This window comes from Pelophylax lessonae (assembly GCF_965119305.1).
Source record: "Pelophylax lessonae genome assembly, chromosome: 3".
NCBI classification, from domain to species: Eukaryota; Metazoa; Chordata; class Amphibia; order Anura; family Ranidae; genus Pelophylax; species Pelophylax lessonae.
In genome coordinates, this window is record NC_138770.1 from 316,188,281 (window position 1) to 316,317,949 (window position 129,669).

Below are 129,669 nucleotides of genomic sequence, written 5' to 3' on the forward strand. Positions count from 1 at the left end.
AACAACCACTGACTGCTCCCTGGACTCAATATACGTGTTCTGTCTACCCAGATGTTTAAGTAGTTACCCTTTTACTTTGTTATACGGATCAGTGGTTTTATATTGGATCCAGCTTGCCCACATTTTTGTAAATGAAGACATTCTGTCCTGTGCAGTGTGAATCAGTTCTTCCATTTTCTCCATCTTGTTCAGTCTAAGGAACTATTGTCTCAGACTCGAAGGGTGAACGTCTAACCCAGGGGTAGGGAACCTATGGCTCGCGAGCCAGACATGGCTCTTTTGATGGCTGCATCTGCCTCGCAGACAAATCTTTAATAAAGGGGGGCGTGTTCAGACGTGAGCCACGCTGGACATGTAGTCCCAGAGCTCTGCCACGTCTGCCACTCAATCCAGTGCCATCCGTGTACCTGTGCCTGGTGCCAAGGAGATTTCTGCACCCATCCATGGTACACTTTGTGGGCTACCCACCGCTACCCTCAGTTCGTCTCTGGGTGACCGGATTGCCGCACTACGGACCTCGCGGCCTACTCGCAGTATCGCCGCCGGCTCATGTGCTGTGCATCTGAGGGCCTTGGCAATCACCGCCCGGTAAGGAGACCTGCCATCCGTTCCCTGTGCCCCGATATATATATATATTGTAATGTTTGGGGGGATTGTGGCTCCACAGGACCGAGTGCAAAACCGTTAAACTTTAAACAAAAAGGCTTTTATTCAGCAGGTAACACAAAGCTCAGGCTTCCAGCAGCACACAAGCACAAAATACAAAATAAAGTCTGCTTATCTTCAGCACAAAGTAAAAAGAAAACACATACAGTTCGTAGTTGGGTCTTCGCCCCAGGTTTACCAGTCCTTGTTAAGTCCTGTTTCTTGCAGCCTCCAGCCAAACTCACAGCTCTCCAAACACAGGTGTATTCACCAACTCCTCCTCTCAACACACCTATCACTACTTCCTGTCCTCTTTTAAGAGCTGCTTCCTGGAGGTTCTTAACCCTGTGTGTGCTGGAATCCTCAGTCAGAGGTGGAGACATCTTCCCACCCTAATATCGCTTCAGGGTCTCCGAAATCCCGGGTCCCAAATACTTCTCTATTAAACCAGAGAGAACTGTGAGTCAGTCCCCTTCTGTTTCAGGCTATTCCCGGGAATTCCTCACCCGTCCTGGGTGACCCTCTGAGTACTTCCACACTTCCCTTAAAGGGACCATAACCCGAAAATTGTTGCTATATAGCACCCGTCCAGGACCCAACCTTGGCGTCCTGTACACACCCCCCCCCTCTGCCTCAACACGGAGGTGTTGGAGGCACCATTTGAGACCATGCAATGGACACGGGAGAGGGCATCAGCATTTTGATGTTGTCTCCCGGGTTTGTGCTCTACTACAAAATTGAACTCCTGGAGAGAAAGAAACCATCTTGTCACCCTGGCATTGGTGTGTTTGTTCTGCCTCATCCAGGTTAGCGGAGCATGGTCTGACACCAAGCGTAACTTTCTGCCCAGGAGAAAATACCTTAGAGAATCCAAGGCCCACTTAATGGCCAGACACTCCCGCTCCACCACAGCGTAGTTTTTCTCCGCTGACGTCAGCTTCCTACTCAGGAAAACTACGGGGTGCTCTTCCCCATTGATCACTTGAGACAGGACTGCCCCCAACCCTTCACTTGAAGCATCTGTCTGCACTATGAAATCCCTAGCAAAGTCCGGAGCTACGAGTACCGGATGTTGGCACAACGTCTTAAGCTTCCGAAAGGCTTCTTCGGCCTCGGAGTTCCATTTTATCATGACTGACTTTTTGCCTTTGGTCAAGTCAGTCAACGGTGCAGCCACGGTGGCAAAGTTGGGCACAAACCTCCGGTAGTAGCCAACTATGCCCAAAAATGCTCTGACTTGTTTTTTGGTTAAGGGACGGGGCCAGTCCTGTATGGCTTCTACCTTGCTCCTTTGAGGCTTCACCAGCCCTCTACCCACAATGTACCCTAGGTACTTGGCTTCCTCCATCCCGATTGCACACTTCTCTGGGTTGATGGTGAACCCTGCTCTTCTCAAGGAGTCTACCACTGCCTGAACCTGGGGAAGATGAGACTCCCAATCCGTACTGAAGATGACTATGTCATCTAGATAGACGGAAGCATATCGTAGATGTGGGCGCAAAGTTTTATCCATGGCCCGTTGGAATGTGGCGGGGGCTGAATGAAGACCAAATGGCATCCTCTTGTACTGGAAGTGGCCTTCTGGGGTAGAAAAGGCTGTTTTCTCCCTGGCCTCCTTGGTTAGGGGAATCTGCCAGTACCCTTTTGTAAGGTCCAGCGTGGTGATATACCTGGCTGGGCCCAATCGCTCAATTAGCTCGTCCACCCGGGGCATGGGATAAGCATCAAACTTGGAGACTTCATTAAGTTTCCTAAAGTCATTACAGAAGCGAAGTGTGCCGTTGGGTTTAGGTACCAACACGATTGGACTTGACCACTCGCTCTGCGACTCTTCAATGACCCCAAGTTCAAGCATCCTTTTCACCTCCTCTGATACTGCCACTCTGTGAGCTTCTGGAATACGATAGGGCTTTAACCGGATTTTTACCTTGGGCTCGGTTACAATGTCATGCTCAATGACGTTGGTGAGACCAGGCAACCCTGAAAACATGTTCCTATTTCTTTGCAGAAACTCTTTTGCTTGTTGGGATTGGGACCTCGACAAGGTAGCAGCAACCTGCACAAGGTCAATCCCTGCAGGGTCCCCTGACTGGACACCTACCATGGCAGATACCTGTTCTCTGTCTCTCCACGGTTTTAACAAGTTTATGTGGTAGATCTGGTATGGTTTTCTTTTCCCGGGCTGGTGTACCTTGTAGTTCACCTCCCCCACTTTTTCTACTACCTCATACGAACCCTGCCATTTGGCCAAGAACTTTTTCTCCACCGTGGGTATGAGAACTGCCACCCGGTCCCCTATTTGAAACTGTCTGACTTTCGCCAACCAGTTGTATACCCTTTTTTGGGCATCCTGAGCCTTCTGCAGGTGCTCCCTTACTAGTGGCATTACCTTAGCCACCCTCTCCCGCATTTGGGAGATATGTTCTACCACAGTTTTGTGTGGTGAGGACTCACTTTCCCAGGTTTCCTTTACCAGATCGAGCAACCCCCGGGGGCCTTCGCCCATACACTAGCTCAAATGGCGAGAAGCCAGTGGATGCTTGTGGAACCTCCCGGATGGCAAATAACAGGGCCGGGAGTAACATATGGACTTTAGAGTTTTATTAAAACTTTCCACTAAGCCATCAGTCTGTGGGTGATAGACGGACGTCCGCAACTGCTTAATTTGAAATAGCTTGCACAAGTCCGCCATCACCCTTGACATGAAAGGGGTGCCCTGGTCCGTCAATATCTCTTTCGGAAACCCTGTTCGAGAAAACATTTGAAGTAATTCTCGAGCAATGGCCTTGGAGGAAGTTTTCCTTAAAGGGACTGCTTCTGGATACCTAGTTGCGTAATCTAGGATGACCAATATATATTGGTGCCCCCTTGCTGACTTCACCAGGAGACCTACGGGATCCATGGCAATCCGCTCAAATGGCACCTCAATGATTGGTAAGGGTACCAGGGGATTTCTGTAGTGGGATAATGGGGCAGTTAACTGGCAAGTGGGACAAGATGCACAATATCTTTTAACCTCGGCCTTCACCCCTGGCCAGAAGAACATGTTGGTTACCCTGGCTTCTGTTTTTTTCCGCCCCCAGGTGTCCTCCCAGTGCGTCGTTGTGGGCTAGGTTGAGGAGCATCCGCCTATATGGCTGGGGAACCAGCAACTGCTCTACAGTTTCCCCTCGGCTTTCGGCCACTCGATAAACCAAGTCCCCCTTCAACGCAAAATGAGGAAACCTTTGGTCTGCACCTGGCAGTTGTGGCACCCCATCAATAACGGAAACCTGCTCTCGAGCATTGACCAAAGTAGGGTCCCGTAATTGGGCGGTGCCAAACACACCCCTGGATACATCCAGGGCTGGGTGCACCGGCCTTGAGGATGTTTCCCCTTCAACCTCCTCAACTGGGAACTGCAACGGGGAGAGTTCCTCGTCATCCTCCCCCAACATAACCTGTAATGGGGAGACTTCCTCCTCCTCAGAGGCCAGCTCGGTGTTGCCCCCCGAAGCATTATCACCAGTCTCTATAAAGTCCCGATCAGGGATAGGCATTTCCACATTAGAGAGGTGTATTGAGGGGATTTCAGGCCCAGATCCCTCAGACTCTGTCCTTTCGAGGCCCCCCAGTCCCCTTGGCTGTCCAGGCAGTTCACACTGTACCCGGTTCCAGAGTTCAAAAAACAGTGGACAGTCACGCCCCACTATGATGTCATGGATCAGGCTTCTTACCACCCCAACTTCTTGTGTCACTGAGGTATGGCCATAGGCAACAGTCACCGGCACCAGGGGGTACTCCCTTGTGTCCCCATGGATACACACTACCCGTAGAGTTTTACTTACTGGGCCGAGTCTCCCAATCACCCTGGCATGTACCAGTGTCACCATGCTACCGGAATCCAGTAGCGCCTTGGCCGGAAGGTGGTTCACCCACACTTCACACTCAAACTGTCCTGCAGCCAGATCCAGATGAGTGGCACATGCCCTTTGCACATAGAAGGAGCTTCTCCGACCAGTCCCGCAATCCATTAACTCCTCCTAAAGTGGGCAGTGGGCCCGGGTAGGCCCCCAGGACCGACATCGCCAACACTGTATGTTCCCATCCTTGGGACAGGAACCAACTTTCGTGGTTCTGTGGAAGGTGATGCAGGTTTGTAGGTTCCACCATCTGGCAGGGCTTCTCTCCTAGGTGCTGTGGCTGGCCTGGTTGCCCTTGATGTGGGTCCCGACGCTTGGCAGGTCCGAGCAGGTCCTCCACCACAGTGTACCTTTCGACCAACTCTACCAGCTGGTCAGCGCTTGCAGGGTCTCCATGACTTACCCAGCTCTGTAGGTCCTCTGCCAGGGACCGCAGATACCAGTCCATCACCACCCGTTCTACCATTTGTGGGCCTGTTAACTTTTCTGGTTGCAACCATTTATTGACCAGCTGTACCAGTTCGTGCATTTGGGAACGGGGTGGTTGGCTGGGTTTGTACCTCCAGCGGTGCACCCGCTGAGCCCGGACAGCCGTGGTCACTCCCATATGGGCCAGGATCTCTGCCTTTTGCCGCTCATAGTCTCTGATGTGCTCTGATGGTAGGTCAAAGTAGGCCTTTTGCGGGTCACCAGTGAGGAAAGGGGAGATAATGCCAGCCCATTGGTCACGGGGCCACCCTTCTCTCTCTGCTATCTTCTCAAAGGTGGTGAGAAAAGCCTCCACATCATCGCTGGGTGTCAGTTTTTGCAAAAAATGTCTGGCTCTCACGGATACCGGGTTGATAGCGGCGATGACCGCTTGCTCTCGTCCTCCTGCAAGGCAGCCACCTGTGCTTGAGTGGACTCCTGCTGGGCAGTAAACTGAGCAGCTAGCAACCGTGTGCTTTCCTGTTGTGCAGCTATAGCCTGTGCCAGGGCTTGCTGCTGCTGGGCCATCGCTTCCTCATGGCGACGGTTTGCCTCTGCTGAGGCTTGCTGCTGGGTGACGGTGGCTTGCTGCTGGGTGACGGTGGCTTGCGCCAAAGCTTTGATGACCTCCTCCATGCTTTTTCCTGCTGTTTGCAGTTTCTGAGCTGATTTCACCCAAGACATGCCATAAGTACACTGTCTCTTTAAATGTCAGTTTTAAGTTTTAAATGGCTTTTGCGGTTGCAAATGCACTCTGCCCGCATCCGAAACACCAGTTGTAATGTTTGGGGGGATTGTGGCTCCACAGGACCGAGTGCAAAACCGTTAAACTTTAAACAAAAAGGCTTTTATTCAGCAGCTAACACAAAGCTCAGGCTTCCAGCAGCACACAAGCACAAAATACAAAATAAAGTCTGCTTATCTTCAGCACAAAGTAAAAAGAAAACACATACAGTTCGTAGTTGGGTCTTCGCCCCAGGTTTACCAGTCCTTGTTAAGTCCTGTTTCTTGCAGCCTCCAGCCAAACTCACAGCTTTCCAAACACAGGTGTATTCACCAACTCCTCCTCTCAATACACCTATCACTACTTCCTGTCCTCTTTTAAGAGCTGCTTCCTGGAGGTTCTTAACCCTGTGTGTGCTGGAATCCTCAGTCAGAGGTGGAGACCCCTTCCCACCCGAATATCGCTTCAGGGTCTCCGAAATCCCGGGTCCCAAATACTTCTCTATTAAACCAGAGAGAACTGCGAGTCAGTCCCCTCCAGGTTCCAGGCTATTCCGGGGAATTCCTCACCCGTCCTGGGTGACCCTCTGAGTACTTCCACACTTCCCTTAAAGGGACCATAACCCGAAAATTGGTGCTATATAGCACCCGTCCAGGACCCAACCTTGGCGTCCTGTACAATATATATATATATATATATATATATATATATATATATATATATTGTGACAGGAAGTCAGGTAAATCTGTGGATGTAGTCACAGACAGGAGATACATTTCCGCCTGGTTTAGAAAATTCACCAATTACTATAGGGTGTCGGCTGCAGAGATAGCCAGCAGGAAGTTGAAAACCATTCAGCTGTTCGGAATGAAGAAATTAAGGCCTCTATAATTTGTCCAAAGGAAGTCTATTGATTGCGGCCTCCTGACGCTGTGTGGGCATGGGGAGAGGAGGACAGTCAGATGTGTGCCCCCTGAAAGCTGTGTGAGCATGGGGAAGACCTCCTGAAGCGATGTGAAGCTGAGGAGGGTAACAAGTGTGAAGACCACTCAAGGTGAGGTCTTGGATCGTTTCTATGTGAAATGAAACCAATGGACATTTCCTGTGTGAAGGGGAAATTAATTAAGACTGAAGACTACTCAAGGTGAGGTCTTGGACTATTTCTATGTGGAAAGAAATAAATGCACTGTTTGCTATGTGAAGAGACAAGCAAAGGGACATGTTCAATGTGAAGAGGAAAAGGGACATGTTCAATGTGAAGAGGAAAAGGGGCACGTTCAATGGACATTGTGCTGTGTGAAGAGATTATAAATGGACTATTGAGTGTCTGCTGTAGGATCAGCAAAGTTTGCCCAACAGTAGGTTGGAGACAGACTTCATTAGATAGGTTCCTGTGTGTGAGAAGGTAGCCGCTCACAGTGGCAAGGATTTATTTTGTGTTTTATTTTTATTTTGGATGTTTTTGCTGCATGCACTTGTTTGAAGAAAATTGCATGAATAAACCAAACTGTTGTTTGCAACCACTTTTCGGCTATCTCCCTGTGTAACGAATCCCCCCAAGGGGTCATCCACGCCCGCCACCGAGCTAATCCCTCACAATATATATATATATATATATATATATATATATATATATATATATATATATATATAAATATATATATATATATATATATAAAGAGAGGGTCACTAACAAACCTTGTAGGTAGAACATGCAACATGTTCTTGAAAGTGAACTTATACTTTAACCCTTTCACAGCCAGAGCCATTTTTGCATTTTTTGCACCTTTAAAAAATCAATTTAGGACTGAAGATTACATAAAACCCCAAAACATTGTATATTTTCTGAAAGCAGACACTCTAGAGAATAAAATAATGGTAATGATACACCCCCAACTTAGGACTGGTTTAAAAACTTTGTGTGAACAAAAACAACTTGTGATCCGCCCTGCTGACAAGGGGGGCGGGCTTGTCATTTTAGATAAAAGCATACACCCCCAACTTAGGACTGATTTAAAAAAATTGTGTGAACAAAAACAACTTGTGATCCGCCCTGCTGACAAGGGGGGCGGGATTGTCGTTTTAGATAAAAGTATACACCCCCAACTTAGGACTGGTTTAAAAACTTTGTGTGAACAAAAACAACTTAAGATCCGCCCTGCTGACAAGGGGGATGGGATTGTTGTTTTATATAAAAGTGACTACTACCGTGAAATGGATAGAATCCTGAGTGATCAGGACACTTACATTCAACTCCCCAACAACCCTACTTCCCAGTATAAAAGGGAATTAGCTAGATTGATAGATAAGGGTATTAAGGACTCTATTCTAGACAAAAAAGAAAAGGTGTTTTTAATACCAACGACACCAAGAATACCGGTGCTATATTATTTACCAAAGGTACACAAGGACTCCGTACATCCACCAGGCCGCCCAATCGTCAGCGGGATTGATTCTAATACTTCCCGTATTGGGAAGTACATAGACCATTATCTTAAACCCCTCGTATGTAGGATGCCTTCCTACATTAAAGACACTAACATCCTTGAATCAATATAGAGGGAGAACATCTTCTAGTGACAGCAGATGTCACCTCTTTATATACATGCATTCCCCATAATTTAGGTTTTGATGCAGTGGAACATTACTTACTAACAGAGATTTCAATGTCTACACCCCATCGGGAGTTTATATTGGAGCTTCTGTTGTTTGCAACTGGATGGAACTATTTTTGGTTTAATGGCCTGTTCTACTTACAACAAAAAGGTGTAGCCATGGGGGGCTAAATTTGCCCCCAGTCTGGCAAACCTTTTTATGGCTAAATGGGAGGAGGATGTCGTCTATTCCTCACAGCAGTCAGAATGTGGGTTCGTTATATAGATGACATCCTCCTCCTATGGAAGGGCGACCCTTCATCCCTTGATACCTTTATGACATTTTTGAATTCTAATGACAGAGGTATACATCTATCTTATGAACACAATGTTAACAGTGTCCATTTTTTAGACCTGGAGATCACTCGAGTCGATAATCGGCTTATAACTAACACCTTTTTCAAAACAACTGATCGCAACTCATATCTACCTATTGACAGTTGTCATCATAAACCGTGGCTCAGTGGAGTGCCTAAAAGTCAATTCCTCTGACTCAGGAGGAATTGCACCCTTGATAGTGATTTTTTTCAAACAATCACAAGTCCTTAAGGATAGATTCATTGTTAAGGGTTATGAGTCGGAGGCCTTAGAAAATGTCAATATGGATATCGCTATCAGAGATAGAGCCCAATTACTGAAAGACTCCACTTTATAAAGATAATTCCAATTTCAAGAATTGGTCACTATTTACTGAATATTCCATTCAACACAAACAAATTAAACAAATTTTCTCCAGGCATTGGGACGTTTTGAAAAATGCAAGAAAGGAGAGAGCGGCGCCAGCTTAGTATAGTACAAGTTTATTTAACACTGTTAAAATTGGTGACTCACTGTCCGAGGTTGGGTGAGACCGGTACACAAAGACTGTTAGGGTCATCCATCTTCCTCTTCCAGGATAGTGGTCATAGGAGAAGGTGGTGAGGTTCCAGAGGTATAGCCGAGCCGCTGTGGGGCTGCTAGTTGTCACTGGCCGCGGCGGAGCATGCACAACAGGGCTCCGGCTGCCAACTTCTGATCCCTGATGACATCACTTCCTGGCAGGAGAAAAATAGGGGTTGCACGCGTTCGGAGCATCCGTGCTCCTTCGTCAGGCGATCTTCGCCTGACGAAGGAGCACGGATGCTCCGAACGCGTGCAACCCCTATTTTTCTCCGCTCCGCCGTGGCCAGTGACAACTAGCAGCCCCACAGCGGCTCGGCTATACCTCTGGAACCTCACCACCTTCTCCTATGACCACTATCCTGGAAGAGGAAGATGGATGACCCTAACAGTCTTTGTGTACCGGTCTCACCCAACCTCGGACAGTGAGTCACCAATTTTAACAGTGTTAAATAAACTTGTACTATACTAAGCTGGCGCCGCTCTCTCCTTTCTTGCATCTCTCAGGGCTTCTCCACGCTTCAGCCGGCTGCCGCAGACTATAGCTTCCCTACAGTACCAAACTTTGTTCCCCCCCCCCACGCAGCCCCATAACCCCCCCCTCCCATCCACCCACATTCCTTGTACCATCTTGGGATATTAGAAGAGCGCCATGACACCCCCCACTTTCACGTTTTGAAAAATGACCATGTCATAGATCTGGTCCTTCCAGATAGACCTTTAGTTATCTTTAGGGGCGCTCCCTCTCTTAAAGGAAAGTTGGCCCCTAATGTATTAGATCCACCCCCCAAACCCCAATTTTTTACCGACATGGTTGGTTTTTTTTCCATGTCGCAAGTGTAGGGTGTGCAAATTGAATTGTGACAGTAGAAGAAAATTCACATCTTTTCAATCTACTGTCACTCATTCCATTTATCACATTACTTTTTTCTCCATGTGTGCTACCACTCATATTGCCTATCTACTGACTTGTCCATGCCAGAAACTATATGTTGGTCGCACCACTAGACCTTTCTATGTAAGGGTAAATGAGCACATTACTAATATCATCACTGGTAAAATTAACCACAGTGTGCCTAAACACTACCTATGGTACCACCACAAGGATCTTAAAGGGACCTTATTCCAAATCATCGATCATTTCACGGCCCCCTGGAGGGGTGGATCCAATAAACGGGGAGTTTTGCTTCGTGAAACTTATTGGATCTACACCCACCAATCTTATTCACCCTTTGGCTTGAATATCGAATGGGATATCAACGCGTTCATTAATACATCCTGAACCATTGATAATCCCATTTGTAGAGGTACCACTCTTGATGGTGTAAATTTACACCCTCAGGGGGTGTGCCATATGTCTATACCCTATTATATTTATTTGTTATATATACAGCCTGATATTACATTTTTGCTCCAATCCTCTTTATATATAGAGTTATGCTATTTTGTGCATTTAAAAAAATATTTAATGTCTTTTTGGTTTTATATGTTTACTTAATTGTGAATATTTTAGCCATTTTATTTGCTTATTGCCGTATGATTCACGGTCATTCCCCTTATTTTATGTTAATATTTAATATTTTTATGTCATCCTGAGTAAGATTACAATGTCCGTATATCGTTGTTTTCTTTTGGCTTTTTGAAGGTCCGCTTGTGTAGGTTCTTGTCCTTCAGGTGGGCGGAGCTGCGGCATTTCAGACCTCCACTTGGCGCTGGTTAGATAGCTGTGCGCCTTACTGATGTCACTGGGTTTTCCTGGTATGACGCGGGCTTACCTCACTTCCGGAGTAGACCGGAAGTAACATCGTAATGTCTAGCTCCATGCCAGAGAGAGGCTTGACACGCAGGCCGCCGCCATCTTGATAGTTATGGCGGTGTCTGGCAGCATACACAGGTGGGATCCGATTTATCAATTATTGGTCTACTACTAAGCTTATATTTTGGTCTTGATTCCTCATTATTATGCTGATCAAATCCTTTGAGAATGTTCTATGGGACGAAATGCATCAGGATCGTGCCTCTGTAGCCTGATTTGCCTGCTTACTTTTGCCTGTACCACTGGACTGCTTGTGAGTGCATTTCCCTTATGTAAATACATTTATTTTTGGAGTTTTACACTATGTTTGTTTCCTTTGGTCTGTTTTCCTTTGGTCCTGGTTGTCTGTGAGCCTCATCCTCCATATCTACTTGAGGAACATCCGTGGTTACAGTCTCCCTAAAGGAATCGCAGTACCATCTTATGAGCCTTATTTGACCCTCATGCTGTATAGTAGTTTGGGTCAACATCATCTGGTGAGCGCAGTATTTATTTTGGTGTTGGTAACAGGATTCATTCAATATTACAATCCACCTCATCACTTTGGATGTCTTCACCCTGCACTTACTTATTGGGACTTTTTTGAATGTTTATAATAATCATTGATTTGGTTTTTTTTACATGCACTTTATTATTTGTATTTATATTGAGAGCTGTCACAGTTCTTTTTTATTTAGCGCTGCACGTTTTCTATTCATCTGTTTATAACAACCTTATTGTCAGTTGTCTGTGCTAGCAGCTTTTATATTATTTTTAATTGGTTAGCGCAGTATATATATTTATTTTTATAATAAAATAATGGTAGTTCCAATTTTTTATGTCACATGATATTATCACAAAAAAACACATTAAAAGTTAATTTTAGGGGGCACAAAAATGCAATAAATTACCCAAATTTTTGGTAAAATATAAAAGCTGAGGATGGACCGAGTAAATAGATATCCAACATGTCAAACTTTAAAATTGTCAGTACCCTATATTTTCTATAGGCGACGCGTTAAAGGCCCCCTATAAATCATCAGATTAGTGTTACGAAGGGATTCTGGTGCTAGGATTACTGCTTTCATTGCGGCGTACACAGTGGCGTAGCGTGGGGGGTGCAGGGGGGGCCACTGGCACCGGGCGCAACATTTAGGGGGGCGCATCCCACGCCCGCAATTGGCGGGATCAAAGTGTCCCTTTATTCTGAAGTTGCCCGCCCGGCGCCCGCCCGCACTCCACCTCTTGGCTCAGTGGCCGCCGCTTTGTGCAAGACGAGCAGCGGACCGCTGAAGGTGTCATGCGGCCAGGGGGCGGGGCTGGTCATGGATGAAGATGCCAGTCTGTGGCTCGGTGCATGTGCAGCACCGCTTCTGGAGTCTCCCCCTGCTGTCTGGTCGGCCACAAACATGCTGTCTCTCCCCTCCTCGAGTCACCAGTGTATTGGCACAGTACAAGGTAAGTGATGTCTTGCCAGCCCCCAGGGCCCAGGGAAGTGGGGGGGGGGGGTGTCAGTGTAGTAGGGGGGTCAGCATAGGTGTCAGTGCAGGGGAAATGGACATGGGAGGGAGGGAGGGAGGGAGGGAGTGAGGGAGGGGGTCAGTGTAGGTGTCAGTGTATGGGGGGGTCAGAGTATGTGGGAATGTAAGGGGGTCAGTATAGGTGTCAGTGTAGCTGTCAGTGTACGGGGGGGGGTCAGTGTAGGTGTCAATGTATGGGGGGGGGTCAGTGTAGAGGAGGGTGTGTCAGTGTAGGGGGGTCAGCATAGGTGTCAGTGTAGGTGTCAGTGTATGGGGGGGGGGATCAGTGTAGGGGGGGTCAGTGTATGTGGAAATGTAGGGGTGTCAGTGTATGTGGCGGTCAGTGTAGGTGGGTCAGTATAGGTGTCAGTGTATGGGGGGGTCAGTATAGCTATTAGTGTAGGGGTCAGTGTAGTGGGGGGTCAGTGTATGTGGAAATGTAGGGGGGAGTCAGTGTAGGGGTCAGTGTATGTGGGAATGTAAGGGGGTCAGTATAGGTGTCAGTGTAGCTGTCAGTGTACGGGGGGGTCAGTGTAGATGTCAATGTATTGGGGCGGGGGGGCCAGTGTAGAGGAGGGTGTGTCAGTGTAGGGGGGTCAGCATAGGTGTCCGTGTATGGGGGGGGGGGATCAGTGTAGGGGGGGTCAGTGTATGTGGAAATTTAGGGGTGTCAGTGTATGTGGCGGTCAGTGTAGGGGGGTCAGTATAGGTGTCAGTGTATGGGGGGGTCAGTATAGCTATTAGTGTAGGGGTCATTGTAGTGGGGGTCAGTGTAGGGGTCAGTGTATGTGGGAATGTAAGGGGTCAGTATAGGTGTCAGTGTAGCTGTCAGTGTATGGGGGGGTCAGTGTAGGTGTCAGTGTATGGGGGGGGTCAGTGTAGAGGTGGGTGTGTCAGTGTAGGGGGGTCAGCATAGGTGTCAGTGTATGGGGGGGGATCAGTGTAGGGGGGTCAGTGTATGTGGAAATGTAGGGGTGTCAGTGTATGTGGCGGTCAGTGTAGGGGGGTCAGTATAGGTGTCAGTGTATGGGGGAGGTCAGTGTAGGGGGGTCAGTATAGCTATTAGTGTAGGGGTCAGTGTAGGGGGTCAGTGTATGTGAAAATGTAGGGGGAGTCAGTGTAGGGGTCAGTGTATTGGGGGTCAGTGTATGTGGGAATGTAAGGGGGGTCAGTATAGGTGTCAGTGTAGCTGTCAGTGTAGGGGGTGTCAGTATAGGTGTTAGTGTAGGGGTCAGTGTGTAGGGGGGTCTGTATAGGTGTCAGTGTGGGGGGTGTTAGTGTATGGGGGGTCAGTGTATAGAAATGTAAGGGGGAGTCAGTGTAGGGGTCAGTGTATGGGGGGTCAGCGTATGCGTCAGTGTAGTGGGGGTAAGTGAAGGGGGGTCAGTGTAGGTGTCAGTGTATGGGGGGGTAGGTCTGTGTAGTGGTCTAGTAGGTTTGTGTAGGGGGCGCAAATTACTTGCCTTGCCCCGGGTGCTGACAACCCACGCTACGCCACTGGGCGTACACAGCAATATGTAACACGTACAGTATATCGTAATCAATGTTTTTAGGCATAGATGCCCTGCCGCATACGTTAACGTTTGTACGGGCATAAATGTGGGGGCGGGGAGCCTCCATTTTTTTTAGGGGGGGTGAATTTAAGTGCTTGGATGTAACTTACGGTACATTTTCTACAAATAATAAAAAAATTTGATTTTTACTTAACTTTTTTTTTTCCATCACATAGGGCAGTGGTTCTCAATTCCGGTCCTCGGGACCCACTAACAGGCCAGATTTTAAGTATTACCTTGGGGGATGCAGACTAGAATACTGCAATCACTGAGCAGCAAATTAGATCACCTGTGATGTAATTTAGTTATCTTGCAAACCTGGCTTGTTGGTGGGTCCCGAGGACCGGAGTTGGGAACCACTGACATAGGGGACCAAAATTCACCTATGTGATATTTTTTTGCTGATTTTTAGGTTCTCTTTAATGAAACATCCAGGGTCTAAAAGACCCTGCATGTCCCCCCTGTGCTTCACTGAATGGAATGCAGTACAGATCGCACTGCATTACATTCTTTCCCGGCCTTGATGGCCAAGGAAACTGTCAACGGGGACCTAGAAATTAAGTCACACGTCACTTCTGGGTCAGCAACTAGAAGGGGAGGAGAGTGTACGTGTGACTTAGTTCCCCATCAGGCTCCGCCATTTGTAGTGAAAAAGTCCTCAACAGGGTTCCCAATTGTAAATCCAAGGAGAGTTTGTAAAATCCATGATATTAACATCCGTCCATGAATGTCCGTTACAGACATATACTTTGCATCTTCATAATGGAAATTCACAGACAGAAGTAAAAATCACGGATTTTACAAACTATCTCTGAATTTACTGATAGCTGGCAACCCTGGTCCTTGGACATGTGCCTGTCAGTTTGATGGACGTAGTGGCAGGTGGGCACTGAAGATTTTGTTTGCTTTTAAAGTGGTAGTGATTTTTCCCTACAGGTAAGCCTATAAGGTAAAATTAGATATTCACATTAGATGCAGCCAGTGACGTCAACATCATATTGTGCCGGACCTTCAGTTCACTGTGTTGGACCCGTGCGCATGCGTGGTGGTGACGTCATCGTGGCTCCGGCCACTTACACAGCCCGGAAGGAAGACTGGGGGAAGATGGAAGCCTTGTCAGCAGTGACAGCACGGCGCTGGAGGGCTTCATTCTAAGGTAAGTCTTTCATAATGTGCTAGTATGTGCTGCATACTAGCACATTCTGCAGTTATCTTACAGGGGATTTTTTTTTTTTTATTGCAGTGGTTTACAACTGCTTTAATATTTGATTTTGGAATGAATTGACTTTACCAAATAAAAATCACACACTCATTAAAATGAAAAATTAATGAACATTTTTTGCAATGAAAAATTTCAAACTGAATTCTAGAATACCAGCTTGGAGAAAATGGGATTTTTGACTTACCATAAAATCCATTTCTCTGATGTTCATTGACGGACACAGCTCCTGATCTTCTTAACCATTAAGTTAAACTGCCCCTTATAAGAGTAGGACAGTGGACACTAGGCCGAAAAAAAGTCTGGCTACGCCTATGCGAAGTCCCAGGGGGTATACAGAGGGGTGGGTGCTGTGTCCATCAATGAACATCAGAGAAATGGATTTTACAAACCTGCACTACTAATGCCTGATGACAGAAGGCCCAGGAGGCACTGAGCACCCGAGTAGAGTGTGCCTTGAAAAGGAAAGGAAGAACCTGACCCTTGATGGAGAAGGCCTGTATCACCTTCTGTCTGATCCATCTGTAAATGGTCGCAGAGGAAGTGGACAATCCTTTCCGAGGCCCATCCATAAGCACAAATAGTAAGTCTGATTTCCTAAAAGACTCCGTAGCTACCAGGTACACCCTAAATGCCCAGGCCAAATCCAAGGCATATAAAGCAATTCCCTTGGGATGCCACACAATGTCTTCATTCAAATGAAAATTAGAGACAACCTGAGGAAGGAATGACAGACAGAGCAAAGAACCACCTCATCACTGTGAACCACCAGGTAAGGTGAACAACAAGGTAACGTCGCCAATTCTGACACTGCGCTCAGAGGGCCGTTGAAAGAAGCCCGCTAAGGCTGACACCTGACCCTTGACAGACTTCAAGGCCAGTTTCTGCTCAACCCCCCCCCCCCCGTTGAAGGAAGGTCAAGATCCGAGCCACCGAAAAAAGAGCGAGGATGAACCCCATTAGACTCATACCACAAAATGTACGTCTTCCACGTATGATGGTAGATCTTTCTAGAAGTAGATTTCCTAGCTTTTAATAGCGTTGGAATCATCAACATTCAACAGCCAAGCCGTCAAAGCAAGAGACTGTAAAGCAGGATGGAAGATTGGTATTTGGGACAGCAGATCCTCCCTGAGAGGAAGCTTCCAAGGAACATCGGTGACCAACCACACCAGACTGGCGTACCAAGCCCAGCGAGGCCAGTCCGAGGCCACTAAGATTACCGGAATCCCTTCTGCCTCGATCCTGCATAGAAGTCTTGGCAGAAGCTTGAGAAGATGGAAGACGTAAATCAGACAATACTGACCCCACGGGGCCACCAGCGCATCTGTGGCAGTCGCCAGAGGATCCCATGACCGAGCCACACTCCTCTGCACCTTTCTTTTGAGCCAGGACACCAACAGATCCACCTCGGGGATGCCCTACCGAAGACACAACTGATGAAACACCTCCGGATGAAGGGACCACTCCCTTTGATCAAACGCCTGCCGACTGAGGTAATCTGCTTGCCAGTTTTCTACCCCGGGAATGTGTACGGTGGAGAGGGCTCGAATGAACCGTTCTGCCCACCTTAGAATGCCGGCTACCTCCAGAGCCACCAGAACACTTCTTGTGCCCCCCTGGTGATTGACATAAGCCACGGCCATGGCATTGTCTGATTGAATGTGAACTAGACATCCTTGAAGACGATCCATCCAATGTTGCAGGCACAGTCCGATCGTTTTGAGTTCCAAGACATTGATCGGTAGTCAGAACTCTTCCAGTGTCCAGACCCCCTGAGCAGTCATTTTGCCAAGGATGCCTCCCCGTCTGGACAGGCTGGCATCTATGGTAAACAATACAAGGGGAGGAAGGATTTGCCCAGCCGAAGCGCCAGAGAACAAAGCCACCATATCAGGGACTCCTTCGTTCCCCTGTCGGATCTGATTGTCCAGAGACTGCGGATTCTTGTCCCATTTGGCCAGAATCTCCCTTGCAGGGACCTCGTATGGAATTGGGCAAACAGAACCACCTCGAAGGTAGACACCATCAGGCCCAGTACCCGCGTACAAGCCTGGAGAGATTACCATCTGCTGGACAGCAGGAGACGAATTACAGCTTGCAGATTTTGGCATTTGTCCAGAGGAATGAGCACTCTGGCTAAGGCCAAGTCCAGAGTCAGACCCAGATAGTCCAGCTTTGTGGACGGAAACAGAGTAGACTTCTGAAAATTTAGAATCCAGCCAAACACCCTCAAGCTCGTATGGTGATTTCCAGGTTTTCCACCAGAGCAGTTGGAGACTCTGCTCGCAGAAGGAGGTCATCCAAGTAGTCCACTACCACGATCCCCCATTGGCGTAACAATGCTAGCATAGGGGCCCAACCTTTTTGTGAAGACCCGAGGCGCAGAAGCAAGACCAAAGGGTAACGTCACAAACTGATAATGCTCTTCTCCCACGGCAAAGCAGAGGAAGTGCTGGAGACCGACACATATTGGAATGTGAAGGTAAGCACCCTTGATGTCGATGGAGGCAAGAAAAATCCCCCTGATGAAGGGAAGCCACTACCGTGTGAATAGACTCCATTCTGAACTTCTGTACCCGCACAAAGCAGTTCAGCGCCTTGAGGTCCAGAATTGGACGCACCTTGTCTTCCTTCCTGGGGACTGTAAGCAGGTTTGAGTAAAACCCCTGAAAACATTCCGAAGTCGGAACCGGGACCATCACCCTTTAAAGTAAAAGGTCTTGCACCGCCCCAAAAAGAGCCTGTAAGCGGACCGGGGACAGTCGCACAGTGGAAGGAAGAACCTTACCAGAGGGTAAGAACGAAACTCGATCTTGTAACCTGACTGAAAGACCTTGTGGACCCACTTAACTTATACCAGGGGAGTCCACGAGTCCGGGAACCATCAAAGATGTCCCCCACCCCAGATATGGTTGAGGGCGCACCTTCATGCTGAATTGGCCTTGTCCACGGGTCTGGAGAAGCCCGCTCTTGACTTGCCAGACCAAGTTCGCTTGGATCCTCCAGATGAGGCCCCGAAGGGCTCCGATCCCTTGTCAGTCGACCCTGAGGGACGAAAAAACTTCTTATGAGCCAAGGAGGGCCAACATCTATGACAAGGGTCCTTGCCCTTAGTAGCCTCCAGAAGAAAGGTACTCTTCCCCCCTGTGAGAACTTTAATGATGTCATTCAGGGTAGCACCAAACAGGCAATCTTCTTGGAAGGGTAGATCAGTTAAGGCCTTTTTAGAAGTTTGGTCCACAGACCAGCATTTGAGCCAAAAGACACACCAAAGGACCACTGCCAAATCAGAGAGCCAAGCCACTAGGGGAGCCGCATCCAAAGAGACATCACATATAAACTGTAGCCCCTGGACCAGCTGGTCTGCCACCTCAGCAAAGGCAGGGGGGAGCTACTCCCCCTCCAGGTCACGGCGCAAAAGCCTAGACCATTCGGTCAGAGTCTGCGACACCAGGGCAATCGTGAATATCGGCCTCAGTGCCGAACCAACCAGGGTGTACATATTGCGGGCCACAGCCTTTGCCTTCCTGTCAGCCGGGTCCTTAAAGATCGGGGACTCTTCAACCGGAATCATGGTTGCCTTGTTTAATCTGGAAACCGGAGGGTCCACCACCAGTGGAACAGTCCACTTCTTAAGAAGGGACTCCTCATAGTGGTATCGCCTAGCTAAATCGCTTAGGGACCCCAAGGGGACACTTTTGTTGTCCCCACTATTTAGTGACAATTCTGTGAAAATAGGAGGGGAAAGGGAACACTTTTTCCGCTCTGGATGGATTGCGAATGCCAAAGGGAACCTGTGCCTCCTCCGCAGCTTCAGCTGCGTCCTCCATCTTTAAGGTCTCACACACAGCTACAATCAGTGTCTACCAGCGCCTTTTAATATGCGGTTGCAGAAGTGGAGGAATCTTCCTCACTATATGAGGATTCAGGGCACGTGGTTGCAGACCCAGCAGGGTGACCCACGTCCCCGGGGCTGAATCAGATTCAGGATCTGATGAGAAAGATGAGGCAGTGGAAGGCAGGGGGTGCTTTTTGCCAGCCCGTTGCACAAAAGCCACAAGAGGGACTCCACAAAAAAGTGTAAAACAGTGCTACGGGACAACCCCAAACAAAATTGCCCCTGCCCCCACCTATAACTGGCCTTCATAGCAAAGGGCACATGGAAGGGCAATGCATGTGAGACAAAAACAGAAAGAATTCCCAGCTCAATTCACCAACCAGTTTGCTGACCAACTGAATTAACCTGTCTAACAGTATGCGTTAGAAACATGGGTTGGGCTACCTCCAGGCTCACCTGCCCCCTATCTATCCATTAGAGTGCATGTGATTCCACTGAGGAGACTCTGATAAATTTACAGTTAGGACTAGTAATACAAGGTGCAGTGAAGTGGCCATGCAGCTAACTAAACCGCTGTTTTTAACACATACAGTTAATTCGGTTGGACAGCAAACTGGTTTGTGAATTGAGCTGGGAATTCTTCCTGTTCTTGTCTCACATGCGTTGCCCTTCCAAAAGAAAAGCATTTCAGGACCAGAGATCCCAGCAAGGAACTAGGTCCTTACTCCTAACTAGGCAGAAAACACTGAGTACCTATAGGTGAGTGTGGGTGTATGGTGTATACCTCATTGGAATGCCCACAGGCGTAGCCAGATTATTTTTCAGCCTAGTGTCCTACTCCTGTAGGGGGCAGTATAACACAATGGTTAAGAAGATCAGGAGTGGTGTCCCTCAATGAATGAAAGCGAAAAGGGGTGTTTAGTATCACTCTCAGCTCAGTGCAGGCATTCACATCTTCGCTACCTGTCCCTGACTGGTACATCAGTTGGGCACAAGCACCCACACTTTATAAAGCGATTCTATAGGGTGTCTACAAGCCTCTAATCTTCCCCAGATTGTGTGCTTTCCTGGATTGCCAGGCCTTCACCAGCCTCCTCTGTCTCTAACGTCCCTTCATCCCAGTGCCCCCTGGTGGCCTCGCGTTTGCATTGCATCGTGTGTAGGTCTTATATGTCCGCTCACTCCACACGTTCCATGGAAGTCACGTGATCTGTGGCAGGCAGTACCTCCTCTCGCTGTGCCCAGTATTGTGTTGGAGCATGCGGACTACAAAGAGTGAGCAGCGGGCGGTTTGAAGGGAGAAGCTGGAGCCTATCTCCATGGTAACAGCGCAGTGTATCGTGAGGGAGAATGGTGGAGAGGAGCTGAGGAAGAACAGTGCAGTGACCGGCGTTCACACGTGTGGTAGGTTAAGGTATGACCTGTACATGACAACATGGCTCCTGATTGTAGCTGGTATACACCCCAGGGTGATATTTATGTACCTTCATTATATGGTGACTAGAGCTCACTTATTAGAAAGTTAAAAAGGAACTCTCTCATCTTTCCGATGGCTCGTTCTTGCCCCCCCCCCCCAAAAAAGTGCTTCTTACAGGGTGTTTGACAGGCGGTGAGGAGACAACCCCTGGAATTTATAAGGACTGATGCCGACAGATTTCCCAAAATGTCCCAAATGTCCCGCGTGCGTTCTAAGAGTGGTGCAGCATGTGCCAAATTCATTGTCTAGAACTTGTATTTGAATCTGGCACATGCTGCACCACTCTTAGAACGCACTTTTAGAACGCGTGCAAGACCCTTTTAGAACGCATGCTGGGCTATTGTTAGAACCTATGCTGCGCCATATTTAGTACGCATGCTGCGCCATTGTTAGAACACATGCTGCACCACTCTTAGAACGCGTGCAAGACCCTTTTAGAACGCATGCTGCGCCATTGTTAGAATACATGCAGCGCCACATTTAGAACGCATGCTGTGCCATTGTTAGAATACATGCAGCGCCACATTTAGAACGCATGCTTTGCCATTGCTAGAATACATGCAGCGCCACATTTAGAACGCATGCTGTGCCATTGTTAGAATACATGCAGCGCCACATTTAGAACGCATGCTGCGCCATTGTTAGAACACATGCTGCATCACTCTTAGAACGCACTTTTAGAATGCGTGCAAGACCCTTTTAGAACGCATGCTGTGCCATTGTTAGAACACATGCTGCACCACTCTTAGAACGCACTTTTAGAACGTGTGCAAGACCCTTTTAGAACGCATGCTGCGCCATTGTTAGAACCCATGCTGCGCCACATTTAGAACACATGCTGCGCCATTGTTAGAATACATTCTGCACCACGCTTAGAACGCATGCAAGACCCATTTAGAACGCATGCTGCGCCACATTTAGAACGCATGCTGCACCATTGTTAGAATCTATGCTGCTCCACATTTAGAACGCATGCTGCGCCATTGTTAGAATACAATCTGCGCCATATTTAGAACGCATGCTGCGCCATTGTTAGAACCTATGAGGCACCACATTTAGAATGCATGCTGTGCCATTGTTAGAACCTATGCTGCACCACATTTAGAACGCATGCTGTGCCATCGCTAGAACCTGTGCTGCACCACATTTAGAACGCATGCTGTGCCATTGTTAGAACCTATGCTGCACCACATTTAGAACGCATGCTGTGCCATTGTTAGGACCTATGCTGCACCACATTTAGAACGCATGCTGTGCCATCGTTAGAACCTATGCTGCACCACATTTAGAACGCATGCTGTGCCATTGCTAGAACCTATGCTGCACCACATTTAGAACGCATGCTGTGCCATCGTTAGAACCTATGCTGCACCACATTTAGAACGCATGCTGTGCCATTGTTAGAACCTATGCTGCACCACATTTAGAACGCATGCTGTGCCATTGTTAGGACCTATGCTGCACCACATTTAGAACGCATGCTGTGCCATCGTTAGAACCTATGCTGCACCACATTTAGAACGCATGCTGCACCATTATTAGAACCTATGCTGCACCCCTGTTAGAACCTATGCTGCGCCACATTTAGAACGCATGCTGCGCCACATTTAGAAAGCATGCTGCGCCATTGTTAGAACACATGCTGCACCACTCTTAGAACGCACTTTTAGAAGGCGTGCAAGACCCTTTTAGAACGCATGCTGCGCCATTGTTAGAACCCATGCTGCGCCACTTTTAGAATGCATGCTGCACCATTTTCAGAACCCATGCTGCGGCTCTTTTAGAATGCATGTTTCGCCATTGTTAAAATGCATGCTGCACCTCTTTTACAACTCATGGTGCACCACTTTTAGAACGCATGCTGCACCATTGTTGGAACCCATGCTGCGCCATTGTTAGAACGCATGCTGCACCATTTTTACAACTCATGCTGCGCCACTTTTAGAACTCACAGCTCCCCATTGAAACGAAAAGAAAATTCATCAAAAATGTACTGCAGTTGTGTTTTTGGTGCATTTTTCGAGTCACATGTCCATGTTTCACAGGTGCATGCTGGTAGTCAGCAGCCAGAAAATACATTGTTAGCATTTTTTTTCAACAGAGCAGCGTGAAAGCAGTCTAACAAGAACAATTAAAGAGATTGTAAAGTCTCAGACTGGGTTCACAAATTTTTGCAAATTGAATGCAGGTTTTCCTGCATCCAATTCGCATGCCAGGAGATTGTAACCATCTCTCTATGGAGCCGGTTCACATATCAACGGAGTGGCTCCGGTCGGTGTGTCTTCTGGTCTGTTTCAGGTCCAAATTCAGCCAAAAATTCGGACTGAAATTGGACCTGAAATGGTGAACAGGGACGCACGGGACCCCAGCTGTGAGCCGCTCCCTGCGGCAGTGTGACACCAGCCTCACGTTTTTCACCTTAACCACTTTACGTCTGCTCACAGTAATACTACTGCGGCAGAGTGGCTCGTTATCGTCTGACGACGTAGTATTAACGTCGTCAGACACTCCCCCTTCTGGGCGGCGCTTGCGCGCCGCCGGGGGCTCGCTCCCGCTGTTTTCATTCACAGCGGGAGTCGGGCCAGGGGAGAAGCAGCGCCGATCGCCGCTGCTCTGCCCCGATCGCCGGGGATCTAGTGTGGAGATCCGCCCGCCTGTGTAAACACAAGCGGACGGATCTCCATAGTGACAGGGAGTGACAGATCGGACTGTTCAGCATAGCTGGACATCCGATCTGTCCATGACTCACTCAGTCACCTCCCCCCCTACACGTCAGTAAGCACCAGGCATACATTAACCCCTCCCTCTCCAATAAAATTAACCCCTTCCCTGCCAGTGTCATTTTTACAGTAACAGTGCATATATATAGCACTGATTACTGCAGTAATGTCACTGGTACCCCCAAAAGTGTCAAAAATGTCAGTCAAGGGTCCGATCTGTCCGCCGCAATGTCGCAGTCCCACAAAAAAAATCGCAGATCGCCGCCATTACGCGTTAAAAAAAAAAACACCAAAAATGACAGAAATCTTTCCCTTTGTTAGTAAACTCAATAACTTTTGCGCAAACCAATCAAAATACGCTTATTGCGATTTTTTTTTACCAAACATAGGTAGCAGAAAACAAATTGGCCAAAAATTTTTTAAAAAATTGGTTTTTACATCTTTTTTGGGGGGAATTTCATATAAAAAAATGTTAAAAATATTGTTATTTTTTTCAAAATAAACGCTCTTTTTTTGTTTATAGCGCAAAAAGTAAAAATCGCATAGGTGATCAAATACCACCAAAAAAAGCTCTGTTTGTGGGGAAAAATTTCGTTTGGGTACGGCGTCGCACGACCGCGCAATTGTCAGTTGAAGTCGCACAGCGCCGAATCGCAAAAAGTGGCCTGGACGGAAGACAGCAAAATCCTCCGTTGGTAAAGTGGTTAATCTATTCTTTGCATTAAGGTGAAAAACCTTCTGTGCTGCAGCTGCCCACAGAGCCCCCCCTTTTACTTACCTGAGCCCATCCATTCCAGCGATGTTCACAAGCCCAGTGGCTCCAGCCGCTGTCTCTGTCCTCATTGGATAGATTGATGGCAGCAGGAGCCATTGGCTCCCGCTACTTTCAATCAAATCCAGTGACACATCAGCGGGGGGGGGGGGCCGAGTTCCGCTCTCTGTGTCAATGGACGCAGCAGTGGGACTTGGAAGCGTGCCTGCATGGGTGACCCCTTTGAAAGTGGCTCTCCGTGAAGGCACCCGATGAGTGGGAGGAGCGCTGGCAGGCGTCCCAGAAGGAGGTTCGGGGCTGCTCTGTGCAAAATCCTTGCATAGAGCAGGTAAGACCCCGTTCACACTGGGGCGACCTGTCAGGCGACCTGGTCGCCTGACAGGTCGCAGTAGGTCGCCTGCCATAGAGAAGCTGTGGACCCGTTCTAATAGGAGTGACACAAGTCGCTCCGACTTAGAAAAAGGGTCCGGAGCTTCTTTGGGGCGACCTGGAGCGAACTGCATTGACTTCAATGTTATGAAGTCCATGCCGGCCTCTCCGAGGTCGCGGTGCGAGCTGCGCGCCGCGACCTGAGAGGTTGCCCCAGCAAGTCGGATCGCCCCAGTGTGAACGGGGTCTCAGTATAACATGTTTGTTATTTTTATTAAAAAAATAAGAATCTTTACAATCAGAAAAGTGGCGCAGCAGCTTTTTCGAATTTCTCCCAATACGTTGCCTCCTCACCACCTTTTTTATGCCTGCGATCCTGAATCCCGGGCATGCTTGAGATTCCTGTCACTTTCAATGGCACTTTCAAAGGCACCCCAATTTTCTCCTGAGAAATCGCAGTAAAATCGTGTAAACAGAATTGCAGGACGCCTCTCGCTCAAATGAAGTTCACCATTGAAAACAGGGATCGTAAGTGCGTCCCGCGTTTTGCGGCGATTCAGGATCGCTGACAAAATCACGGCAGTTACCCCCGAGATCATGAACGCCATGGTGTGAACAGAGCCTCATGGTTCAATGAAACAGCAACGGGTGGCTGACATTAAACTGCAATGGGTTAGTGTGCTGCTGCAGTAAGCAAGCAGTTAGGGCTGTTTTTGTACCAACTTTATTGAAGTGCACAAAATTGACACTTCATTCATATATTTGTATAGCAGCGAGGTATGCTGCACTGTTGTATGATGATTTGCAATTCTGTCTTTGGCGCTGCGATAAAATGCAGCATGTCTGTATTTTGTCCCAGCTCACTGCAGCACACCTCCTGGCACTTGTTTTCTGAGTGTCCTAGCAGTGACTGGTGTTCTTCTAGTGCAGAAAACACCGGTCACTGCACTTTATGTAAATGACGTCTAAAAAAGCTAAACCACTGTAGTCGCATGAAGGGTGGTTGAGTGTAGCCCTATACACTTTCATGGGTCATATATGGTGGCAAAATGGGCCATACTGTTTATTTTTTGCTGCTGCATGTGTACAGCCCTGAGTGGCGGTGTGCCGTTTTTATGTGGGTGGTCAGGGGTGGTAAAGCCACATCTCAACCACCTGATTTTACTGCCTCCTTGCTTCTCGAATGGCCTGTGTCAAGGGGTGGCTGTTTGCTCCAAGCTGCTTTCTTTTCACACAAGTATATGGGAATGCAAAACGTGCTTGAAGCAGATCAGAAGGTCAACTGCAGGTCAAATCTACCTATCATAGTTCAGTCACACCAGCCTGCATGAAAAGGCCTCATCCATCGGGTGTACATAGGCATTAAAAATTCTGTGTTTTCCTGTGGCTGGGGAGGCACTTCTTTGTTAAGGGAAAATATGCCTTTAAGCCAAGGGTGGGCAATTAATTTTCCCAAGGGGCCACATAAGAAACTGGGACTGTTGTGGAGGGCCGAACTTGCTCTAAGCAGTTCCCACCCAGGCCAGTTCTGACATTTCCCTCCTACATCTAAAAATCTGTATTTTTTTTTGCTAGAAAACTACTTCGTACCCCCAAACATTATATATATATATATTTTTAGCAGTCATCCGTTGCAGATTTTTATGTCACATGATATTTGGGCAGCAATTTTTCAATTACTATTTATTTGGGAAAAAATACACTTTCATGAATTTTAATGCAAAAAAAAATATATATAACCATTTTTTCGTAAAATGTAAAATATGATGTTACTCTGAGTAAATAGATACCTAACATGTCACGCTTTAAAATTGCGCACGCTCGTGGAATGGCGCCAAATTATGGTATTTAAAAATCTCCATGGGTGACGCTTTGAAAATTTTTACAGGTTACAAAGGAGGTCTAGAGCTAGAATTATTGCTCTATAATGGTTATGGCGAAACCTGTGTGGTGCGAATACCATTTACGTATGCGGTTGCGACCTACGTATGCTTTTGCTTCTAGGTGCGAGCACAAGGGGACAAGGGTGCTTCAATAAAAAAAAAATTTTCTCATAATTTATTTTTATTGTAAAAATCCCTTTAATTTTGTCCCTTTCATTTTTGTTTTTTGATCACCCTTATTCCTATCACAAGAGATGTAAACATCCCTTGTAGACCCCAGATAACTCTTCTACCCTGGAAAGCATGAGATACAAAAAAAAAAACTATCGATCTCTGCTTTCCAGGGGTAAAAATTGGCAGTGTTTACATCTGCCATAGCCGAAAGTTACATCATGACATCGCTTTCGGCCTCCCAGGATGATAGAGCTGGCTGAGGACCATCTGGTCCCCGGCTAGCTCCGTGGTGACCCGGCGCCGCTGGCAGATCGGATCCTGGACTCTCTGACCACACAAGAGCCCAAGGAGGCGCCGGTGGGCAGCAGGAGGATGGCACTAGGATGGCTTTCAGGGAATCGCTGGCTGAAAAGAAGGATATTTGGATGATGCCTGTAGCTGCGGGAATCATCCAGATATCTCCACATCAATTCCAGGGTGACATATGTAGTCATGTGGCAGGAAGTGATTAATTTTGGACCTGGGACCAAAGTACATATAGTACATATGTGGGACATATGTGGGACCAAAAGTACATATAGACAAGAAAAACATATAGAAAACAAACACCTGGTACTTGGAATTTTATAGGTACAACTGCTCATTAAATAGGTTTCTTTCAGATGGGTCGTCGAGACATAGTAAAAATGGGCGGCTGGCCTGGATGGGGCTGTTTACATGCCATGGCATTTTTAACTTGGGCTGCAGAGTGCAACTAGTGACACCACCTGCCAAACTCACCCATTGAGTTCAATTGGGCCACGGTTGCAATGCACGCAATTGCAGCGTGGTAGTTCAGAGTGTTAGGGGTTTGTTTAGGCAGTGAGGTGGCGATATAACACTGCCTGTCCAATGCCCTCTGAAAAGCACTGTGGCTGGAAGGAAAGAACCTGAGATTGGTACCATGTGGAATCCTGCAGATCCTGACCTGGAGTGAAGAAGAGGTGCATGGCTCCTGAGGTTCGCAGTGTGAAAGTGCTGCCTCAGGAAGAACTTGGCCAGGTAGCAGAATAACGGGAGATTGTCTGGACATTGATCTAGGCAATGTTTTCTTGCCAGAACTGAACCGCCCCACTGTACCGATCACCTCCTCAGGCTCTCTCCTCCAGTTCCAGCTCTCCACATGGACATCTGTCAGTGTGCCTCCCTGAGCCTCAGTGAGGAAACTGACAGTCTCAGAGGCATACTGACAGTGGAGCCATCGAGGGCTGGAGATATGGCTCTGGTGCTGCAATTTTCCCAGGTCTGCTGTAAGCTAGTGATCGACTGATATCGGTTTTTCGTTGCCGATACCGATAATTTGGTCAATGCATATTTACTTTACAGGTACTCTTGTGGGGGGAATCTGGGGGTCTAAAAGACCCCAAACCCCTCCTCTGCACTTAAAAGCATTCAAAACGCCAACTTTGTTGGTTTTGAATGTTGTCATTTTTTTAAATCTGGCACCAGACAGTACCCGGAAGTGATGTCACTTCCGGGTTTTTGCATGGAGACCCAAACAGAGCCGAATGCAGCTTTAATCGGGTCTTCAGTGGCCGTGCTGGCTGGTTGACCGGGTCTTCCGGTGGGAGACTCGGGTGAGCCGCGGGAGGGGGGGGGAACTTCCCCTCCCACTCCTTGTAATGACAGCCGAGCGGCTTAACAGCCGCATCTGTTGTCATTACAAGACAGCCGACCCACGGCTATGGACGCCGGTACCGGGGTGATGCCTCTAGCTGTAGTACATGCACTTTCCCGAAATATCGGCAATATTGGTCACCTTGGTGGCCGATTCAGAGATATCGGGGAAAGTGCATATTGGCCCTCGATATATCGACTTTGCCGATAATCGGTCAATGTCTACTGTAAGCGCGTGCTCGGATAAACACCCACAGGGAAGTACATTCATTCCCTTCTATAATGAAGCTGTACGTCCCAGCTGCTGAATTTTTTTTTATTTTATTTTTTTACAAAAGAATATTTAATGCCTGTATACATCTGTGACCATGAACCCTAAGGCCTAGTGCATACTATCGTCAATACCAGACCATTTCTTGCTGCAGACATGTCTGCATTGGAAAAAATAGCTCAACAAAATTACAAAGAGTTATTACTTGCATACGGCAGCTGCAAATTCAGTTGTTTGCTTTACATACAGACTGTATATCTGCTAGGTTAAATCACCCACCTAGCATTTAAGATATATCAGACACTCCAGTGATGAGATTCTCCCACTTACACAAATCGGTCATAACCATTCTGAGGGGGTCTCACTACTATTAGTTTGATTTTTTTTTTTTTTATTGATCTATGAACAGGGAGAAATAAGCAAGGTAAGTGAGATTTAATGACAGGGGAATAAAGCCAACAACTTCAGTGGCAAGATCGGCTTTCTGAAAAATCTAAAAGATCTAAGAAGCCATTGGTAGGTTCAGCCTGTTATATTTTATCCAGTGCACCTTTATTAAGCATCAAAGCATGCCAATGCCAGTACATATGATCTCTTTTTTTTTGTTAGTACCTTAAATACTTTTTTTTATTTTAATTACTGTAAATATAAGAAACATTATATAAATGAAACAAACATGTGACAACCTAAAAAAGAGCTACTGTAATTTGAGAATAATTGTATAATTTATTTATTTTATGTTTTTGGCAGGAGATGGCACGTCCAGTTATTGCACCTTTTAGTATTCGCCCTACAGCTCCTGAGACCTTCTCTGTTCTTGAGCAGAGGATGCGTATGGCTGAAGAACAAACAGAGACTTTGATCTCTGATTTGCGAGCACTGGGTGTAAACAGCCAGAGGTAAGAGCAGTCAATTCTTAGAAAATGTATATCATGATTAAAACCACAATTTGTTATTTAATATCTAGAACCATATGGTACCACTCTCTTCTTTATAGCAGTAGAACCAATATGAATGTCTATAAGCCATTAATACCATCCAGTTATCAAAAACACAAAATTGTAACCAAAAAATGACAAAGCGAGAAAAAATAAAATACAGTGTAAAAGTAAGAAAACAGTTCATCCAAGTCCTTTGTTGTACTGTGAAAAACATGAACTCCGCCAAAAATGTGAGTCTGCTATGAAGTTTCCTCTGTTCCCATGAGCAAGAAAACTTTCCACACTCTGTGCAGCAAATAGCGTCATGCAATAGTGACTGTCCTTCACCAGATGTGCCCTAACCTGGGGGATATGACCAGTTGATGGTCAGTATGTGCTGTTTTCCCACCACTGTAGATCCTTAATAGCATTCCATTTTTATGGACCCCTAGGCTCTTTTCTCCTTTCCTTAGTTTCACCTCCTCTCAGTCAAGCTACCAAAAAAGAATTGTACATAGTGCTTAACCTTTTTTTTCTGAAGATGTCCCTGCTTATTTCAACATGTCTTTTTTCAATCGAATTCCTGTTTTTCCAGCCTCTCACCCCTGCAACTGTTGCCCCCTCCCCTGCACCAATCTGACCACAATCCTGATCCCCTGTGGCTACCCTGCAGCTGCCAGCTTCCCTCCTCTCCCACCGGCTTCAGAGGCTGCAGGGCACTCACAGGGGCTTAAAAAATATTTGCATACCCCCCTGTCACTCTGACCCCCGCAATGCCCCCTTCCTCTTTCACCGATTCACTGACATCTGCCCCACTGTGCTGCTGGCTAGCATTCCCTCCTCCCACTGCAGCTGCTGCTTGGGGACACAGATAAGCTGTCAGAATGGAGTCCATTCATATTTTGTGCATAGTAGACAGTGTTGTGTGAATGAACAGGAGACTCTATATAGACTCCTATTTATCCATGTACAGTGCAACTCAGGCTGCAGAGAAAGGGACTGTCTTTAGTTACTTTCTCTGTTTTAAAAAAGAGACATCAGGGGTATGGTTAGACCTCTGATATCTTACCAAAGCCCCACCCCCCACAAAAAAGTTTAAAATATTTAAAAATAAAATTAAAATAAAAATGAAAAAAAATGTAAATACCATATTTATTGGCGTATAACACGCACTTTTTTCCCCTGAAAATATAGTGCAAACAATGGGTGTGTGTTATACGCCGATATTGTTTTTTTTTTTTTACCAACGTGAAAGGGGGGGGCAGATTTGTGCAGGGACAGTCTGGAGGAGGGGTGTCAGGCTGGCCGCCCCGCCTCTCCTGGTCCTGGGGCAACCCTACGGGCATACACTCCAGTTAAGAAAAATCCACGGCCAGCCCCTTTTTATAGATCTTTCCTACATTATATCACATCACTGTCATTTAAAAGCGGTGCCTCTAAATACCTTCTATCTGTCCGCTCTCCTCCTCCTGCTCCTCCTCTGAGTGTAGCTTCGGATTGGAGGAGGAGAGCAATCACATGACCGGCCATTAAACATCACAGGAGAGCGGTAACATGATCGGATATGATAGAATGGTGCTAACAAGGTATTTAGAGGCATATATTTACAATGACACTGACACTGAATATAGGAAGCATCTATGGAAAAGGGCTGTCAGTGATTTTTTATTTTTTATTTTAGAGTATGCTGGCAGGGCTGTCCCAGGAGACTGGGGGTCTCCTGGGAGTGCAGGGGGGCTGTGCAGTGTAAAGGAGGGTTATAATAAAAGGGGGTATGTACTTTGCATTGGGGGGGGGAACTATGTAATGTAAAGGGGGCCAAATATAATAAAAGGGGCTATGTACTATTATTTTTAATTGTTTAAAATCTTTCTTTCCTGAAACTTCCTTCCTAAAATGAAGGTGCGTGTTATACACCGGTGTGTGTTATATGCCGATAAATACAGTAAATAAAAAAAAATTGTATGGCCTTGTTCATGCAGGGCATACTATAGCATACACCCTTGCAAGGCCGTGTTTACTTGCACAGGGATACACAGGTGTCCAATGCATCCCCATGCAGGCAGTCCCATTGATGTAATTTGGTAAATTGACATCCCTTTGGGACCAGGGTGCATGTCCCTGAGCTTGCACTGTCTACGTTTGAGATCATGCACCCACACCTACACAGATGTCAGGTTGGGAGAAGCAGCTCTGCCCGTGCAGCTGCTGCATTCCAATTGATACTAATGGGACTGCCTGCATGGGAATGCACGGAACACACACTTTAGTACTCCCCATGTGAACGAGTTTAGTGTTTAGTGTATTTTTTGGGAAAATAGCAATTAGCACTTTTTTTTTATTTTTTTTATTCTACAGGTCCTTTTGCTTTCAGAAAATGTATGGTTTGGAGGGTCTTTTACAAACACTGAAAGCTGTAAGGGAAAAATGATAACCTCAGATTTTTAGAGTAAATTGTTTTTATTTACAGTTTTGTTATGTGCTAACTAAGGAATTTTGTAAATTTTGCCATGTATGGGTCTACTAATAATGATTTTAGTGTATTTTTAGTGAAAATAGTGATTTGATGAACATTTGTGCAACTATTGCGGGGCCTAAAAAAAATCAGTAGCACATTTTTATTCTATAGGTCATGTGTTTTCAGAAAATATATGGTTGGGGGGGGGGTCTTTTACAAACTCTGAAAGCTGTAAGTGAAAAATAATAACCTTAGATTTCTAGAGTAAAATGCTTTTATTTACAGTTTTGCGCACCTTCACTTTTGACTATTTCACAAAATGGCGCGATTCAAAATGGGCAAACACAACATGGACCCCTCAAGCACAAAACCCTTAGTATAGACTCCACTCCCAGCACAGACTGACTATCCAACACCGACCCCTCAGTACAAAAGCATCCCCCCAGCACAGACCCCCCCCCCCCCAGTACAGACTGACTCCCTTCAGCAATAATGGACCCCCCATTAAAACCCCCTCAGTACAAGAACAATCATTACCCACCTGGACCCCCCCTCCCATTACAAACCCCTCAATAATACAAATAGTTCCCTCAGTACAGACACCTTTTACTCCTAGTATAGACACCCCTCAGTACACAAGCTTTCCCCCCTAGTACAGACACCTCCCTCACAAGTCCCGGGACAAGGCCAACCAATACCCAGGGCGAATATGCCAAACTATGCCCCCCCCCATTCAATTTCACTGCAACTGCCTTTTTAAAAAAGGCGCAGAGACCTTTTTTTTGTATTTCCTGTAAGCCGCAGCAAACGTATAGGTGTGAATCTAGCATTATTGGCCAGTGCAGAGTTCCCCTTGTTTTTTACACCTAAATGTATAAATCTAACCTGAAATATTGACTGCCTATGTTTTTTGGGTGAATTGACCTTAACTCGATAATAAACCTAAAATCAAACATTTCTTTTATATCAGTTTACCAATTCCTAGATGTGATGGCTGTATTCCTTTTCTTTTTAGGATTTCTATCTTTTTTTTTTTTACCTGTTGATCCTGCCAGTAAGTCTGTTTTTCAACAGATCAAGCTGTCCTGCAGATGTAGCAGTTATAGAGTTGTAGCAGTTATAGACCGGGGTGGGGTTGCAATACCTAACCCATGGTTATATTACTTGGCATCGCAATTGCAACATCCTATTGGGGCCTGTATGAGTAGACCAAATGCTACTGACTTCATATCCCTCTCTGCACGTTCCATTATGAGACACCAAATGAAGACTTAGGACATACCCAGGGGATTCGAATCCTCCTGTTTTACCTCCTCAAATAGGCCCTATCCTACGTACTCTTTGATCCAAAAAGTCTGGCTAAAGGAGCGTTTACTGCAGGGCTTTAGAGGTTTTACTAAATATAGTCCACTCTGGTCTAACTGTATGAATAGAGATGGGCTCGGGCGTGTTCGGGTTCTCACCTGCCCGATCCCGCCAGGAAGCCGACACTGCACACGGCTAATCACAGGCAGTAAAACATTTGCCGATCTGTGCAGCTGCGGACCGGGAAATGTCTAATTGCCTGTGATTAGCTGTGTGCAGTGTCGGCTTTCTGGTGGGATAGGGCAGGTGGGATCCTGAACACACCCGAGCCCATTCCAATGTATAAAAAACAGATGAAGCTACCATGCACAGTGTTGTAGAAGCGATGTGGTATTACACACTTACTTTCCATTTAGAAGGCTACCCATGCACTGCCAAGGATAAATGGGAGCAGGATGTGGGCCCGTTCGAGGATGAGCTCTGGGATAATGCTCTTGACTGTGTCCTATATAGCTCCCTCAACGCAGCCCAGAAGCTCTCACAACTCTATATTGTACTTTGAGTTCACTACACTCTTCTAAAATTGCACCGCATAGGTATCCTACAAACCCATCTCTGTGCCAGGTGTACTACTGTGGCTGGGGACCTTATACACCTACTATGGAGATGCCCCAAGTTACACCGTTGCTGGGCGGCAGTGATTAATACCATAAATTCAGTATTTTAAGTTACAGTTCCTTTTGAACCCAACGGATGTGTTTTGGGTATCCTGGATGACCTTCACCTGACAAAATTCCAGACAGCAGCAGTCAATAGAGCCCTATTCCAGGCTTGTAGATTAATTCTGCAGCTGTGGAAATTTGAAAGTGCCCCCCAACCACAAAGAGTGTGTACTTAACCGGTTTCCGGACTGCCCACCGCATATTTACTGCAGCAGACTGGCCCTCCTGCGCGAAGCGACGTAGGGCTACGTCGGTCGCACGTCTGCAGCTAGAGGGCGAGCGCCCCCACTCAGCAGCGGGACTCCGATGCATGGGGAAGGCGGCTCTGATTGCCGCCTGCCACCCGCGATCGCTGCCCGCTGAGAGAAGAGAACGGCCAGCTGTTGTAAACACAGCCGATTGTTCTTCTCTCTGGAATGATCACAGAGCTCCTGTGATCCTTCTATATAGGATCACAGGTCTCTGTGATCATTTCACAAGCCCAACCCCCATACAGTTAGAAACACTCCCCTAGGCTTACATTTAACCCCTTGATCACCCACAGTGTTAACCCCTTCCCTGCCAGTGTCATTATTACAGTAACAGTGCATATTTTTAGCACTGATTACTGTAGTAATGTCACTGGTCCCCCCAAAAGTGTCAAAAATGTCAGTTAGGGGTCAGATTTTTTATCAATGCACATTCAACAAGAGCCTTGTCTGCGTCCTGGGCCGAAAGGGCTGGTGCCCCACCGGAAAAAATATGTAAGGCAGCTACCTGGTCTAATTTTTCGACCTTTGTTAGACATTATCACCTGGACCTCCTCTCCTCTCAGGAGCAGGCGTTTGGTCGAAAGGTGCTCCAGGCAATAGTCCCTTCCTAACCCAGTAAGTTCTGGCTCATCGTCTCATGGGCTGTCCTGGAAGACGACTTGAGAAAAGCTGAGTTAGACTTACCGGTAACTCCTTTTCTGAGAGTCTTCCAGGACAGCCGGATTCCCACCTGGTAATGTCTTGTGTTATGTATTATGTATTATGCATATGGTTTACAGGATGTCCTACGGTTCTTGAGAATACTGAAGGGTGAGGACTGGAGGACCGCCTTTTATCTGGTGGGGTTAATGTGTTCCCTGTCCTGGTAGGAGGAGCCCTAGGTCTCATGGGCTGTCCTGGAAGACTGTCAGAAAAGGAGTTACCGGTAAAGCCCCGTACACACGTACCGATCGTCGGCGAACGATCGGCCGTCTTTTGTCCCCGGGCTGTCGGTGTCTGTTGAAAAGTGCAAAGACAGCACAAGAATTTTGTCCACCGACTACAGCCGACTGCAGAAGTGATGTCATGTAATGGTTAACTTTCCCTGTGTTTTTTCTTTTCTGAGCATGCCCAGTCTTGCAAATCTGCGGTCTGTCGGCCGAATTCTGTACTGACTGGCGAACAATCGGCCGTTCTGGTGTCGGCATACAAAAATTTTAATGCTTGCATGACAGATTCTTGTCGGCAGAATGTGCGCTGACGGCTGTCGGAGGCATCATACTAACAAGCGTACAATCGGCAGATCGTTCGTCGGCCGACGCTTGTCTGCCGACGATCGGTACGTGTGTACGGGCCTTAAGTCTAACTCAGCTTTTTTTTTTAAGCCCGCAAGCTTTACTTGCTGATAACTGAATATTTGTGGTATGTAGGAGATGTGGGTGAGAATGTGTTTTTTCTTTTCCTTTTTTTTTTTTTTTTAGATTTTAGGAGGGATAGTAATTCTGTAATGGCATGCAGAAGGAAGTTCCATGTAAGGTCAGACCTTGAAAGAAATCTTAGAGGATGCACTGAAAAGAAAGTTTATGAACAGAAGGAAAGATTCCTTATCTGTATACCTGAATTGCAAAAAAAAGATATGAATAGTTGGATTACGTCAATGCAAGAATTTTGATTTGTGTCCTCTAATGGCATTTTCTTACTTTTTTAAGGGTTGACACCAAGGAATTTGAGTATGAAAAGAATTCTGAGTTTCTTCGCCCAATCAGCCCTGTAAGAGCAAGGCCGGCATTTACTGGAGATCGTGATACACTGTGGAGAAATTGTGAGAATCTTGTCAACCGTATGTGTCACATGGAAAGCATGTTGCAGACACTCCGACTGAATTTATTCCGACTACACACAGATCGGGAGTTGCATACAAAACACACTGGTATGAAAAAAAAACCCAAATGTTTAACTACTTAAGGACTGTTGTAGAATTTCATATTAACCCATGTATTTAATTCTATTCATATTCATTTGCATATGTTATTAATATAATAATTAATATTATCTTCATTAATTACTAAGATATTATCATAGTAGTAGTAGAATTAGCATCAATGTTATTATTATTATTCAATAGTAAAGCAATAGTTATTAGTCTTTAATAATGTTTACTATATTATTTCATAATTTAGAAAGCTATATCTAAATGTTGAACTCTAGATGACCTCTCTGCTTCATACTGGTATTTTTTAGAAGACAGTTACAAGTTTACTGGGTGAAAGTTTACTAGTATAAAGGTCAGACAGTTTCAGACATCTGTGTCTGAACTACAGATATACATAATTTTTTTTATTTATGGTAAGTACATTGACGTGAGTAAACCGGGAGTGACGAATCTGGCTTTATTCTGGACTCCAACCATCCGACGGACGTGTCAGTTGCTCGGGACTCCCAGTGGGACGTCCCCTCCCGCTTGCTGGGGCAACGGCCGAGCGGCTGCTGAGCCACATCGGCTGTTATCTTCTGAAAGCCGACCGCCGGCTCTAAAAAACAGTACAGGGTTAATGCCTGCAGCTGCAGGCACCATCCCGGTACAACCACTTCTGCAAGCCAACGTACAGGTACGTCGGTTTGCAGGAAGTGGTTAAAGATTACCTAAGAAGAAAGCCTCAAACAATTTAGATTGACCATATTGTATCTCTAAAATAAATAGTAGAAGCTAAAGTGTATCTATACCCATAACCTTTTTTTTAAACCATCTCCATTCAAAAGATTTCCCCTTACTCACTGAGCCAGGGATAATCTTTTCCTAGGACATTAAAGTGGTAGTAAAGTCAGGGTTGTGAAAAATTGCTGACAGGCAGGGTATGTATGACAGAAGAGACCCTATCAGTCTCTTCTGTCATAAATACTTCCTCCTGCCTGTCAGCCGTGATGTACACTGAGCCGCGCAACTCAGCAAACATTTACGGCCCCGATCTGTGCCACTGCGATGTGACTCCCATGCGCATGCGCAGGAGAGACCTTATCATGTCCTGGCAATTAAAGCGGCCGAAGGCACAGAACCTGTAAGGAAGACTGGGTGAAGATGGAAGCGCCCAGGACCCGCCGGATCCATTACAGCGCTGGGTAAGTGTGCCATAATATGCTGTGCATACTAGTACATTATGGCATAACCCACCTGGGGGACCCAAAAAAGAAGAAACTACAGCAGACTTTAATAGCACTTCAAAAGGAGAAGTTTGGGGTATACAAAAAAAAAACCAAACATACATACTCACCTCCATGCTGCAGCATTAGTGTGACATTGCAGCTTTCCCACGCTGGCTTTAAGACCAAGAACTGAACGATCATGTGACTTATGATTACTAATTTCCCGTTCTGATTAGGCTGTCAGCCATCTCAGTCTCTGCTCTGCTCCTCCAGCACTCACTGGAGTGCCAGGGGTAGGCACAGCTGGCTCTGGCTTTCAGCCACACGCTGACAGGTGGAGCCAGCTGTCATTCAGGCAACTGGGTGAATCCTGACAATATACCGTAATTTGTATCATTGTCGAGCCTGGCGCAGCTCTGCTCGTCAGTGAATAGCGGCAATAGCCTTCTATCAGCTAATGCGGGATGTTGACAAGAGAACAAAAGTAAATGTACTCCTGCAACCCTGAAGAAAAATATTTTAAGTGAAGGAAGCTCTTTAACAGCAACACACAGAAATAAAAAATATATATATTTTGAAGTTAAGTAGGGAAATGCTTCACTTCCTGTCCGGTAAAAGATTGTTTCCAGTACAGAAAGTAAGGGTAAAAAAGCAATGGGATAGTAAATAGTAAAAAAAATACCTGATGGGTTCTAATCTTTCCCACTCTACAACTAAAAATGTTTTGGCTATAATTACACTTTAATAAAGATAATGAAGTAAACGCTGAACAAAGAATTAGTGTTTACCATAGGGAGGATTTACAAAGCCTAATTACTGTACATGCCATCTTCAGCATTCTCTTGTGTCTGGTCCACCTGTTCATTTTTCAGACGGACCCGATCGGGCCACACATTGTCCTCTATTGGGAGGCAGATGTCAGCGGCCATGTGTCTGCTGACATCAGATCTGGCAAAATCTGCTGAAAACAGACGTATAGCAATACGTTCCCCATCCGTCCAGCGGGTCGGATCGGATGAAAACGGACAGGCTGTCTGTTTTTAATCTGATCTTCCCATAGAGGAGAGTGCGACTCTGACAGGTCTATCTCTGCACAGTGAGCGGAGACGGACCTGTCATCCGCCTGCTCAATGGAGCTGAGCCAGCGGAGTCCATCAAAAAGGATCGCCCCGTGTAAAATGTGCCTTAGAAACAACTAGCTTTGCAAAACTGTTTGAAATACTCACTATTTCACATAGACATTTCCTGACTTGTTAGAATCTCTGTAAGGGGCGCTGATTTATTTATTTTTTTTGTGTAGAGAAGGTAAGAAAGGTGTTAAAGTGTACCTAAACTCAATAACAGAAATGTAATGTATTGCAGATTATTGCATACTCAGATGGGGTGACTGCATTCGTTTAAAAATGTCAGACCTGTTAAGTGTTCTTGCATGGCAAGACCCCTTACTGTTATCTTGCATATATATTATTATTATAGCCAAAGTTACCACCCTAACTCCTCCCACAGTTTTTACACTACATAGAGAGTAATATACCAAAACGTGCGGATTGTTCCAGATTGGTGTGCTATTACTTTGTGGATAGTTTCGCCGAATGGTTCACGAAATTTCGGCGTTTTTGTAACGAAATTGGTCCCATAGGAATTAATGGCGGAATGTTCAAAACTAGAGTGGGGGCTGACAAAAGCTAGAGTGGGAGCTGAATAATCAGGACATGATTTCTAAACTGCCACCACTCCCTCATTTTCAAGCCCACCTACACAAATCTTATATCAAAACGTTCAGCTATCCCTGCTGCCACTAAAAATGTCCATGGCTAAGACATACAGTCAGGTCCATAAATATTGGGACATCGACACAATTCTAATCTTATTGGCTCTATACACCACCACAATGGATTTGAAATGAAACAAACAAGATGTGCTTTAACTGCAGACTTTCAGCTTTAATTTGAGGGTATTTACATCCACATCAGGTTTTCACAATTTTTTACACACACCACACACTGTACACACCCCCCCCCCCCCACACACACACGGCAAGAACACTTCACACAATTTCCCTGGAAATTGTACGTTTTCTAGTTTTAATTTATTTTCTCTCAGTGATCACACCAGTAACACGCTTGCTATATCTACGGAGGAGTACAGTTGTCATCTTTGGGATGCTCTCTTGATTTGGGTTACAGAGCACCTCCTCCTCACCTCTCTATAATATGGGAAGGGGGGTTGTGTATTTCATGCAAGATAGCTGGGAAAGCTGAAAACATTGTTTGTTTGAGATTTCAGTTCAGTGCACAAGAAGTAACAAGGACACACGATTTCTCTCAGGATCAACACATTTTTTTTTTCTCTACTTGCAGAAAATATACTTAGCCTGAAAAAAAATGCAGCCCCCACATCTAAGGACTGGGAAGCTGCATCATATTATATTTTTGTACTTGTGTTTAGATATCCTTTAAAGCAGCTGGAGACCAGTTTAGTGGAAGAAAATTTTGCCATGAACTGGGGGGTGTGGCGGGGTCGGCAGCGGCCACAGGTGATTTGATGGGGAAGTGGCTGGTATTAGCATCTCAATCATCACGAAAACCATGGTTGATATGGTGTCAGATGATTGAAGCGCATTATTTCTGGTATTACACTGTAAAAGACAATGAAATAGTTTAACTTAACCTAATGCAGAATTAGTGGGAGCCCTGAGTGTGTCCCTTGGCATAGTCGCCTGCCACCAGAGGCAGCTTGTCACTTGCCACTGTTGCCTGCCACCAGATGCAGCCTGTCCCTTGCCACTGTCACCTGCCACCGGATGCAGCTTGCCACTTGCCACTGTTGCCTGCCACCAGATACAGCTTGCCACTGTTGCCTTTGCCACCACTGCCTGCCACCAGATGCATCGCTTCACTTCGCATTATCGCTTGCCACCAGATGCAGCGTGTCACTTGGCAGCGTTGCCTGCCACCAGATACAGCGTGATACTTGTCAGCTTTGTCTACCACCAGATGCAGCGTTTCACTTGGCAGTGATGCCTGCCACTGGATGCAGCGTGTCACTTGGTAGTGTCGCCTGCCACCAGATGCAGCTTGTCCTTTGCCACCGTTGCCTGCCACCAGATGCAGCGCATCACTTGGCATTATCGCCTGCCACCAGATGCAGCGTGTAACTTGGCATCGATACCTGCCACCAGATGCAGCGCCGCCTGCCACCAGATGCAGCTTGTCTTTTGCCACCATTGCCTGCCACCAGATGCAGTGCATCATTTGGCATTATCGCGTGCCACCAGATGCAGCGCGTCACTTGGCAGCGTCGCCTGCCACCAGATACATTGTGCCACTTGGCATTATCACCTGCCACCAGATGCAGCGTGTCACTTGGCAGCGTCACCTGCCTCCAGGTGCAGCGTGTCACTTGGCAGCGTCGCCTGCCACCGGATGCAGCTTGTCCTTTGCCACCTTCGTCTGCCACCAGATGCAGCGGGTCACTTGGCATCGTCGCCTGCCACCAGATGCAGCGCGTCTCTCTGCGTCTTCGCCTACCACCAGATGCAGCTTGTCACTTGGTGTCGTCGCCTACCACCAGATGCAGCACGTCACTTGGCGTTGTCGCCTACCAGCAGATGCAGCGCGTCTCTTGGCGTTGCCGCCTACCACCAGATGCAGTGCGCCACTTGGCGTTGTCGCCTACCACCAGATGCAGCGCGTCGCCTGGCGTCGTCGCCTACCACCAGATGCAGTGCGTCACTTTGCATCGTCACCTGCCACCAGATGCAGCACGTTACTTGGCAGCATTGTCGGCCACCAGATGTAGCATGTCACTTGCCATCGCCGCTGCTCGTCACTATCCTGCCACTAGATGCAGCTTGCCACTGTAGCCTGCCAGCACAAACACCAGATGCAGCTTGTCACTTTAAGAATTTTTAAGGACACACTTACATATATCCCTCTTCTTGCAGCCTCTCCCCAGTGGTACGGCATCTGGAGGAGCATCCAGCATTCAAGAGTGGGGAAACCAGTACATGTGCAGTTGCTATACTGCATTCCATCCTATGACCGTGAGAAGGCGGAACAGCAGTGATGCGAGGCGGGCAGTAAGAGACGATGATGTCATCTCTCAGCTCGCCCGCCGCACCTCTTTCAGTGCAGCCTTCACGGCCTGACTGCAAACAGGGCACAGGCAGGTATTGGTCCACAGGCCTGGGATTTGGGGACCCCTGCTTTAAAGTGATTGTAAAGCCTTTTTTTTTTCTTTTTCTTTTTCTGCACACTTGCAGATGCGCTCCTGAGCTGGACTGTGTGAGCTCAGCCCTGCCCACTACTCCCTATTTACATGATTTGACTGACAGCAGCAGGAGCAAATGGCTTCCACTGCTACCTGAGTCTGCTGTGAGACTAGGAAGAGGGGAGAGGCTAATCAGCGGGGCATAGTGTTGGAGAGGACTTAAATAAGTGTTAGAGGGGTGGCGCAATGGGCAGTAAAGGTTTTTTTTACCTTAATGCAGGGACTTTAGAACCAATTTAAAGTTAGTTTTCATGGTCTGCATTTAGGTGAGTTACAAAGGAAACAGCAGCTGGCTCTGGTTCCACCTATCCCTCCATGGACTTGTGTTTATCCATCAAATGTTTGTTTTTTTCTTAGTCAAGGAAAGTATTTATTGGGCACAACAGTGGAATGAGTTGGTACCACTAGTGGCAGTCATGCCGTTATTGCTGATCTAATTGAACAAAGACTGACTTCCCATACTTTTTAATTCAGAAAGTTTATCAATTGAAGTTTACACTGGCATCTGATGCAATGACCTGTTTTGCTTGAATATTTTTTGTGTTTCTAGGAGACTTAGAACAGCGTCTGCATGAAATGCAAGATGAACATGCTTCAGAAATTAAAGATAATCAGCTAGAAATAATGAGACTGCGCCAAAGATTGAATAATGCAATTGAGAGCATGGAAAGAGAAGCTGAAGCTAAAGAGAGATTAAGTGCTGCCTTAGAGATCGCAACAACCACAAAGGTGTATATTCTTTTTAATCATTTGTAAGAATATTTTTAAAATATTTATAATATATGATATTTTACTAAACTTTGGTACATTGATTAGCAGCTTTATGGTAGCTTAAACATGGGCTTGCCAAAATGAGGTACTGTGTTTATATGATAACTTCTCCGAGAATGCTCCAGGATGGTTTACTAGAGAGATGGCCCACCTGCAGAAAACGCAAGAGAAAGAGTTTAAAGGGCTCCGAAGAGCCAGTGACCTTGGGTATTATCAGATGGCTACAAAAACTAAGGAACCATAAAAAGCATACAACCTGGTGTGGGTACTAGCCATACTGGAGGATTCTAGGAAAGAGAGTTATTAGGTAATAACTCTAGATTTCCTTTATCATTCTGCAGGATGGCAGACTAGCAAGATGTTACTTAGGGAGGTGGGACTACTGCTTAAAGGAGAAGTGTGGGAAATAAAAACACCAACAAACATACATACTTCCCTATATGGCTGCAGCATCGATTTATTGCTGAAGCTGTCCCTTGCCAGCTCAAAGACTGAGAACTGAGAATGACTGATCAGATCTGTGCTCAGCTCTCCAGTTTCACTGCACCTACAGTGTTCACTGGAGCACTAAGCTTTGCGGGTAATGGGGGGGGGGGGGTGCGAGAAGCTGCCTTAGGCTCTCAGTGACACGCTGGGAGGCTGAGCCAGCTGCTGGTCAGGAATCTGGGTGCACTCCTGTGACCCAGAAGAGAAGTATGGCCAAAAAACTTTGGACTTTAAAAGCACCTTTCTCTCCAAAGCCTTGTCTTAACTGATAAGGTGATCTATCTGGTAGTGCTTTCCAAAAGTATTGAAGTTAGCCCATGTGGCCATTTTGCATATCTCCTCTGATTAGGCACTGGGTTTCTCAACCCAGGATTTTTAAATCACTCTCAGGAAGTGAGCAATGACCTGAAGGGGCAAAGTTTCTCTGCTGTTCCGTAGGTTATGTCAATGGCTGTATGTATCATGTGAGCTATATATATTTGTTAAGGAACACTAAAAAGTATAAATATATAAATCCCCAACTCTGTGTTTATCCCAGCAATGTATATGTGAACAAAATATATGTATATATCAAGGCTCAAAATTTCAAGTTCTGAGCTACTAGCCAGGCCTTAAGAGTTACTCGCCACCAGTTGCCCCACCCAACCCCTACCCTGCCTGCCCCTTGTTCCACCCCTAAACATGCCCACGTAAATTATCTCATGAAATTACTTTGTTAAATGTTCAATGCAGAATTAAGTTACAAAAATAAATATTGACAACAACTTTAACAATATTAACATAAAGCATATCGGTGTTCATCAGTGCAGCATATCAGTTTTGCCTTATTAGTGCAGCCTCATCTGTGCAGCTTATCAGTGGCCATCGGTGCTGCCTCATCAGTGGCATTAATGCAGCCTCATCAGTGCTTATCAGTGCCCATAAGTGCAGCCTCATCAGTACCCATCAATGTGGCAGGTATCATGGGGAGGATTGCCGGCAGGCTCACACAGAGCAGGGATCTCCTGCTGTGACACATCTTTTATATGAGAGGCCAGTCTCTGTCAAACAAAGTCCCGCCTCCTGGGACCGGTATTGGACCAGTGTGCTGTTTATCATAGGAGCCAGTCCAGGAGGCAGGACTTTGTTTGACAGCTGCCGGCGTTTCATAAACAAGCTGTATTCTGCCAGAAGCGATCAGCCAGGAAACTCTTGGCCCAATCTGCCCCTGCTCCACAATCTCCCTCAACTAATTTCCACTCGCCTAATGGGAGCAGGCTTGGGTGGGGCTAAGCCGTGGCTCTGTGTGTTTTAAATGGACATGCAGAGCAGTGGCTCAGGAGCAAGCCTTCTTGGGTGCCCCATTGGAAGCTGCTTGCTCTGGGGGCACTTGGCAGGAGGGAGGGGCCAGGAGTGCTGGCAAGGGACTTGAGAAGAGGAGGATCGGGGTTGCTCTATGCAAAACCATTAGGCAGAGCAGTTAAGTATGGAATGGTTGTTATTTTTTTTTTAACTGGTGGGGAAGTATCTTCTGGGGGTATGGTTATAAAACTAGAGCTTATATACCTCCCTGAATATTCTTAGGGCAAACATAATGGGGCACCACGTTACCCATTGGAGGAAGAAGGCCCTTAATCTTCACCAGCTCCCAGGTGGGTGTCATTGAGCTTTAGGAATTGTATCAAGAGAGTTAAAAAGAAACCCCGCTTTTTACTTTGCAATTGCTAAAGGCTCACCTTTTCCTTGTTCCACCTTTCTCTGAATTTGGTTACATTTCTGAAAGGACCTTTTATTTACCAATGAATCAGAGGCTTTGCAACCTGAATGCATTACTGCAAAAAAGTTTTAGGGTTTGGTATTACTTTTATTGTTACAGGTATAAGCATCCTTTCAGTATAATTAAAATTCTTAAAACAATTACTTTGTCAACTGTATATTCTGACTGTATCATGTTGAGTAAGATTCCTATTGCTATTTTATATTTCCTCATTGTGCCTATCAGTAGTTGCAAAAATGTACATTAACTTTAAGGCTACATTCACACCTGAGCGTAGCGTTTTTCGCGCGTTTTTTTACCGCGATTTTACCGCGATTTTTGCGGCGTTTTTTACCGCGATTTTACCGCGATTTTTACCGCGATTTTTGTGCAGGCGTTTTTAGATTGAATAGAGATCAATGGAAAACGCCTGTAATCTGCCCAAAAAGAAGCTCATGTACTTTTTTGAGCGTTGGGCGTTTTGTATACAGTGTCAAAACGCTCAGATGTGAACAGGGGCCATTGAAATGAATAGGATTTGTCTTGTTGGGCGTTTTGAGAGCTGATCCTAGAGCAGAAAAACGCCCCAAAAACGCCCCAAAACGCCTAGATGTGAACGGAGCCTTAATGTTTGTTTCTGCCAAGTGGTTACATATTAAACCAGACACAAAGGACAAATATGATAGAAATGTATCTAGCTAACACAATATTAAAGCAGTATTAAACCCAAAACCATAAATGTAATATATAGCAGCTTTACCAATCATTAGTTGTGGTGGTTGCATTTGTTTTCCTTTATGAAGGGTTTTTCCCCCTCTGCTTTCACCTGGCGATCATGCTAGTAACACACCTGTAATATACAGACACCACTCTGGATAAATGAGTACACGAGCACCTTTGGACAGCAGCATTGTCAGTCTGGGGGAGGGGGGAGTTAGATGTACTAGCAGATTTAGATACTCTAACAAATTGAAGCAGTTACAGCAACTGTATTTTTTTTTCCTTTTGAAATTAGTTTTAAATAAATAAATGTTGATCATTGTATGCACTGTGCATTATATGCACAGTGGTAAATGGTTTGCCTCTTCCCTGTAACTGCTATATTTGCAAGCGAGCTTGTTCTTTTGAAAAAGAGACTTAGGTCCATTTCACATGGTTGTTTCACTGTCAGGCAACAGGGATGTGTCATTGGTTGGTAAGGACCTGGCAAGCTGTCAACATTGTATAATATCTATTGTAAGTTCTCATCAACTAAGGATTTGAAATATGGGTTTGCTGGGGAAAAAAGCATTTTTACAATCTACAATATAGTCTCACAGCATCCTTTACTTTTAGAAAGATGTGGCAATGGCAGCTGAGGAGATGAAAGCTACAAAATTCCGAATGAGCCAGAGACTGGCTGAGGTATGGGTTGTTAACTTTTTAATATTGCATTTTTTAAACTATTTTATTAATGGGATGGAACACATTTAATTGCATTTACTACATCAAATTTGACTATATGAAAGCAGAAATACCAGAGATCATATACACTCACCGGACACTTTATTAGGTCCACCCGTTTTATTGTTTGGTAACACAAATTGCTAATCAGCTAATCACATGGCAGCAACTCAATGCATTTTGGCATCTAGACATGGTGAAGACAATTTGCAGAAGTTCAAACTGAGCATCAGAATGGGGAAGAAAGGGGATTTTAAGTGACTTTGAACGTGGCATGGTTGTTGGTGCCAGACGGGCTGGTCTGAGTATTTCGAGAACTATGGATCTGCTGGGATTTTCACGCACAACCATCTCTAGGGTTTACAGAGAATGGTCCAAAAAAGAGAAAATATTCAGTGAGCGGCAGTTGTGGGTAAATGGGTAAATCGCCTCCTTGGACTCTTTTTTACCAGTTCACCCACAGTGCAAGAAGTGTTGTAATAGAGCTGCACACAATGTTCACTCCTAGTAACCGTTGTCACTAAAAAAGTAGCTTCCTGTTACTGGGTGAAAATATTTAAAGTAGAACTATAGGCAAAACTTTCCTTTTTCTATTTTGGATAGAGTAAGAGAGGTTTATAATCCCTCTAAGGTTTATTTTTGCCATCTTTGTCCCATTGGACATTGGTGTCCCAAGGAATTAAGGGAATTAACGTGATATTGAGGTGATGTATTCATTATCCATACTGAACGCTTTCTCTTTTATTCTACTTTTGTGTGTGTGTATATTCTTTATTAAAATTCAAGAATTCTTTTAGTTAAATTTGTGGTGTAATCAGGAGTTTGTTAGTACATTTTGTTAACTATACTATAGCAAATTAGTGAAACTTTCTTGCATTCTTACTGAGATATAGATTATTCATTACCTTTTAGCTGCAAGAAAAACTGTCAGAAGAAGCTGCTCTGCGAGAATTGCTTGAAGAGGAACAGGCAAACCTATTTCTTACAGTGGAAGGTTTAAAAAACATTGTTGAAGAGGAGCAGGCACAGGTGGGTAATATATTTTTGGTGTAGCTTTGTAAAGCTGTCACTTATATTTACTAATATGCATACTGATCTATGAAATGTAGGTTCAGAAGCTACAGCAATACTGCAACACTGTAGAAAGAGGAGAACAGGAAATGAAGAACAGATTAACGAAAGAAAAGTCAAGATGTGAAGAACTGGAAAAGGAGAACAAAAAGTTTCAAACTGAACTGGGTATGAGAATGTGAAAAAAAAACACAGTAAATATTTAACCCCTTCATGAAGGAGGATAAAACAAATCTTATTGCCTGAACCCAGCTTTGAAAGTTTGGCATGTGTTAGTAAACACTGTAGATATCATCATAACTACTTAGTGTATCCAGGTGAGTTAAACCTGGATACAATTTGAGCTTTCATTTGGTGGTAAACGGGAATGGATATCCCTCCAGGTTTGTTATGTTCTGAAAGGAAAACTGCCCCAAAATAGTAACAATAGTTAATTGCGGAGATACCACATATATGTACGTTATGTGTTGTTTGTATCTATAATAGAGGTCTAGAAACTATAGTTTGCTTTTTTAACCTAAGACACACTGATACTAAATTAAACATTTTTTTATCCTACCTAAAACACACTGACCCTGACCTTTGGCCCAACCTTTGATTCTGGCCACGACCTTTGACCCCAACCCTGAAATTAAGCTAGATTAAACCCTAAAACCCTGGTTTACAATCTTCTCTAGAAAGGAGAAAAAGATATGCCCTTCAAGAGGAGAAGCAACACAAGGGTGGGCTCTACAGTGACTAATCACTGTGTTATCAAAATGATAAGGTGATCAGGAACAGGTCCTCTCAGTTCCCCATCGTTAGTATGAGAGCTGGAGCTGTTGGAGACACAGTAGCACATATATGTGACTCCCACAGGCCATTAGACTGCATGTGTGTGTACACTCATTGGGAAGGGATTAGGATACCAATACCTTATTCTTATTGTCACTTCCTTGAATGCTTTTTAAAGGCAATCTAGGGTTACAGAATACTCCTTCATTTTGTAACATCACCATTGTTATAGCAATGCAAAACTATCGTTTTTTTTGACAAGCCAATATAAGCTTACTCGAAAAAAGTTCTTTCTCTTTCGTTCATTGAGGGATACAGCTCCTGATCTTCATAACCATTAGGTTATAATGCCCCCTACAGGAGTAGGACACTAGGCAGAAAAAAAGTCTGGCTACGCCTATGGGCAGTCCCAGGGGGTATACTCCCTCTCCCTGCTATAGGTACCCAGTTTTTTTTCTGCCTAGTCAGGAGTAAGGACCTAGTTCCTTGCTGGGATCTCTGGTCCTGGAAAATCTTTTTAGATAGACATTTTTTCTCCTGTTTTTTTTTCCTGTGAGATCTACAGTCGACTGGGCGACAGGCTGGATAATCACGATCCAGTGGTCACCCCAGTCTGGCCAGCGAGCACTCCCAGACCTTAGCTCCATGCTAGGTGTGCCGCGACATAGCCCCACTAAACGGGGGCTGGCCTGCGAGTTAAATGCCACAAGAGGTCCCATACGACCGGGTCTCGGCCTGAGTCGCAGTGTTTCTCCTGGACGGCAGCCCCCATTTCGATGGCGAGAGGTTCTGTCTGTAGCAGTGCCCATCTGGTTCCTGGAATTGTGCGTAGCTGCCCCCCCTCCTCCCCCTCTCCCCCTGGAGGGTTTTGGGGTGGACGTGGGCCCCTCCTGGGGTGGACGTGGGCCCCTCCTTGGGACGGTCAGACCCCCGGGTTCCCCTCCTTCCCGTCAGGCACCCCCTTTAATCTGTCCCCCTACCCCCTCCACTTATGCTGGGGCTGTGTGGGTGGTCCGTTCCACCTCCTGGGGTGGAGGCAGGGCACTGTGCTTGCGATGGGGGCCGGGGGGGAAGGGGGGTGTGCCGCCGGCGACCAGACGAACGTCTGTGCAGGGGGGGGTTGTACCTGGTGGGGGGGACTCCTGCCTAATTCTGTCCTTGAGGCCTAGGGATCCCTCCTGGGTCCCTGGGAGTCTTGTGGTGCTGCGCAGGCCGCCATTTTGCTGTAGCCTGTGTGTTTCTATGCACGGCAGCCATGTTTGTGTAGTCCAGTGATTTATTTTGTGGTTATTTGCCATTGAAAATAGTGGCGGCCATGACAGTGGAGCCCTGTGGGGGGCGATTTCTGCAGTGGGAGCCCCTCCCCATTCCCTGGTGCTGACTCCTGGATCTTTTCACTTCCTGATTGCCGCATGTGGAGTGCAGACTATCCTGGTGGCTGCAGGTGCCTGTTTCTGCTGGGTGGTGAGTCTTGTGGGGTTCTCTCTTGTGGGTCTCTCTTTGCTGAGGATCGCTTAGTGCTTGTGCCTGGCGACTGGGTGATGCTGCCAGTGCGGTGGGGGTTGTCCCTTAGCAGTGTAGCAGTGTTTTACACTTTTTGTGGGATCCCCCTGGTGACTCATGGAGTCTTTGGAACACATCTCCTTACCTGACTCCCCCTCTCTAAGGGTGCGGGACCCTCCGGGTCCCAACCATCCATCGATGCACTGATGGCAGTTCTGGAGTCCTCTGTGTCCTGGGTGGAGGTGGTTTTTGGGTGATGGGTTAGCAAAAAGTGCCTTCCCTTGTCTCATCTGTCTCATCGGATCCTGAATAGGATTCAGCCGCCGCGGACATGGGTCACCCTGCTGGGTCTGCGACCACGCGCCTGGAATCCTCAGGGGAGTGGTCCCTTCATCCGAAGGTGTTTCATCAGTTGTGTCTCCGGTGGGGCATCCCAGAGGTGGATCTTGTTGTTGTCTCAGCTAAACAAAAAGGTGCACAGGTTTGTGGCTTAGTTACGGGATCCTCTGGCAGATGCCACAGACGCGCTGGTGGGGTCAGTATCATCTGATTTACGCCTTCCCTCCGTTCAAGCTTTTGCCCAGACTTCTACGCAGGATGGAGGCAGAAGGGAATATGGTCATCTTAGTGGCTCCGGACTGGCCTCGTTGGACTTGGTACGCTGGTCACCTACGTTCCTTGGAAGCTTCCTCTCAGGGAGGATCTGCTGTCCCAAGGACCAATCTCCCATCCTGCTTTACAGTCGCTGGCTTTGATGGCTTGGCTGTTCAATGCCAGATGCTGAAGGATAGCGGTGATTCGAGCGCTGTTAAAAGCTAGGAAATCTACTTCTAGGAAGATCTACCATCGTGGAAGAAGTACATTGCGTGGTGTGAGTCTCTTGAGATTCATCCTCGCTCCTTTTTGGCGGCTCAGATTTTGACAACCTCGATTTGATGCTTTCTGTCCTCCAGAAGCCTCCTTTTGAGAATCTTTGGGAGATTCCCTTGCTTACGCTCTCAGAAGGTGGCATTTTTCAGTGTTGGGACCCTTACTTTTTATTATCTTTATAAATGATATAGGGTCTGGGAATAAAAGTACCATTTCAGTCTTTGCAGATGACACCAGTCTTTGTAGTGGTGTAACTTTCTTACAGGATGTCTCCAACTTACAAGCCGACCTCAATGTTTCATTGGGCAATTATGTGGCAAATGAGAACAAAAACATTTTTACCAACCTAGATCGATGAGTCAGCGCTATTGCCTGACGAAGGAGGTGGACCTCCGAAACGACGTTGCGGCTCGCCCTCCACTATCTGCTCCACCGCATGATCCCTGCCGGACTCCTTGGAGGAACCGGCAGTGTGTTATTGCGTCACTTCCGGTCTTGGGCATCTGCGACGCTGCTCACCACAGGAGCTTTCGCACCGCTCAGTGACAGCCCAGTGTTTTGGACAGTTTCCATAAACATCACAAGATCACCGCGGGGGTTCCAGCTGACTGTATACCACCTGTCATCATTCTGGGAATCTCTCCTTGTTACTGCGCAGGCAGATGCTGGATTTTCTACATGTAAGTTGCTATTAATAAAGACATTGCTTTTAAATTTCCTTGTGACCTGGCGCCCTTGCTTTCTTTTATCTATATGTGGCAAATGAGGTTTAATGTTGATGAATGTAAAGTTATGCTCTTGGGGACTAAGAATATGCATGCATCATACATACTAGGGTGAGTAGAACTGGGGGAATCCATAGCGGAGAAGGATCTGGGTGTTCTGGTAGATCCTAAGCTTAAAAATAGCATTCAGGGCCAAGCTGCGATTTCCAAAGCAAGCAAAGTCCTTTCTTGTATTAACAGAGGCATGGACTCCAGAGAGAGATATCATTTTGCCCTGCACAAATCATTAGTAAGACCTCACCTGGAATATGCAGTTCAGTTTTGGACACCAGTTCTTAAAAAGGATATCGGGAAACAGGAGAAAGTGCTGAGAAGGGCAACTAAACTGATAAGAGGCATGAAGGAGCTCAGCTACTGTATGAGGAACTGAATTTATTCTCTTTTGAGAAGAGGAGATTAAGGGGGGATATGATCAACATGTATAAATACATAAGGGGTCCATATGGTGAACTTGGAGTTATTAAATTTAAGGTCAAAACAGAGGACAAGGGATCACTCTTTACGTCTAGAGGAAAACAGATTTTGTCTCCAAATATGGAAAGGTTTCTTCACCTTAAAACCTGTGAAAATGTGGACTCGGTCCAGAGGTGGTTCTGGCTAGCTAACTAGATTGCTTTAAAAAAAGGCCTGGATTCTTTCCTAGGTGTACATAATATAAATGGGTACTAATATTTATAGGTAAAATTAATCCAGGGAATAGCCGATGCCTCTCGGGATCAGGAAAGGATTTTTTTCCCCTGCTGTAGCGAATTGGATCATGCTTTGCTGGGGGGTTTTCGCCTTCCTCTGGATCAACTCTTGAGTATAGGATTGTGTATATGGGATTGTATGGTTGGGTTTTCTTTACTGTTTTTTGTTTTTTATTGGTTGAGCCAGATGGACTTGTGTCTTCTTTTCAACATGACTAACTATGTAACTATTTTTGGTGGCTATCACTTCTGCGAGCAGGGTGTCGGAATTTGCGGCGTTATCCTGTCGTTCACTTGGTGATTCCCATAGATAAGGTGGTTTTTCTCCCCTGTCCGTCGTTCCTCCCAAAGGTTGTCTCTGATTTTCATTTGAATGAAGACATTGTGTTGCCTTCCCTGTGTCCCAGGCCAACATATCCAAAGGAGATTGCATGGCATGCGTTGGATGTGGTCTGGGCAATTAGGGTGTACCTGGCAGCTACGGAGTATTTTAGGAAGTCCGACTCACTGTGCTCACGGATGGGCCTCGGAAAGGGTTTTCCGCTTCCTCTGCGACCATTTCCAGATGGATCAGACAGATGGTGGTTTAGGCCTATTCCATCTAGGAGCAGGTTCCTCCTTCCCTTGTTCCCGCGCTCTACTCGGGCGCTCAGTGCCTCTTGGGCCTTCTGTCATCAGGCGTCAGTGACGCAGGTTTGCAAGGCGGCCACCTTGTCGTCGGTGCACACTTTCAAAAAAGTTCTAGAAAGTGGATGTGTTGGCATCTGCAGATGCTTCTTTTGGCAGCAAGGTTTTGCAGGCTGCTGTTTAGAGGACTTGATCCTCCCTGAAGGTGTATTTTTTTTATTTTCTGATGGGCTCCAGTTGTTTTTGGTTGAGCTCCTGTTGCCTGGTTGGCTACTGTTTAGCCTTGGGAATTTTTTTTGCTGTTCCCATCCCTCATGTTTAACACTGCTTTGGGACGTCCCAATGGTTATGAAGCTCAGGAGCTGTGTGCATCAATGAACGAAAGAGAAAATGGGATTTTTTTGTAATTCTAAGGGACTGAGCACTAAAGTCCACTGGGTGGAGTGTTGCACATGCGTGCTCTCTTACCTGCCATTCAACAGAAGGAAGCTTCTTCCAGTTGCTGCTCCAGGATAACATAGAGCTAAATGAAACTATGATCTCCAGTCTGTTCCCACTGCTCACATATAAGGAATGTGGTCACCTCTGGTCAACCGACCCTCACCCACTGCAAGCTGTCTGGATTTTTTGAGTACCTGAGGCTTTGTCTCATACCCCAAGCTTTATTTGTTCTACAGCTACACAGTACAACATGTTTGCTTTTAGATACAGAGGAGAAATACCCTCTGGAATGGGTGGAACCCAGCTTACACTCCCCTAATGGTTCTGTGGATGTTTTTTTCCGTGCCTTGTTAAGGTACTGACATCTGCACCTGTTTTTTTGGACACGGTCTCTACTACAGCAGTGCAAAACTCTGTAACCCGGTTCACCTAGTTTCTGGCTGGCACTGTCCACAGTGGCTTTCAGGCACTCCTGCACCTTTCCCTGTAGATTCTATAGCGGAACTGCATGTCACCCTAGTCCTTCTAAATAATTGGTCGAAGTGACTGTTTCTGATTCTTAATCCCCCCCAATCTCTTCCTGATTTGGTTAGCCTTGAGGAGTTGCAATCTTCTGCACTTATTCCAAAATTAAGAGACTGTTTCAGGCTGTTATTGATGGGGTGTAGACTGCTCTGAAATTGTAGGATCAGGCTGCTATCTCCAGTCTTGGGTCTTCCACAGTATCAGCAAATGCAAAGACATTCCTGTTGAATGTTGCATTTCCTTTTCCTGTACTGGGACTGGAAACACCCTAATGTGCCTTTGACACCTCAATTGCTTAATGGACCTGTTTCTATTTGAAAAGGATTTTGTCAAACAGTGGTCTTCAACGACTGTGGATCCACCATAGGCCCACCTAAATAAGAAAACCACTAGGGCAGTAAAGAGCATTCCTATATTTAAAGATCATATCAATCAGCAGTTGGAATCCCTCGTTAAAACCCAGTTCTCACTGGTGCCCTATTTTAGCTGTCACTTTTATTTGGTAAGGTTTGCAGAATGGTCAAAATCCCCTAGGCCTGGTTCACACTAGTGCGATTTTCAGATGTGACTTGGTTTGCACAGAATCGCATGACAATGGAAATCAGTTGTACCCACTCACATCAATGCAATGCAACTGGGATGTGACTTTGGGAAAGGTACAGGTGCTATTTTGGTGCAATGCAGCACAATTTTGTGCCTCATATACTTCAGGGGAAATGCACAAAAAATGCATGTACATGCTTTTTTTAGTACATTTTTGGCAGTTATGTAGTCTTCTCTGTAAAAAAAAAAAAAATGCATCTGCATGAAAAAGACACAAAAAAACACACTACAAAATCATACTGAAAATCCGATCAAGTTGCAGCTGCATTAGTGTGAACCTAGCCCTAAAGGAATTGTAAAGATAAAAAGCCTTCTGTGTGTAGCAGCCGCCCCAACACCCCCTAATACTTACCTGAGCCCCATCTCTATTCAGCGATGTCCACGAGTCCCTCTACACACAGCAGCAGCACCATTGGCTTCCACTGCTGTCAATCTAAGTTAGTTGGCTAATCAGGAGATAGAGGGGTGGGGCTGAATGGCAGCTCCGCATCTAAATGGACACACAGAGCTTCAGCTCGGCACGGGTGCCCCCATAGCAAGCTGCTTGCTGTGGGAGTACTCGACAGGAGGGAGGGATCCAAGAAGAGGAGGTTTCGGGCCACTCTGTGCAAAACCTACTGCACAGAGCAGGTAAGTATAACATGTTTGGTATTTAAAAAAAATAAAAACACAAGACTTTACAATCACCTCTACACAGTGGCAGTGGATCCTTCACTGATGACATGTATGGAGCAGAAGGCTGGAGCAGAAGGCTTGCCATGCAAAAATTGAAAAAAAGAGATGTGGGTATCGGAATCCTTCCTGCTGTGCTATTGTATTTTCACAGTGGGGACTCCAATTGGCTGCATCGCTGATTAAAGGAAAATTTCAACGAGAGAAGTTGATCATTATATCAGCTTCTTAGGAAAAGGGAATGGCCATAGATGGATCGAAATTCAGCCAGTCCCTGCTGAACCATTTAGATGAATCTATGGCCAATCATTAAGCTACAGCTGTGAAGATTTCAAGTTCTGGTCTGCGGACTCTGTATCCAAGGAGCACATGAGCTGCATAGTTTTTAAGGGACAAACTCCCAAACTTGGTTCTCTAGCCAACTGCAAAGTCTGGGTAAGAAGCTTACTATACCCTCAGGGAAGCTTTCATCAGCATGAAGTTAGGCCCTGAATTTCCAAACTTCACATTCTAGTCCGTTTTAGCTGTGCTCATATCAATGTTTGTCCATTGGAGGTCAGACATCACCAGCTGGTTACCTCTGGACATAGAGGAATGGTCCACAAACCTGATTACATTCCAGGAAATCCATTGCAGGTGGAGGACACTGGGTCCCTTGATATCCTGGTTAAACTTCATGCTGAACAGGTTTGTCTCTAGGTATGGAAATACTTTAGTGATAGCAGGAAATGCTTTTTTGACTTTGTGGGTTAGCTGTTTGCTGCATTGCCCATTCTTCAGTTTTGCAGCTTCTTGATGGACGAATTAAAAAAAAAATAGGATGTTTGTACTCACGAAAAATCCTTTTCTTGGAGTCCACTGAGATTTATGTTTATGATTGTGCTTTCAGTACTGCTGCTGCAAAACTGTGCCATTGTAGTAGCAGGGGTTATCCTGAGCTGGCTTACAGTTTTTGTTGCAACTGTCTAATCTTCATGTGGTCAACAGTATAATCCAAAAGTGAAAGACTTCTTGTATCCCTCAAAATAAATTTACAGGGAGTACAAAAATGTTTAAATAAAATAGTTTTCATTCAAGAATGGTGTTTAAAATCAGGTACTGAACATCTGGATGTTACAGCTTTGGCTACATTCATATTAAAAATCTGACCACCCAACATTTTGATTGAAGAATAAGTCCAGTCAAAAACTAACGCTAAACCTGCTCATTGCACATTCTAAGACTATTCTATTTAACCCTGTAAAGTAAAAATCACTGTTAAGCAAAAAATAACTGTCCTATCTCCAGTAACGGAAGCTCTGTGCAGGAGAGGACCGACAACGGCTGTGAAATGAATGTGAAGTGATGTCTCCCATAGACTTATTATGGGGCTTCCATTGTCCAGTGCCTCTCCTGCACCTGCCTCCATGCTGAAGTCGCCACTGACAGCTCAGCGTGGGACCAGACCGGATCGGGTGTAGAAAAGGTAAGTACAGTGATTTTTGCTTTACAGGGTGAGATAGAATAGTTTTGATGTGGCAAAGAGCAGGTTTAGCTGTAGTTAGTTTTTGACTGGACTTATCCTTTAAACATTCACCCCTTGAGGTGCAAGGACAGTTTTGCAATTATAACTTCGGCTCCTTGCAGTGTGTCCCTCCTGATGCTTTTGTGTGCCCAGGAGGGAGAAGTGCAGCGTTCTGCCCCACTACTTGCAGTATCAAAGTCTGTGGGAGGCTGTGGCTGGACAGGGCTGAGTGCTGTGCTAAGTAGTGTTCACATTTAGGGCCCCTGTGCATCTAGATACGACATCCTTCATCCTTAGTCCCTGAACACATATGGCCCTAAGTGCTAATGCCACTATTAGTGTTTCAGTTGGTATTATTACTGACTTAATATAGTTTGTCATTTCAGAAGCCAAAGATTCCCTTCTAAGCCAGTTGCAGGAAGATGTCAAAGTAAGTAAAAGAAGCCATTAAACTACTGAAACATGAACAAACTATGATAATTTGCCAATGATTTTGCTAACTCTTTCCATGTTGATATAACACATCTTTAACAGTGTGATTGGTGTGCATTTCAAAATGTAGTAGATGGCAACGATGCTGTGTCTGTTCTAGTGTTTGCTTGTCCTTGTGCACATAAATTAAATGTCCTACTGGATCACAGAGGAGAGACAGGGTACTGGACTGAAAGATCATCCTCCTGTAGGTTAGGGGATACATCTACCCATGTGTACCCATGCAATATCAAGGTTCCTTCTCTGATTTGTTTACCAGCTTACGCTGGTACATTTATGCCTCCTATTTCTACACTTTCTATGCCACTCATTTCTACATTGACAGATGCCCTTGTGGCCCGTACGTGGACATGATTTTTGTGACATTACAAAACAACCAGCCATTGCAAAACAAACAGTTATCTTAGGCAAGTAAGCTTCCTATGCAATTTGTGTTCAAACCAGGCCTATTTTGACTGGTCTGTGACTTGACCACTTTAGCTTTCACATTAGTATTACTTTCTTTTTGGCATCTCACTTTCAAAGATGCACAGATAAGACCGTATTTCTTTAGAACACCTGACATTTGCACCCATGAATGGAAAAAGAGTAGCGCACGAGATCACTATTATATGACTCAAGATGTTGTAAGCAAACTGTCAAAGATACTGCTAGACAAACATTTACAAAAAGGAAAAATGGTATTCAGGAAAGAAATAATGTCCCTTCAGTCCATGAAATCCAGGGGTCAGTGAGATGAGTTACTAGATCACCATCCGCCACCAGGTGTCACACCAAGGAATAGTAAGATAGGCAACTCACCAGAAATCAATGCTCAGGTGTTCTCACACAAGAGCAAACTGTGCAGAAGTGTTAGATGGATATAGAGCCAGAGCCTGCTCACCACTGCTTCATAACAAATCCTTGCACACACTCCCTCGGTATACCGGTATCATGGAGAGAAAGAATGGCCCCACATAGTGAAGTAACGTAACCACAATTGCTTTATTAAAAGTAAAAATGTTGCACTCACATGTAAAAGCTCATCAATAGGCATATAGTCTCATACTGTATGGCAGAAGGAAGCCTAACTCGTCCAGTCCCCGGGCTAACTCCACGCCAGCCCTGTACCTTCCGGGTAGGTCCCCCACCGTCACGTGATGTCGGATGTGTTGTCTGGTCACGCCCCGACCGGTTTCGTCATGTCCGACTTCAACTGGAGGCGTGACCAGAACAACAACATCCGGCATCTAAGTAGTCCTGCTGGAGCGCTCTACGTCCAATCGGCAACGAGATGAAAAACCGGAAGTTGCCCAGCTCACCACGCCGCGGAACTTCCGACATCAGCATAAACAAATAAATGAATAAAGAGTCGTCCCTTGCAGGATTCCAATTTAGTTTGGCACTATGAATACTACAAAGAATAAAAGTGATCTTAACACTATACTTTGAGAAATGAAATAAAAAGAAATAAAAAGGAATAAAAAGGAATGGCTAAAGTGCATCACCACTCCTTGCCGATATGGATATGTAGCGTATTGCCAGTGACAATCTACACATACACTGGGTAATCTACACATATCATAACTAAAAATGTAATACATTATTATATTGCAATACATAATAAGATACATATAACCAGGATAAAATGTCATAAAACAATGCTTGTTGAAAAAAATTGCAGTAAGTAAAAATGCAACAATTTATAAAACCTCATAGCAGAAAACAGATAATCAAGCCTCACTAAACAGACTACAATATCACTATGAGAAATAACTAAAAAGGGGAAGTTAAGAATCGCTAATATAGCAATTCAAGTCCAGTTCAATGTTTAACCCCGTCGGTGCGAGGGCCTGGGTGAGGAAAATCCATTTGGTCTCACATTTGGATAATTCCCTCACCCAATTAGACCCCCGCCACGACGGGGTAACACGCTCGATCCCCCAGAAGTGAAGACTCCTAGGGTCCTTCTGGTGGAACTGGCGAAAATGTGTGGACACGTTGTGTTCGCGCTTTCCCTTTAAGATGTTAGTGATATGCTCACCCACTCTTACTTTTAAGGCCCGTTTGGTGCGGCCAATGTAAACTAAATTACAAGGACACATTAGTCCATAGACCACATGTGTGGTGTCACACGTAATTAAGTTTTTGATTTTGAAAGTTTTATTAATAGCCCGAACTGTGAAAGAGTCCCTTCTCCTGAAATTGGTAGGTGTAAATGAACAGGCTCTACACCTACCACAGGCGAAGAACCCCTTCATGTCCGGGAAGAAGGAGACATTAGGGGGGTCAAGTACTTTTTTAACGATTTGGTCCCCAAAGTTAGGAGCTCGTCTATAGATAAATGATGGCTTAGCAGGTAGAGCTGAGCCTAACGTTTTGTCCATTTGTAATATAGACCAATGTTGTCTAAAAATTTCCTCAACCTTCTTGTAATCGTTGGAAAAATCTGACAAGAAACTCCATTGTTTGGGGTCGTCATCAATCCTAACCGGTTTAGCTGCAGGTCTCAGTGGTCTAGGAGCGTTTCTAATCTTGGTAATTTCTCTATTCAGATCACTCTCATCATACCCTTTGGCGACAAACCTATCCCTCAAAACTGTTGCTTGCTCCATGTAATCATCTTCAGAGGTGCAGTTCCGTCTCACGCGGATAAACTGGCCTCTGGGAATGTTCCTGAGCCAGTTAGGGTGGTGCCCACTTTGTATCGCCAAATAACTATTCCTGTCTGTTATTTTGAAGAATACTTTCGTAGTCAATCTATTATTTTCTTTCTTAATATTGACATCTAGGAAGTTGATTTCGTCAGGGCTATGATGGAACTCCAACTTTATATTATTGTTATTGGTATTCAGGTGTTCCATTAGTATTACTTTCTTTTTGGCATCTCACTTTCAAAGATGCACAGATAAGACCGTATTTCTTTAGAACACCTGACATTTGCACCCATTTGAAGGCAAAGGTATGACAACTCAGGTCTGCTTTAAGGGAAGTACTCATTTTCTTCAGCCTGTAATTTTACAGACATTAGCGTTTTATGCCTTCAGGACAATTGTTCCTGCTGTCTGTATTGCACTAAACATTTGCTCAAACCAGAACACATATTTGCCCTTTTTGCATTTTTAAGATCCATAATACATGTATCTATGACCCTTACCAATAAACCTAGACACCAAATGACAATTGTTATGTCTTTGCCAGATGTCATGCAAACTCCCAGTTGGAAAGCACAGTCCTCTTTACTAGACTGTCTCAGTCACAGTGTAGATAATCCCCCCTGTTTTTATGGCAATAATTAGGTTATCAGTCTACTACTACCTAATTTGGTGCTTTTCTGGGGTTTTGCAGTACCAGCTGCCAAGAAGCCATGTTACTCTTGTATTCTCTTCTTACCAGGCTCTTGCATGAGAAACCCCAATTTATTTTCGTACATCAGGGGACACAGAGCCATAAATCATAATATGAGTTATATAGCCACCTACAGGTGAAGGACACTGGAAACCAATCAGAAAGGGTGTCCTCCTATATAACCCCTCCCACACAGGAAGTACCTCCATTTTTTCGCCAGTGTCTAAAGGTGATGGTCACGGTGGAGAGTCTCTCCACATTTTCTTCAAGGAAGAAGGAAGATTATGCTTTATATCCCAATCAAAGGTCACTGAATCTAAGGGGTTAGCTATTAGATCCATCTAAAAAAGTCAGTGGACTAAAATGATGGTACCTGAGCCTCAGGAAGCAGATACAAGGTTTTGCCTGAAATGCTGTCCTTTTTAGGCGCTGGACCCTGGGATCCAGACCCTTGGAATACCAAACTCCAAAGACGCTCCGTGCAGGGTGCTCTATCGGTCCAAGGCTGTGACCCCTCTAAAACAAGGGGACCCAGTCCTTGAAGGTCATCAAGACAAAGCTCGCCCGTGATGGGTGAAGATTGGATTCTTGTTTCAAACAGAATCCCGTGGCAGGAATGGTAAGTCCAATTTATATTATTTGCACATACAAAGGGCAGGGTCAAAAAAGCCATGGGCTCAGAGATCAGCCAAGTCTTCCTCTAAGCCTACTCTGTGAAGGGGCGCCCCCACTCCCATGGGTGGGGGGAAGACTGCTTCAGTTCTCGCAGGTTTGGGTGGAAGTGATCTAAGACAACTGGGTTATCTCCACCATCTCGCAGGGGTACAAACTGGAATTTCGGTTGTTCCTGCATCCTCGGTTTGTAAAGTCAAGTATACCGACAGATCACCTAAAAAGAAGGTCTCTCTCTCTCTGGCGTTGGACCAGCTGAGGGCCCAAAGGGTGATAACAGAGGTTCCAGAGAACGAAAGGTTCAGGGGTTTTCACTCAAACCTGTTCATAACCCCAAACCAAGCGGGGATGTGAGACCTATTCTGGATCTCAAAGCTCTAAACCAGTTTGTGAACAATCGTACTTTCCATATGGATTCAATTTGTTCAGTCATAGCCTCACAGGAATTTCTAGCATCCATGGACATCAAGGATGTATATCTTCGCCATCATTTTCAGTTTGTGGCCCTGCCCTTCAGGTTAGCCACAGCTCCAAAAGTGTTCACAAAGATCCTAGCTCCAGTATTGGCTGTTCTAAGGTCCCGAGGGATATCTTTAATAGGATATCTGGATGATCTATTACTTATAGATCGATCGGCTTCGGCTCTAAGCCGAAATGTCCTCCAGACAGTACAGTTCCTAGAAAATCTGGGTTGGATACTGAACTTGACAGTCTGCATTACAGCTGGTCCAGCATCTGGAATATCTGGGTCTTCTTGTGGACACAGTACTGGCAAAGATATTCTTGCCAACAAGAAAGGTCACAGACCTGAAGGATCTGGTTCGGTCCGTAGTAAGGCTGAGCTATCCTTCTGTACGTCTTTGCATGAAGTTATTGGGGAAGATGGTGTCTGCATTCAAGGCTATTATCTATGCTCAATTCCATGCCAGACCCTTACAGATAAACATTCTGTCTACATGGACGGGAAGGGTTCAGTCTCTGGATTGGTCCATGTCTCTGGTACCAAGAATACGTCAGAGTCTGAATTGGTGGTTGATGACCAGAAATCTGGAGAAGGGGAAATCCTTTCTTCCAGTAACCTGGAGAGTGGTGACTACAGATGCCAGTCTCTCTGGGTGGGGAGTGGTTCTGGAGGAAGCCACTCTCCAGGGAAAATGGTTTTGGGTAGAGAGAGGTCTCCCCATCAACATTCTGGAAAGCCGAACAGTCAGTAGGGTTTTGAAATACTGGACGCCCAGACTTCGGGGTCAACCTGTCAGGGTGCAATTCGACAATGCCACGGTCGTGGCTTAAATCAACCATCAAGGAGGCACAAAGAGTTAGCCCAGAAAGAGGTAGATATCATCCTGTCCTGGGCAGAGAAGTTTGTGCCATGCCTGACAGCAGTTTTTATTCCAGGAATAGAGAACTGGCAGGCAGATTTTTTGAGCCATCAACAGATGTTTCCGGGGGAATGGTCCTTACATCCTGAGATTTTTCAATTGATCTGCCTACGCTGGGGGGGGGGGGGGGGGGGTCCCAGATGTAGATCTGTTGACATCCAGGTTCAACAACAAGTTGAAGAGATTTGTGTCCAGGACCAGGGATCCACTCACAGTCGGAGTGAATGCTTTGGTGACTCCTTGGAAGGAGCATTCCCTGATTTATGCCTTTCCTCTGGTACAGCTGTTACCACGTCTGTTGTGCAGAATCCAGCTAAAGGCAAAACCAGTAATCCTGGTAGCTTCGGCATGGCCGACGAGGGTTTGGTATGCACATGGTAGGTATGGACCTACTTTGTACAGTCTCTATATTTGACGGCTTGGCAATTGAAGCCTTAATCTTGAAGGAGCGAGGTGTATCTGGCCCTGCAGTTTATACCCTGATAAATGCTACGAAACCAGTCTCTAGAAACATTTATTACAGGGTCTGGAAATCCTACATTATCTGGTGTGAAGCCAGGAAATGGCATCCCCGAAAATATGTCATCTGGAGAATTCTAGCTTTCCTTCAAGCAGGGGCAGAAATTAAATTAGCCTTGAGGACTAATAGGGGCAAATTTTAGCCTTATCGGTTTTCTTCCAAGAACCGATCGCTTCCCATTCATTGGTTTAGACCTTCGTCTGGGGAATGTTACATTTGCTTCCACCTGTGAAGCCACCATTATGTCCTTGGGATTTAGATTTGGTGCTGCCAGTTTTACAAAAACAGCATTTTGAGCCCATGAGGCAAGTTCCCCTGGTTCTTCTGACCAGGAAACTGGTCTTTTTGATTGCGATAACTTTGACTAGAATGGTATCGGAACTAGCAGCTCTTTCTTGTAAAGAGCCATTCTTGATTTTTCATCAAGATAGGGTGATTCTACGTCCACACCCAGGTTTTTTGCCCAAGGTGGTGTCCACCTTTCATTTGAATCAAGACATTATACTACCTTCTTTTTTTCCAGATCCTCACTCAGAGGAGGAGGGGGTATTGCATGCTCTTGATGTAATGCGTGCACTTAAGTTTTACTTGGAGAGATCAGCTTGGATTCGTAAGATCAAGAGCTTGTTGGTGCTGCCAGAAGGGAAGGGGTTGGCAGCATCTAAGTCTACGATTTCTCTTTGGATTTGCCAGGTTATTACCCAGGCATACGTTTTGGAAGGTAAGTTTCCACCTTTTCCTGTAAAGGCTCATTCTACCAGAGTAGTAGGTGCCTCTTGGGCACTTCGCCATCAAGCCTCTATGGCTCCGATTTGCAAGGCCGCAACCTGGTCATCGGTGCATACATTCACTTGTTTCTATCGAGTGGATTTTTGGACCCTGGCAGAGGCGTACCTAGGATCTCCAGCACCCTTGGCGAGGAGTTGTATCGGACACCCCCCCCCCCGAGTGAGAGGGGTGACAAAGAGAGAGAGGGGGGTGACAGTGAGAGATGCAGAGAGGGAGGGGGTGACAGAGAGAGAGATGGAGAGGGTGACAGAGAGAAGGGGGGAGGGGGTGACAGAGAGAGAGGGGTGACAGAGAGAGAGGGGGTGAGAGAGAGGGGGGAGGGGTGAAAGAGAGAGGAGGGAGGGAGGGCTTGACAGAGAGAGGGGGGGTGACAGAGAGAGAGGGAGGGGGTGACAGAGAGAGGGAGGGGGGAGGGAGGGGGTGACAGAGAGAGAAAGAGAGAGGGGGGGTGGCAGAGAGAGAGGGGGGAGGGGTGACAGAGAGAGAGGGGGTGACAGAGAGAGAGGGGGTGACAGAGAGAGGGAGGGGTGACAGAGTGAGCGAGGGAGGGGGTGACAGAGAGAGAGGGAGGAGGTGACAGAGAGAGAGGGAGGAGATGACAGAGAGAGAGAGAGGGAGGAGGTGACAGAGAGAGAGAGAGGGAGGAGGTGACAGAGAGAGAGAGAGGGAGGGGTGACAGAGAGGGAGGGGTGACAGAGAGAGAGGGAGGGGTGACAGAGAGGGGGAGGGGGTGACAGAGAGAGAGAGGGAGGGGGTGACAGAGATGGAGGGGGAGACAGAGAGAGAGGGAGGGGGTGACAGAGAGAGAGGGAGGGTGGTTGACAGAGAGAGGGAGGGGGGTGACAGAGAGAGGGGGGGGTGAAATATAAAGGGGGGGTGACAAAGAGGGGGAGGGGGCGACAGAGAGAGAGAGGGGGGGCTGACAGAGAGAGAGGGAGGGGGTGACAGGGAGGGGGGTGACAGAGAGGAAGGGGGGTGACAGAGAGGGGGGGTGACAGAGAGGGATGGGGTGGGGGAGAGGGTGACAGAAAAGGGGAGGGGGTGATGGAAAGGGGGAGGGGTGGGTGACAGAGAGGGGGAGGGGGTGACTGAGATTGAGAGGGGGGGTGACAGAGAGAGGGTGATGGAGAGTGGGAGGGGGGTGACAGAGAAGGGGAGGGGGGGTGACAGAGAGGGGGAGGGGGGTGACAGAGAGAGGGCGTGACAGAGAGAGAGGGAGGGGGTGGCCGAGGGGGAGAGGGGTGATAGAGAGGGGGGTGACAGAGAGGGGGAGGGGGGTAACAGAGAGGGAGGGGAGGGTGACAGAGAGAGGGAGGAGGGTGACAGAGAGGGGGAGGGGGTGATAGAAAGGGGGGAGACAGAGAGGGAGGGGGGTGATGGAGAGGGTGAGGGGGGTGACAGAGAGGGGGAGGGGGTAACAGAGAGGAAGGGGAGGGTGACAGAGAGGGAGGGGGTGACAGAGGGAGGGGGTGACAGAGAGAGGGGGGTGACAGAGAGGGAGGGAGGGTGTGACAGAGAGAGAGGGGGTGACAGAGAGGGGTGATAGAGAGGGGGTGACAGAGAGGGGGAGGGGGGTAACAGAGAGGGAGGGGAGGGTGACAGAGAGAGAGAGGGGGTGACAGAGAGGGGGTGACAGAGAGGGGGAGAGGGGTGATAGAGAGGGGGTGACAGAGAGGGGGAGGGGGGGTAACAGAGAGGGAGGGGAGGGTGACAGAGAGAGGGAGGAGGGTGACAGAGAGAGGGGGAGTGATAGAGAGGGGGGAGACAGAGAGGGTGAGGGGGGTGACAGAGAGGGGGAGGGGATAACAGAGGTAGGGGAGGGTGACAGAGAGGGGGAGGGGGTGGCAGAGAGAGAGAGAGGGGGTGACAGAGGGGGAGGGGGGTGACAGAGAGAGAGGGGGGTGACAGAGAGGGAGGGGTGACAGGGAGGGGGGTTCCGGGGGGGGGTGACAGAGAGGAAGGGGGGAGTGACAGAAAGGGGGAGGGAGGTGACAGAGAGGAAGGGGGGGGTGACAGAGGGAGGGGGGTGACAGAGAGGGGGAGGGAGGTGACAGAGAGGGAGGGGGGTGACAGAGAGGGGGAGGGGGGTGACAAAGAGGGAGGGGGTGACAGAGAGTGGGAAGGGGGACCAAAAGGGAGGGGGTGACAGAGAGGGGGAGTGGTTTCCTGGGGGGGGGCAGAGGTGAAAGAGAGGGAGGGGGGATACAGAGGGGGAGGGGCGGTGACAGGGAGGGGGGTGATAGAGAGGAGGAGTGACAGAGGGGGAGGGGGGGTTGACAGATAGGGAGGGGGGTGACAGAGGTGGATGGGGGATGACAGAGAGGGAGGGGGGGTGACAGAGGGGAGAGGGAGATTTCTTCTAGTTCTTCTGATACCTGAGATGCCAGCCAGGCCTTCCATCGACCGTCGCTGCAGTACATCCATCCACCACTGAACGTTGCCTGGAGCTGGAGGAGCCGACTGATGATGATGTCATGACTCATGTGAGCGGGGGCAGAGGTGGAGCCCTGTGACGAGGGGAGCCGCCTATATTGCACGGAGCTTCGGACTCCGAACTCCAGAGGCACTATCGGCCGCCTGGGCTAGAGAAGAGAGGTGGACACACACAGAGCTCCGGGATTGGAGATGGGGGCGCCAGGGGCGCAGGCTGAACGGAGGAGCAGAAAGACATTGCTACACTGCCAATGTTTTTGCACCCCTCCTCGGTACGCCCCTGGACCCAGGAGAAATCTGCATTTGGCCGCAGTGTTCTGCAGGCAGCGGTGTAATCCTTTTTGTTTTCTGATGGCGGTATTTTTTGGTGTTCCCCTCCGATGCATTGCTTTGGGACATACCATATGTTATGACTTATGGCTCTGTGTCCCGTGATGTACAAAAAGAAAAATGGATTTTTAATACATACTTACATGTAAGATCCATTTCTTGAAGTACATCACGGGACACAGAGGTTCCTCCCCTCTTCTATGGGGCCTTTATTGCTTGCTACAAAAGTGTGGAAGGGGTTATATAGGTGGACATCCTTTCTGATTGGTTGCCAGTGTCCTTCACTTGTAGGTGTAACGCTCCTGCGTTTCTTATATGGTGTGGATTTTCAGCTGCAGAAATAGTTCCACGTCAGTAGTCATGTAAGAGATATGCTGAGATACCATTCCCAACCTCAATGACTCATCATGTGTGGAAGGTCTTATTTCAGCCAGTAAATACACACAATTAGCAAGCTGGTTCCTAGAATGACTTTATGTATGTGGTAACACAATGATGAAGGTTGAGGGATAGGTTGAGTGGAGGTGGTAGGTGATAGACACTTGAAGGTGAGACGATGGATGCAGGAAGGGTTAGCAATGTTGTATGATAGCAGATGATAGAATAGCAGGTGGACATACAAAAGAGATCAACCCAGTGCAGAAAAGTAGCAGTAGTCTCAAGAGCTAGCAATCTAGTTATGCAGATGTGATAAACAGTCTTTACTATGCAGAGCTAGATAGTGTAAGCTTAGTATAAGTTTTATAGAGAATTCCCCTGCGGGGTACTTAGCACTATTAGCGATACAGCCGAAGGGTGGTTCAGGAGAGGCGGATGATCCAGTAGCGGGATACAGGGATCAGCGCGGCGAGGTTCCGTCAGCGAGGTAAGCTTGCAAGCATGGAAGCTTCAAGCAAGGTTAGCATCCAGGTAAGGGTGTTTGAACGAACACATGTGAGTGAGAACCGGCGCTTTAAATAGCCATCTAGTCCGGCGCTGGGTGATGACAGCTCCAGTCTTAAAGGTGTATGCGCACCTTTCCAAAAGTAAATGGTGGGGCGCATACACTTGTGGAAAGTGTAATTTAGGGTACCAAAGGTACCGGAACATTACAGTAGGTGGCTATATAACCAATATGTTATGATTTATGGCTCTGTGTCCTGTGATGTACTTCAAGAAATGAATTTTACAGGTAAGTATGTATTAAAAATCCATTTATTCCAGTGGTAGTAGATCTCACTCAAGTCATCGAGTTGATTCATGTTTTATCACATCAATGTTTCAGCCCCATTTGATGCAGCTAAGGCTTTGTGTTGCGGGCCATGATTTCTCACTTATGTTGTCCCCATTAATTTCTTGTTATGGCAACAATCCCAGCATCTCCTATTTCCTTGTGTGTGCAATCAGGACTTTGTACTTAAGCCGGCCATACATAGATCAACATTCCTTGCTAAACTGGACAAATTTTGATCCAAGTATGGGCAAGGATGTTGTACAGACGTCAAACTACCAATAGACTTCTGTAAAACCACCCTGTCAGATTTTTCAGCTCTGCAGGCTATAGACTGCATCATTGATTGGTATTCTGACATTGGGGAAATCTCCTCTCTGTCAGAATGCAAAAACTCAGCAGGGAGGCTTCCCCGCACCCACATTGAGTGTGTTGATGAGGGAACTAAGGTAATTTTTATTCAAACCGCTGGTTGATTGAAAAAATACTGACTCATCTATGGGCTGCCTTATTATAAAATTATTTTGTAGAGCTAGAGCACATAGAGGCACTGCCTCCTGGGTGGGAACTTCCATTCAGAATCCCCTGTGCTCCAATGTTTTACTAAAAGGAGTTTATGATGAGTACAAAACCACTTATAAGTAATCTGGTCGTTGAATGTCCTTGAATTTACATTAGTGGCAGTAATCATCTACTATATGTTTTGTTAAATTTCGATTGGTTTATAACTTCTGACATGGTACAAATAAGTGTTTTTTGCTTGAGATGCCTAATTTTAGGTTATTTGTGACAGTATTGTAACATTTAGGCCTCATTTACACTAACTCTACCTCCACCTTGTTCTGCCAAGGCAGCGGCTGTGGGTGTACACATAACGTGTCGCATTGGGGAGCGGCAAAACTGATTCCTGCCATCATGTTCAGTGGGCTTATCTGTCTGCAATCCATTCTACTGAATGCACTCTGCAGTTCCAGCATTTGTACAGGGTTTAAGGGGTTAAAGTAGGCAGTGAAAAGGCAATGCAGTGCCTCTCCGCTGCCTGGTAAATGCTCTTTCTCTTTCGTTCATTGACAGACACAGCTCCTGATCTTTTTAACTGTTGGGTTATACTTCCTCTTACGGGAGTAGGACACTAGGCAGAAAAAAAGGTATACTCCCTCTCTCTGCTATAGGTACTCTGTTTTTTCTGTCTAATCAGGAGTAAGGACCTAGTTCCTTGCTGGGATCTCTGGTCCTGGTAATTTTTTTCTTTTTAGTCAGAATTTTCCTGGATTTTTTCCTGTGAGATCTACAATCAACTGCCGGACTAGGCGATGGGCTGGATAATCTAGATCTAGTGGTCACCCCAATCTGGCCAGCAAGCGCGCACAGACCTCAGCTCTGCCCTAGGTGGGCTGCAACATAGCCCCACTGGACAGGGGCTGGCCTGAGAGTTAAACACCTCGCGAGGTCACATATGACTGTGTCTCGGCCCGGGTCGCAGCATTTCTTATGGCCGACAGCCCCCCATTTCCATGGAGAGGAGGTTCTGTCTGGAGCAGTGCCCGTCTGGTTCCTGGTATGGTAAGTAACTGTCCCCCTTACTGTTTGGGGTCGACATGGGCCCCTCCATGGGACAGTCGGACCCCTGGGTTCCCCTCCTTCCCATTAGGCACCCATCTCATCGGTCTGGCGGTCCCTGTGGGCCATCTCGCCCCCCCATCTGCCTCCCCCTTTACTGACTCTGGGGCTATAGGGTGGCCTGGTCCACCGCCCAGGGTGGGGGCAGGGTGCTGTGTTGGCGATTGGGGTGGGGTGTTCGCTGCCGGCGATCGGCTGTAGGGGGAGGATCTGTACCTGGTGGGGGCTCCTGCAAGGGCCCCCCTTCCTGCCTGTGCCGTTCTCTGATCCTCCCTGGATCCCTGTAAGCCTTGTGGTTTTCCATTGAAAATAGCGTCAGCCATGACAGTGGAGCCGTCTGGGCAGCGATTTTGGCGTTGGGAGCCACTCCTTATCTCCTGGTGCTGACTCCTGGATCTTTTCATTTCCTGATCGCTCTTCGTGGAGTGCAGATTCTGGTAGCTGCGGTGTCTGGTTTCTGTGGGGTGGTGAGTCTGGTGGGGTCCCCTCCCTCTATACTGAGGATTGATTGGTGCTCTGTGGCTGGCAACGGGATAGACTGCCAGAGAGTTGGGGGTATCTAGTGACTCTTGGAGTCTTCGGAGCACATCTCCCCACCTGATCCCCTCTCTGAGGCTACGGGCCCTCCGGGTCCCATCCATCCTTCCATCCATCCATCGATGCACTGATGGCGGTCCTTGAGTCTATGGTGTCCCAGGTGGAGGTGGCTTTTGGGTGACAGGCTGGAAGAAAGTGCCCCCGCCTTCCCCTGCCTCATCTGTCTCATCAGATCCTGAATCTGATTCGGCGGACGTGGGTCACCCAGCTGGGTCTGTGACCACGCGCCCTGAATCCTCAGATAGTGAGGCAGGTTCCTCCACTTCTGCAACTGCGTACGAAAAGGCTCTGGTGGATGGACGGATTGTAGCTGTGCGTGAAACCTTAAAGATGGAGGACGCAGCTGAAGCTGCGGCAGAGGCGCAGGTTCCCTTTGGCATTCACAAGCCATCCAGAGCGGAAAAGATTTTCCCTTTCCCCTCCTATTTTGACAGAATTTTCTCTAAATAGTGGGGACAACCAAAGCGTCCCCTTGGGGTACCTAAGCGATTTTGCTAGGCGATACCCTTCTTAAAGAGGAAGTAAACCCTCCTCAGGAAGTTGTACCTATAGGTAAGCCTATGATAAGGCTTACCTATAGGTACTGTAAATATCTCCTAAACATGTACCGTTTAGGAGATATTTACCTTTAATGCAGCCAGTGACGTCACTGGCGCATGCGCTCTGAAGGAACGGCTGATCGTGCCGTTCCTTCAGAGCCCCGTGCCGTGACCGTCGGCTCCCGCGCGCGTGCGCGGGAGTGACGTCACCGCGGCTCCGGCCAATCAGATGACCGGATGCCGCGATCCCGGAAGACGAGCGACATGTCATGTCGCCCGTCATACAGGTAAGAGAGCGGCACGGCGGGGGCTCGTTCTAAGGTAAGTATTTCATAATGAGCTAGTATGCGATGCATACTAGCTCATTATGTCTTTCTCTTGCAGGTTGTAAAAAAAAAAAAAAATTTTTAAACAAGTTTACAACCTCTTTAAGAAGTGGACTCTTCCACCAGTGGTAGACCCTCCGGTTTCCAGATTAAACAAGGCAACCATGATTCCGGTTGAAGAGTCCACGGCCTTTAAGGACCCGGCTGACAGGAAGGCGGAGGCTGTGGCCTGCAATATGTACACCCTGGCTGGTTCGGCACTGAGGCTGTTATTCACCATTGCATCAGGCGATTGAGGGTGAATACAGATGCACAAAATGTAAGCACCCTGGAAGCTCAGGTCCTAAATCTAGGGAAGCAACTGGCAACACTGAGAAGAATCTCCATACTGAAGGAGAGCTGGGAACATACCCCCCAGGTGCAGGCAAGGGCCATCACAGAGGAGGGCGGAGATACAAGGGTGCAGACATCAGAGCAGAGTAATTGGGTGACAGTTAGGAAGGGAACAAGGCAAGGAGGCCGGTCCTGGGCTGGATCATCCCAATAAATACGCCCTATTGCATGATGTTGGGGAAATCAGTCAGGGACCAGCATTGCTGGAGCAGAGCGACGCCCCTAGCTGCCAGGGGAACAACTCCTCCAGTGAAGGTGGAAGCAAGAGAAAGGAAAGACAGGTTCTGGTGGTAGGGGACTCAATTATTAGGACAGAGAGGGCAATCTGTCAAAAAGACCATAAGTGCCGAACTGTCTGTTGTTTACCAGGCGCTCTGGTTTGGCACATCATGGATCTGGTGGACAGATTATTGGGTGGGGCTGGGGATGGTACATGTGGGTACATGTGTCATGGTACATGTGGGTAATGACAAAGTCAGAGGGAGATGGAGAGTCCTATAAAACGATTTCATGAACTTAGGAGCTAAATTGAGGAGTAGCACCTCCAAGTTCGTATTTTCAGAAATCCTACCTGTACCTCGAGCCATGCCAGAGAGGCAGCGGGAGATTAGGGAAGTAAACAAGTGGCTGAGGAGCTGGTGTAGTAAGGAGGGTTTTGGGTTCCTGGAGAACTGGGCTGACTTCTCAGTCGGCTACTGGCTCCTTAGTAGGGACGAATTGCACCTAAATGGGGAGGGTGCAGCCGTACTGGGAGAGAAGATAGCCAACAAGTTAGAGAGGCTTTTAAACTAGGTGATGGGGAGAAGGGTACAGATGTAGAATTAGCTAGCGGGGAGCAAGGTTCAGCGAGCACAAATGGGGACATTAGCGCTAGGGTGTTCAGAGTTCCTAAACCCAAGGTGGGTATAGGGACAAATCACAAGAGCAGCCTAAAAACATCAAACGAGGATATAGTATGCAACCGGACAAAATTATGAGGTTTGTATACACCAATGCTAGAAGCCTGGCCAACAAGATGGGAGAGCTGGAGCTGCTAATGTATAGGGAGGACTTAGATTTTGGGGTGGATTTCAGAGACTTGGTTTGACAGCTCTCATTATTGGCTGGCGACCATTCAGGGGTATTCCATATATCGCAGAGATAGAGAAGGTAGAAAAGGGGGAGGGGTATGTATGTATATTAAGAACAGTGCACAGGTAAATATGAGGGACGACATTGCAAACGGAGCTAAGGAGGAGGTAGAATCCCTATAGGTGGAACTTCAAAGGGAAGGCACTATGGGGAAAGTAATATTGGACTTATGCTATAGGCCCGCAAAACCAGAAGAAGGAGTGGGAGGAGGACCTTCTATCACAGCTTGGAATGGCAGCAAGGATAGGAAATGTAATTATAATGGGGGACTTTAATTATCTAGATATAGACCGCGCATTCATCCAAGGCTTGGCAGTTCCTAAATGTTTTGCAGGACAATTTCATAGGTCAGAGGGTAAACGCACCAACAAGAAACAATGCGGTACTAGACCTACTGATTATCAAAAATACGGACCTGATCACGGATATAGAAATAGGGTGCAAATCCAGGAAATAGTGACCATAGGCCAATTAGTTTCAGTATAAATCATAGAAATAGGAAACAAGGTTAATATAAGGACACTGAATTTCAAAAGAGCCAACTTCCCTAAACTGCGCTCTTTGCTGGACAATATCTAATGGGATAGAACCCTGGGAACAAAGAACATGGAGGAAAAATGTGAGTGCTTCAAGAACATACTAAACAAAGAGATTGGCCAGTGCATTCCAAAGGGGAATACATTTAAAAGAGCAAAAATAAACCCAGGGTGGCTAAACTCCAACATAAATATGCAGATTAAGCACTTGCCGACCGGTCACGTTGACCGTACTGCGGCAAAGTGGCTCGATATCGTCCAGACGTAGACCTGGACTCCTCCCCTTGTGGGCAGCGACCCTGGCCCGACTCCCGCAGTGTTTTCAGTCACCGCGGGAGTCAGGCCAGGGGAAGAGAGGCAGTGATCACTGCTGCTCTTCCCCGATCGTCGGGGATTGAGTGTGGAAATCCGCCCGCTTGTGTAAACAAAGCGGGCGGATCTCCTAAGTGACAGGCAGGGTCAGATTGCAGGATTCAGCATAGCTGAACCTGCGATCTGTGCCTGTGTCACTCAGTCCCCTCCCCCCACACACGTTAGTAAGCACCAGGCATACATTAACCCCTTGATCACCAATAAAAGTTAACCCCTTCCCTGCCAGTGTCATTTTTACATTAACAGTGCATATTTATAGCACTGATTACTGTAGTAATGTCACTGGTACCCCCAAAAGTGTCAAAAATGTCAGTCAAGGGTCCGATCTGTCCGCCGCAATGTCGCAGTCCCGCAAAAAAAATCGCAGATCGCCGCCATTACTAGTTAAAAAAAAAAACAATAAAAATGACATAAATTTCCCGTAGTTAGTAGCTGTGATAATTTTTGCGCAAACCAATCAAAATACGCTTAGTGCGATTTTTTTTTTTACCAAAAATATGTAGCAGAAAACAAATTGGCCTAAAATGTTAAAAAATGTTGATTTTTACATTGTTTTTTGGGGAATTTCATATAAAAAAATGTGAAAAATATTGTTATTTTTTCAAATTGTCGCTCTCTGTTTATAGCACAAAAAGTAAAAATCGCACAGGTGATCAAATACCACCAAAAGAAAGCTCTATTTGTGGGGAAAGAAGGACATAAATTTAATTTGGGTACAGCATCGCACGACCGCGCAACTGTCCGTTAAAGTAACACAGTGCCGAATCGCAAAATATAGCCTAGTCAGGAATGGGGTAAAATCTTCCGGTCTTAAAGCGGTTAAAAATATGCTCATTGAGAATTTTTTTGTCAAAGACATGTAGCTAAATACATTTTGGCCTAAATATATGACAAAAATTGAATATATTGGATATTTTTTAACTGTCGAAGTAGAAAAATATTGTTATTTTTTCAAAATTTTCACATTTTTTTATTAATATTGCAAAAAATGAAAAGCACAGAGGTGATCAAATACCGCCAAAAGAAAGCTCTTTTTGTGGGAAAAAAAGGACATAAATTTCGTTTGGGTACGACGTTGCATGACCGTGCAATTGTCAGTTAAAGTCGCACAGTGCCGAATCGCAAAAAGTGGCCTGGACGTAAGACAGCAAAATCCTCCGGTGGTAAAGTGGCTAATACTAAAGAAAAGGCCTTGAAAAAATACAAGGCTGAGGGGTCATTGGCAGCATTCCAACATTACAAAGAGTGCAATAAGAAATATAAAGGCAAAATCAATGCGGCTAAAATAGAACACAAAAGACATATAGTGGAAGAGAGTAAAAAAAACCCCAAGAAATTCTTTAAGTATATAAATAGTAAGAAAGCGAGACCAGAACACATTGGCCCCATAAAAGACGATGAAGGGAATCTGGCCACAGAGGACAGAGAGAAAGCGAAAGTGCTAAATAATTTCTTATCTTCAGTCTTCACAAAGGAATTGGGAGGCTACACTAACCCAGCTTGTAATGTTAAATTAAATAATACACCTCAGGAAGTACCCCCATGTTTAACAGAAGATAGACTTCCGGGTATGGTGCCAGCTGATTGGAAAAAAGCCAACGTGGTACCAATATTTAAAAAAGGGGTGAGATATATCCTGGGTAACTATAGGCCGGTCAGCCTAACATCAGTAGGCTGCAAGATTTTGGAGGGGATGTTAAGGGACTATATACAAGACTTTAGTAATGAAAACGGTATTATTAGTAGTAATCATCATGGAATCATGAAAAATCGATCTTGCCAGACCAATCTATTAACCTTCTATGATGAAGTGAGTTGCCATCTAGATAAAGGAAGGCCTGTGGAAGTGGTGTATCTGGACTTTGCAAAGGCATTTGAAACCATTCCCCACAAATGCTTACTGTACAAACTAAGGTACATAGGTATGGACCAAAGGGTGAGTACCTGGATAGAGAACTGGCTCCAGGGGCGAGTCCAGAGGGTGGTGATAAATGGGGAGTACTCAGATTGGTTAAGCATGGAAAGTGGGGTCCCCCAAGGATCTGTCCTGGGACCAATCCTGTTTAATTTATTCATAAACGACCTAGAGGATGGGATAAACAGCACAATCTCGGTATTTGAAGCAGGGCAATAACTTCTATGCAGGACGTGGTAACCTTACCAGCAGACCTGAACAAAATAATGGGGTGGGCAACTACATGGCAGATGAGGTTTAATGTGGAAAAATATCAGGTAATGCACTTGGGCATCAGAAACACAAACGCAAGTTACTAGCTGGGGGGGGGGGGGAACCTCTGTGTGAATCTAAGATGGAAAAGGACCTGGGGGTCCTAGTCGACAACAGGATTGGCAGTGGCATGCAATGCCAAGCCGCTGCAAGCAAAGCCAACTGAATACTGGCATGTATAAAAAAGGGGATTCACTCTAGAAATAAAGAGATTATTCTCCGGCCACATCTGGAGTATGCTGTCCAGTTCTGGTCACCGGTCCTCAGAAAGGATGTGCTGGAACTGGAGAGAATCCAGAGAAGGGCAACAAAAATAATTAGGGGAATGGAGGACATAAGCTATGAGGAAAGACTACAAGCATTGAACTTATTCTCTCTGGATAAGAGACGCGTGAGAGGGGATATATCAATGTAAAAATACTGTACTGGTGACCCTAGCATGAGGAACAAACTTTTAAGAGAAATGGAATACAATAAGATATATGGCCACTCACTAAAACTAGAAGAAAAATGGTTTAACCTTAAACTACCTAAGGGGTTCTTTACTGTCAGAGCAGTAAGGATGTGGAATTCTCTTCCACAAGCAGTGGTATCAGCAGGGAGCATCGATAGTTTCAAAAAACTACTAGATGGGCACCTTAAAGACCACAACATAAAGGGGTATACGATGTATGGTTAACAGCAAACACACATTATGGGTTGAACTGGATGGACTGATGTCTTTTTTCAACCTCACTATCTATGTAACTATGTAACCATACGAGCTTGAGGGTGTTTGGCTGGATTCGGAATTTTCAGAAGTCCGCTCTGATTCTGTCCACAAAGGTGTACTATCTGGGTCTGACTCTAGACTCTGCCTTAGCCAGAGTGCTTCTTCCTCTGGACAAACTCCAGAAACTGCAGGTTGTGAAATGTCTCCTGCTGTCCAGCAGATGGTAATCCCTCTAGACTTGCATGCAGGTGCTGGGCCTGATGGTGTCTACCTTTTGAGGGGGTTCAGTTTGCACTGTTCCATACAAGGGTCCCTACAAGGAAGATTCTGGCCAAATGGGACAGGAATCCACAGTCTCTGGACAATCAGATACTGTCCTCAGCAAAATTTCTGCTCAGGGGGTCTGGACACTGGAAGAGTCCAGATTACCCGTCATGGTACTCTGAGCGATCAGACTGTGCCTGGAACATTGGACAGGTTGTCTTCAGGGATGTCCGACGCCTTCGCTCCTCTCAAGCTTCTGCCAAGACTTCTACGCAGTACTAAGGCAGAAGGGATTCCAGTCATCTTAGTGGCCCCGGAATGGCCTCGCCAGGCTTGGTACGCCGATTTGGTGCGGCTGGTCGCCAACGCTCCTTGGAAGCTTCCTCTCAGGGAGGATCTGCTGTCCCAAGGACCAATCTTGCATCCTGCTTTACAGTCGCTGGCTGTGATGGCTTGGCTGTTGAGCCAGGTGCTGATGGATAGAGGTTCGTCTGAGTCAGGGATTCCAACACTTAAAAGTTAGGAGATCTATTTTTAGGAAGATCTACCATCGTACGTGGAAGACGTACATTGCCTGGTGTGAGTCTCTTGGGGTTCATCCTCGCTCTTTTTTCGATGGCTCGGATCTTGACCTTCCTTCAACGGGGGGTTGACCAGAAACTGGCCTTGAGTACTATCAAGGGTCAGGTGTTGGCCTTAGCGGTCTTCGTTCAACGGCCCTTGGCCACATACTCCCTGGTACGTACTTTACTTCAGGGAGTTTGACAATTGACCCCTCCAGTGCGGTCTTTGTTGCAGCCTTGGGGCCTCACTTTGGTGCTCTGTCTTCTAGAAGCCTCCTTTTGAGAATCTTTGGGAGATTTCCCTGCTTACACTGTCCCAGAAGGTGGCCTTTTTGGGGACTTTCACCTTTGTGCGCATTGTGTCGGAATTGGCGGCATTACTTTGTCGTTCACCTTACTTGGTGTTTAACAGTGATGAGGTGGTTTTTCACCCCTGTCCGTCGTTCCTTCCTCAGGTTGTCTCTGATTTTCATTTGAATGAAGACATTGTGTTGCCTTCCCTGTGTCCTAGGCCAAAACATCTGAAGGAAATTGCTTTGCATGCCTTGGATGTGGTCCAGGTGATTAGGGTGTACCTGGCAGCTTTTAGGAAATCAGGGTCAGGTTCCTCCTTTCCCTGTCAAGACGCACTCTACTCGGGCGCTCAGTGATTCCTGGGCCTTCTGTCATCAGGCGTTAGTGACGCAGGTTTGCAAGGTGGATATGTTGGCATCTGCGGATCCTTCTTTTGGCTGCAAGTTTTTGCAGGCTTCTGTTTAAAGTACCTGGTCCTCTTTGAGGGTGTGTTGTTTTTTTCAGTTGAGCTCCATTTGTTTTGGGTGAGCTCCTGTTTACATTGTTGGCTATAGTTAGTCTTGGGAATTTCTTTTTTGCTGTTTCCAGCCCTCATGTTTAACACTGCTTTGGGATGTCCCAGTGGTTAAGAAGATCAGGAGCTGTGTCCCTCAATGAACGAAAGAGAAAATGGGATTTTTGACTTACTGTAAAATCTATTTCTCTGATGTTCATTGATGGACACATCACCCACCCCTCCGTGGAGTTGTAATCAGGGCTGTGGAGTCGGAGTTGGAGGAAATTTTGGGTACCTGGAGTCGGAGTCGGCAAACAATGCACCGACTCCTACTAAATTTAGATTGGAATTAAAAAAAAAAGACAGTTTAAATGTCCCAATTCACAAAAAGTTATAATTAATGACTTAGTAAAAGGAAACTTATAATTGAGGAGGCCAAATGTAAAAAGGAAGAACTACAGAAAGTTCTGAAAGGACGTTTTGTCTTCCTTAAAATGGATGCATGCACACGTCACAGAGTCAATTATTTTGCTATTAATGTTAGATTTGTGGATGAAAATAACAAAACAATAACACGGACCCTCGGATTAAAGGACACTCAGGCACATCACACCAGTGATTACCTTCAGAAGTTAGTGGAGGGTGTTCTAGAACATTTTGAAATTACAAAGGAACAGATTTTATGTGTTGTGACAGATAAGGCTTCTAACATGTTGAGCACAATTGAGAAGATGAACGCAGATGAAGAAGGTAACAAACAGATATTAGAGTTAGCGGAAGACAACTCTGCAAGTATTGGAGAAAGTTTAGAAACTGAAGAGAATGCTGACATTTTTTTAGACAACTTTGTTGAAGAAGCATTGAAGCTTGCATTCATCATATGTGATGTGCTGTTCATACACTGCAACTTGCCATAAGAGATGGATTAAAAGATCGCCATGCAGCTACACTAATTGGCAAATTACAGCAAGTAACTGTTGCAGCCAGGGCCCCCGAAAACAGATGCAATTTTAAAAAGATGTGCAGGAAAAGGAGCCATTTTGGCTCCTTTCTTACCTTCAAGGAATGTATAAAATACATTCGCATATTAATACAGAGGAGTCGGAAGTACAAAAAACTGAGGAGTCGAAGTCGGAACATTTATCTGCTGACTCCACAGCCCTGGTTGTAATTCTTCTGACACTGCTTGTAAATAAAAGTGAGTACCTATAGCAGAGAGAGGGAGTATACCCCCCTGGAACTGCCCATAGGCATAGCCAGACTTTTTTTCTGTCTAGTGTCCTACTCCTGTAGGGGGCAGTATAACACAATGGTTAAGAAGATCTGGAGCTGTGTCCGTCAATGAACATCAGAGAAAGGAATTTTACGGTACGTCAAAAATCCCATTTTTCAGTGACCAATGCTTTTGTAAACTACCTGTAAATGTGCTATATTTTCATTTCCGTTATTTTTAAAATGAACAAAAGTACAACTAGGACTTTAGAATTGCTGGAACCTTTGTCTGGAACTGGCATGTGGAGAAGCAAAAAGCATTAACCTGGTAAAACTTAAAAAACGTGAACTGAGAAAACTTAAAAAAGACCAGGTAGTAGCCTTACAAATTTGAAATTAAGTTTGATGCAGAATGACCCAGGAAGCACTGACGCTCCTAGTAGAATACACCCTAACCAAGAAGGGAGAAACCTCACCCTTGGTCCCATAGGTCATCACCTTTAGACACTAGCACAAAATTGAGTTTGGGTTGAGCTGGGAAGAGTTCTGCCTGGGCAGGGATTCATGCCTTTTCTTCTTGCCACTTTCCCAGTCACCTGAAGGTGGCAGCATACCCATGTAGTAATGACTGTTAACTCCTCTGTGTCCTGTGGTGTACGCATAAGAAATTGTAGCACAAGAGGATTGAGAGAAAAAACTGTTGTCACATTCCATAACAGTTTAGCAGATGACAATATACACTGCTCCAAAAAATTTAAAGGAACTCTTTTTTTAACCACTTGCCGACCAGCCGCCGTACTTATACTGTGGCAGGTCTGCCCTGTCCCACAAAACGATGTACCTTTACGTCGCTTCGTGGGACTGCTAGTGGGGACGAGGAACCAATCAGTGGGTCCGGCGGCCACGATGTCCGCCAGGTACCCGTGAACGCTCCCTGTGGACTAAAGACGGCAGACCACTGTTCTGTTAGTAATGAACACAGGGATCCGATGTGTTCCTCTTATTTAGGAACACAGGTCTCTGTGTTCATTCAGCAAGCCCATCCCCCACACAGTTAGAAAGCACCCCCTAGGGACACATTTAACTCTTTAATCGCCCCTGGTGTTAACCCCTTCCCTGCCAGTGTCATTAGAACAATACCAGTGTATATTTTTAGCACTGATTACTGTAGTAATGTCACTGGTCCCCTCAAAAGTGTTAAAAACATCTGGTGTCCGATCTGTCCGCCGCAATGTCTCAGTCCCGCTAGAAATCGCTGATCGCCGCTCTTACTAGTAAAAGTTTGTAGACGCAATAACTTCTGTGCTAACCAATCAATATACACTTATTGAGATTTTTTTTACCAAAAATATGTAGCTGAATACATATTTTCTGTTTATAGCGCAAAAAATCAAAAAAATTGCAGTGGTATACAATATTTTTCACATTCTGCTATATAACATTCTAAAAAAAAAAAAATTTAAAAATCACAATTTTTTAACACTTTAGGTCAATTTGTTTTCTGCTACATATTTTTGGTTAAAAAAAAGTCACAGTAAGCTTATTTTGATTGGTTTGAGAAAAAGTTATCATGTCTACTAACTACGGGAAAGATTTATGTCATTTTTATTGTTTTTTTTTTTGTTTACTAGTAATGGTGGCGATCTGCAATTTTTTGCGGAACTGCGACATTGCAGCGGACAGATTTTTGACACCTTTGGGGGTACCAGTGACATTACTACAGTAATCAGTGCTAAAAATATGCACTGGTACTGTAATAATGACACTGGCAGGGAAGGGGTTAACCCTATGGGTGATCAATGGGTTAAATGTGAGCCTAGGGGAGTGATTCTAACTGTGGGGGGGGCGTGGCTTGTGAAATGACCATAGAGACATGTGATCCTATACAGAAGGATCACATGAGCTCTGTGATAATTTCAGGGAGAAGTACAGTCGGCTGTGTTTACAACAGCCAATCGTCCTTCTTTCTCAGCGGGGAGCGATCGCGGGTGTCAGGCGGCAATCGGAGCCGCCTGACCCATGCATCGGCTTCCTTGCTGCCGAGTGGGGACGGGAGCGCGCCGCCGGCAGCGTATGCCCCCCCAGCTTCCAACGCGTGACCGACCTAGGTCTACGTCGGTTTGCTCAGGAGATCCACCCTGTCGCAGTAAAAAGGCGGTGGTTGGTCGGTAAGTGGTTAAGGGGGTAAAACCTTCCGGTTCAGAAGTGGCTAATCAGAGTATAGCATCAAGTCAATTAAATTCCTGGGATATTGATCTGGTCAGTTAACTAGCAGAGGGGTTTGTTAATCAGTTTCAGCTGCTTTGGTGTTAATTAAATTAACAGGTGCACTAGATGGGCAACAATGAGAACCTCAAAAACAGGAATGGTTTTACAGGTGGAGGCCATTTAAATTTTTTTCCTTACTCATCTTTTCTGACTGTTTTTTATTTTGCATTTGGCCAGGGTCAGTGTCACTACTGGTAGCATGAGGCGATACCTTGACCCTATGGAGCAGTGATGGCGAACCTTGGCACCCCAGTTGTTTTGGAATTACATTTCCCATGATACTCAACTATACTGCAGAGTGCATGATCATCCTGGGAAATGTAGTTCCAAAACATCTGGGGTGCCAAGTTTCGCCATCACTGCTATAGAGTTTGCACAGGCAGTCTGACTCCTCCAGGATGGCACATCAATACGTGCCATTGCCAGTAGGGTTTGCTGTGTCTCCCAGCACAGTCTCAGGAGCATGGAAGAGATTCTACGAGAGCTGGACAGGGCCGTAGAAGGTCCTTAACCCATCAGCAGGACCGGTATCTTCTCCTTTGTGCAAGGAGGAACAGGATGAGCACTGCCAGAGCCCTACAAAATTACCTCCAGCAGGCCACTGGTGTGAATTTCTCTGACAAAACCATCAGAAACAGACTTTATAAGGATGGCCTGAGTGCCCGACGTCCCCTGTGCTCACTTCCCGTCATCATTGAGCTTGATTAGCATTTGCCAGTGAAAACTAGGATTGGCAGGTCCACCACTGGCACCCTGTGCTTTTCACAGATAAGAGCAGGTTAACCCAGAGCACATGTGACAGAGGTGAAAGGGTCTGGAGAAGCCATGGAGAACATTATGCTGCCTGTAACATCGTTCAGCATGACCCGTTTGGTGGTAGGTCAGTGAAGTCTGAGAAGGCATATCCATGGAGGGACGCACAGACCTCTATAGGCTAGACAATGGCACCCTAACTGCCATTAGGTATCAGGATTAAATCTTTGGACCCATTGTCAGACCCTATGCTGGTGCAGTGGGTCCTGGATTCCTCCTGGTGCACGACAATGCCCAGCTCCATGTTGCAAGCGTATGCAGATGGGACATTATGTTTCAGTCCAGGTTGCACCTCAGTCTGTTTAGGAGCTCAGTGATGCCCTGGCCCATATCTTGGAGGAATTACCCCAAGACATCCTCGGTCGTCTCATTAGAAGCATGCCCCGACGTTGTCAGGCATGCATACAAGCACATGGGGCCCATACAAACTACCAAGTACCAATTTGAGTGGCTGCAATGAAATTTCAGCAAAATGGACTAGCCTGCTGCATCATTTTTCCCTTTGATTTTCGGAGTGTCTTTGAATTCAGCCCTCTGTAGGTTGATAATTTTCACTTCCATCAAACGATGTGGCATCCTTTCATTCCTAACACATTACCCAGTCCATATCAGTATAGATATCCAGCGTGAAATTTTTCCCCATTGAGATCTGATGTGTTTTCATAGTGTTTCTTTAATTTTTTTTAGCAGTGTATATGGATTGAGTGGAAACCATATGGAGATCTGTTGCGTTGATAATATGCTATTTTGACTTTGCTCTTCTTTTAGATTACCAAACAAAAACTTGAAGCTGAACAGGCTGAACTTTCTCAAATCAGACTTGACTGTGCCACTCTTCATGGTGTAGCAGAAAAAGTCCAGGTAACATAATCTGCCACCACCAGTCCCCATTCAGCCTTTAGGGCACCTTTTATGTGGGTGGACTGATCGGGTCCGTCTGTCAATTTTTTAGGTGGACCCGATTGGACCGGTACCAATACTTACAAAAAAATGGGAATATCTGCCCCCGATAAACGACAGATCCCTACTGCATATAGAGGACAGTGGGCTGTGTCTGCTCCACATAAACCGAGAAGCCATCCACCTGCTCAGCAGGGATCAGCGGGCAGGTTCCTTTGTGAGCATGCATACTCCTGGCCGAGTCCGCTCTGTATAAAAGGGGCCCTAATCAGCCTCACTATTTAGCTGTGCACAGGTCAGCACCTGTTGCCTTGACAATAGATTAATTTCCCGGCCCAAGATTCCAATCTGTGTTAGTCCCTGGGGTTCTGCACTCCTGAGTACTGACTTCTCCTTGTATTTTGAGCTGCGTTTTTTCCTGCCAACTTTGACCTTTGCCCTGTCCCAAATTGTTTAAATTTACTGACTCTGTACCATGCTCTGGTTCTATCCCAGCTTAGTTGCTTGAGGGCTGCAACCTGGTACACCCACCAGTAAAGTCTACCAGTCCTTGCAAGTTGCACTAGGGAAGGTCTGTTGGCATGTAAATGGACTCTGAACGTTATCCCTTTTTAGGGCTCACACCCTCTCCTGATCTTCATATAGCACAGAGAGTCCACTATCCAGTTTGTCCGTGACATAATTTACTTGTTTCTTGCAAAAAAAAATGCTTTCTTAGGCAGGCTTATAACTTGAGAAATGTTTATGATCTTTCACGTCATCTTTCTGAGTTTTATGTCATATGTATGTGTGTGTGGTTCATTGTATTACAGTGTTTAAACCAAGAGCTAGAGAGTCAGTGCTCAGAGCTTACTGCTACTGTCGAAAGACTCACCAATGAGAATAACCATCTCAAGACACAGCACCAGAAAGATCTTAAGGTATATACAAATCTTTGAGGGTATCCTTTTTGTAATGTTCATATTTAACCACTGTTATCATCTCCAACTTGTACTAGGTCTACTTTATTAAGACCACATGCCTATTGCATTCAATTCTGGAATAAAATGTCTTACAGGTGGTGCAAGACACCATGTCACAAAAGCTGCAGAAACAAGAGCTTATGTTAAATACAGTGCAGGAAAGCCTGAATGAAGAGCTCCAGACCTTTCAGAGTCATCAAACAGCACTGGAGAGAGAACTGTGAGTCACACAACATGTCTGACCTTGTTTCTATTACATTTAATTTTTTTTAATTTAAGATGGCATGGCAACTGATGACCTGTTTTTATTGTATTGTAGCAAGACCAACAAATATCTTGCATGCCTATGATGGCTAGATCATAGACTGCCTTAAAGGCATGAAGGATGAACTACAACATTGTAATGTGTAACTTGATAACAATATTTCACTCAGATGTATATGCTTAAGTTATTTATCCACAAACATTCACCTAATTCTTATGGCAAGCCTGAAAATTATTTAATTCATGCTATATACAGTGCCTTGAAAAATAAATATCTGAAAAGTGTGGCATGCATTTGTATTCAACCCCAACCACCCCCCCCCCCCCCCGAGTCAGTACTTTGTAGAACCACTTTTCGCTGCAATTGCAGCTGCAAGGGTATGTCTCTGCGAGCTTTGCACATCGAGAGAGCGACATTTTTGCCCATTCTTCTTTTCAAAATAGTTCAAGCTCTGTCAGATTGAATAAGGAGCGTCTTGCCACAGATTCTCAATTAGATTTAGGTCTGGACTTTGACAGGGCCATTCTAACACATACTTTGATCCTAAACCATTCCATTGTAGCTCTGCCTGTATGTTTAGGGTTGATTTCCTGCTGGAAGGTGAACCTCCACCCCAATCTCAAGTCTTTTTTGCAGACTCTAACAGGTTTTGTTCTAAGATTGCCCTGTATTTGGCTCCATCCATCTTCCCATTCAACTCTGACCAGCTTCCCTGTCCCTGCTGAAGAAAAGCATCCCTACAATAAGATGCTGCCACCACCATGTTTCACAGTGGGGATGGTGTGTTCAGGGTGATGTGCAGTGTTAGTTTTCTGCCACACAGCGTTTTGCTTTTAGTCCAAAAAGTTGAATTTTGGTCTGATCTGACCAGAGCACCTTCTTCCACGTGTTTGCTCTGTCCCCCACATGGCTTCTCCCAAACCGCAAACTGGACTTCATATGGATTTCGTACAATGGCTTTCTTCCATAAGGCCAGATTTGTGGAGTGCACAACTAATAGTTGTACTGTGGACAGATTCTCCAACCTGAGCTGTGGATCTCTGCAGCTCCTCCAGAGTTAGCATGGGCCTCTTCGCTGCCTCTCTGATTAATGCTCTCCTTGCCTGGCCTGTCAGTTAAGGTGGATGGCCATGTATTGGAATCTTTGCAGTTGTGCCATACTCTTTCCATTATTGGATGATGGATTGAACCGTGCTCTGTGAGATGTTTGAAACTTGGAATATTTTTTTTTTATACCCTAACCCTGCTTTAAAATTCTCCACAACTGTATTCCTGACCTGTCTGGTGTGTTCCTTTACCATCATGATGCTGTTTGTTCACTAAGGTTCTCTAACAAACCTCCGAGGGCTTCACAGAATAGCTGTATTTACACTGAAATTAAATTACACACAGGTGGACTCTATTTACTAGTTAGGTGACTTCAGAAGGCACTTGGTTCCACTAGGATTTAGCTAGGGGTATCAGAGTAAAGGGGGGCTGAATACAAATTCACGCCACTCTTTTTAGATATTTTTTTTGTAAAAGATTTTGAAAACCATTTATCATTTTCCTTCCACTTCACAATTATGGACCACTTTGTCTGTGTCTATCACAAAAAATCCCAATGTTAGCTCAATCTCGTCAGGAGGCAATTACAAGATGATTTACGGCCCTTCAGTCCTAACTCCCTCTGTGTAGTGAATTCTCCATCTGCTGGCCAGGAGATGCGATGACACATAGCAACTTAAGCTTAGCGTAGACACATCTAATTTATTTCAAGGTGGCTCACACATTTAAAGGAAATTTGGGCAGCAAAACCCAGTTTAAACCAGTTACAATTCATGGGTCAACTTAACAATATAACATATCTCACAGAAACAATAAATGAAAAGGCTTTTGTTTGCCTAACACAGCGCTGAAAATGTGTGATGTCTTGTGTCTGAAATTGTGTTTTGTGGGAAAGCCGCTCCGTCTGTGTTCAGCTGTCTGATGTGTTAATGTAAGCAATTGTCAATTGTGTTCAGGTGTTGTCTGTCGTCTATATGCAAAATACAACTGCCAAGTGTCAAAGGATGTATGAATGAGGTGTGTTAGTCTGACTCGTTAATATGTAATTGCAAGGGACCACATTCCATTGGAAAGTGGGCATGAGCTGAAATGTATTATGAAATATAATATTTCAGTAAGGCACATTGATACACTCTTTCACCCAATAAAATGCATTTACGTTTTTGGTTGTAACATGACAAAATGTGGAAAGTTTCAAGGGGTATAAATACTTTTTCAAGGCACTGTAAATGATTGTGAAAGCAATATGACTGTCAAGACCATTTAGATTTGCTCTTTACTGTACCTATTTAACATTTGCTTTATAACTCATCCAGGGAGACTCTACGTGCTGAACACACAGAATGTCACAAAAAAATTGCACTTGTTATGCAGAAGACTGCTGTGCAGAAAGAGAGGCAAGATTCTACCATTGCTCGTCTGAGAGTAGACCTGGAATCTGCACTGAAGGACAGAGCAGTGTTAGATAGTGAAAAGAAAGTGCTGCAAGAGGAGGTAATACAAACCAAACTGTGTCTTGACTGATAAACATTGCTATCATGGTTTTGGGTTAATTTTATTTTGAATTTTGTTTTACAGTTATACAAATACAAATAAGCATTTAGGCACTGGCCCTCTCCGTTTCAGTAGTTATGCATTTGCGTTTTGTAAGGGTTTTTTTTGTACGTTTTAGATGCATTTTCATGCGTTGTGTATTTTTTTGTTTTTTACCAATGAGGATGTTTTTCCTTTAATGACATCATGAGAGAATGTGTTCTCATTTTCAGTGTATAGAGTTGAGAAAGAATGGCTGATTTTACACCTCTGTTTGCAGCTGCTGCAGCGACTGTTCCAATCTTCAAGGTGGCTGAGCACATGGCAGGTGGATTGTAGCTGAGCACATAGCAGGTATCCAGGGAAGGTACTTGTAACCATGGTATGACAAGCTGCCATGTGCTCACTCACAAGTTAACAATGCATGAAGAAATGACTGAAAATGCACAATACATTCAGTGGCCCAGAAAAAGTATAAAAATGCATGTAAAATCGGACATGCCTCATATGTAACAACCCAATTCAGCATGCAGATGCAAACAGCCTAGTTGAAAACAATGTATTTTTGTGACACATTCATTCTTATGCATTACAAAACACACACAAATACTCTAAAATGTGAACCAGGCCTTACAACATGACAAGGGATTCCCAGAATACTAAAGAGATATTAGAGCAGTTGTTGCCTACCTTGAGGATTGGACACAGCCATCTGATAAGTGGTAAGTTACTCCTCATTCACTTACGTGTGTAAATTTCATCTTGAGCTTATGATTTCTGCAAATAGCCCTTTATGGGTTGTAAGGAGACAGAGAAAAATGTGGAAAAAATGAGGTTGGAGTTGCTGGCTAAAAATTAAAACCAAATATTAATATGCAATTTTAGATAATTCACCTAACTAATAAAGATTTTTTATTTTTTTTATTCATGGTCATGATTACACAACCACTATACTTTCCTTTTTAAATGATAAGTTAAGTTTTTAAAAAAAAAAAATAATAAAATCATTTTTTTGGGAGCCTGGAAAGCATTGCACCAGCGATCAGCAGATCGCTGATGCCATCCAGGTCTCCTGCAGATTCAGCGTGAGTTGTCTGCCCCGTACATAGTACCGGCAGGCAGTTTCACATTGACAGGAAGAATCCAAGAACTACCAGAGCACTCAACAGCGCCGTGGTACTTCACTGAGAACTACAAGGTGACAGCTGCAAAGGCTGTCAGTAGTAATAGTCCCATCATTCACAGAACACTGTTAATGAATAACGCGACCACGTGGGACGAGTCCCACATGGCCGCTCTCTTTTAAAAAAGTTACAACTAATACAGGGAACTTCTCCCTGTACTGCTGTCACAGGAAGCGAATGCATCTGGAAGCGGCTGCATCGATGGGAACGTTTTACATGTTCCACCCTAAAAACAGGTGGAATAAGTAACATGTTTCCCAAGGTAAACTTATCCTTTAACTCCTTTACGACCGCCCGCCGCAGATGTACTGGGGCAGGCAGCCGCTCCTGGGCGAATCGCCGTACATGTACAACGCTTGCTCTCGAGAGTCTCGGGGGCGAGCGCACGCCGCCGGCGGCAGGCTCCCGCCCCCGCTCGTCAGTGGGGAAGCCGATGCGTGTCAGGCAGCTCCGATTGCCGCCTGAAACCCGCGATTGTTCCCCGCTGAGAGAGAAGGACGGTTGGCTGTTGTAAACACAGCCGACCGTCCTTCTCCCTGGGATGATCACAGAGCCCATGTAATCTTGCTATATAGGATCACATGTCTTTATGGTCATCTCAGAAGCCACGCCCCCCACAGTTAGAATCACTCCCCTAGGGTCACATTTAGCCCCTTAATCACCCACAGGGTTAACCCCTTCTCTGCCGATGGCATTATTACAGTAACAGTGCATATTATTAGCACTGATTACTGTAGTAATGTCACTGGTACCCCCAAAATTGTCAAAAATATCAGTTAGGGGTCCGATCTATACGCCGCAATCTCGCAAAATATCGCAGATCACCGCCATTACTAGTAAAAAAAAAAACAATAAAAATGACATAAATCTTTCCAATGATTAGTAGACGCGATAACTTTTGCGCAAACCAATCAAAATGCGCTTATTGGGTTTTTTTCTTTTTTACCAAAAATATGTAGCAGAAAACAAATTGGCCTAAAATGTTAAAAAATCTAGATTTTTAAAAAAAATTTGGGAATGTCATAAAGCAGAATGTAAAAAAAATATTGGTTTTTTTTTCAAAATTGTTGCTATTTTTTTGTTTATAGCGCAAAAAATAAAAATCGCACAGGTGATCAAATACCACCAAAAGAAAGTTCTATTTGTGGGAAAAAAGGGACGTAAATTTTGTTTGGGTACAGCGTCGCACGACCACGCAATTGTCCATTAAAGTAACGCAGTGCCGAATCGCAAAATAGGGCCTAGTCAGGAAGGGGGTAAAATCTTCCGGGGCTGAAGTGGTTAAGGCCCAATAGTTCTCATCCTCTTAAAGTTGAAGTTCCTTACCAAATTTGTTAGGAATAGTTATCACTAAGTTTCAAGCATATGACATGACCTATGACATGGGTCCTCTTCTTCCTCCTGGATTGGGCAGGCCTTATATGCTGCAGAGACTGGCATTGTGTCAATATGTGACATCACTCTTTGTAACCTTCTTCTGAGTCCAGAGTTGATTTAGGTTTTCCAATAACTATGCAGTGCAAGTGGCTAACTGATTAAATGTAAAACTAAACTTTTTTTTTTTCTTTTTTAGCAAAGTCCTCCCACTACTTTTTTTTTTTCTTGATAAATTTAAAGGATATTGTACAGAGATTTAAAATTTGACTGTAATTTGCGTATCCAGCATAATACCTTATGTTTATTCTACAAAATGAAAAGGTCTGTTAATATTGCTATAAAGTTATTAGCAATTGTATTCTGTAAATGTTTTACAGCTGGACAGAGCACAGAGTGACTTCCTGGAGAACAAACAAAACATGGAAATTCTGCTGACTGAAAATAAGGTGATATAAAAACCTATACTGTGGAAATTATACTATTACAAATGATATATTTATTACGTTTATTGTAGTTTCACTGCCATAGTGAGGGGACATCAACGATGTCTAGCTTATTAAAAGTTTTACATATTTGTTTATGCTTTAAAATAACATGGCTTTATTAGAGCAAAATAATTATTGTCCTATTACATTACAAGAAGTGAACCTGTTAGGTCAGTTACTTGCTTATTCATGAGAACAGGATTAAAATAATAGCCCTAAAGCCTATAACTTTTTAAAAAAAGTGAGCAATAGTAGCTCACATATTTCTATCCTTTGTATGTCTACTTTATGAGTTTAACTCTTCTGGTGACCGCTACATAGGTTTATCCAGAACTTGAACATATAATTGATTGTTTAAACAGAGGTACTGTCTATTTATTAGTTATAAACATGTATCCCAGATTGCATTTTAGTGATCTCATTTGTAATTACAAACTTTACAAATGTGGTGATTTTTAGAAGCTGTTCCAAAATTCTGTGACATACGCAGACTCTGAATGCAGTTATCTAGTATAAACATTATTCATCCAACTTGCATGTTGGAGTTAGTATTCGTTTTTGTCTGTGCACGACCCAGTTGAACATGAGGAGAGACCGTGCAAAGATTCATATGGTTGTATAAGCAGATGCAGTTTAAAGATGTTACTTTGTGAGTAACAAGGCTGTTTGAAATTCCTCTAAACTGAAGGTGTGCTGCTCATTCATTGTGGTTAAATTGTGTAAAATGTGTTACTGTATGTACTGCACCTGACATTATACTTTATGTTACAGCTAGAGTTAAGCTCTGTGCAGGCTTCTCTGTTGGCACATGAGCAGGAAAATAGGAGACTTATGGATCAGCTGGCTGTACTGGAGCAAGAACAGGTAAGGGTAGTGTCCAGGTGCCCAGCAGAGGAAATATGATTTCATCTAACTTCTTTGTCTGTTCTTTATATATTCTCACTTTGACTTGAAGTATGCTCTGTGCTCCCTACATTCTTTTCTGAATCTCTTACTTTTTCTCCTTTTTTGAAACATGTTTTTAGGGTAAATGGGGTGATTAGTACTCTACATATTTGTGTGCGCTCATTTCATGCAATTCTATTTTGCCTTTGTAGAATGCTAATAGACAAGTGGAGGCACTACTGACTGAACTGACAGACAGTAAGAGTAAACTGGCATATGAAAAAGGAAAGCTGGAGGTAGGATGCTGAGTGGTTTGTACCTTTAGTGTAAATGTCAACCATTTAGCGTTTGTATATGCTAATTTTAAAAAAAAATGATTGTCAGTTTATTAAAAGAAAATCAATGCCTGACAAAGTACACTGTATTATCAGAGAATGTTTAGTTCTTATTATCTGTTTTAGCATTGCCCTTATATTCCAGTTTCATATGTTTCATACAGAGCAGAGTACGTAAGTTACAGTCTGAACTGCAATCTGTCTGTGATACTCAGATAGAGAATTCCAAGCTTCGTAAACTCCATGATGCTGTGGAGATGAAGTACACACAGGTACACACAGTTAGCTGTCTGTGATGTGTTATTTGGCTAATAAATAGCATGATCTGATTATTTTTTTTCTTTCTTGAAGATTACTTCAGAGTTTGACTCTTGCAAAATCAGACTGCAGAGAACAGAGGCCAAATTACAGCAGGTGAGATGCTATGTAACTACATTCCTTTATTTTGTGTATGTGCAACTTGTACATTTAGGCAGTTAAGGCTTATATACCAGAATAAACCTTTAAATCAGCTTCCATGAACATTTCCAAAAAAGGAACTATTCTTGTACCGTATAATATAAGCTTTTGATTATAGAAACCAATGTGTTTGGTAGTATAATGCAGAGACCTTTGATGTGTTTGTATCTTTCACAGACTGTGAACTTGATGAATCGTAAGGAGGAGGACTTTACATTGGCTATCCAGGCCAGGGATGAGGCTGTCAGAGAAGAGAAAAAGCTCAGAGAACAGGTCAAAAGTTTTGAGGAGAAAGGGGAGCATAATGTAAGCAATACAGATAGAGTATCTAACTGTGTTCTGAGAATGTGAGCCATTCGAGGAGAAAAAAAATATGCCTGTGATTTGATGTGATCTCCTATGCCTAGTTCACACGATGAGAAAATTGGAGGAAAAGTACCGATATCGGAGCGATCTTCCGATTATATGATTGTTCCTACGGAGCTTTGGAGAGCCGATCATGACCTGAATTTTTTCCAAAGTTACAAGCAAGAAGATATTCTTTGTACGATAACAGAACAAATTATTTTTGTTTAATCTGTACAGTATTCGTCCATAAAAAAAAATCGAGTGACTAAGGCTGCACATGGTCAGAAACGAAAAAATACTTTACAATACAATACAATACATTATTCATCATCACAGGAAATTTTGTTCTGTTTTAGAAGAATTTCCGTAACTCTAGAAACCTATTTGTTTATGATGCAAGACTAGCATGCAAAAAAAAACCAAACAAACTATCATTCGTCCGATATTCTCATTGTATGTATCAAGCTTAAGTTTTTCTAAATATATTTTTTTCTTATATGATTTTTCATTATTATTTCCTCATTTCAACTCTAGAGAGTGGTCCTCCAGCAGCAGCTTTCAGATGTCTGTGAGGAGAGAAGTAGAATGTCTGAAACTCTAGAGAATATCTTGTCCTCCCACACTAAGCTCCAGAAGGACTTAGAAACACTGCAGACTGAACTGGGGTGCAGAGATGCTGACATTGTAAATTTACATAAAGACAGGTGCAGTAAACTATATCTCAGGTCTTTTAACATTGATCTTTAGTGATTTCTCAAGTCTGAAAATGAAATTGGTCTAGAAAATGTGCTGAAATGTGCTATTAGTTTAATCGTTTTGTCCCTTTTTTTAATTATATAATTTATTAAGCAACAAGTCACCACAACCTTTTGTTTTCTGTCTAGAAAGGTGGATAGCGTGAACTGAAGTTTGATTTGTTCATGGCAGCTAGGACAGAAAACCCAGTTTCCCTCAAATGTTATCAAATTTAGTGGGGCACACTTTAGTCTTAAAGTTTATTCTGCATGGAAATGCCTGTGATTGCTTAGCAATAGCAGAGTAGCCACCAGCCAACCTTTAGAACTAACAGCTAGTATCACCATATTCATTTATGAGTAGCAGTTGCTCAGTGGCCTGGGCCACCCAGTAGCCTATTTAAAGTTCCACCCATCAGTTATTAACACTTTCTAGAGGACAAGCAATGACTTAAGATATGTAGTTCATATGTACTAGAAGTTTAGTATATTCCTTCATCCATGCTAAACTATGTGGATGGAGGAATCTGTACTGTCAAGGGTGTTGGTGGTTGCCTGAATACCCGAACAGTAACTGCATCTAATAGGATGCAGTTACTGTTCAGCTGACATTCAGTGGGTTCACACTGAATTTGGAGCGGCTCGCAGCAGGGGCTCCAGTGCGTCCCCGTGCAGTGTTTTAGATCTGAATTTTTTACTGAATTCGGACCTGAAACGGACCAGAAGACGTACAGGACCTTTCTGCAAGCTGTTTCGCAGCCGACATGGAGCTGTGTGAACTGGCTCCATCAAGAGCTGGGCACAGTCTCCTGTCATGCAAATTGGATGCAGAGAAACCTGCATCCAATTTGCAACAGTGTGAACCCGGCCTGAATGATGACAAGCCGGGGGGGGGGGGGGGGGGCTGACAGGGCCACCCACTGCTCGAATTTCAAATGGGACAGTTAGATTACTTCAGGGGTGCTCAATCTTTTTGAAGTGTGAGGGCCACTTAAAGCGGAATTCCACTCAAGGGGAGGGGGGAACGGGTACCTGTTCTTGACAGGTACCCTGTCCCCACTTTCGTTGGACCTCGCCGCGGCAAGATTCGTTAGAGACTCTGCCCCCTTCTCCTCCCTCTGCTTCGTGGCCATTTACCGAGCGCAGCACGCTTCACTGCCGGGTTTCCTTACTGGCAACGGCGGCGGCAGAACCCAAAGTGTAGCTGCTGACTTTTAATTTTTGGAGGGGGAGGCCAGAACTCCGCTTGAAGTGATTTGATGACCAGCTGCAGGCCACAATGAAATGAAATGGTTCAGAATTAATTTTTTTTTATTTTGAATAGCATATTGAACATTTTCCTGCTGCAGCTGCTGAATGCTGGTGGGAAGGAGAGGAGGAGAAGCTGGCTTTCTGTAGTTGCAGGGGGAAAATGGAGAGAATTTGTTCCTGTATATGCTGCCCCCGCCACTCCTGTGTAAAACAGAATGTGATAGGGAGGCAGCATGGGGTGGGGTTGCCATTGAGACCCCTGATGCTACATCAGTGGTTGGGGGTGTGTAGTAAAAATATGTCTCAACTATGTGGTTTTAGAAACCCCCAAACTGCAAATGTAAACAAACCCTTACTGTCCCGAGCCCTCTATAAGGCTACTTTCACACTGATGCGCTGCGGTTTACCTTTTCTGTGGGTTAGCTGCACTTTGCCATAGACTTCTATTATATTTTACAAGTGGGTTGCAGTTTCTGAAAGCACAATAAAACTCCTGCATTCAGTATGAGGTTGAGGGCCACATCAGAGAGCTCCGAGGGCCACATGTTGAGCATCCTTGAATTACTTCTTTACCACACAGTAAAATTAACTGCTGATTATCCATCCGTTACTCACCCCAAAAAGTTTTAAATCAAACCAATTCAGATAAATGAGTCTTGCCCACTTTTATATGAATATTCAGATTTTTTTCACACAGTTAAGAACACAAAGCTCACAGGGAGGTTCGTTGGAATGAGTTCTGTACAGTTCTCTGAAAAAAGTAGTAACCTAACTCAAGAGTACCCCAACTTCACTTTTTGATAATGGATATGCTTTAAAATGTATTTAAGGTGATGATTTAAAACTTTTGTTAAATGGAATTTGGTTACTGTGCAATTGTATTGTTGGGAAATATTTCACAGCTGAAACTGTCTTGTCCCTTTATTGTGGCAATCTGCATCCAAGACCAGTTGAATGTTTACATGTGGTTCCCTTGTGTAGAATTTAGTTCCATTTGTGTCTGCTATGGCTACATACCCTTAGAGAAACCTAAGATTTAAGATCCTAACTCAAATAGGATATAGATTTGTAGATTATACCTAAAGTACCGAAAATATAAACCTATTGCTGTGATTTTCAACAATATTATGTAGCAAACTTGCACTTTGTGGTAATTTGACTATATCAACCTTACTCAGGGCTAATAGTCAGAAGCAGATTCAGAGACTGGAGGGGGAGCTTTCAGAGTTTAAAAGGAGGCTACGAACTGCAGAATTACAACATAATGGAAAGGTGATTTAAAGGAATGCTAAAGGATTTTTTTATGTATGTTTTATTTATTTATCAATGTTCTTTCTGCAGCTGCTGAAATCTGTTGAATTTTTCTGAATCTCTTACTTTTTCTATAAAAAACTGTCTGACTCAGAGGAGGGACACCCTCCTCACTCTTATAGAGACAGCAAAAGCAGGATCCTAAAGCAATATTAAACCCAAAACCAAAAATGTAATATATGGCAGCTTACCAATCATTAGATGTGGTGGCTGCTTTATTTACTTTTTTAGGCTTTTTCCGCTCTGTTTTCATCTGATGATTAGGCCAGTAACACACTTCATGTATTAGAGTGCCCCACTCTAATGAATTAGGCTAATCATTGTAAGCATCCCCGTCAGTGGTATGTGGTTTGTTTCAACCCTATAATTGCTACATCTGCAGGACATCTTTATCTTTTAAAAAAGCAACAGACTTATTAGCAGACAGATATAAGTAAAAGAAAGAAAGCCTAAAAAAGGAAACATCTAAAAACTGGTGGGCTGCAATATAATAAATATTTGCTTTTGGGTTTAATACCGTTTTAATTCTAAGAAGGATGCAGGCAATGCTGGGGGGTTCATTATTAGAAATCTCTGCATGCTTTGCAAACATCGTCATGTATGCACCCTGTAAAAATGCTTGTTTGGGAAATAAAGATTTCAAACATGTTAAAAAATGTAACCTTAAGAAATTACAAACAAATTTATAAAATACCTGAACAAAATTTTTATTCAAGTTGACAGACTTATGCCTTTTTGCTCTTTAAACAGATAGAACCTCTTCAAAGATCCATAGAGATTGCATGGGAGGATAACCGAAAATTATCCCGTGCTCTGGATCAGGCTGTTCAGAGAAATACCCTTTTACAGCACTGTGTAGAGGAACTGGAAGAAAGGCTCCAAAACAAAGAAGCACAGGAAAAGCAGTTACTTTTAATAAAGTATAATATCTTAATGCTTAATTGAATCAAACAGACACCTATATAATATTAAAATATATATATATATATATATATATATATATAAAATCTATATAGGGCACAATAATGTACTCCTTTTTTTTTTTAGGACACAGGCTGAAGAAGAAGTCAGAATGAAGGATCAACTATTAGAGGAACATGTTACATCTTTAAGCAAACAGCATCAATTGGAGAGTAAAGAGGCAAAGAAGATTGCACGAAAAGAGGCAGCAGAGGTGAAAGAGTGATATATATATTATCACCCCTAGCATTGTACAGTAACACTTGTAAAGATTTTTGGAAGAATCATACATTAAAAAAAAAAAGGAGAAGATTCTTTTGAAGACATTAGATGGTTCAATGGGTTAACCGCTTGCCGACTGCGCACAGTATATTTACTGCGGCAGTCGGCCCCGGCCAGGCAGAGTGACGTAGGTCTACGTCGCTCGCCTGTCACTCCTTCCAGAGCCAATAGCGGGCGGGCGCGCGCCCGCCGAGGCGCGCGCCCGCCTCGGCTCGTTCACGGAGGAGTGCGGGAGTGTGACTGGCGGACCCGATGTCCGCCGGTCACACTACGATCGCCGCTACAGCGGGAGAAAGACAGAGCGGCTTGTGTAAACAAGCCACCTGTCAGTTCTCCCTGTGTAAAAGTGAAGATCAAACAGTTCTACTATGTAGAACTGTTGATCTTTGTTTTTACACTAGTAGCCATGTCCCTACACAGTTAGAATCACGCCCCTAGGACACACTTAACCCCTCCCTGTCCAATACTGTTAACCCCTTCCCTGCCAGTGTCATTTTTGCAGTAACAGTGCATATATATAGCACTGATTACTGCAGTAATGTCACTGGTACCCCCAAAAGTGTCAAAAATGTCAGTCAAGGGTCCGATCTGTCCGCCGCAATGTCGCAGTACCGCAAAAAAAATCGCAGATCGCCGCCATTACTCGTTAAAAAAAAAAACACCAAAAATGACAAAAATCTTTCCCTTTGTTAGTAAACGCGATAACTTTTGCGCAAACCAATCAAAATACGCTTTTTGCGATTTTTTTTACCAAACATAGGTAGCGTAAAACAAATTGGCCGAAAATTTTAAAAAATTTTGATTTTTACATTTTTTTTTGGGGGAATTTCATATAAAAAAAAGTGAAAAATATTGTTGTTTTTGCAAAAATTACGCTCTTTTTTTGTTTATAGCGCGTGATCAAAAAATCGCACAGGTGATCAAATACCACCAAAAGAAAGCTCTGTTTGTGGGAAAAAAAGGACGTGAAATTCGTTTAGGTACAGCGTCGCACGACCGCGCGATTGTCCGTTAAAGTCACGCAGTAAAAAATCGCAAAATAACCCCTGGTCTTTTAGCAGGAAAATCCTCCGGTGGTAAAGTGGTTAAAGACTATTTTGTCACAAAATATAATATTCATATCATATGAGCATGGTATTGTGAATACTGTGAACTTCTGTAATCTGTTCACTGACATTGGATAACAAGGGGATTTAACATTTTTAGCCTTGCCAGCTAAAAAGCTTTTCCAGTGGTTGTGTCCTGAGATTGTCAATTTTGTTTTTACATTATAGACTACCTGAATACTACGCAACCCTTTTGAACATGCAGGGATGAGATACAAATCAGTTAAAATCCCTTCCTCTGACACATTGGTGTTTATTTACTAAAGCTGGAGAGTGTAAAATCAGACTCATTCCTGCATAGAAACCAATTCGCTTCTAACCTCAGCTTGTTCTATTTAGTTTTGGCAATAAAAATGTGGAAGCTGATTGGTTTCTTTGCAGAAGTGAGCCTGACTTTTCACTCTCCAGCTTTAGTAAATAAACCCCATCCTGTTTAATGGGAATCTAACATCTTTTTAAAGCATCAGCTTGATGTAAACTCTCATCAATGTATTACATTATACATCCCAGCAATTGTTCTACAAGGCAGTTTAGTTGTTTGACATGCAGATAGTCATTAGGGAGAGCCTATTGCCATATGGAGCTGCACATTATAATCTGTAGGTCAAATAACTTTTGGATAAATATTACGATACAAGATCAAATTGCATGGTTGTTGAAATACTATTTAGTGTCATTTGTGACAGGAAAGTCCCTAGATTATTTCAAACATTATAAACCTTCAGAATGTACTAAGATTTAGATCAACGTATCTTTAACCACTTTTCGCCCACACTATAGCCGAAAGACAGCTACAGCGTGGGCTTCCAGTGTCAAGAGGGCGTCAATAAACGTCCTTCCGTGATCGCGCTGCTCATGCGCCCCCTGTGGCAGGCGGTCAGCACGCTCTGTGATCCTCTATCGGACTCGGCTGATCACAGAACAGGGTAAAGGGCCAATCACAGCAGCCCTTACCACGTGATCAGCTGTCCGCCAATGACAGCTGATCGCGGAAGTAAACAGAAGCCGATTAACGGCTTTTTTTCTCCTCATAATCAGCACGAGGGGAATAGAAGAAAGCCGGTAACAGGCTTCTGTTACAAGGACATTGAGCCCAATCTGGGCTCACCGGTGCTGCTAATTAGTGACAACTAGTACCACCTATCAATGCCCATCAGTGCCACCTATCAGTGCCTCATCATCAGTGTCACCTATCAGTGCCTTCTCTCAGTACCTTCCAGAAGCCCGTCAGTGCCCACCAGTGCCGCCTCATCAGTGCCTATAAGTGCAGCCTATCAGTGACCATTACTGCAGCTTCATCAGCGCATATCAGGAGAAAAATGATCTGATTTCAAAATTTTAGAACAAGCCATGACTTTTTTTTTTTCTGTCTTTTTTTGTTTCTTTAGCAAAAAAAAAAACCCCAGTGGTTAAATAAAACCAAAAGAAAGCTATATTTGTGTAGAAAATGATAAAAATTTTGTTTGGGTACAGTGTTGCATGACGGCGCAATTCTCATTCAAAGTGCAACAGCGCTAAAAGCTGTAAATTGGCACGGGCAGGAAAGAGGTATAAGTGCCCAGTAAGGAAGTGGTTAAAAAAAATAAATCAGTAGTGGTAAATATATGAAAGAAAGTAGATCTGATGGTTGGTTTCATTCTTTCTTATTACTCACAGCTAAAGAAAGCACTAGATAATGCCACAGCAAAATCCGCAGAGCTCTCACGGACAAACAGAGAGCTGAGAGCTCGGGAATCCATGCTACAAAAAGAAATTCTGCAACAGAAGGAGATTGTATGTGGACTTAAAACACAGCTCAGATGTTACATGGAGAGAAAAGGGGCCAGAAAAGAAGCAGAGAGAATACATGTGAGTTAGAATTATTTTTAAACCATATTCCTTAATATATTTTGCAAACTTACATTGTACATTTGTGTTTATTTATATTAGAAATATTCCACAACATTTTCAACTTCTTAAATTGTAAGCTCCAATGAGCAGGGCTGATTCATACTGTATTAAATTGTATTGTACAGTAATTGTACTGTTTGCCGGTATATTGTAAAGTGCTGCGTAAACTGTTGGTGCTACAAAAATCAGTATTATAATAATAATAATAATTTTCTACAGGCAGCACTGACTGCCCTGTATATCTTAATGTAAATTTGTGCTTTTCCTATGCAGGGTAAAGCAATAAGTTTATTTTAGTATATTCCATAATTAATTTGCTGCTGGGAGCAAAGACAAATACATGTTACTTTCAGGTATGTAGATCATGTAACTCACTCCTCTTTTTTCTTCTGACAGCAGTGGTGCTTGTTGATTGCCCAAAGCTGTCACCTGGGGTTGGGAGTAAGTTAGCAACCCTGTGTAAACTAAAGCCCCGTACACACATAGCGATTGTCGGCCGAACGATCGGCCGTCTTTTGTCCGGTGCTGTCCTGTCGGTTGAAAAGTGCTAAAGACTGCACACGAATTTTGTCGGCCATCAACAGCCGACTGCAGAAGTGATGTCATGTGATGGTTAACTTTCCGTGTGTTTTTTCTTCTCTGAGCATGCCCAGTCTTGCTCATCTGCTGTTTGTCGGCCAAATTCTGTACTGACTGAGGAACAATCGGCCGTTCTGGTGTTGGCCAACAAAAATTATAAAGCCTGCACAACAGATTCTGTTCGGCCGAAAAGTCGCAGTCGGTTGTCGGAAGCATCATACTAACAAGCCGACAATCGGCCGATCGGACGTTGGCCGAATATTTACGGCCGACAATCGCTACGTGTGTACGGGCCTTAAGACTGGGATCAAATGAAAGCTTACACATGGCTTCATCTCCTCATGCTCAATAGCAAACAGAGCTGTGGAAAGTGAAGTGAAGCTAAGTAAAAGATGCTGCAGGGGATGACTTTGAAGTGAACATAGGATAAGAGAACAACTGCACACCAAATGTTCCAGAATTCAATAAAACTATACCTTGATCATATAGTATAGGACACATGAATTGATTCTTATGCCCCGTACACACGTGCAGATTGTCGGCCGAAAAGATTCGGCCGACGACCGATCGGCCGATTGTAGGCTTGTTAGTATGATGCTTCCGACAGCCGACAGCGCACTTTCGGCCGAACAGAATCTGTCGTGCAAGCATTAAAATTTTTGTATGCCGACACCAGAACGGCCGATTGTTCGCCAGTCAGTACAGAATTCGGCCGACAGACAGCAGATTTGCAAGACTGGGCATGCTCAGAAAAGAAAAAAGACAAGGAAAGTTAACCATCACATGACATCACTTCTGCAGTCGGCTGTTGTTGGCCGACAATATTCGTGTACAGTCTTTTGCAGTTTTCAACAGACACGACAGACCTTGGACAAAAGACGGCCGATCGTTCGGCCGACAATCTGCACGTGTGTACGAGGCATTAGATGGCATTTATTACTGAATTAGCTTTTTTGTATATGGCTTCTGCAATTTGATCTCATTATTTTAAAACTGAGGTTGGTATTTGTTTTTTTTTTTAAGTTTCAAATATTTTATTTTGAAAACATACATAACAAAGAATCACATACAGAAAAAGAACAAGGAGGCCGTACACAATTAGACATACAGCAAAATGAGAGAAATAATGGTACCACAAGCTTAAACAACTACAATGACAGAGTTTATGGAATGCCATACAAACAGGATCATTAAAGAGCATCCATAATATATAAAAAAGGTGATAAGTCCATGGAAGGGAGTACTGTTGGCTGTTCATGAAAAATAGCATACCAAAATGTGGTCTACTAATCCCACACTTGACTCATGCACAGTTTTTTCCCAAAGGGAGTCAGCCAAGGGAAGAAGGAAATGAGGAGAAAGAGTAGATAAAAGGAGAAAAAAAAAGAAAGACAAAGAAAAAAGGAGGGTGAGAAACCCCATTCCAAAGATACCGGGGCCCCAGGTGTGCAGCCATTGCTGGCTCTTAAAAAATCCTGATACAATCAAAACATTCAAATACACAAAAAAATAGGTATGATTTGAAATCGTCTGAAACCATACAAGGAAGCCAGGGACATCATGTGTCCAAATAAACTTCAGCTGTCTCATGTAGATGTGGCGTCAATTCTGAGGGTGGTATTTAGTTTAGACTTTGCTTTTTGTGTATGGCTTCTGCAATTCGACCTCAATAAAATTGGGAGGTGTATCGTGTGAGTGCTGGTATCTTTATCAAATGGTCGTCAACAGTGTGACCATGGGCCACGCACTCCCAACTAAAGGAGGAGATACATGGGTCTGGTGCTGGATTGATTTAAAATAAAGTATTTTATTGCTGCCTTTGCCCCCATATGGGAGATTCACCCCTTCAATTTGCCCTGTTACTGTTGTCAATGATAGTGAATGAAAGAAAATCACAAATTTTGGGTTATCACCAGAGCAGGAATAGAGAGGAAATAATCCAGTGAGGACACTCGTTCTGGTGACAACAAAGGAGACCCTCACTTTGGAGAGATTTCCTCTCACTTATTGTTTTGACTTTGGGACTGTCAATTTAGGGAAATTCCCCCAGTGCCTCAGTTGGCAAAAAAAAATGACAGGGATCATTGTAACTCTTGCTCACTTTTTCAAAAAGGGGGAAAAAAGTTTTGCCTTTAGTTCTACTTTAAGAATTCTGTGGATAGGCCTTTGAGACTCTTCTGAGGTCGGTCCTCCTATGCGCTGGAAAATCCAAAGGAGGAGGAATATTTAAAGTGTTTGTAACCCTAAGAAAAAAATAGAGAGATCCTGTTTCCTTATAGCAGATTAAACAGCACAGTGCTTGTGCTGTCTAACCTGCCCCTCTCTAAACTGTAAAAAAAAAAAACCTGGCTGATCCTGCCACTTTCTGTTTATCCCTCTGTGAGCTGACCATGATAATCATGGCTAATGAGCCCTAATCACCGTGGTCAGCCTGCGTGCCTCCGTCATCTGCAGCTCTCCTCTGTCCCCCTCACACCCCCCCTCCCTGCCTGTCAGCTCGGGTCTGTATCTCTGTCTCTGCCCCCCTCCTGCCGCTATTAGTAGAAATAAAAGATTAGCAATTGTCACTGCCAGCCCCTCTATTATAATGAGGCATAACACACAGGGTAAATATTTTTCTAAAACGAAGATTGTAAATACTGTTTTCCAGTGGTCTTCAGACCAGTCACGTGACTCCTGGTTGTCTCCTACTCCGATTCAGGGCTACTGCAGTAGGGGCTGAGCGGCCACGTGACCTCCTCTGGCTGATGTCAGAGGGAGATCTTGGCTTGCCACCCACGATTGCTCCCCATAGAGACAGAACGGCAGACTGCCTATGTAAACAAGGCAGACTGCTGTTCTGTCACAAATGAACACAGGGATCCTGTGTTCCTGCTATTTAGGAACACAGATCTCTATTTTTATCTAGTAAGTACAACCCCCACACAGTGAGAAAGCACTCCCTAGGGACACACTTAACCCTTTGATTGCCTCTGGTGTTAGCCCCTTCCCTGCCAGTGTCATCAGTACAGTAACAGTGCATATTTTTAGCACTGATTACTGTAGAATTGTCACTGGTCCCCTTAAAAGTGTCAGTTAGGTGTCCAATCTGTCCACCGCAATGTCGCAGTCCCGCTAAAAATCGCGGATCGTCGCCATTACTAGTAAAAAAAATAAATAAAAATGACATAAATCCATCCCCTATAGTTTGTAGATCCTATAACGTTTGCGCAAACCAATCAATATACACTTATTGGGATTTTGTTTAACAAAAAATATGTAGCAGAATACATATTGGCCTAAATTGATGAAAAAATTAGATTTTTTTTTTTTTTTTTAATTAGCTGTGTTTTATTATTAAAAAAATATTGTTTTTTTTTTTTTTTTCTGAATTCTCGTCCTTTTTTAGTTTATAGCACAAAAAATAAGACCTCAGAGGTGATCCAAAAACACCAAAAGAAAACTCTATTTGTGGGAAAAAAAGGACATCCATTTTATTTGGGTACAGCGTCGCACGACTGCACAATTGTCAGTTAAAGTAACGCAGTGCCGTATCGCAAAAAAAAAAAAAAAAAACGCCTGGTTATTAAGAGGGTTAAACCTTCTGGTTCTTAAGTGGTTAAACAAGGCAATATGAATCTATGTTTTCATGTTGTTTATGCAAAATTCTGATTCCTTGTATCATTGGTGCATCCCAGCAGTCTTGGAGGCGATTGGTTCCATTGTATTGATATGCGTGTATACATCATATGTTTGTCAGTGCGCCCTTTTCTTGTTGGTATTTTGTACCTAATAAAGTGGCGGGTGAGTATACATTTGGTTAACACAAACATTTCCAAGATTTACTAATCCAGCCCAATTACTACTGGTTTCCAGTCCATTATCTATACTAGTGTTCTCTCTGCTAAAGTCCTGTGACCCAGAGTGAGTAACCATCTGAATTCCAGTTCACACAGGCTGTTCAGGTTAGGCTAGTATGTCTGGGAGTTCTGCTGAGTGAATTTTTCTGTCCTCATCTCTGCAACTCGCTGCTGTAAACTCCTTGCAGGTTTATGCTAGGTGGAGGTTCCTCTGTTTTAGTACTGAGGCTACCAATACATTTTCTCTTTCGTTCATTGACGGACCCAGCCCCTGATAATCTTAGCCATTGGGTTATACTGCCCCCTACAGGAGTAGGTCACTAGGCAGAAAAAAAGTCTGGCTACGCCTATGGGCAGTCCCAGGGAGCAGTCCCTCTCTCTGCTATAAGTACTCAGTTTTTTTCTGCCTAGTTAGGAGTAAGGACCTAGTTCCTTGCTGGGATCTCTGGTCCTGTGTGTCTTTTGGCTCAAATGCTGGTCTGCGGACCAGATTTCTAAAAAGTCCTTGACTGATCTTCCCGTTTATGGAGATCGCCTGTTTGGTGCTACCCTGGATATCATTAAAGGTCCCACGGGGGGGGGGGGAGAGTACCCTTCTTCCACAGGCTACTAAGGGCAAGGACCCTCGTCCTAGACCTGGGCCCTCCTCGGCTCATAAGAAGTTTTTTCGTCCCTCAGGATCGACTGACAAGGGATCGAAGCCCTTCAGGGCCTCCTCTGGAGGATCCACGCGAATTTGGCCTGGCAAGTCAAGAGCCGGCTTCTCTAGACCCGAGGACAAGGCCCCTTCAGCTTGAAGGTGCGCCCTCACCCGTATCTGGGGTGGGGGGAATTCTTCGCTGGTTCCCAGACCCGTGGACTTCCCTGGTACAAGACAAGTGGGTCCACGAAGTTATACGGTCCAGCTACAAGATCAAGTTTCGTTCTTTCCCTCCGAAATGTTCTTTCCCTCCAACATGCGACTGTCCCTGGTCTGCTTACAGGCTCTCCTTGGGGCGGTGCAAGACCTTTTACTTCAAGGGGCGATTGTCCCTGTTCCGACTTAGAAATGTTTTCAGGGGGTTTTTCTTAAACCTGTTTACAGCCCTCAGGAAGGAAGGCAAGGTGTGTCTAATTCTGTACCTCAAGGTGCTGAACTTCTTGTGCAGGTACAGAAGTTCAGAATGGAGTCTGTTCACATGGTGGTGGCTTCCCTGCACCAGGGAGATTTTCTTGCCTCCATCGACATCAAGGACGCTTACCTTCACATTCCAATATGTGTTGGTCACCAGCATTTACTCCGCTTTGCCGTGGGAGAGGAGCATTATCAGTTTTTGGTGTTACCCTTTGGTCTCGCCTCTGCTCCTTGGGTATTCACGAAAGTGTTGGCCCCAGTACTAGCATTGTTACGTCAGCAGGGGATTGCAGTCCTGGGCTATTTGGACGACCTTCTTCTGTGAGCAGAGTCTCCTACTGTGCTGGTGGAAAACCTAAAGATCTTCATACGGACCCTGAGGAAATTTGGCTGGATTCTGAATCTTTAAAAGTCTGCCTTGGAGATTCTGATCAAATGGGACAAGACTCCGCAGTCTCTGGACAGCCAAATCCAGCTTAGCCGGGGTGCAAAAGGGTCCCTGATCTGGTGGCTTAGTAATATATGGCAAATCCTTCCTCCCCTTATATTGGACGGTGGTCGCCACGGATGCCAGCCTGGCGGGGTGGGAGGCGTTTTAGACAGAAATTCTGCTCAGGGGGTCTGAACCTGACCACTGATCAATATCCTGGAGCTCCGAGCAATCAGAACATTGGACAGATTCTCTCCAAGGATGCCACAGCCGTGGCTTATGTCAATTACCAAGGGGGCACAAGAAGTGTCCTGGCGGCTCTGTAGGTAGCCAGCATTCTCAGGTGGGCAGAACGTTTGTTCCAGCCCTTTCCACCGTACACATTCCCGGAGTGGAAAACTGTCAGGTGGATTACCTCAGTCAGCAGGTGTTGGACCAGGGGGAATGGTCTCTTCATCCAGAGGTGTTTCATCAGTTGTGTGTCCAGTGGGGCATCCCCGAGGCGTCTCGGCTCAACAGAAAGGTGCAGAGGTTTGTGGCACGGTCACGGGACCCTTTGGCAGACACCACAGATGCGCTGGTGGCCCCCTGGGGTCAGTATCATCTGATTTACACCTACCCTCCTGTCAAGCTTCTGCCAAGACTTCTACGCAGGATCGAGGCAGAAGGGATTCCGGTCATTATAGTGGCCCGGTACTGGCCTCACCGGGCTTGGTACTGGTGCTGCTGGTCACCGTCGTTCCTTGAAAGCTTCCCCTTAGGGAGGATCTGCTGTCTCAAGGGCCAATCTTCCACCCTGCTTTACAGTCGCTGGCTTTGACGGCTTGGCTGTTGAAAGCCAGGTACTGAAGGATAGAGGTTGGTCTCAATCTGTGATTCCAGCGCTGTTAAAAGCTAGGAAATCTACTTCTAGGAAGATCTACCATCATACGTGAAAGACGTACATTGCGTGGTATAAGTCCTTTGGGGTTCATCCTCACTCCTACTCGGGGGCTCGGATCTTGACCTTCCTTCACGGGGGGGGTTGAACAGAAATTGGCCTTGAGTACCATCAAAGGCCAGGTGTCGGCTTTGGCGGTCTTCTTTCAACGACCCTTGGCCACACACTCCCTGGTGCGTACCTTTCTTCAGAGTGTTCACCATTTGGTTCCTCCAGTGCACTCTCTGTTGCCGCCTCCAGAAGTTTACCTTTGAGAAGCTTCAGGAGATTCCCTTGTTTAGGCTGTCTCAGAAGGTGGGAATAAAAACATTGTGTTGACTGGCGGCGTTATCCTGTCGTTCACCTTACTTAGTGGTTCACAGAGATAAGGTGGTTCTTCGCCCCTGTCTGTCATTCCTTCCAAAGGTTGTCTCTGATTTCCATTTGAAAGAAGACATTGTGTTACTATCCCTGTGTCTAAGGCCAAAACATGTAAAGGAAACTGCTTTGCATGCCTTGGATGTGGTTCGAGCAATTAGGGTGTACCTGGCAGATATAGAGTCTTTTAGGAAGTCAGACTCACTATTTGTGCTTATTGTGCTTACGGATGGGTCTCGGACAGTGTTGTCCGCTTCCTCTGCATCCATTCCTAGATGGATCAGACAGACGATAATTCAGGCCTTTTCCATTAGGGTCAGGTTCCTCCTTTCCCTATCAAGGCGCACTCTACTGGGTGCTCAGTGTCTCCGGGGCCTTCCTTTATCAGGCGTCAGTGACGCAGGTTTGCAAGGCGGGCACCTGGTTATCAGTGCACACTCCCACAAAGTTCTATAAAGTGGATGTGTTGGGATCAGCGGATGCCTCTTTTGGCCGCAAGGTTTTGCAGGCTGCTGCTTAGAGGACCTGTTTCCTATTTGGGGGTGTATTGTTTTTTTTAGGTGGGCTCCAGTTGTTTTGGTTGAGCCCCTGTTGCCTGGTTAGCTACTGTTTTTAGCCTTGGGAATTTTTTTGCTGTTCCCACCCCTCATGTTTAACACTGCTTTGGGACGTCGCAATGGTTAAGAATATCAGGAGCTGTGTCCATCAATGAACAAAAAAGAAAATGGGATTTTTGACTTACCGTAAAATTCATTTCTCTGATGTTCATTGACGGACACAGCACCCACCCCTCTGTGGAGTTGTATTTTCTCTTACACTGCTTGTAACAAAACTGAGTACCTATAGCAGAGAGAGGGAGTATACCCCCTGGACTGCCCATAGGCCTAGCCACACTTATTTTCAGCCTAGTGTCCTACTCCTGTAGAGGGCAGTATAACCCAATAGTTAATAATATCAGGAGCTGTGTTTGTCATTGAACATCAGAGAAATGGATTTTAAGGTAAATCAAAAATCCCATTTTCTAGAATTCCATCTGTAGTTAATTGGCTAATATGTGTGGAAGCTAGTTGCAAGTTGGCTACATGGGGTAGCCCTCCTCTTTAATTATCTATAGATCTGCTCAAGGGAAAAGTTGTTTTTACTTTCTTTTCTCTTGCTTTCTGCCTGGCTGTTTCATGATGTAGCTCTAATTCAAGAGCACAGGGCTTAGTTCCGTTTGGCTCCTGTGTGAAGGGGACTTCTTATGTTTTGGTTTAGCTCTCTGCTGGAAATTATCTCTGACCCATGTGCCATTACTGCTATTTTCCCCTCTTCTACTAAATCGGACACAGACATGCTGAACCTCTTTGATTTGAATAAGGATACCCTAAGGGATCCATTACAAAATGTTGACTCTCTGCCCTCTCTGAAGAGAGAATTGTAAGGACAGATTTCAGTCTGTTGCTATTAGGCCCACATCTAAGAATTTTATTTTTCTCTTTATTGCAGCGGTCAGTTTGACCCTTTAAATTAGTAGTAATGACAGCTTCTGCTTCTGGTTGTACCTTCTCGAAACAATGAAATGCATCTGGAAAAATGGCAGTAATTTTTAATTTCAGCTGTATTGGTCTGCGAAGAGCTTCCTGGTTTTGCTATTGCATTGTTCTGTTAGTACCTATGTGTGGGCACGAATCACAGTGTGTCCCTGACTGTCCAGAAGTTGCAGCAGTTTAATTGGATCCTGGACCTTCAGAAATTGTCTCTGTTAAGGCCCGTACACACGTACTGATTGTCGGCCGAAAATGTTCGGCCGATTTTCGGCTTGTTAGTATGATGCTTCCGACAGCCGAACTGAATCTGTCGTGCAAGCATTAAAATTTTTGTATGCCGACACCAGAACGGCCGATTTTTCGCCAGTCAGTACAGATTTCGGCCGACAGACAGCAGATTTGCAAGACTGGGCATGCTCAGAAAAGAAAAAAGACAAGGAACATTAACCATCACATGACATCACTTCTGCAGTCGGCTGTTGTTGGCCGACAAAATTCGTGTGCAGTCTTTTGCACTTTTCAACAGACACGACAGCCCTCGGACAAAAGACGGCCGATCGTTCGTGTGTACGGGACTTAACTCATCATTTGGAGTATCTTGTTCACAACATGTACACAACTTAGGCTTGAGTGTTTTGTTCCCAGAAGAAACTTCACGCTTTCTAGAATCAGATTCTAGTTTTCCAGTCCAGGAGTCGTCATGCTCTCTCCATTTGCACGAGAGCACTGGGTCTGATAGTAACCCCCTTTAAGACAATTCCATCTCAACAACGCATTGTTCTGTTGTCGAAGATAAGTCAATCTGTTTAAATTTGATTGGCCCTGAGGACTAGGTTGTTACTGTACTGGTGGCTCAGGCAGCCTGCTCTGGAATAAGGGAATTTCTTCACTCCCATATTCTTTAAGATCCCCACAGTTGATGCCAGCCTAGTCCTGGTCACTCTGTCGACCCAGGGAATTAGGTCCTTGGAGAAGTCTCATCTCCCATTGTTTTTTTTTTTTGTTTTTTTTATCAGAAAATAAACTTTATTGAACAAATAAGCAGTACATATCAGCAAGATAAACAAGTGCAAATATGTAGACATGACATCAGCTTAATTAAAGTAGTACTCTGCGGTCATCAAGGGTTCAGTAATAAAAAGCAAAAGTAAGAGAAAAATCACAAATTGCACAATAAAGTATATGAAAGAACCCAACATTTATGTCGAACCTCATACACAATTCCCAGGAACATATAATCATGTCATAACAGGACTAAGTTCAAATGTTAAAGTATAGCCTCAGAACTCTGAGGACAGAGCAAGTAACCATAGCGAGAAGAAAAAAAATGAGATAGCAGAAAGAAAAGGGAAGAAAAAAAGAATGAAAAAAGAGTACAGCCTGCTGTTGATACAGTATATAGTACCAGCAATCACCTGGACAGTCCATGTCACCCCACGAGACTCCCCGCTTTCCCCCAACTCCGTCCCTAATATCAACGAATGGGTAGTACCAACTAGCCCTGTAGGAGCCTATCTTTAATTAACTGGTGAGGTGCCAGGCCTGGAGTTTCTAACCACGGTTGCCACAAAGAATACAATTTATTCGGAGAGCCTCTATGAAGGTAGGTACGTTTCTCACAAATTAAGACACTGTTTACACGATCCACCCATAAACTCAGTGTGGGTATCCGCGAGGACGTCCACAATTGAGCAATCAGCTTGCGAGCAATATATAATAACCACAGTATCAAGACATGTAAGTGAGAAGATAAGGAGTCAGCCTCCAAGGCACCCAGTAAACATATAGAAGGTTCTTTCAAAATTCTAAAATAAAATACCCAGGAGATAGTGCAAAGCACATCATCCCAGTAGCATGTAAGGTTTGGACATCTCCAAAACATGTGAATAAGGTCGCCATGATCTCTTTCACATCTTGGACATCTGTGTCCCGCCTTCCCCATTTATGTAACTGAAAAGGGGTCCTATAGGCCCTATGTAGTAGGTACATGTGGGATAATTTGTGAGAGGCCGAAACAGATATCAATGGGATGGAGGAGAGACACATTTCCCACGTCTCGGTATCAATGGGGCCAATATCCCATTCCCAACCCCGCCTGCAAGGCAAGGATTCAGGGTCTTGAAAGGCCTGGATGAGATGGGCATCTCATCTCCCATTTTAACATTGGGTGATATGACTGTCTCAGATAGACGGTCATCTGAATCAGTCAGACAATGCCACAGCAGTGGCAAGTATCAACCTTCAGGGAGGAATTAGAAGTCGCGATGGGGCAAGACATTCCTTTCTCTACTCTCATCCAATAGGTAGTGTTTTGTGTAGCCATTACCTCTAGAAAACAAGGGTCTGATCTGGCAGGCCTTATCATGAGAGGAACCCTTTCTAGTTTTTGCATAAGGACCAGTTGGTGTTTGCTTAGGGTAGTTTCTGCCTTGCAATTCAACCAAAAAATTGCTCTGTCCTCCTCCAGTTTACCAAAAGGACATTTCTCTCCACTGCCTGGATGTATTTCAGGCTGTGAGAGTCTATTTCAAAGCCACTTATTCCTTTTGTATAGTAGATGGACCATGTAAGGGTCCACCATCTCTAGGTATATTAGGCAGACAATCATTCAGACTTTCAGACTTGTGGTCTTAACTACTTGCCGACTGCCGCACGACTATATACGGCGGCAGTCAGCCCCTCCTGGGCAAAGTGACGTATGGGTACGTCACTCGCCCATGAGCCTGTTAGGGGCAAGCGCGCGCCGCTGGGGGTGCGCTCCCGCCCATGCTCGTTCACTAACATCCCCGCGCGTGTGATCGGCCGCTCCGATGTCCGCCGTTCACTCGCGATCTCGCTCAGGAGAGGGAGAAAGGCAAACGGCTGATTTAAACACAGCCATCTGTCATTCTCCCTTAGATCATGACAGAGGCTATGCAATCCTGCTATGTAGGATCGTATGTCTCTGTTATGATCTAACAAGCCACGCCCCTTAACAGTAAGAATCACTCCCCTAGGTACACATTTAACCCCTTGATCACCAATAAAGTTAATCCCTTCCCTGCCAGTGTCATTTTTACAGTAACAGTGCATATTTATAGCACTGATTACTGTAGTAATGTCACTGGTACCCCCAAAAGTGTCAAAAATGTCAGTCAGGGGTCCGATCTGTCTGCCACAATGTCGCAGTCCCGCAAGAAAAAAAAAATCGCAGATCGCCGCCATTACTAGTTAAAAAAACAAAAAAAATAAAATAAAAATGACATAAATCTTTCCCTTAGTTAGTAAACGCAATAACTTTTGCGCAAAAAAAAAATGTGAAAAATATTGTTATTTTTTCAAAATTGTCGCTTTTTTTTGTTTATAGCGCAAAAAGTAAAAATCGCACAGGTGATCAAATACCACCAAAAGAAAGCTCTGTTTGCGGGGGAAAAAGGACGTCAATTTCATTTGGGTACAGCGTCGCACGACCGGCAATTGCCCGTTAAAATCACACAGTGCCGAATCCCAAAATAGGGCCTCGTCTTTGAGCAGCCAGATCCTCCAGGGCTTAAGAGGTTGCAATTATATGAGATCTCTGAGTGCCTTTTGGTCTTTTTTTACAACATTATGCAACTTTTCCAAGTTAGCGATGTTACCACATGGTTTTCTGTTTTGTTTTCTACCAGGTAGATATGCAGGCCTCAACTGATGCCATCTTCACGTTTTGGGTCTTTTAGGCAGTCTCTTGAGCTGTAGGCAGTCCCCAGGTTTCTGGTGTTTTTCTTTTTTTTTTTTTTTTTTTTGTTGGGTTTGTTAGCCTTTGTTGCTATGTTATCTGTTCTTCTGCTGGACTGCTTTTGGACATCTCAACAGTGTAGGAATTCCTCTGTTCCTCAATTGATGAAAACAAAAATAGTATTTCTGTACTCATTCTTTCTTGAAGTCTGTTGTGGGGCGCAAGGCCCTCCCCTCTGTCTTTTTTCATGTTCTTGGTACTACTTTGTTCTAACAACCCAACGGTTTAAGAGTTCCTGTGTCCCTAAATAGATTTATGAAAAAGGTAAGTACAAAAACATGGTTTTTATGATCCCTTGTTTTGATTATTTGAAGCATGAAAACTGAAAATGAGTAATTGGGTTACAATGTTAATCTTTTTATTTGATCACTTCATAGGAGCTAGAGGCCAGGCTGAAATCCATGCAGAAAGTTCAGGAGGATTATGAGAGAAATAATAATGAGCAGGTAAGAATTTTTATAGCGAGGAGCATTAGGAGAAGGTTTTAAATAGAGTAGAAAATATGAAAAAAACATTTCGCTTCTCTGGATGTATAAAGGACGAAAGCTTACAGTTTGGATGATAGCTAACATTTGTCATATTCAATGCAGTGTAAGCACATCCAAGGGTTCATGGCAGAAGTGGAAAAACTCCGTAAAGAAATAGCTGCAGCAGCATCCTGGAGGGCACAAGAAGACACCTTTCAGAGCCCTAGAGAGAAAAATATGAAGTCCAGGATGAAGTTGGAGGAAAGATGTGGGGTAATGAATATATATTTTTTTACTGTATAACAATAACTTAATTCATAGCACTAAACTAACAAATTCTACCTCAAACTGACATTACAAAATGCATTAACCGGCCACTTTATTTGGTACACTGTGCTGGTACTGGGTTGAACCCCCTTTTGCCTTCAGAACTGTCCTAATTTGTAGAATAGATTTAACAAGTTGTTGGAAACATTCCTCTGAGATTGTGGTCGATATTGACATGATAGCATCAGTTGCTGCAGATTTGTCAACTGCACATCCTAGATGCGAATCTCCCGTTGCACTACATCCCAAAGGTGCTCTATTGGATTGAGATCTGGTGACTTGTGGATGCCATTGGAGAACAGTGAACTCATTGTCATGTTCAAAAAATTAGTTTGAGATGATTTAAGCTTTGTCACATGATGCCTTATCCTGCTGGAAGGAGCCATCACAAGATGGGTACACTGTAGTCATATAGAGATGGACATGGTTAGCAACAATACTCAGGTAGGCCGTGGCAGTTTAAACAATGCTCATTTGGCACTAAGGGGCCCAAAGTGTGCCAAGAAAATATCCCCCACACCATTACACCACCAGCAGCCTGAACCATTGATACAAGGCAGGATGGATCCATGCTTTCATGTTGTTTATTCCAAATCCTGACCCTACCATCTGAATGTCGCATTTGAAATCAAGACTCATCAGACCATGCAATGTTTTTCCAATCTTCTATTGTCAAATTTTGGTAAGCCTGTGCATATTGTAGCCTCAGTTTCCTGTTCTTAGCTGACCGCAGTGCTACCTGGTGTTGTCTTCTGCTGCTGTAGCCCATCTGCTTCAAGGTTCAATGTTTTGTGTTTTCAGAGATGGTGTTCTGCATACCTTGGTTGTAATGAGTGGGTATTTGAGTTACTGTTGCCTTTCTATCATCTCAAACCAATCTGCCCATTCTCCTCTCACCTCTGACATCAACAAGGCATTTTTCATCCACACAACTGCCGCTCACTGGATATTTTCTCTTTTTCGGACCATTCTCTTTAAACCCTAGAGATGTTTGTGCATGAAAATCCCAGTAGATCAGCTTTTTTTTTAAATACTCAGACCATCACGTCTGGCCCCAACAACCATGCTACGTTCAAAGTCACTTAATTCCCTTCTCTTCCCCATTCTGATGCTCGGTTTGAACTTCAGCAAGTCGCCTTCACCACGTCTAGATGCCTGAATGTATTGAATTGCTGTCATGTGATTGGCTGATTAGCAATTTGTGTTACCAAGCAATTGAACAGGTGTACCTAATAAAGTGGCCAGTGAGCATAGTTTCCCTCCTACAGTGCTACAGCACGGGGTGGGACCCATATCCATAGTGTAATATGTTATAGATGTACCAATTGGCTTCTAGTTCTCAATAAACTACAAGGGGTGCTACAGGGTGCCGTTGAGCGCTTTAGTAGTTCATTGTTTCTTCCTGTCAGTGTGTAACTGCCTACCCATATCGGACGTATGAGCAGACAGTTTACACAGAATGTCTGCAAGGACCCTGCATTGCACCCATGATCTGTTGATCGTAGATGCAATGCTTTGCAAGCTCATAGTAAAAAATAAATAAATGCACATTTCTCTTTCATTCATTGACGGACACAGCTCCTGATCTTCTTAATCATTGGGTTATACTGCCCCCTAGGCAGAAAAAAGACTGACTACGCCTATGGGCAGTCCCAGGAGGTATACTCCCCCTCTCTGCTATAGGTACTCAGTTTTTTTCTGCCTAGTCAAGAGTAAGGACCTAGTTAAATGCTGGGATCTTTTCTTTGGTCCTTGCAATTCTTTCCCTTTGGACCACTTTTTCAAATTTTTTCCTGTAAAATCTACAATCAACTGCCAGAATGGGCAACGGGCTGGATAATCTAGATCCAGTGGTCACCTCGGAACGTTTTCTGGGGTTTTATTTAAACCTGTTTACAGTCCCCAGGAATGAGGGCAAGATGCACCCAATCCTGGACATCAAAGCAATGAATGCTTTGTGTGGCTACAGAAGTTCAGAATGGAGTCCATTCGCACGGTGGTGGCATCCCTGCATCAGGGGGATTTCCTTGCCCCTATCGACATCAAGGACGCTTACCTACACATTCCAATATGTGTCGGTCACCAGCACTTCCTCCGCTTTGCCATGGGAGAGAAGCATTATCAGTTTTTGGCATTACCCATTGTTCTCACCTCCACTCCTCGGGTCTTCACAAAAGTGTTGGCCCGGGTTCTAGCATTGTTCCGTCAGCGGGGGATCGCAGTACTGGGCTACCTGGATGACCTTTTTCTGCGAGCGGAGTCATCTGCTGCTCTGGTGGATGTGGAGATCACTATACAGACTCTGAGGGAGTTTAGCTGGCTTCTGAGTTTTCAGAAGTCTTCTCTGGTTCCTTCAACAAAGCTGGACTATCTGGGTCTGACTCTGGACTCGGCACTGGCAAGAGTGTTCCTTCCTCTGGAGAAACTCCAGAAACTGCATGCTGCAATTCATCATCTGTTATCCTGCAGATGGTCATCCCTCTGGACTTGCATGCAGGTGCTGGGCCTTATGGTGTCTACCTTTGAGGCGGTTCAGTTTGCACAGTTTTGTACAAGGTCCCTGCAAAGGGAGATTTTAGCCAAATGGGACAAGTGTTTGAAGTCTCTGGACAATCCGATCCAGCTGAGCCGGGAAACAAAAGGGTCCCTGATCTAGTGGCTTCGTTCCCAGGCACTTCAACAGGCCAAATCCTTTCTCCCCTTGTATTGGACAGTGGTCACCATGGACGCCAGTCTGTCTGGGTGGGGAGGCGTTCTAGGCTGGAGCTCTGCTCAGGGTGTCTGGACACTGGAAGATGTCCTGGAACTCTGAGCAATCAGACTGTGCCTGGATCACTGGACGGATCGTCTTCAGGGGTGTCCAGTGCGAATTCAATCAAACAACGCCACGGCCGTGGCTTATGTCAATCACCAGGGGGGCACAAGAAGTATTAGCGGCTCTGGAGGTAGCCGACATTCTACAATAGGGAGAACGTTTCGTTCCAGCCCTCTCCACCGTACACATTCAGAGGGTGGAAAACTGGCAGGCGTTGGATCAATGGGAGTGGTCCCTTCATACGGAGGTGTTTCATCAGTTGGGTCTCTGGTGGGGCACCCCTGAGGTGGATCTGTTGGTGTCTTGGCTCAACAAAAAGGTGCAGAGGTTTGTGGCACGGTCACAGGATCCTCTGGCGGATGCCACAGATGTGCTGGTGGCCCTGTGAGGCCAGTATTGTCTAATTTACGCCTTACCTCCTCTCAAACTTCTTCCAAGACTCCTGCACAGGATTGAGGCAGAAGGGTTTCTGGTCATTTTAGTGGCTCCAGACTGGCCTCCCCGGTCTTGGGACTCCGACCTGGTGCGGCTGGTTGCCGACGTCCCTTGGAGACTACCTCTCTGGGAGGATCTGCTTTCCCAAGGGCTGATCTTCCATCCTGCTTTACAGACGCTGTCTTTGACGGCTTGGCTGTTGAAAGCCAGGTGCTGACGGATAGAGGTTTGTCTGAGTCGGTGATTCCCACGCTGTTGAAAGCTAAGTCTACTTCTAGGAAGATCTACCATCGTACATGGAAAACATTGCATGGTGTGAGTTTCTTGTGGTTCGTCCTCGCTCTTTCTTGGTGGCTTGGCTCTTGACCTTCCTTCAACAGGGGGTTGAGCAGAAACTGCCTTTGAGTACCATCAAGGGCCAAGTATCGGCCTTTGTGGTCTTCTTTCAACGACCTTTGCCACACACTCCCTGGTGCGCACCTTTCTTCAGGGGATTCGACACTTGGCTCCTCTAGTGCGGTCCCCGTTACCACCTTGGGACCTCAACTTGGTGCTTTCAGTGCTCCAGAAGCCTCCCTTTGAAAATATTCGGGAGATTCCCCTGCTTATGCTGTCCCAGAAGGTGGCCTTTTTGGTGGCAATCACCTCTGCGCGCAGGTTGTCGGAATTGGCGGCGTTATCTTGTCATTCACCTTACTTGGTGGTTCACACTGTGAGATAAGGTGGTTCTTCGCCCCTGTCCGTCGTTCCTTCCAAAGGTTGTCTCTGATTTCCATTTGTGTTGCTTTCTCTGTGTCCCAGGCCAAAACATCCTAAGGAAATTGCGGTGCATGCCCTGAATGTGGTTCGGGCAATTTGGGTGTACCTGGCAGCTACAGAGTCTTTTAGGAAGTCAGACTATTTGTGCTCACGGATGGGACTGTTCGCTTCCTCTGTGACCATTTCCAGATGGATCAGATAGACGGTTACTCAGGCCTATTCAATCAAGGGTCAGGTTCCTCCTTTCCCTATCAAGGCACACTCTACTTGGGCACTCAGTGCTTCCTGGGCCTTCCGTTATCAGGCGTCAGTGGCGCAGGTTTGCAAGGTGGCCACCTAGTTGTTGGTGCACACTTTCACAAAATTTTATGAAGTGGATGTGTTGGCATCTGCGGATGCTTCACTTGGCCGCAAGGTTTTGCAGGCTGCTGTTTAGAGGACCTGTTTCTTCTTTGGAGGTGTAATATTTTCAGGTAGGCTCCAGTTGTTTTTTGGTTGAGCTCCAATTACCTGGTTGGTTACGTTTTAGCCTTGGGAATTTTTTCTTGCTGTTCCCACCCCTGATATTTGACACTGCTTTGGGACGTCCCAATGGTTAGGAAGATCAGGAGCTGTGTCCATCAATGAACAAAATTGAATGCCGAAATGAGAAAATTGAATTTTTGACTTACTGTAAAATCCATTTCTCTGATGTTCATTGACGGACACAGCACCCACCCCTCTGTGAAGTTATAATTCTTCTGACACTGCTTGTAACAAAACTGAGTACCTATAGCAGAGAGAGGGAGTATACCGCACTGCCCATAGGCGTAGCCAGACTTTTTTTCTGCCTACTGTCCTACTCCTGTAGGGGGCAGTATAATATAACCCACTGGTTAAGAAGATCAGGAGTTGTGTCCGTCAATGAACATCAGAGAAATGGATTTTACAGTAAGTCAAAAATCCCATTTTTTTTTTTTTTTTATATCTCAAAAAGATGTGCATTTATTTTTTACAATGGTGAACTTCTCCTTTTAACCACTTCCGGACCGCCCGTCGCGTATTTACGTTGCTACTTTGACGTTAAATACCAGTGTTATGGCAGCAGATAGCTGCCATAACCCTGGTATTTCTCTACGCTGCCGGTGGTCCTCTTTTACATAAAAGTGGTCCCAGTGGCGGATTCGCAGTGAGATCACTTTTAAGGGCGGCGGGAGAGCTGTCCGCCCCCCTCCTGCCGCTTCCCGGTCGTTTTCCCTGCTTACCGAAGCCGTCGGTAGCAGGGAAAACGATCCGGTCCATTGCAGTCCTGGGCAGGAAGTCAAGTGAGGGCAAGATGGCCCCCACTCAACTCTGGCCTTGGAGGACCGGAGTGACATCATACGTCCCTTCTGCCCAACGGCTATGGGGGAACCCAAGCCAAACTACAACTCTGTGTGTCCATTCAGGCACAGAGCTGTCGTTCGGCCTCTTCCCTCTCTTTCCTGATTGGCTGATTGACTTTGATTCACAGCCGTGGGAGCCAAAAGTGCTGCGGCTCTGTCTCAGCCAATCAGGAGGGAGAGTCCCGAAAGGCAGAGGGACTCGTGGACATCTCTGGACAGTAATGTGGCTCAGCTAAGTATTAGGGTGTGCTGGGAATGCTGCTTCACACAGAAGGCTTTTTATCTTAATGCATAGAATGCAATAAGATAAAAACCTTCTGACTTTACAACTCCTTTAACATTGTAGTAGCAATGTTATGGATTTTTATAAATATAGATTATCGATTATGGTTATGGATAATTATAGATATTTTTGATTTTTTTTGGAAAATTAGACATATTCATTTTATTGTGGTATTTGCCACACAAACAAGTTCTTGCCACTTTGATGACTTGGAAACTACAGTATCTCACAAAAGTACACCCCTCACATTTTTTGTAAATATTTGATTATATCTTTTCATGTGACAACACTTCTTCTTTCTTCTTGTCACTTCTTGATGACACTTTGCTACAGTTCATTGAGGGAACCATGAATGCCAACATGTACTGTGACATACTGAAGCAGAGCATGATCCCCTTCCTTCAGAGACTGGGCCGCAGGGCAGTATTCCAACATAACGACCTCAAACACACCTCCAAGACGACCACTGCCTTGCTAAAAAAGCAGAGGGTAAAGGTGATGGACTGGCCAAGCATGTCTCCAGACCCAAACCCTATTGAGCATCTGTGGGGCATCCTTAACCAGAAGGTGGAGGAGCGCAAGAGCTCTAACATCCACCAGTTCAGTGATTTTTGTCATGGAGGAGTGGAAGAGGACTCCAGTGACAACCTGTGAAGCTCTGGTGAACTCCATGCCCAAGAAGGTTAAGGCCGTGCTGGAAAAATATGTTGGCCACACAAAATATTGACATTTTGGGCCCAATTTCCACATTTTCACTTAGGGGTGTACTCACCTTTGTTGCCAGCGGGTTAGACATTAATGGCTGTGTGTTGAGTTATTTTGAGGGGACAGCACATTTACACTGTTATACAAGCTGTACACTCCCTACTTTACATTGTAGCAAAGTGTCATTTCTTCAGTGTTGTCATATGAAAAGTTATAATAAAATATTTACAAAAAAGTGAGAGGTGTACTATTTTTGTGAGATACTGTATTTCCAAACATTTTGGTCACATTATGGAACAACAAATCACCAATTGTTGGGATTTGGTGACCTTAAAAAAATACATTAGTGAAGGCCTCATCCTGCATAGTCTTTCAGAGGTGGCCCTCAATGATGGTTTGAATGATACTGACTGGAATGAATGAAGAATGGCTTGCATTTCTCAATTTTTGTGGCATAGAACCTCATATTTAGAAAAAGGAAGAGAAAACAGAAAAATTAGAAAATGAGATTGAGGCACTTAAAAAAAAAAAAAAATATTAACATATTAGTTATCACCAATGGTACAAGATATGATAAACACAACAAACAAGAAAGCCGCAGAAACTAAACAAGACTAAACAAAATGACATTAGGAATTTAAAGGATTTAGAAATTAAGCCATTATACAAGTGCTGTTCAGTGTATTCACAACATGCTCTAGACTTTGCTGACTGCTCTAAATATATTGTACAGCCATGGCTGGACTGACTATAGTAGAGGTAGGGTGCTAAAGTGTTTTTGCTGCAATTAAGATTGTTAAGTAAGACAATTTTGCTTTGTCCCATTATGCTAATTAGTTGATCCAAGGAACTGATCTGTGCACCGTATTGAAGTCTTATTTTCTTTTCCTCTGGATCAGTTTTCCTAGAATGTAATAAGCTGGAGTTTTTGGAACCGGTTTAGTTTTGCCGTTGATAACTTACTGCGCAGGTTTATTTTCATGAATTAACCATTTGTTTTATTGTAAATTTATTCCTCCCTTAGGACATTGTTGAATATAACCTGACAAAACATTTTCATCCCCAATCCACTGCTGAGCACTGGGAGACAAAGCAGAAGCTTAAGTTGATTTCCCGAAATCTTGTATCCAAGGAGTGAACAAAAGACAGTGAATGCATTGAAGGTATACAGTCCTTGTGGTGAAACTGGAAAAAAATCATATATTGCAATGAAAGCCTGAAGTTTGGTATAAGAAACAGTGAGCCAATCTCCCAAGTAGGACAGTGGCCTTTTGCTTTAATGGAGAACAGTATTAAATCATGATGCTTGCTTTACTGGGTCAAGAGGAGTAAAACAACATGCTGGTAAAGTTTTGCATTTGAAAAAAAATTTGTGGACAAGTTTGTCAGCTCCACCAAATGTATGGATTTTTAACACTGTGTACAGCAAGATGTTTATTTATGTACAATGTGGATCAGTGCTATATTTTTGTATTAAAAAAAACATTTACTTCTTTCCTATGTGTTGTTCATTTTTTTATTTTGGTTTCTTTATGAAAATGAGAGATTATTTTGAAAAGCCACATTCCCTGTTAAAATCATTGGTATGATTTATAATGCAAGTCTAGTCTTGAAAGGTCATAAACAGTTCTGGGATTGCTGTTTTAAACAGGTAATGTAAGCAAGATAAAAAGACAAGGCGCCTCTAAGTGCAGTAGGCTCTGAGTATTTATTAGGTTAAAAGTATAAAAGCACTCACATTTGGTAAATGTGACATGGGCATAGCAAAGATCTGTCTGGAGTCTTCCTATCCGCTGTTCTGAGTGGTTGAAATGAGGACATCCGGTGATCCGCTTCCTGTAGATGCGTCCTTTCATCTGTGTCTCAGCCTGGTCGTCATTAGATTTCCTGAAGGCAGGGTGTGGACGCAGTGGCTGGTGTCCAATAGAGCGGGTGGTGGGCGGTTACATGTTTCGGAGCTCAGCTCCTTCGTCAGACCTGGGAGGTTTGTGGCATTATCTTGTGGTCTCTCATCTGCTCCTCGGGTCTTCACAAAAGTGTTAGCCCGGTGCTAGCTTTGTTACGTCAATGGGGGATCGCGGTACTGGGCTACTTGGATTATCTACTTCTGTGAGTAGAGTCTCCCTCTGCTCTGGTGGAAAGCCTGGAGATCACAATACGAACTCTGCGGGACTTCGGCTGAATTCTGAACTTTCAGAAGTCTTCTCTGGTTCCGTCCACAAAACTGGACTATCTGGGCCTGACTCTGGACTCGGCCTTAGCCAGAGTGTTCCTTCCTCTGGAAAAACTCAAAACATTGCAGGCTGCAATTTGCCTGCGGGTGCTGGGTCTGATGGTGTCTACCTTTGAGGCGGTTCCGTTTGCACAGTTCCATACGAGGTCCCTGCAAAGGGAAATTCTGAACAAATGAGACAAGACTCTCCGGTCTCTGGAAAATCAGATCCGGCTGAGTTGGGGAACGATGGAGTCCTCTATATGGTAGCTTTGTTCTCCGGCGCTTCGGCTGGGAAAGTCTTTCCTCCCCTTGTATTGGACAGTGGTCACCACGGATGCCAGCCTTGTCCGGCTGGGGAGGCGTCCTCGGCAAGCATTGTGCTTAGGGGATCTGGACGCTGGAAGAGTCTAGAGACTACCGATCAATGTCTTGGAACTATAAGCGATCAGACTGTGCCGGTCGGCACTGGAGGTAGCAGGCATTCTAAGGTGGGCAAACATTTATTTCCAGCCCTCTCCACCGCACACATTCCTGGGGTGGAAATTTGGCAGGTGGATTATCTCAGTCGGCAGGCATTGAACCATGTGGAGTTGTCCTTTCATCCTGAGGTGTTTCATCAGCTGTGTCTCCAGTGGGGCACCGCCGAGGTGGATCTGTGGGCATCTCAACTCAATAGAAGAGGTTTGTAGCAAAGTCAAGGGATCATCTGGTGGATGCCACAGACGCGTGGAGGCCCTATGAGGTCAGTATTGGCTGATTTACGCCTTCCCCCCCTCTCAAGTTTCTGCCCAGACTTCTACACAAGATCAAGGCAGAAGGTATTCTGGTCATCTTAGTGGCTCCCGACTGGCCTCGCCAAGCTTGGTAAGCCAATCTGGTATGGCTGGTCGCCGAAGTTCCTTGGAAGCTTTCTCAGGGAGAATCTGCTGTCCCAAGGGCCGATCTTCCATCCTTCCTTGGCTGTTGAACGCCAGGTGCCGAAGGATAAGGGTTTATTTGAGTCAGTGATTCCTACCCTGTTGAAAGCTAGGAAATCTACTTTTAGGAAGATCTACCATCCTACATGGAAGACGTACATTGCGTTGTGTGAGTCTCTTGGGGTTTGTCCTCGTTCCTTCTCGGTGGCTCGGATCTTAACCTTCCTTGAATGGGGGGTTGAACAGAAATTGGCCTTGAGTACCATCAAGCCGCTTTGGGATCTTAATTTGGTGCTTTCAAAGAAGCCTTACTTTGAAAATATTCGGGAGATCCCCCTGCTTACGTTGTCCCAGGAGGTAGCCTTTTTAGTGGCTATCACTTCTGGGTGTAAGGTGTCTCCAAAGGTTGTCTCTGATTTTCATTTGATTAAAGACATTATGTTGCCTTCCCTGTGTCCCAGGCCTAAACATCCGAAAGAAAATTGCCTTGCATACTTTGGATGTAGTCTGGGCAATTTGGGTGTACCTGGCAGCTACTGGAGTCTTTCAGGAAGTCAGACCCTCTATTTGTGCTCACGGATAGTCCTCCAGAAAGGGTTGTCTGCTTTGTCTGCGACCATTTCCAGATGGATCAGACAGACGATGGTTGAGGCCTATTCCATCAGGGGTCAGGTTCCTCTACTAGGGCGCTTAGTGCCTCCTGGGCCTTCCGTCATCAGACGTCGGTGACACAGGTTTGCCAGGCAGCCATCTGGTCGTCGGTGCACATTTTTACAAAGTTTTATAAAGTGGTTGTGTTAGCATCTGCAGATGCTTCCTTTGGCCGCAGGGTTTTGCAGGCTGCTGTTTGAGTGGACCTGATCCTCTTTGAGGGTGTATTTTTTATTTTTATTTTTTTTTTTCAGATGGGCTCTGGTTGTTTGTTTGAGCCCCTGTTGCCTGGTTGGCTAATGCTTAGCCTTGGGAATTTTTTTGGTTGTTCCCACCCCTCATGTTTAGGTTTTGCAGGCTGCTGTTTAGAGGACCTGTTTCCTCTTTGGGGGTGTAATATTTTCAGGCTGGCTCTAGTTGTTTTTTGGTTGAGCTCCTATTACCTGGTTGGCTACGGTTTAGCCTTGGGATTTTTTTCTTGCTGTTCCCATCCCTGATGTTTGACACTGCTTTCGGACATCCCAATGGTTATGAATACCAAGAGCTGTGTCCGTCAATGAACAAAAGAGTAAATGGGATTTTTGACTTTCCGTAAAATCCATTTCTCTGATGTTCATTGACAGATACAGCACCCACCCCTCTGTGGAGTTATTATTCTCCTGACACTGCTTGTTACAAAACTAAGTGGCTATAGCAAAGAGAGGGAGTATACCCCCTGGGACTGTCCATGGGTGTAGCCAGATTTGTTTTCTGCCTAGTGTCCTACTCCTGTAGGGGGCAGTATAACCCAATGGTTATGAATGCCAGGAGCTGTGTCCGTCAATGAACATCAGAGAAATGGATTTTACAGTAAGTCAAAAAAAATTTTTTCTAAATTTTAGTGGGTTTTCTTTTATCAACTGACACTTCTAGAAAGATTTGACAGCTTATTGCCTTAGGGCTCACTGGTGCTATTGTTCCGAGCACAAAAAAAGAGGGCTATTGATGGAAATGTCTTTCCCTGTTTAAGCCTATTTGGGCCCTTTATAATGATTGGCCCAATTCCCTCTTGACAATGTTGATGCCTTGTACCCTATAGAAGAGGAGTTTAATTAGAAATTAACTGTTCCCACTGTGGACCCAGCCATTCCTGCTCTAAATAATCTATCCACCGCTCTATTAAGTCATTCCCTCATTTAAGGATTCAGTTGCTAGGTGTTTGGAGACTTTTTTGAAGTCCTCCTTAGCTTTGGTAGGTCCTGAACTACACTGTCAGTTGCCCAGACCTGGGTAAACTGGACTGGAGGAATATTGCTGCAAGATTACAGCTCTTGCCTGTGGCGCTGCTGTTGTGTGTCGATGCCATGCAGAATGTGATTCATCAGATCTTCAAAATGTCCCTACTTTTGGAATTTATTTCAGAATTTATGGCTTAAAGCTTGGTTGGCAGATCTGCTTGCACACTCTTGTACTCACTAATGGGACAGTCTTTGATTTTTTTTCATATGCCCAATGATTACACCTTTGTTGATCAATTCCCAGGTTCAGCAGAATTTTAGGTGTCTAAAGCCGGCCATAGACGGTTTGAATCTTGCGTCAGTTCAGCAGGGACTAGTCAATAGTGGAACCATGTATGGGCAGGCTGAATAAACCTAAGTTGATCAATCGATTAACTTGTGTACAACCAGCCTGTCGGATTTTACATGTGATTATTGCTAGGGGCTATTATAGTTGTCCCCGCCAGGAGAACACAATGGCTCCACGGGAGGGATTCCCCCATCAACACTGACTATGTTGATGGGAAAATCAACAATCTTCTTTCCTGAAACCCATGGTGAAAATGGCTCCATAGCTTAATGAGCCAGGAATCCAAGAGCCACTTTTGTGCATCTTCTGCATCCCTTTAGCTGTGTAGCATTCGTCTCATGCAATGGAATACATAATGTTTGGTCCCTGTTTCCAATGTTTTGCCTGTTGCAGCATAGGGGGAGCATGCATGCCGCATCTTGGAAGTGACAGAGCAGATTGCGTCCTGTTGTGCTTCTTGTGGCCTTTTGTCACTTTGCTATGCCTGTGTGTTCTTTATGGTTGCTCAATAAGTGAATCTGTCCAGCAAAGAAAGCTGTTACAAGGCAGATCCAGATCTTTGTTTTAGGTGGCAAAGAACTTGTCCCCACCACAACAACCTTATACTGCTGCCCCCAGGAAACATTGTTCCATTTTGCCCACACTGTCTGTACCTTTTAGCTTGGAGATTGAGAGGAGAAGATTAAAAAGAGGATATTTAATCACCTTTCATTAACCAGATGTGCCAGATTCTGGAATATAGAAGTAATTTGTTGGAGGTACAGCATACCATTGCATTTTACATAAACTGGCTTTTGAAGTAAGGCTTAAAGTGAACCAATTAGTATAGAAATATGCGAGCTGCCATTATTGATTTGGTTTTAAAAAGGCGAGGCTCCAAGCCTGTCATCCTGATGCAAAACTTTGTTAACTTTTTCTTTAGGCAAATAAACAATCATCTATTGAAATAAAACCTAAAGGGGACCTCTGCCATGACAAAAATCTGTGGACAGCTATAGAAGATCCCAACAACCTGGCTATCATGCTAATGGCTTCACTTCTTTCTGAGTCACTGACCTAGAACACATATACAAAAAGTGAAGTCAGAACGGATCTGCTGATTTATTTCTGGTCTCTGGTTTAGAAAATATTGAAGACAGGGTTTCAACATGATAGCAAGCCAACCAGCATTTTCAGGTCAGCAGTGGCTGCCCACATATCCCATTGCTGGTTTCCATTAAATGTATTCCAAATACTCGACTTGCTTTTAACTAAATGCATGTGTTTAGGATTTCACAGACAGTTGCTTTTGCCTGTGTCGGCTTGCAACGTCTATGTACACGTGTGTGTCTGACACTCATATGTAAACTATTTTTAAGAAATGAGTAATACGTAAGACAGTATGCAGAACACTTGCCAATTTGAAAAACTGCAGTATTAAAGTATGTGTAAACACGGGGAGTGAAGTCACTTATGCAGGGTGTATCCAGACAATTGAATCATTTTCCTATAAGGAGGGTGGGGAAGAAAGAGAATTTGTAGTAAAGCATATAAAAGGTGCTTCAAGTGAGTTTGCCACTGTTTTCCATGTAATGATAGCCAACCATGAAGGCCCCATTCACATAGGTGTACCAATCCATACATTTGTTAGAAGTGCATTCTTCGACTGCCCAGGATGCACAGATGTTCCATACAGTGGCCTGCAGGCAGCCTGCTGAATACAGTAACAGGCTGCTGTCTGCCAGGACCTGCACACATATCCTGGAGCACACATACAGTATCGTGGAGTACACATCTGCTCTGCTCCATGCATTGGACCTGCATTGATTTGTGCTCTGGGATGCGCGTGAAGGTCCAGGCAGATGGTGGCCTGCGCAGAACACCTTGTGCATCCTAGGCAGCTGCAGATAACCCTTCTGCATGAGTGTGCCTATGTGAATGAGGCCTAACAGAAGATGTGTACTTCCCTGTCTGTGGGGTTGGTGAGTGAATTCCTTTTCTTGCAGAGCTTCAGGAGTTGCCACCTCATCCCTTTAAACCAGGACACGGGTTTTGAGGCTGATTAAGGTGGTAATTAAACTCAGTGCCTTATGTGCATTATATTAGCCTCAGAGCCTGTGTAATTAATATGTGTCCTGGTTTAAAGGGATGAGGTGGCAACCCTAGCCGCCACTATCCGACACTTCTGATAGTGTTACACCCGCCTCTCACTGTGGTTCCCACTACTGGACACACATTTACTCAAGCCAAAACCTTTTTTTGTTTGGATAGAGTGTGTTTTTATTTTTGTTTAATATTTGAGAAATTTTCTCATTTTCTTTTCTGTCTTGACAACCATAACATTGACAGGAAGACAGGGGCCCCAGAAAGCAATAAAAATATGACTGTGGTTCTAATATTACCTCACTCTATGCAAAATAATCATTAATTTATAAGTGCTTTCCAAACATGAACTACATTCAGACATCAGCAATGTTTTTGGACCATACAGTCAATGTGTAATTATTTATGTAGAGATGGCAACCTAAGGTAGCAGTTAAAGTGGAATTCTACCTGGAAGGAAAACAAACATGCAATGGCAGAAATTTACTAAAACTGGCACACACAGAACTTGGTGCAGCTGTGCATAGTAACCAATCAACTCCCAACTTCAGCTTGCTCAATTGGGCTTCGATAATTAGCCCAGGTTCACACTGAGGCTGTTTTTCGCACTATTTCAAGCTGGCATTTTAGCGGATTCCTGCACAGATGTCTATGGAAATCGCCCCCTGAAGTCACCAAAAGTAGTACAGAAATTACTTTTGGGAATCGGGGCAGCGCTGCAAAGTTGGCGTTGCACTGATTCAGACAGTGGTATTGCCAGCAATTGGCTCTGATTTGACATGTCAAATCAGACCAATGTGAACGTGGGCTAAAACCTAGAAGTTGATTGGTTACTATGCACAGTTGTGCCAGATTCTATGTACACTGGTTTAATAAATCTCTTCCTATGTCTCTTATGCAATAAAAGCTTCTTATCTTTCTGCTAACACATTTTTATAAATATGCTAGTTTGATGGTTGATCAACTCCTATGCTTGTGAATTGAAGTTACATCATTTACATTTTGAGCCAGCTAATTAACCCAAAAGAGCTACGAAAATTTCATCACTAGAGGGGAGGTGAATATAGCAGATTTTTGTTCCACATTAAATGGTGCCCTACACACATAGTGATTTGTGAATGATATAGGTGCAACTATTGTAAACAAGCAATTGCTCATTGATGCAACACATGGTACTGTTCCACAATTTGTGATCCACTGAAAATATAAATTAAAAATTGATTCTATCTCATAAGTCTAAAAGATCTATTAAAAACAATAGTTTATTCAATCTATATCATGTTCAGTTGTCTACACACTTACGCAGATATTTATCAGATTGAACAGAAGGGACTGCCAAAATGTGACCAAATCTGATTGACTCGAGCAAGAGCTTACTCGATGAAATTGAGGGTTCTTGGGTTGAGATGTTTATTTTCTTAACCACTTTTGGTTCGAAAGATTTTACCCCCTTAATGACCAGGCCATTTTTTGCAATACAGCACTGCGTTACTTTAACTGACAATTGCGCGATCATGCTAAGCTGTACCCAAATAAAACGTATGTCCTTTTTTTCCTCACAAATAAGCTTCCTTTAAGTGGTATTTGATCACCTCTGCGTTTTTTTTTTTTTTTTGCGCTATAAATTAAAAAAGACCGACAGTTGTGCAAAAAAAAATATATATTTTTTTTTTACTCTCTGCTATAAAACACAGGCAATAAAAAAAAGTTTAAGAAATCACATTTTTAATCAATATAGGCCAATATGTATTATGCTACGTATTTTTGGTAAAAAAAAAATCCCAATAAGTTTATATTGATTGCTTTGCACAAAAATTATAGCATCTACAAACGATGCAATATTTTTATTTTTAATTTTTTTTTTTACTAGTAATGGCAGCGATCAGCAATTTTTAGCAGTACTGCGTCATTGTGGTGTACAAATTGGACATCTAACTGACACTTTTTGGGGACCAGTGATATTATTACAGTGATCAGTGCTAAAACAAATGCACTGTCGCTGCGCTAATGACACTGGCAGGGAAGGGTTTAACATCAGGGGTGATCAAGGGGTTTAGTGTGTACCTAGGGGATGCTTACTAACTGTGGGGGGTTCACTGATTGGGGAAAGACAGAGATGGGTGTTCCTGCTTAGCAAGAACACAAGATCCCCATCTTATCCCCTTGCAGAACGGTGATCTGTCTTGTTTACATAGACAGATCACCATTCTGCCTCTCCCGGGTGGCCGGCGGACATCGGGTCCGTGGGACGCGTTGATTGACATCTCTGCTAGCCAATCATGGCGCCACCTAGTGGCTGTTGAATGAAACAATGTACAGGTACGTTGTCTCGCGGAATAGCGCCACTTTTTGCTACTTTACGGCAGCCGGTCGGCAAGTGGTTAAAAGGGAAGTGTCAACTTTTTGCAGAATAATGCTTACCTATGTGGATGCAGCCTTGGTTCAATGCTGCATCTGTCCTCTACTGGCTCTAACACGGAAAACCAAGCTATCAAACACCACTGATCGCTCAGTCGGTTCCCAAAGCTCTGTGGGTAGAGAGGTGGTGACTGTCAGTTATCGCTCCCTGCTCTGCCCCCTCCCGCTCACTGGAGCACTGGGCTGTGGAGGGAGCGGGAGCAGTAGACTGAGGCTCTCTGAGAGGCTGAGCTTGGTGCTGGTCCCAGCATGTGGGTGGATCCCGACTTAATTTTCACGATTTTGCCTGAACCTGGACCGGCTCTGTGACGTCAGCCCGCTGTCAGCTGAAAATGGGTCACAGGAGTGCAGAACAAAACTGCACTCTTATGATCCACAGGGGAAGCACAGCCAAACAAGCTTTGGCTATATTTTTCCTTTATTTTAGTTGCATTATATTATGTGGTCATAAGGTTAGGCACAGGCAAAAACTGGGTGTAGATAAATCGGTTAAGGGGTTTGACCTGAGTCACTAAGGAAAAAAATGGGACTTGAGGATACATAGGAAGTTTTACATTGCATTTGTCAAATAAGAACATAAGATGCCAAGAATCGCTTTCAGGATGCTAGAGAAATGGTACTGTACAACATCCATGCATATAGATAGAAAAGACAGGGATATACTGTACAGATAAGAGCAGACACTGAGAATTAGGACTGCTATACACTACTCGAGTTTCAGCAGAAACTCAAGCCGTGGGTGCCCCTGTTGGCACCACCCAGCTCAATAAAAGCCGATAGTTCAATCCATTTTTGTCAAAGGAACCCAGTGGAAAACTGTCAGCCAAACAATGAATGTATGCAATTAGATGTAGACATTGTTCAGGTATTCTGACAGCTGTAGGTGCTGGCTGTCAGAATATAATAGCCAGCAGGGGAGATTCATCCATCTGCACGGTTTGGATGGAGGAATCTGCTAGGTTTCTTTTTCATTCAGCTAACAGGTTGCATGAAAGAAATCCATGGCCAACTTTACGCCCAGCTTTTTGTACAAAAGATACTGATGCTGGGTCTATACAGAATAAAAAAAGGTCTTAGAATTACCCCCCAACAAAAAAAGGATTGACATCTCTGCTAGCCAATCATGGCGCCACCTAGTGGCTGTTGAATGAAAAATGTACAGGTACGTTGTCTCGCGGAATAGCGCCACTTTTTGCTACTTTACGGCAATCTAGGGCAT

General features: G+C 44.9%; 1 protein-coding gene across 2 annotated transcripts; it reads left to right on the plus strand.

Annotated features, from left to right (window-relative positions):
- The first annotated feature begins 20,431 nt into the window (after positions 1-20,431).
- CCDC150 (coiled-coil domain containing 150) lies at positions 20,432-119,791 on the plus strand. 2 transcript variants are annotated; one of them, XM_082252048.1, is made up of 26 exons: positions 20,432-20,608; positions 29,273-29,421; positions 35,867-36,087; positions 42,121-42,299; positions 45,898-45,966; positions 46,918-47,034; positions 47,115-47,244; positions 56,456-56,499; positions 82,356-82,448; positions 83,300-83,407; positions 83,545-83,669; positions 86,078-86,255; positions 89,233-89,301; positions 90,112-90,204; positions 90,438-90,521; positions 90,725-90,832; positions 90,912-90,974; positions 91,197-91,325; positions 91,902-92,071; positions 94,531-94,624; positions 95,414-95,583; positions 95,711-95,837; positions 98,668-98,859; positions 111,824-111,892; positions 112,037-112,186; positions 119,626-119,791. In XM_082252048.1, the coding sequence occupies exons 2-26, from the start codon at positions 29,276-29,278 to the stop codon at positions 119,737-119,739; spliced, it is 3,042 nt and encodes a 1,013-aa protein (XP_082108174.1). In that variant the 5' UTR covers positions 20,432-20,608; positions 29,273-29,275; the 3' UTR covers positions 119,740-119,791. The 2 variants fall into 2 exon arrangements, with proteins under 2 accessions (XP_082108174.1, XP_082108175.1); XM_082252049.1 differs by lacking the exons at positions 20,432-20,608; positions 29,273-29,421; positions 35,867-36,087 and having other exon boundaries at positions 42,174-42,299; positions 45,902-45,966.
- Positions 119,792-129,669: the final 9,878 nt, after the last annotated feature.

Excerpts from the sequence above, each read along its gene's own strand:
- CCDC150 (XM_082252048.1), top strand. The coding sequence starts at position 29,276 with ATGGCACGTCCAGTTATTGCACCTTTTAGTATTCGCCCTACAGCTCCT. Across the intron at positions 83,408-83,544 it reads AGCACCAGAAAGATCTTAAG|GTGGTGCAAGACACCATGTC; the intron begins GTATATACAAAT and ends AATGTCTTACAG. Across the intron at positions 90,975-91,196 it reads CAGAGGCCAAATTACAGCAG|ACTGTGAACTTGATGAATCG; the intron begins GTGAGATGCTAT and ends TATCTTTCACAG.